This window comes from Scyliorhinus torazame, chromosome 1, assembly GCF_047496885.1.
Source record: "Scyliorhinus torazame isolate Kashiwa2021f chromosome 1, sScyTor2.1, whole genome shotgun sequence".
Classification (NCBI taxonomy): domain Eukaryota; kingdom Metazoa; phylum Chordata; class Chondrichthyes; order Carcharhiniformes; family Scyliorhinidae; genus Scyliorhinus; species Scyliorhinus torazame.
This window is the reverse complement of record NC_092707.1, coordinates 288,040,923-288,185,101: the sequence shown is the minus strand read 5'-3', so window position 1 is coordinate 288,185,101 and position 144,179 is coordinate 288,040,923. Positions and strand designations below refer to the sequence as shown.

At 48.7% G+C, this 144,179-nt stretch overlaps 1 protein-coding gene across 1 annotated transcript; it reads right to left on the bottom strand.

Annotated features, from left to right (window-relative positions):
- Positions 1-51,690: 51,690 nt before the first annotated feature.
- Positions 51,691-139,859, bottom strand: abch1 (ATP-binding cassette, sub-family H, member 1). Its single transcript, XM_072507123.1, has 20 exons — positions 139,208-139,859; positions 125,079-125,222; positions 124,297-124,456; positions 122,673-122,827; positions 120,002-120,109; positions 114,230-114,323; positions 98,235-98,309; positions 97,983-98,145; positions 93,194-93,290; positions 92,575-92,743; positions 91,524-91,624; positions 87,274-87,344; positions 70,627-70,676; positions 70,466-70,522; positions 69,104-69,174; positions 64,030-64,118; positions 61,117-61,220; positions 59,390-59,549; positions 56,363-56,467; positions 51,691-52,074 (listed from the first exon to the last, which is right to left on the bottom strand). Exons 2-20 carry the CDS (start codon positions 125,198-125,200, stop codon positions 51,968-51,970), a joined length of 2,058 nt encoding a protein of 685 aa, XP_072363224.1. The 5' UTR covers positions 125,201-125,222; positions 139,208-139,859; the 3' UTR covers positions 51,691-51,967.
- Between the last annotated feature and the right edge of the window lie 4,320 nt (positions 139,860-144,179).

The window sequence follows — 144,179 nt, the reverse complement described above, 5'->3', positions numbered from 1 at the left end:
AGGTCTTTAACCTTCTTCTGCCGGGTCTGATAACCAGCAGACATGCCACTCCTGGGGGGAACTTCTCCTCCACACCTTCATCTACACTCTCCTGCCACAATTCCCCCACTTGAGGGTAAAAAGAACTCAAACCAACACCTTTGAGCTGGAGCTGCCCTGTGTGCAACCACTCACTCCATGGCCATCACTGGAAGCCCGGTAGCACAGTGGTTAGCACTGTTGCTTCACAGCAATGGGTTCCCAGGTTTGATTCCCGGCTTGGGCCACTGTCTGGGTAAAGTCTGTACGTTCTCCCCGTGTCTGCGTGAGTTTCCTCCGGGTGCACCAGTTTCCTCCCACAAGTCCCGATAAACGTGCTGTTAGATATTCTGAATTCTCCGCAATGTACCTGAACACACGGTGGAATGTGGCGACTAGGGGATTTTCACAGTAACTTCATTGCAGTGTTAATGTAAGCCTACTTGTGACAATAATAACAAAAAAGACATTGACCACGTTAATCCCCTTTGTCAATCCCTCAAAACTAACCCTGTGTCACCCGAAACACTAACCCGGTGTCAATCCCCCAACACTAACCCCGTGTCAGCCCCAACACTAATCTTGTGTCAATCCTCAACACTAACACTGTGTCAATCCCCCCAACACTGTGTCAATCTTCCAACACTAACCCTGGGCGGGATTCTCTGACCCCCAGCCGGGTCGGAGAATCGCCGGGGGGCTGGTGTGAATCCCGCCCCCACCGGTTGCCGAATTCTGAAGTTACTGTGAAAATCCCCTAGTCTCCACATTCCAGCCGGCGTGCATTGAACCACCTTTGGGACGGCAGGACACGGCGCGCAGGCGGGCTCCGGGGTCTTGGGGGTCGATGGCCTGGCCCGCGATCGGGGCCCACCGATCCGCGGACGGGCCTGTGCAGGGGGGGGCACTCTTTTCCTTCCGCCTTCGCCATGGTCTCCACCATGGCGGAGGCGGAAGAGACCCCCTCCACTGCGTATGTGCGGGGATGCCGTGAGCGGCCGCTGACGCTCCCGCACATACGCCGCCCGGCAAAGTCAGTTTCGCCAGCTGGCGGGGCGGAAATCAGTCCGGCGTGGGCCTAGCCCCTCAAGGTGAGGGCTCGGCCATTCAAGATGCGGAGGTCTTCCGCACCTTTGGGGCAGCGCAATGCCGGAATGATTCGCGCCGTTTTTGGCGCCGGTCATCGCGCCGATATCGGAGAATCCCGCCCCCTGTGTCAATCCCCCAACATTAAACCTGTGTCAATCTCCCCAACAATAACCCTGCGTCAATCCCCCAACACTAACCCTGTGTCAATCTCCCAATACTAACCCTGTGTCAATCCCCCAACACTAACCCTGTGTCAATCCCCCCAACACTAACCCTGTGTCAATCCCTCAACACTAACCCTGTGTCAATCCAACCCAACACTAACCCTGTGTCAATCTCCCAACACTAACCCTGTGTCAATTCCCCCCGACACTAACACTGTGTCAAACACCCCAACACTAACCCTTGTCAATCCCCCCAACACTAACCCTGTGTCAATCCCCCAACACGAACCCTGTGTCAATCCCCCAACACAAACCTTGTGTCAATCCCCCAACACTAACCCTATGTCAATCTCCCAAGACTAACCCTGTGTCAATCCCCCAACACTAACCCTGTGTCAATCCCCCAACACTAACCCTGTGTCAATCTCCCCCAACACTAACCCTGTGTCAATGTCCCAACACTAACCCTGTGTCAATCCCCCAACACTAACCCTATGTCAATCTCCCAACACTAACCCTGTTTCATTCCCCCCAACACTAACCCTGTGTCAATCCCTCAACACTAACCCTGTGTCAATCTAACCCAACACTAACCCTGCGTCAATCCCCCAACACTAACCCTGTGTCAATCTCCCAACACTAACCCTGTGTCAATCCCCCAACACTAACCCTGAGTCAATCTCCCAACACTAACCCTGTGTCAATCCCCTAACACTAACCCTGTGTCAATCACCCCCAATACTAACCCTGTGTCAATCCCCCCCGACACTAACCCTGTGTCAATCTCCCAACACTAACCCTGTGTCAATCCCCCAACACTAACCCTGTGTCAATCCCCCCAACACTAACCCTGTGTCAATCCCTCAACACTAACCCTGTGTCAATCTAACCCAACACTAACCCTGTGTCAATCTCCCAACACTAACCCTGTGTCAATTCCCCCCGACACTAACACTGTGTCAAACACCCCAACACTAACCCTTGTCAATCCCCCCAACACTAACCCTGTGTCAATCCCCCAACACGAACCCTGTGTCAATCCCCCAACACAAACCTTGTGTCAATCCCCCAACACTAACCCTATGTCAATCTCCCAAGACTAACCCTGTGTCAATCCCCCAACACTAACCCTGTGTCAATCCCCCAACACTAACCCTGTGTCAATCTCCCCCAACACTAACCCTGTGTCAATGTCCCAACACTAACCCTGTGTCAATCCCCCAACACTAACCCTATGTCAATCTCCCAACACTAACCCTGTGTCAATCCCCCCAACACTAACCCTGTGTCAATCCCTCAACACTAACCCTGTGTCAATCTAATCCAACACTAACCCTGCGTCAATCCCCCAACACTAACCCTGTGTCAATCTCCCAACACTAACCCTGTGTCAATCCCCCAACACTAACCCTGAGTCAATCTCCCAACACTAACCCTGTGTCAATCCCCTAACACTAACCCTGTGTCAATCACCCCCAATACTAACCCTGTGTCAATCCCCCCCGACACTAACCCTGTGTCAATCTCCCAACACTAACCCTGTGTCAATTCCCCCCAACACTAACTCTGTGTCAAACACCCCAACACTAACCCTGTGTCAATCCCCCAACACAAACCTTGTGTCAATCCCCCAACACTAACCCTATGTCAATCTCCCAACACTAACCCTGTGTCAATCCCCCAACACTAACCCTGTGTTAATCCCCCAACACTAACCCTGTGTCAATCTCCCCCAACACTAACCCTGTGTCAATCACCCCCAACACTAACCCTGTGTCAATCCCCCAACACTAACCCTATGTCAATCTCCCAACACTAACCCTATGTCAATCCCCCCAACACTAACCCTGTGTCAATCCCTCAACACTAACCCTGTGTCAATCTAACCCAACACTAACCCTGTGTCAATCTCCCAACACTAACCCTGTGTCAATTCCCCCCGACACTAACACTGTGTCAAACACCCCAACACTAACCCTTGTCAATCCCCCCAACACTAACCCTGTGTCAATCCCCCAACACGAACCCTGTGTCAATCCCCCAACACAAACCTTGTGTCAATCCCCCAACACTAACCCTATGTCAATCTCCCAACACTAACCCTGTGTCAATCCCCCAACACTAACCCTGTGTCAATCCCCCAACACTAACCCTGTGTCAATCCCCCAACACTAACCCTGTGTCAATCTCCCCCAACACTAACCCTGTGTCAATGTCCCAACACTAACCCTGTGTCAATCCCCCAACACTAACCCTGTGTCAATCCCACAACACTAACTCTGTGTCAATCTCCCCCAACACTGACCCTGTGTCAATCTCCCAACACTAACCCTGTATCAATCCCCCTGTAGTACCGTCAATATGACGCAAGGCAAGTTGAGGTAATGTCAATTGAAGGCTTTATTAAGCAGAACCTTATCCCCAGCAGCGTGGTTACAGAATGCAGCTGCTGAGGGAATTGGAGGGAAAAGCTGGGTTCTTATACCGGCATTTCTGGGTGGAGTCCAGTAGGTGGCAGATCCTATCAGGACCTGGCACCCCTCCACCAATAGCCTGTCGGCACGTGGTGTACCGTATTACCCCTAATACATACCACCACATTCACCCCTTGTTGAAAAAAGAACCCGGCGGGATGGTGGTTCGCATGGTGGTAGGGGTTTACAGAGTCGGTACTGTGCCGTAACTTTGAACAAAACACAAAATTATGGCTTCAACTGGGCCAACGGGCCAAACAGGGTTGGCATGATGCCATAACTATAACAAGACACAATAACTGAAAACGTTGAGAATTAAAGTGATTCGATGAGCCGGTGGGTGCCCTGGTCGTCCTTTCCGATTGTTTCGTGCGTGGTGGTGATGGCGCTGGCTCGAGTCCCGTTGACTCTGGGAACGTAGCGCTGTCCCCTATGTCCTTACTCCTGGGCGGGTCTGGGAGGAGAACCGAACCGCCCGGGAAGGGGGTGGCTGTGTGATGAGCCGGCGGGAGTGAGGAGGTGGTGATTGGCGTTGGGGGTGTGTGGGTGGCTCCGGCGGGCGCCAAGTCTCGCAGGGAGACCGTGTCCTGTCGGCCATCGGGGTTCTCCACATAGGAGTATTGCGGGTTGGTGTGAAGGAGATGCACCCGTTCCACCAACGGATCTGACTTGTGCGCCCGCACATGTTTCCGGAGCAGAATGGGTCCCGGAGCTGCTAGCCTGGTGGGAAGTGGCGTTCCAGAGGAGGACTTCCTAGGAAAGAGAAGGAGGCGCTCGTGAGGCGTTTGATTCGTGGTGGTGCACAGCAGGGACCGGATAGAGTGAAGGGCATCAGGGAGGACTTCCTGCCAGCGGGAAATTGGGAGACTCCTAGACTGGAGGGCCAGCAGGGCGGCCTTCCAGACCGTTCCATTCTCCCTTTCTACCTGCCCGTTCCCCCGGGGGTTGTAACTGGTCGTCCTGCTTGAGGCTATGCCCTTGCTGAGCAGGAATTGACGCAGTTCGTCACTCAGAAAGGAGGACCCCCTGTCGCTATGGATATAGTCGGGGAAACCGAACAGTGTAAAAATGGTACCGAGGTCTTTAATGACCGTGGACGCTGTCATGTCGGGGCAGGGGATGGCGAAAGGGAAATGGGGGTATTCGTCAACAACGTTCAGGAAGTACGCATTGCGATCGGTGGAGGGGAGGGGGCCTTTGAAATCCAAACTGAGGCGTTCAAAGGGTCGAGAGGCCTTAACCAGGTGTGCTCTATCTGGCCTGAAAAAGTGCGGTTTGCACTCAGCGCAGATCTGGCAGTTTCTGGTGACTGTTCGGACGTCCTCGACGGAGTAAGGGAGGTTGCGGGCCTTAAAGAAGTGGTAGAAGCGAGTGACCCCCGGGTGGCAGAGGTCCTCGTGGAGGGCTTGTAGACGGTCCACTTGTACATTGGCACATGTGCCGCAAGATAGGGCATCGGATGGCTCGTTCAGCTTTCCGGGACGGTACAAGATCCCATAATTGAAGGTGGAGAGTTCGATCCTCCACCGCAAGATCTTGTCGTTCTTGATCTTGCCCCGCTGTGCATTATCGAACATGAAGGCAACCGACCGTTGGTCAGTGAGGAGAGTGAATCTCCTACCGGCCAGGTAATGCCTCCAGTGTCGCACAGCTTCCACTATTGCTTGTGCCTCCTTTTCCACTGAGGAGTGGCGGATTTCTGAAGCGTGGAGGGTTCGGGAGAAGAAGGCCACGGGTCTGCCTGCTTGGTTGAGGGTGGCCGCCAGAGCTACATCCGATGCATCGCTCTCGACCTGGAAGGGGAGGGACTCGTCGATGGCGCGCATCGTGGCCTTTGCGATATCCGCTTTGATGCGGCTAAAGGCCTGGCATGCCTCTGTCGACAGGGGAAAAGTAGTGGACTGGATTAGCGCACGGGCCTTGTCGGCGTGTTGTGGAACCCACTGGGCGTAATAAGAAAAGAAGGCCAGGCAAAGTTTCAGGGCTTTGGCACAGTGGGGGAGAGGGAACTCCATGAGGGGGCGCATGCGTTCGGGGTCGGGGTCTATCACTCCATTACGCACTACGTAGCCCAGGATGGCTAGACGATCGGTGCGGAACACGCATTTTTCTTTGTTGCAAGTGAGGTTCAGGGCGTGAGCGGTCTGGAGGAATTTTTGGAGGTTGGCGTTGTGGTCCTGCTGGTCGTGGCCGCAGGTGGTGACGTTGTCGAGATACGGGAATGTGGCCCGTAAACCGTGCTGGTCAACCATTAGGTCCATCTCTCGTTGGAAGACCGAGACTCCGTTCATGACGCCGAATGGAACCCTTAAAAAGTGGTATACCCGCCCGTCTGCTTCGAAGGCAGTATAGTTGTGGTCACCGGGACGGATGGGGAGCTGGTGGTAGGCGGACTTGAGGTCCCACAGTGGAAAAGACCTTGTACTGTGCAATCCGATTGACCATGTCGGATATGCGGGGGAGAGGGTACGCATCTAGCTGAGTGTACCTGTTGATGGTCTGACTATAGTCGATGACCATCCTCTGTTTCTCCCCGGTCTTAACGACTACCACCTGGGCTCTCCAGGGACTGTTGCTAGCCTGGATGATGCCTTCCTTCAGCAGCCTCTGGACTTCGGACCAGATAAATGCTCGGTCCTGGGCGCTGTCCCGTCTGCTCCTTGTGGCGACGGGTTTGCAATCCGGGGTGAGGTTCGCAAAAAAGGAAGGCGGTTCAACCTTGAGGGTCGCGAGGCCGCAGACAGTCAGTGGGGGTATAGGGCCGCCAAATTTAAATGTTAAACTCTGGAGGTTGCATTGGAAGTCCAACCCTAGGAGTGTGGGCGCACAGAGATGTGGGAGGACATACAGCCGGTAATTTCGGAACTCCCTCCCCTGCACCGTTAGGTTAGCGATGCAGAACCCCGTGATCTGAACGGAGTGGGATCCCGCCGCCAGGAAAATTTTCTGGGTGCTTGGCCGAATTACGAGGGAACAGCGCCTTACCGTGTCCGGATGGATGAAGCTCTCCGTGCTCCCAGAGTCGATGAGACACGGCGTCTCGTAGCCATTCACTAGGACTGTAGTGGTTGCAGTCTGGAGAGTCCGGGCTCGCGACTGGTCGAGGGAACGTCGAAGCCAGACGTGGTTGTTGAAGTTGAGCATCGTAATCAGGCAGTATGTGGCCGTCTGTGTCGGCGTCCTTCAGCCAAGATGGTGGCGTCCACGGATCGAGCGCGGTCGGGGGTGGACAAAATGGCGGCGCCCATCTCTCCCTCGTGGCGCCCGGGGTCCAAAATGGCGGCGTCCGTTGGTCGCACGTGGATCGCTGGGCGGGCTGGGTCTGTGGTCCCGTTTCTTCCCCGGAGATAGCGGCGACCCCGCGGGACTTGCACACCGTCGCGTAGTGGCCCTTCTTCCCGCAGCTTTTGCAGGTAGCCGCGCAGGCCGGGCAGCGCTGCCGTGGGTGTTTTGGCTGGCCGCAGAAATAGCAGCGGGGCCCCCCCGGTTGGTCTGGTGTTTTGGCCGCGCAGGTTTGCGGGGGGGGGGGGTGTCGGAGAGTCGACCGCAGCGGGGGTCCACGGAGCTCAAGGGGCTGTAGTGCGGTCGGGGGCGTAGGCGCGGGCGTAGTTACGCGAGGCCACATCGAGGGATGCCGCCAGGGCCCGAGCTTCTGTAAGTCCCAGAGATTTTTTCACCAGTAGCCTCTGGCGGATCTGGGAAGAGGCCAAACCTGCCACATACGCATCGCGGACCAGGAGCTCTGTGTGTTCATTCGCTGTTACCGCCGAGCAGTTGCAGTTTCGACCCAGGATCTGCAGGGCGTTATAAAACTCGTCCAGCGATTCCCCAGGAAATTGCCGTTGTGTAGCGAGCTGCTAGCGAGCAAAAACCTGGCTGGCGGGCCGGATGTAGGTATCCTTCAGCGCGGCGATGGCACCGGTGAAACCGTCCTCGTCCTCGATAAGGGAGTAGACGTCATGACTCACCCTGGAATAGAGGACCTGCATCTTTTGTTCGTCTGTCGGTGTGCCGGGGGCCGTTCGGAGGTAGCCCTCAAAGCATGCCAGCCAGCGCTTGAAGATAGAGGTCGAGTTAGCTGCTTGGGGTGCGATACGCAGGCACTCCGGGGTGATTCGGAGCTCCATGTTCCCACGTCGTTTTCTTCAATTTAAATTCTGCTTAATAAATTGTAGCACCGTCAATATGACGCAAGGCAGGTTGCGGTAATGTCAATTGAAGGCTTTATTAAGCAGAACTTTATCCCCAGCAGCGTGGTTACAGAATGCAGCTGCTGAGGGAAATGGAGGGAAAAGCTGGGTTCTTATACTGGCATTTCTGGGTGGAGTCCAGCAGGTGGCAGATCCTATCAGGACCTGGCATCCCTCCACCAATAGCCTGTCGGCACGTGGTGTATCGTATTACCCCATATACATACCACCACACCCCCCAACACTAACCCTGTGTCAATCCCCCAACACTAGCCCCGTGTCAATCCCCCAACACTAACCCCGTGTCAATCCCCCAACACTAGCCCCGTGTCAATCCCCCAACACTAACCCCGTGTCAATCCCCCAACACTAGCCCCGTGTCAATCCCCTCAACACTAACCCCGTGTCAATCCCCCAACACTAACCCTGTGTCAATCCCCCAACACTAACCCTGTGTCAATCCCCCAACACTAACCCTGTGCCAATTTCCCAACACTAACCCTGTGTCACCCCCCCAGCACTAACCCTGTGTCAACACCCCAACACTAACACTGTGTCAATCCCCCTAACACTAACCCTGTGTCAACCCCCCAACACTAACCCTGTGTCAATCCCCCAACACTAACCCTGTGTCAACCCCCCAACACTAACCCTGTGTCAATTTCCCAACACTAACCCTGTGTCAATCCCCCAACACTAACCCTGTGTCAATGTCCCAACACTAACCCTGTGTCAATCCCCCCAACACTAACCCTGTGTCAATCCCCCAACACTAACCCTGTGTCAATCCCCCAACACTAACCCTGTGTCAATTTCCCAACACTAACCCTGTGTCAATCCCACAAACAGAAATGGTTCAAACCAGCAGCAACGTACAGTTGGTGTCTGCAAAGTGGACATCTAGCAACTACTGTTCATGAACATTGTCCATAAGACAACATTGTGGGCACCTCTGCTTGCTCACACGTATAAGGGACTTTAAACTGAGTGTATTTTGATGCAAGGGGGACAGAAGGAAGCCTGGATATTTAATTAGCAGCTTGGGAGGGAGAAGAGGAAGTTTCGGAAAAGCACTGACTCACAGCAATAAATAAAACAGGGACAAAGGTTCAGGAAAATGAGATGGAATTCTTGTTTTAGTAAATAGAGGTATTGTCTGGGAATGTGGTATCTGAAAGAACAGTGAATGCAGATTCAAGAGGCACGCTCAAAAATGAATTAAATACAGCCTTGAAACAGGCAATTCGGCCCAACCAGTCCCTGCTGGAGTTGATGATCCACATGAGCCTTATTCCACATCTTCTTCATCTGATACGGAATTGGGAATGGGACTGTGGAGTGCTTCCTATTGTGGAGACCAGCAGGAAACTATTGCATGTGTTCCAGCCCAGCCTCATTAATGATGCAACCTGCTTTGAGCTGTATCCTGTGTGGAGCAGGCCTGATGACACCGAGTCCGTCGTCCTATCCAGGCACCCTCTTGAAACGCTGTCCAATATTACTGACTCACTACTATAGAAAGAAGGTAGCTCTCCAGGAACCCTCTGAAGGCTGGAAATTGATGACACTGAATCTGGAAAATCCACCTGTAGATGCACCCCCCCTCCCCCCACCAACTGTTGTGGTGTCCTGGTGTTCAGTGTTGCTGGTGGTCTCCATCCCAAACTCCAACCTCCAGGCGAGTCCCGACATCTGCATGCCACGTTGTTCCAGAAGTGTTTTGCACTGGCATCGCAGAGAATTGGATATTGGGGAAGATTCTGGTCTGGTTTGCATCTGCATCTCACTAGCGGTATGCAAATGAGTTTCACATCACCCACCAGCGGGTTCCCCGATCGCCATGGAAGGCACCAGCGGGAGATATCGTGGAAAATTCATGCTGGCTTGTGTTGCTCTCTTTGGTGTTGTCTCTTAATTTGGCTCTGTTTAATTACGTTTGCTCAAGAGTCGCCAGGTATCTTTCGACACCGCCACAAGGTTCAGAACCGAATACTGATCAAAGACACGACACACCAGTTAGTAAGTTCAAAAGCAATGCTCATTTATTTACACACAGTCAAATCTACTCATGCATAAACCTCTACAACCTAAACTATCACTATTACTAAAGCCTATACTTAGCTTCTGGTGCCCACCCAGTCAGAGGAACAATGGCCGTTGCTTGGTTCTGAGGCTGCTGGGTTGAGCTGTTTACAGGATAGCAACTAGGAGCGTCTATCTCGTAGCGTGCGTTGACTTGGAACTTACTTGGTCTGGCGTAGCTGCTAGGCTGGTCTCTCTTCGCTGAGAGCCAAGGCCAAAGAAGAAAGATTCTCCCTTGGGGAATACCTTTTATACCTAAAAGGGCTTTGCGTGCTTTTGGGCAGGCCTTGAACTTGGCCTCAATTAATTGGGCCTTTCCCAATCATTCTTATCGATCTTCCTCCAATTGAGGGGTGGGTTCCCTGGTTGCTGGGCGTGTCCTAGGTGGCCGTTGGTTTGCTTTGTTTGAGTCTCCTCTGGCGCCGGGGTGTCTGCCTTAACATTGTTTATCTAAATGTTTCCCTTTTGTCCCCGGAGATGGCTCATTATTATGTAGATGGCTTAGCAGTTTCTGTCCTGTCTGCGAGCCAAGGCTCTAATCAACAGACAGACCTTGCACCTGCTTGTTTCTCAGTATTGTCCAATTTTCCCTGCATTCTTTGCAAGTGTCCATTTTGTAATCAGGACGTGGCCATCCCAGATGGCTACACACCCTCCTTGTGATCCTCAACGTGAAGCGTGAAGGATCACATTACTACGTCGTCTACATCCTCTGACCAAACGGGGCACCCATACTTAGGCTCTACACTGTCCTATCCTATGCAACACAATTTTACCTAAACTATTTTAAGTACATTCATTATCATAAAACTCTACGGGGCGCTATGACATTAATACATGCATTATAGAAAAATACAAAACTGGAGCCTCTAACTATTCTCAATAAACTATCCTCATTCAAACAATCTAAAAATAAGCTATTACATCTTAAACTGTACAAAATAGCACACAAATGTCTCTGGCCTGGCAGTCAGACACAGAGGTTTACATCTCTTTATTCAACAGAATACATAAAGAAAAACGGATGCACTTTAATCCGTCCCAATGGGTTCGGGGGCCTGGTGAAATCCGAAAATGGGGGACCTAAACCTGTATACCGAGGTGCGAGAGCGATATGCTCTCTTTCGCCATTTCCTAACTCTAAATGTTTGCACAACGCTGCAATGTATCGCCAGCCTAAGAGTGCTTCGACTACATATGAGAGTGACTACCAGGTGATAAACTTATCACACCAGGTCAGGGTATTGCTAGCTGTCGCGGGGCTAGTTATCTCGGGGTTCCGTGTATTGCAGGGGTGAAAATCATTTACGGTTTGTGTGGTAGGGGTCAGGGGGTAGCGTCCGCGCGCAACTGAAGGGATCCCGCTAAGATCCATGTGAACACGAAGGCTGTCTTCATCTTTGTCGGTCTTCTTTGTCTTCCTCTGGGGTTCCTGAGGTTCCGGGGTTCTGTTAACACAAGCATAATTTCTGTTATTATCTTGCTTAAGATCTCGTACCTCTGTCTGTCTGTCCTTCATTGCCAATTTCCCTTTATAATTGGTCACCATCTGTGACTCCCTCAATTTTGCTTTTTGTGAACCAAATATTTGGGACAAGACATCCGAGAAAATTACTGACATACTGCGAGCCATCTCGCAGCCTGTGTGATTTACCATCCCAGTGTTTGAGGATGTAAATAGCATTCGGAAGCAACCTAAGGGTTGCCAAAACCAAACAAAAGAATTTTGAACGTAACAAGCCAAAATGGGGTGCGAAACGGGTAAGAAATGGGTGGAATACCTGGGTAGGACGGTGATCAATGCCGTATGTGCTCTACCCGAGCGTACTTGACCAGAGGGGGGTCCTCAGGCAGGGCGGAGACCAATGCTGTTTTTCCACTGCCTGAGCAACCGGCAAGAACGGGTAGGAATGTGGTCGTCGTGGGGGCTGCCTCTCGAATCAGGAGAGTAGCTATGAGTCGTGTTCTGTCGACAAGCTAGTTCCTCTGAACGGTTGTCTGGCGACAAACTTGTACCTTTAAACTGGTTTCTGATGACAAACTAGTTCCTCTGAACTATTGTCTGGGGACAAACTTGTTCCATTAACAGGCATTGGGCGTCAAAGGAGTGGTGACGTGGGGCCGTGAAAACTTTCGAGTTTACGAACAACACTTAACGTTAACACTAACGAACAAACATTCAACAAACATGGTGCAGGTTCCATCAGAAAGGACACCGTATCTCTCCAGCGGTTCCTTTTTTTTTCATCATTTGGACACCTCACTGCTCAATAGCGAACAGGGTCGCAAAGGGATTTGTTTGGTGGGAGTCAGACTCTAAGTCATCATCTTCTCCCGGCTGCCAAACTCTTGTCTGTAGTAACCGTGCTAAAGCTGCTTGGGGAGAATTGGGGTCCATCTCATTGTTCCGGATGAGCCTGAACGAATTGTCTCGGTGCCAGAATCGTGTGTCGAGGTTGGAGTTACTATGCTTCAATCCGTAATCGTCGGGCGGTGGGTCTGGGTCAGGGGCTTTGATATACGTAATCTCGAACGGGTCAGTGGAATCATGCTTGGATTCACTGGGAGTGGGGCCTGGTACAGGGGTATAGTCGTAACGTGGTGTGCTGTGGCTATCGTCATCATGATCGCTATCACTGTCGCTGTTGCTGCTGGTTGAGGGAAGGGGGAGGCGGAGTCGTGCCTCTGGGGGCGGAGTTGAAGTCATGTCTGAGGACGGGCTGGACTGGGTGGGGGAGGGTAGGAAAACATCATCTGTGGGCGGGGCGTGATCGTCTGCTGCTGTGAGCAGGATGTGGTGTGTGTGGTAATTCTGCGTGCCATAAGCCATGAGCTGGTTTCTCTGAAACCACGCAGACTTACCATTGGGATAGGTTATTTTGTATACTGAGGGGCTGACTTTGTCCGAAATTGAGTACGGTCCGGAAAATTTGGGGGAAGGGAATGAACTGGGGTTGTAAAGGGAAAGCATAACTTGTTGTCCTACTGTAAACTCAGTGGCGTGTACTGTTTTGTTGAAACAAGCCTTGCTCTGTTTCTTTCTGGTTCCAAGTCTCACAGCTGCTGCGAGCTGGGCTGCCTTTATGTTCTGGAGCAGTTGTTGAACCGCATTTTCATGCATGAGGGCTGTGACTGCGGGGCTGGCCAAATCCAGTCCTAATAAATACTCAGTGCGTATCATGGGGCGTCCGGTCATGAGGGTGTGGGGGGTGTATCCTGTGGACGTGGAAACCGTGTTTCTTAAAAACATTGAAGCAAATGGGAGAACTGAATCCCAGGTGCTGTTATTCTGCTGTATCATCTTCCTGAGGGTGGCTTTTAATGTCCTATTCATCTGTTCTACAATACCACTCGACTGGGGGGGGGTATGCAATGTGAAACTTTTGTCGAATGCCGAAAATCGTGAGGATGTTTTTCATTACACGTCCCGTGAAATGGGAGCCTTGATCGGATTCTATACTGCAGGGGAGGCCCCATCTTGTAAAGATGTGGTTAGCCGTTGTCTTGGCCGTATTAGTTCTCGATGGAAAAGCTTCCACCCATTTTGTGAAGGTGTCTATGACCACCAACACATACTTGTAACCATTTCTGCACGGGGGTAGGGGTCCTATATAATCTATCTGGAGATTTGTCCAGGGTCCATTAACGGGGCGGGTATGACTAAGTTGAGCCTTTTTCGCATATCTGTCCGGATTGTTCTGGGCACAGATGAAGCAATTCTCTACGTAGTGTGTTACATCGGTTTTTAAATCAGGCCACCAACAGAACGGTCTGAGGTGGGCTAGGGTGGGTTCAATACCTTGGTGTCCATGATTGTCATGGAACTGACAAATGATCTGGTTCCTGTCCTGGCTGGGAACTATATAAATGCCATCCTTTAAAATCACACCGTCATGTGTGGTGATTGCGTTTTTGTATTTATCATACACGGCTGGGAAGGTTCCCTTTAAAACGTCCCAGAGTTACTCGTCCTCTTTCTGTGCCTGCGCTAGATCCTGAATGTTGGTCTGTGAGACCTGAACTGCGTGTACTGGGGTGCTTTCGGGGGGGTTCCAAAAATAACCATGCCTGGAGCCTGCCTTCGCTAGTGTGTCTGCTTCAACGTTACCAGGCGGGAAAGAACGGTGATGACTGCGAACCTTAATTATTCCGTATTTCCTATCATTCGCTGTTTCTAAGATATGGCGGAGTAATGGGGCTGAGGGTAGGGGTTTACCGTCCGCGAAAACAAATCCTCTTGTTTCCCAGAGGGGTAGGAATTCCGTCAAACTATTACATACATACAAGCTGTCTGAATAGATGTCTGCTGGGGTCGGGAACGAGTCGGGGTGGTCTACAATGTACACTATGGCTGCCAGTTCTGCTGCCTGCGAGCCCAAGTGTCCTGGCAACTTTAATGAAATTTCATCTAGACGCGTCCTTGCGCGTCCTCTACATAAATGCCGCAACTGGTAATTCTCTTTCCATTTAACACTATGAAGGAGCCATCCACATAAATCTTCAAGGGTGCGCACGTATCTGTGGGCTGGGGTCTCTGGGGTGTACTACCTGTTTTCCTGGGAGGTGTCTTGGGAATAAATGGGCCTGTGTTCTGTTTTGTGGTGACGACCTCACACTCATGAGGGGTGCCTGCATAATGCAAATTATCAGCAAGGAAGGTGTGCGTCTTGGTTCTTTTTACTGTGATGTCCCATCCCTGTAAAAGAAGGGTCCAACAGGCTGCGCGGATTTGGCTGACTGTGCCATCTTTAAGTCGGCCGTCTAACAATAGCTGTGTCGGTGTGTGTGCTGTGAGGATGGTGATGGGGTTGAGTCCTGTAATGTAGGCGAAGTATTGTACTGCCCAAAATACTGCAAGCAGGTGCCTTTCACAGACAGAAAATCCTTGCTCTATGGGGTCGTATGCTACGGGACGTAATTGGTCATGGCATTCCTGGAGGAGCGCGGCCGAAAGGGTTCGGTCGGTGCTTGCAACTTCAATTGCGTATGGGGAAAGTGGATCTGGGACCTGTAGTGTGGGGGCTGTGCTGAGTGCTCTTTTTAAAGCATCCACGGCATCTGTATGCTGTGGAAGACATTCCCAAGGTGCCTGCTTCTTGAGAAATTCGGAAAGGGGCGCTGCTTTAGTAGCAAAACCGTCAATATGGTTTCGGCAGTAGCCAACCAGTCCTAGAAATGACCGGAGGGCTGAGACATTGTGTGGAAGGGGCAATTTGACGATCGAGTCAATTCTCCTTTGCTCGATCTTGCATTTACCATGAGTGATCATTGTTCCCAAGTAAATCACTTTCTCTTTTAAAATCTGGGCCTTCTTGGGGTTGACTTTACAACCAATTTCTTTTAGGAGTGCTAGGAGTTTGGCGAGAAGCGAAATGTGCTCTCCCTTTGTGTCTGTCTGTAGTAACAAGTCGTCTACGTACTGGACCAGACAATCGGGGCGGGAACATTTTGCTAATCCATTTGCCAGCTGTCGGTGGAAAATGGAGGAGGAGTTGTGGAAGCCTTGTGGAAGGCATGTCCACGTATACTGTTGTCCCTGGAATGTAAAGGCGAATTTGTACTGGCACGCTTTAGCCAATGGAATGGACCAAAAGCCGTTACTAATGTCCAAAACCGAAAACAATTTTGACTGGAGTCCCTGTTTGAGCATGGTCTCGGGACTCGTGGCTATGGTGGGGACTGCTGCTGGGGTTACTTTGTTCAGTTCCCGGTAATCAATGGTCAGTCGCCATGATCCATCCGGTTTCCTGATGGGCCAAATCGGTGCGTTGTTTGTGGAGGCTACTGATCGGAGTACGGCTTGATCCAACAAACTCTCTATTACTTTGGAGATTTCTCTCTCTGCTTCCTGGGGAAATCCGTACTGCTTCTGGGGTTTGGGGTCGGGACCTGTAATGTTCACAAAGCCAGTCAAACTGCCACAGTCGTGCTTGTGCTGTGCAAATGCTGCTTTATGTTCCTGCAGGACTGCCCTAACCTGTTTGTCTGCACTAATGGTTCGAGGGTCGAACCAGAAGTCTCCTACTGAGCTAATCCTGTTTATGTACTCTCCTACTGTGAGCGGGGGCTCGTGCTGCCTTTGTCATTTTCCAAACACACTTGTTAACTGGGTCAAAAGAAAGGTTATGGGAGCTCATGAATTCAATCCCAAGGATATGTTCTGCTGCCTGGTGCAGATCAACCAAAACTACAGGGTGCTTAATCGTGATGTTCCCTATCTGTATCGCTACAGGGGCTATGATGTGTCCCTGTTATAAATGGCCTGTAAAACCGCTGAGTGTGATGGTGTCTGTTGTGGGCCACGTGTCTCGCTGAAACACCGTGGAGGAATTGAGTGTGGTGCGGGATCCTCCTGTGTCCCAAAGAAATTCTACGGGTTGTCCCCGAACTTTGCCTGCCACTAGCGGTCTATAGGACTTGGCCCAAAGGGTGTCGCAGACCCAGGTTGGGGAGCCCGAACACCGTCAGTCGGTGCCGTTCATGTCTGCATTCTCTGAACGGGCGCTAACGCTATGGATCGGCTTTGCCCTATTCTTGTTTAGGGTGCCTGTCTGTTGGCTTCTCTGCTGCTTCTGGGGCGCGTTGCACTCTCGTGCAAAGTGTCCTAGCTGTCCACAGTTGTAACATTCTTGAGGTTTTGGGCTGGGTGGGCTGTTCCTGCCCTCATTTACCCATACCAGGTTCTGGTGCCCTTTAATTGGGTTCATCTCTGCCTGCTCTTCATCGGGTTTTATAAATGCTGATTTGCCTGTAATTGATTGCTCCCAAGCGCGGGACAATCTCTTCAAAACCCATTTTTCATTGTGGTCCTCGTCTGAGGGGTCATAATTTGTGCAAGCTTTTCGTCCTGCGTCTGTGGCGTGGGAGACTAGAATTCGGGTCCATTTGGCCATATTATCTGGCGCGGGCTAACTCTCCAAAAACTGCGGTGAAGTGTATCCACAAGCGTCCAGCAAACGCTGTGGGGTGCTCTGTCTTCTTTTGCCTACATTTATTTAGGCCTTCTACGTGGTCTCCTCTGTTAAAGCCGATCGCATCAAGGATCGCTGTGTGCATCTCTTGGAGTGTGCCTCCTCCTACATTCTGTGGGTCGGGAAGGGCTGCCACGCCTGAAGGGTCGAGGCTTAAAACTGTGAACTTCACTTGCTCCTTTTCGTCCAGGCCGTACATGGTTGCCTGTTGTTTGACTTTCGCGAAAAATTGGTGGGGGTTTGAAATGGGAAGGAACGGTGTAATTTTTCCACACGCGTCCCGTAATTGGGTCACGGTTAACGGGGTTGTATAAAGGAAATCTGCTTCTCCTTCTGCTGTGGCCCTGCGGTGTGTGGTTACAGGATACATGGGGGGGTGTGCTGCCTGTTCGGTTGGGGCGCTCTCCTTTTCTGGGGGTTTTCCTGCGTACATGTCCCATGTACGTATCTATGGACAGTCTCGTTCAATTCCTGCCAGTCGGGGCCGTTTTCCTGATCTAATTGTGGTCCAAATGTGCTTTGAAACCCATTTTGAACGGACAGCAGAGATTGCAATTCTGCGATTTGCTTCCGGCACATTGCGTGGTTTACGGAGCTCTGCCTTTGTTCTGTTGTGGAAGTATGGAGTGCTCGTAGGGCTGTTTTAAAATCATTGCACTGTTTCTGCAATTTCTCGACTTGCTGTTCTGTTTCTTGTCTTACCAAGACCACACGGCGCGTGTCCTGATAGGCCTTATCGTATTGCGTCTGAAAACTGTTCAAATGCGCGAGGCAAGACTGATGTGCCAACTTGGCATCATCCATCTCTCTTTCCCTTGCTGCTAACTGCTCTTTTAAATCTCTATTCTCCTTCTCTACCTCGCTCGCGTCTACCTCACTACTTCTGTCTCTCTCCTCTATCTCTCTACGGAGTGTCCTAACGACCTCCTCTGTGCCTCGCAATTGTGCCAAGCAGGACACGATTGCCATTGGCTTGCGAGCTTTCCCTAAGCTCTTCTTGTGGATCTCTAACAGGTTCTCCCACCAAGTATGTCCTATACTCCCGGGACCTGTTTCCTCATTATCGCAGCATTCACTCCAAAGGGGCCATCCTTTCCCTTTGAGATATTTCCTGATCTCTTCTTCCCAAACGGGACACTGTCCTACTCTACTGGTTGCTGCGACCTCAAATTCCTGGGGGTTCATAAGGCGTTCCATTGCCTTCCTTGCCATTTTCTCTATCTGGGTTCTCTACTGAATTTGGAACAGGGGGTGATAAAGTGGTGATGTAAACACAGGTACGGCTTACGCTAATTTCCGGCCTACAAAACTCCCGGCAGTTTTACGCAACAAAATCTCTCAGGTTTACCTTATATCCCTGTTAGTACGCATGCATTAACACACTTCCGAATCTCAGAGGCTTGATCAGTACTGTTCTTACGCTTGTGGTTTTTCTGTTTCCAATTGGATTCTCAATTCAAATTTTGGGTTCTCTCGGAGTGGTTAGGCCACTTCTAAATTGAGTCCCGTCAGATGTCCCCAGTAAATGTTACTCTCTTTGGTGTTGTCTCTTAATTTGGCTCTGTTTAATTACGTTTGCTCAAGAGTCGCCAGGTATCTTTCGACACCGCCACAAGGTTCAGAACCGAATACTGATCACAGACTCGATACACCAGTTAGTAAGTTCAAAAGCAATGCTCATTTATTTACACACAGTCAAATCTACTCGTGCATAAAACTCTACAACCTAAACTATCACTATTACTAAAGCCTATACTTAGCTTCGGGTGCCCACTCAGTCAGAGGAACAATGGCCGTTGCTCGGTTCTGAGGCTGCTGGGTTGAGCTGTTTACAGGGTAGCAACTAGGAGCGTCTATCTCGTAGCGTGCGTTGACTTGGAACTTACTTGGTCTGGCGTAGCTGCTAAGCTGGTCTCTCTTCGCTGAGAGCCAAGGCCAAAGAAGAAAGATTCTCCCTTGGGAATACCTTTTATACCTAAAAGGGCTTTGCGCGCTTTTGGGCAGGCCTTGAACTTGGCCTCAATTAATTGGGCCTTTCCCAATCATTCTTATCGATCTTCCTCCAATTGAGGGGTGGGTTCCCTGGTTGCTGGGCGTGTCTTAGGTGGCCGTTGATTTGCTTTGTTTGAGTCTCCTCTGGTGCCGGGATGTCTGCCTTAACATTGTTTATCTAAATGTTTCCCTTTTGTCCCCGGAGATGGCTCATTAGTAGGTAGATGGCTTAGCAGTTTCTGTCCTGTCTGCGAGCCAAGGCTCTAACCAACAGACAGACCTTGCACCTGCTTGTTTCTCAGTATTGTCCAATTTTCCCTGCATTCTTTGCAAGTGTCCATTTTGTAATCGGGACGTGGCCATCCCAGATGGCTACACCTGACACTGAGTTTTACACTCCTGCTGAATTCTACCCCCTGCCCACCATTGAACCTGCCTATGGGATCCTGGTAGATTTCCACCCTCAGCCAATCTATTCCTATCTCCCTCGTGTGTTTATCTAGTTTCTCCTTTGCTTCAACCAGTCCCTGTGGTAGCGAGTTCCACATTCTCACCACACTCTGGTTAAAGACAATTCTCCTGAATTCCCGGTTTGATTTATGAGTTATATTGACGGCCTCTAATTTTAGATATTCCAAAGCAGAATGTTTCCTCCACCTCTGCACCATTTCTTCACTCATTACACCGTTGTCCCCTGGAATTCTGGGCCCAAACACTTTGCCCTCTTAGTTGAAAAACTATCCAAAATTCCATCTCATTGATGGTTCCAGGTTTTCTCCTGCTCTGTCCCAAATTGCTACGGACTCTGAATTCAATTTATATTTCCAAAGAGGGAATTAGGTTGGGCAATGGCAGAGTAGAATAGACTAATTAGACTAAATAGGCTAACACTGGCCGCAAAGCCTCCTTATGATTCATAGAATCCCTACAGTACAGAAGGAGGCTATTTGGCCTATCATGTCTGCACCGACTCTCCAAAAGAGCACCCCACCCAGGCCGAATACACTGCCCTAACCCTGTAACCCCAACGAACATTTGGACATTAAGGGTCAATGTAGCATGGCCAATCCATCTAAGCTGCACATCTTTGGACCTTGGGAGGAAACCGCAGCATCTGGAGGAAACCCACACAGTCATGGAGAGAACGTACAAACTCCACACAGTTGCCCAAGTCAGGATTGAACCCAGGTCCCTGGTGCTGTAAGGCAGCAGTGTTAACCACTGTGTCACCATGCCGCCCCTAGTGAGGCAGTTTCCCTATATGACCATTGTGGTCACATGTCAACCGGTCACCGAAAGTCATGTGAATGCAGACAGGGTCTGGAGAGCTTGGATTGGCCATACGAGAGAGAGGGGTGCAGAAGAGAGACCAACCATGTACCCCAGCCGCGATGGTTCACTTCAGCTCTTCCTATAGAAACCTTGGGCGGAATTTAACCAAAGCATTCCTAAGTGTCATTTTTGGCGAGTTTGGCGGGGTGTTTCTCGCTGGCGTTTTGAGATCCACACCACTATTCAATCACACTTAATAATTTTCTTGGGCCTTGGGGACTTTCTCCCCGGTCAAGCCCACACTTAAGAAATATTTTCACCACTGGGGAGCTGAACCTCAGGTGGCCATTTTGAAAGGGTGTCCTGATCGCCACATGAGCTTGCGGGTCCCTCACATCCCCCACGCACAGACAATGCCACCCCCTCACACACATGGGCATTACCCCATACCCCTCAAGAAAGGACACCTTGCCATAATGTTGCTGAGGGCCCCCCCACCCCAGCTTTTCAGGCCTCCCCATCCCCACTTCCGGCCTCCGCCCTCCCCTTTCAGGACCTCCACCTTTCATCCATCCAACCTTATGAAGTCCCCCCCCCCCCCCTCCACCTCATCCCCCCTGTCATGGTCCCCCACAGGCCCAGACCCTTGGCAGTGCCACCCTGGCACTGCCACCTGGGTTCCCTGGCAGTGACAGACCGATTCTCTCATTGTGATTAAGAGAGAGCTTCTGTTCTCCTATGGACTGTAGATTCCCTTACTCAACTGTGCCATTATCCAAGAATCCAATGAAGTGACACGGAGCAAAATGAATGGGAGCTGGGAACTCTGCATTCATGGCACAAATCAGTTTGAAGGGGCATCATGGTGGTGCAGTGGCTAGCACTGCTACCTCACACCGCCGAGGACACAGGTTTGATCCCAGCCCCGGGTCACTGTCCGTGTGGATTTTGCACATTCTCCCCGTGTCAGCTTGGGGCTCAACCCCCAAAACATGTGCAAGGTAGGTGAATTGGCCAAGCTAAACTGCCCCTTTATTGGAAAAAAAGATTGGGGGCGGGATTCTCTGATCCTGCGTGTTGACGCCATCGTAAACGCCGTCGCATTTCATAACGGCGTCAACATGCCCCCAGGAGCAGCAATTCTGACCGCTACAGGGGGCCAGCATGGCACTGGAGCGACCCACGCAGCTCCAGCTGCCAATACCGGCCTCAAATGAGCGTCACGGGTCTGCGCATGCACAGTGTGACCGGAGCCAATGCGCGCATGCGCAGTGAGACTGGCGCGATTGCGCATATGCACGGTTGGTCTCTTCTCCACGCTGGCCCCGGTGCAACATGGCGTAGGGCTACAGGGGCCGGCACGGAGCAAAAGAGGCCCCCAGCCCAACAGGCTGACCCGCCAATCGGTAGGCCCCTATCGCAGGCCAGGCCACAGCAGAGGCCCCTCCCCCTGGGGTCATATCTCCCCTCCCCCCCCCCCCCACCAGGCCACCCCACGGATGGATGCACGGCGCGGTCCCGCCAGGTAAGACCACACGTGGACGGCGTCGTCGGGACTTGGATTTTTTTATGGCCGTTTTATCTCGAGGGGATGGCAGGGAAGGTAGCGCAATGTTCTTCCTGCAGAATGTTTGAGGTGAGGGACACCGTCAGTGTCCCTGCTGATTTCATCTGTGGGAAGTGCTCCCATCTCCAGCTCCTCAGAAACCGCGTGAGGGAACTGGAGCTGGAGCTGGATGAACTTCAGATCATTCGGGAGGTAGAGGTGGTCATAGATAGAAGCTTCAAGGATGTAGTTACTCCGAAGAATAAAGATAGATGGGTGACGGTGAGAGGGGCTGAGAGGAAGCAGTCATTACAGGGATCCCCTGTGGTCGTTCCCTTTAGTAACAAGTATACCACTTTGGATATTGTTGGGGGGTGGGGGACTTACCAGGGGTAAACCATGGGGTACAGGTCTCTGGCACAGAGTCTGTCCCTGTTGCTCAGAAGGGAAGGGGGAGAGGAGTAGAGCATTAGTCATTGGAGACTCCATAGTTAGGGGGATAGATAGGAGATTCTGTGGGAACGAGAGAGACTCGCGGTCGGTGTGTTGCCTCGCAGGTGCCAGGGTGCGTGATGTCTCGGATCGTGTTTTCGGGATCCTTAAGGGGGAGGGGGAGCAGCCCCAAGTCGTCGTCCACATAGGTACCAACGACATAGGTAGGAAAAGGGATAGGGATGTAAGGCATGAATTCAGGGAGCTAGGGTGGAAACTTAGATCTAGGACAAACAGAGTTATTATCTCTGGGTTGTTACCCGTGCCACGTGATAGTGATACGAGGAATAGGGAGAGAGAGGAGTTGAACAGGTGGCTACAGGGATGGTACAGGAGGGAGGGTTTCAGATTTCTGGATAATTGGGGCTCATTCTGGGGTCGGTGGGACCTCTACAAACGGGATGGTCTACACCTGGACCAGAGGGGTACCAATATCCTGGGGGGGAAATTTGCTAATGCTCTTCGGGAGGGTTTAAACTAGTTCAGCAGGGGCTGGGGATCCAGAATTGTAGCTCCAGTATACAGGAGGTTGAGAGTAGTGAGGTCATGAGTAAGGTTTCAAAGTTGCAGGAGTGTACCGGCAGGCAGGAAGGTGGTTTAAAGTGTGTCTTCTTCAATGCCAGGAGCATCCGGAATAAGGTGGGTGAACTTGCGGCATGGGTTGGTACCTGGGACTTCGATGTTGTGGCCATTTCGGAGACATGGATAGAGCAGGGACAGGAATGGTTGTTGCAGGTGCCGGGGTTTAGATGTTTCAGTAAGCTCAGGGAAGGTGGTAAAAGAGGGGGAAGGGTGGCATTGTTAGTCAAGGACAGTATTACGGTGGCAGAAAGGATGTTTGATGAGGACTCGTCGACTGAGGTAGTATGGGCTGAGGTTAGAAACAGGAAAGGAGAGGTCACCCTGTTAGGGGTTTTCTATAGGCCTCCGAAAAGTTCCAGAGATGTAAAGGAAAGGATTGCAAAGATGATTTTGGATAGGAGCGAAAGCAACAGGGTAGTTGTTATGGGGGACTTTAACTTTCCAAATATTGACTGGAAACGCTATAGTTCGAGTACTTTAGATGGATCCGTTTCTGTCCAATGTGTGCAGGAGGGTTTCCTGACACAGTATGTAGATAGGCCAACGAGAGGCGAGGCCATATTGGATTTGGGTAATGAACCAGGACAGGTGTTAGATTTGGAGGTAGGTGAGCACTTTGGTGATAGTGACCACAATTCGATTACGTTTACTTTAGTGATGGAAAGGGATAGGTATGTACCGCAGGGCAAGAGTTATATCTGGGGAAAAGGCAATTATGATGCGATGAGGCATGACTTAGGATGCATCGGATGGAGAGGAAAACTGCAGGGAATGGGCACAATGGAAATGTGGAGCTTGTTCAAGGAACAGCTACTGCGTGTCCTTGATAAGTATGTACTTGCCAGGCAGGGAGGAAGTGGTCGAGCAAGGGAACCGTGGTTTACTAAAGCACTTGTCAAGAGGAAGAAGGAGGCTTATGTAAAGATGAGACATGAAGGTTCAGTTAGGGCGCTCGAGAGTTACAAGTTAGCTAGGAAGGGCCTAAAGAGAGAGCTAAGAAGAGCCAGGAGGGGACATGAGAAGTCTTTGGCAGGTAGGATCAAGGATAACCCTAAAGCTTTCTATAGATATGTCAGGAATACACAAATGACCAGGGTAAGAGTAGGGCCAGTCAAGGACAGTAGTGGGAAGTTGTGCTTGGAGTCCGAGGAGATAGGAGAGGTGCTAAATGAATATATTTCATCAGTATTCACACAGGAAAAAGACAATGTTGTCGAGGAGAATACTGAGATTCAGGCTACTAGACTAGAAGGGCTTGAGGTTCATAAGGAGGAGGTGTTAGCAATTCTGGAAAGTGTGAAAATAGATAAGTCCCCTGGGCCGGATGGGATTTATCCTAGGATTCTCTGGGAAGCTAGGGAGGAGATTGCTGAGCCTTTGGCTTTGATCTTTAAGTCATCTTTGTCAACAGGAATAGTGCCAGAAGACTTGAGGATAGCAAATGTTGTCCCCTTGTTCAAGATGGGGAGTAGAGACAATCCCGATAACTATAGACCAGTGAGCCTTACTTCAGTTGTGGACAAAATCTTGGAAAGGTTTATAAGATATGGGATGTATAATCATCTGGAAAGGAGTAATTTGATTAGAGATAGTCAACACGGTTTTGTGAAGGGTAGGTCGTGCCTCACAAACCTTATTGAGTTCTTTAAGAAGGTGACCAAACAGGTGGATGAGGGTAAAGCAGTTGATGTGGTGTACATGGATTTCAGTAAAGTGTTTGATAAGGTTCCCCACGGTAGGCTACTGCAGAAAATACGGAGGCATGGGATTCAGGGTGATTTAGCAGTTTGGATCAGAAATTGGCTAGCTGGAAGAAGACAAAGGGCGGTGGTTGATGGGAAATGTTCAGGCTGGAGTCCAGTTACTAGTGGTGTACCACAAGGATCTGTTTTGGGGCCACTGCTGTTTGTCACTTTTATAAATGACCTGGAGGAGGGCATAGAAGGATGGGTGAGTAAATTTGCATGTGGAGTTGTGGACAGTGCGGAAGGATGTTACAAGTTACAGAGGGACATAGGTAAGCTGCAGCGCTGGGCTGAGAGGTGGCAAATGGTGTTTAATGCAGAAAAGTGTGAGGTGATTCATTTTGGAAGGAATAACAGGAAGACAGAGTACTGGGCTAATGGTAAGATTCTTGGCAGTATGGATGAACAGAGAGATCTCGGTGTCCATGTACATAGATCCCTGAAAGTTGCCACTCAGGTTGAGAGGGTTGTTAAGAAGGCATACGGTGTGTTAGCTTTTATTGGTAGAGGGATTGAGTTTCGGAGCCATGAGGTCATGTTGCAGCTGTACAAAACTCTGGTGCGGCCGCATTTGGAGTATTGCGTGCAATTCTGGTCGCCGCATTATAGGAAGGATGTGGAAGGATTGGAAAGGGTGCAGAGGAGATTTACCAGAATGTTGCCTGGTATGGAGGGAAGATCTTATGAGGAAAGGCTGAGGGACTTGAGGCTGTTTTCGTTAGAGAGAAGAAGGTTAAGAGGTGACTTAATTGAGGCATACAAGATGATCAGAGGATTGGATAGGGTGGACAGTGAGAGCCTTTTTCCTCGGATGGTGATGTCTAGCACGAGGGGACATAGCTTTAAATGGAGGGGTGATAGATATAAGACAGATGTCAGAGGTAGGTTCTTTACTCAGAGAGTAGTAAGGGTGTGGAATGCCCTGCCTGCAACAGTAGTGGACTCGCCAACACTAAGGGCATTCAAATGGTCATTGGATAGACATATGGGCGATAAGGGAATAGTGTAGATGGGATTTAGAGTCGTTTCACATGTCGGCGCAACATTGAGGGCCGAAGGGCCTGTACTGTGCTGTAATGTTCTATGTTCTATGATTTCTATGTTCTATCCCGGGAGGAGAATCGCCGTGGGGAGCCACGTAGAGCTCTCCGGAGAATCAGCGGACCGGGGTCAGGCGATTCACGCCCGACATGGCGATTCTCCGGCCCGGCCTGGGCTGAGAGAATCCCGCCCTGGGTACTCTAAATTTATTCTTGAAATATTTTTCAAAACAAATCATTCTGAGAATGGAATCCACACATCTGTTTAGCATACCTGTTCAATTTCACTCATTTAGAGTAAGTTTAAAATATTTTGTGTGAAAAGGTAATTCATCATAAAGCCACATCTATACTGATCTCAGTATAGGAATAAACAGTACTCCATATATTGACATGTTTGATAACAGCCTCACGTTTGTGATCATATAATTTTCATTTTGAATAGTTACTTGACATGAACAGCTATTTGATACTGCAGTTTCTAAACTGTACCAGGTGCCTCCAGATGAAGGTTGATATGTAGTTAGTCCCAGTTCAAAAGGCAGGAGATTGTGATCGGGTTTAGCTATTCTAAACCATATATTGGAGTTGGTGGAGGTAATATGCAAAACACATGTGTGCCTGGAACAATAGGTGAGGTGCAAACTTCATCCTCAGATGCTTTACACACCCTTAGTGCATTAACTAATTCATTAGGGTTTGTCAGTCAGCCAGTCTCCCTCTGTTATTCTTTCCACAGGTGCTGCCAGTCTTGCTGAGCTTTTCTCACATTTCCTGTTTCTATTTCTCTCTCGTCTTCTCGACATTTACTTCGCTGAAATGTCTTTCTCTCCTGTCCTCGATCAGGGTGATATTTCTGGGCTCAGTAGAGTTGTCAACTCTGGTTCGACATATTCCAGGGGATTTATCATGATCACCCAACCCCACGCTCCTGCCATTGGTCACCTGACATGGTCATCCTCTCAAAGTCCAATTGTCCCACACTCATTGAACAGTGAAAAAACTCTGATTGCCAATCAGAGCGATTCTCGCCTCAGTCAAACTACTCCCAAACAATCTATTTGATATCTCTGAGACTTCCTCTGGGTGTTACTCGTAGAAGTGTCCCAGAGATTGATCTTTAATTTCAGTGACCCTGGGATAACCTGGGATTGAAAGAAATCTTAGGTCCCAAAGGAATTGAGCAGATTCACATGAAATTGCCCTCGTAGTGATCATCCCTGCTTGCACAATGAAGAGGCATGAAAGATCCCTCGAGTCCAATAATACAATGCAGATTATTGAAATGATGAGGGATATGTTTGTGCGATATTCCACATCAGGGTTTTTCAGTTGTATTTTATACTAATGTTATGAGTGAACCACATTTAGAAAGAGCATTTTTGATTGTGTTTCCAGTCCAAACCCGACCATTTCCTCTCCCCCACTTCCAGCTGTTCATGCCGGTGGAATCTCCTAGTCCCGCCAACGGCGCACCTTCACCGCGTGTTTCCCAGGGCTTGGGGTGGATTCAATGGGGGGATTTTCCATGCGCACCTGTCTTGTTTCTAGCAAGCGGGAGGCGGCCCCCCATTGGCCAGAGGCGAGATCTTCTGGTCCCGCCACAGCCAATAGGATTTCCCATTGAATCCACCACCACCCCGCTGCCGGGAAATCCTAGGCAACAGTTCACCCTGACCAGGACTGGAGGATCCCGCTAGTGAGAGCAGCCGGGAAACCCATTGACAGCAGCGGCACCAGAAGATTCACGGATGGTCCAAAGTTAAAGTCTATCTGAAAAGGAGGAATGTGCAAGGAAGTGGGGAAGAGCCGGCAGACACATGGACTGAAGGGCCTTCTTCTGTGCTATAACAATTCGATGAGTCTATGATTCTATGGGATACACAGGACAGGAGCAGCTGAGGGATAGCAAATACAGAGTTGTGGTAATGACTGTTTTTCAAACCAGAGTGGGGTCGACAGCACAGTACCCAAGGTTCAGTTATTTTGATACACATTAAGTACTTGAACTTAGGGGTGCAGGGCACAACTTTAAAAGTTGCTGAAAACACAAAACATGGGAACATAGTAAACATGGAGCAAGTTAGTATCAGACTTCTAGAAGCTCTGGACAAGTTACTTGAATTGGGCAGACTCGCAGGAGGTGAAATCCAATGCAGAAAAGCCTGATACATTTTGATAGGATTAATAAGATGAGTCAATACATGCTAATGGGTATAATTTGAAAAGGGTTCAAGAACAGAGACCTGAGCAGAAATCTCTGAAGGTGGCAGGAAGATAAACAAAAGTTAAGAAAGCGTTTATGCTCATAAGGTTTATAAATAGAGGCAGAATACTAAAAACAGGAAGTTCTGTTAAACCTATATAAAACCACGAGTTCAGGCCTAGCTGGAGTAATTCTGGACAGCCATATACCAGGAAAGATGTGAAGACCTTTGAGAGAATGCAGAAGACATTTCCTAGAATGGTTGAAGGGATGAGATAATTCCAGTATGTGGATGGAGTGGAGAAGCTGGAGTTGCTCTCCTTAGAGCAGAGATGGCTTGGAGAAGATTTTATCGAGATACTTTAAATCATGAAGGGTTAAGGTAGAGTAGATTAAAAGGAACCATTTCAAATGGCTGAGAAGGTGGATAACCTGAGGGCACAGATTTATTAGTAAGAGCTCCAGAAGCAATATGAGGATAAACCTTTAATGCAGCAGTGTGCGATCTGGAAGATGCTGTCTGAAAGGTCAATGAAACAGCATCAGTCGCAGCTTTCAAAGGGGAATTAGATGTAGCTGCACAACAGACTTGAGCAAATTTAGAGCTCATAGAATAAAGGGTATTAGCAACCTGGAGAGAAAATTGTCTGAGTGGAAACAAGAGTATGGTTAATGAAAGTTTTTCGGGTTGGAGGAAGGAGTTCCTATGGGTCAGTGTTGGGACCCTTGCGCTTCCAGATATACATTAATGACATAGATCTTGGTGTACAGGGTACAATTTCAAAATTTGCAGATGAACTTGGGAGCATTGTGAACTGTGAGGAGGATAGTGTAAAACTTCAAAAGGACATAGATGGTTTGGTGGACAGGTGGAAGATGAATCTCAATGCAGAGAAATGTAAAGGGATTTTTTCGGCAGGAAGAACATGGAGAGAATATCAAATGAAAGGTACAATTCTAAAAGGGGTGCAGGAGCTGAGGCTCCTGGGTATATACGTACATAAGTCATTGAAGGTGGCAGGACAGTGTGAGAGAGTGGTTAATAAAGTATACAGTATCCCAGACTTTATTAATAAGGGCATAGAGTCCAAGAGCAAGGAGGTTATGTTGAACTTGTATAAGACACTAGTTTTGCCTCAGCCGGAGTACCGTGGGCAGTTCTGGGCACTGCATTTTGGGAAGGATGTGAAGGCATGGGAGAGGTTGCAGAAAACATTCACGAGAAAGGTTCCTGGGATGAGGAATTTCAGTTATGAAGATGAATTGGTGACGTTGGGACTGTTTTCCTTGGAGAAGAGAAGGTTGAGAGGCGATTTGATAAAGATATTCAAAATTATGAGGGGCTTGGAAAGAATAAATAGGGAGAAATTGTTCCCATTGGTGGAAGGAACAAGAACAAGAGGACACAGATTTAAAGTAATTGGCAAAAGAGGCAAAAGTGACATGAGGAAAAGCATTTTCACATAGCAAATGGTTAAGATCTGGAATGCGCTGTATGTGAGTGTGTTGGGCACAAGTTCAATCGAGGCATTCAGAAGGGAATTAGAAGGGCAGCACGGTGGCGCAGTGGGTTAGCCCTGCTGCCTCACAGCGCTGTGGTCCCAGGTTCGATCCCAGCTCTGGGTCATTGTTTGTGTGGAGTTTGCACATTCTCCCCGTGTCTGCGTGGGTTTTGCCCCCACAACCCAAAGATGTGCAGGGTAGGAGAATTGGCCACGCTAAATTGCCCCTTAATTGGAAAAAATGAATTGGGTACTCTAAATTCATTTTAAAAAATATTGACTGAGAGTCTAGGGTCACATCATAAATAAATGACATTAGGTCAACAAAGAACACAAAATCATCCCGGTACTCCCAAGAAAGGGATCACGTAAATCATTATTAAGCTTGGAGGTATATTTTGGGCTGAGACAAAGCTGCCTCCTATCACCAGCTCTGTCTGAAAGCAAAAATATGAAAAACAAGATGACGACCAGCACGTGGCAAAAAAACTGAATCAAAATGGGGGACAGAGTTCCTATTATAGCCTGAAGCTATTGAACTCGATATTTAGTCCAAAAAGCTACAAAGTGCCCAATTGGAAGATGAGATGCTGTTCCTGGGCTTTACTGGAACATCACAGCAGGCCAAGACGGACTTGTGGGTAAGATGAGAGGAACAAGGTGATGAATTGACTTGGCAAATGACAGAAAGGTTGGAGTTATGCTTGGACTGAGCGGAGGTGTTCTAGTTTAGTTTCATAGTAATTTATGTCTTGAACGTTTAAAATAGTTTTGAATTTTAATATTTTAAACCACCGTTTTCTATTGGTGAAGGTTGCTGAATAGTTAAAAAGGCAAAATATAAATCCATTTAAATATAAATCCTGGCAGTGCCACCTGGGTGCTACCCTGGCAGTACCAGTGTGTCTGGGTGGCACTGCCAAGCTGGCAGGGGCACTGCCATTGTGCCAGGCTGGCAGTGCCTAGGTGGCATCATGCCCATGCTGGGATTGGGCCCAGGGGTGCCCTGCCTGTCTGAAGTGGGGTGCAGGGGGGCTCGATGGTCCCCTTCTTGGTGAGTTGGGGCATTGGGGAGAGTCTGAAGACCACATTGGGGGCTCTAAATTGCAACCTATAATTTTATGTACACCTCACCTCACCTCAAAAAAGTTTTGCTCCTTTTGGCTTTACTGATAAGGCGGACTGATGTCTGCTAGCGGCAATATTACTGGTATTTGGTAACCTAACTCAGACCAGTGTTCTAATTACAGTCTCAAATGAGATTAGCAGTTGTTTTCCCCTGAGAATTTGTGAATCTCAGTCACATTATCTGTGGGAGGATGTGTGAGAATACAAAGTTACTGTACAGCTCGCCATTCCTCCTGCAAACAGTTAAATATTTTCACAACAGATGGTGCCAGAATTGTTTATTTTTATATAAACCCAGTTTGCTCCTATCTACAGGAAGAAAACAGTTGCGTTACCTCCAGGATATGGTTTGGCTGTTTTCAATATAATCAGCAAAAATGTCAACCTATTGAAATTAATTTTTAAAAATGTATTAAACATTGTTTAATTTCTTTGCAGCTGTAACTCCACAGGTTTTGTATATAAATTCGATTTTCCAACTAATAATCTTTATTGTCTGCTTACATTAACACTGCAATGAAGTTACCATGAAAAACCCCCAGTCGCCACATTCCGGCGCCTGTTCGGGTACACGGACGGAGAATTCAGAATGTCCAATTCACCTAACAGCACGTCTTTCAGGACTTGCGGGATGAAACCGGAGCACCCGGAGGAAACCCACTCAGACACGGGGAGAAAGTGCAGACTCTGCACACAGGGGATCAAGCCTAGGGCCCTGGAGCTGTGAAGCAACAGTGCTAACCACTGTGCTACCGTGCTGCTGCTGGTGAATTTGCCCACAGCTAACTCCATAGTACGATTAGAGTTTCATTTATCATAACAATTGTTCCTCTTTTATCTATTCTTACTTATAGGTTCACCTCCTCAAACACTGCCAGCAGGCTGATAGTTTGGTTAGTTGATTTACTTCCAGTATAGCTATAACACTGACATTTACTGACAATAGGTAATTGCCCAGGTATATCCTGTCCACAAAAATCAGGACAAATTCTTTATGGCCAATTACTGCTGCATCAGGCTACTCTCAATCTCCAGCAAACTGATGGAAGGCGTCATCATCAGTGCTATCAAGCAGCACTTACTCAGCAATAACGTGCTCTCTGACACTCAATTGGGGTTCCGACAGGGGCACTCAGCTCCTGACCTCACTACAGTCTTAGTCCAAACATGGACAAAAGAGCTGAACTCCAGAGGTGAGAGTGACTGCCCTTGACAGCAAGGCAGCATTTGACCGAGTATGACATCAAGGAGCCCTCGCTAAACAGGCGTCAATGGGAATCAGAGGAAAAACTCTCCACTGGTTGGAGTTATATCTGGCACAAAGGAAGATGGTTGTGGTGGTTGGAGGTCAATCATCCCAGTTCCACGGCATCACTGCAGGAGTTCCTCAGGATAGTGCCTAGGGGGCAGCACGGTGGCGCAATGGATACCGCTGCTGCCTCATGGCGCCGAGGTCCCAGGTTCAATCCCGGCTCTGGATCGCTGTCCGTGTGGAGTTTGCACATTCTCCCCATGTGTGCGTGGATTTCACCCCCACAACCCAAAGATGTGCCGGGTAGGTGGATTGGCCACACTAAATTGGTCCTTAATTGGAAAAAACGCATTGGGTACTCTAAATTTTAGAGTTCTAGGCCCAACCATCTTCAGTTGTTTCACCAATGACTTTTTTCTCATCATAGGATCAGAAGTGGGGATGGTGACTGATGATTGCACAATTTTGCGACTCCCCAGATACTGAAGCAGTTGTTACAATCCCAGTTGATATTATAACTGGACGGGAAGATCCCAGAATGGTACCCATGGCTCAAAATACTGTAACTTTTATTTTTAAATAAAATGTGGAGGAACAGTCACAGAACCGTTAATTAGCTTTAAACAACTAGAAAAAAAATAATTTATTAAACATGAAAAAATTTGGATTATGATCCAATATGCCTTTCCACGCCTCTTAGTTTAACACTTACACCCAGGTTTTACAATTAATATGGATTGCAAAGTACATCTTAATCTACAATGGTCTCATTAACACAAAGTCTCTTTTAAGCACACAAGATGACTGTGGGCAAATACACTCTTCACTCTGAACCCTAAGTTAATGTTTGTGGATGTCGCCTCAGAATCCCCCCAGATGATTGTCATGTGAGAATTTCCAATAGTCACTCCCAAAAACATGATTTAAAATCGTTTCTCATAAATCATAAATAATGCTTTCTCTTAGTGATTTGCATTTGAAATCCAGACCAGGTTTTCCAAATGGCACTTTTAAACAAAGCTTCTGCCCCACTTTTAACAGTGAATCCAGGCCAGAATTTCACATCAACCCCTTTAGGCTGTCTTTGTCTTGACTGCAATGCTAACTGTTCACAATTGCTTTAACCCTTTGTCAGATGTTTGTTTAACCTTTGAATTTTGCTGTCCAGCTTTAAATCTGATTTCTGCAATTGTCTCTCTAACTCAGAATACACTGTTTACTCTTCCTTGGTCTCTGTTCACTTAACTCCAGACTGGATGCTTCTCTTCATTCATCATGTTTCCTTAACTAGCTGGACTTTAGATTTCCGGCATCTGTTTTCTTTACTGTTGCTCCATAGTATGTCTTTTCTTCCAGCAAAGCTGAGGGAGATGTTCCCTCTTTAGCCTTCTAAAACCAAATGCTTCTTGCAGGGCTGTGAAAGCTGCCTTCTCTTTCACTATCTATCTTCAACTGCCCACAAATTAGGTAAACTAAAAATATAAAGATTCTCTACCTTACAAGGCCCCACTTGCTAAGCAACACCTCCATGCTTATGCCATTTATTTATACTTTACATCTTAGCCCTCTCTTAGCACAATAAAAACACAGTTGGAAACTAAACAACCCCCACTCATACAAACACCTTTATCCAGCATGAATCTAACTATAGGTTTACCCATCCAGGCACAGAAACAATAAATTAAATCCACTTAAAACTATACCTTATTTCTAATGTTTACCAATACAAATGTAACTCCCTTAAAATTACCTTTGCTTTCCTAACATAGTCCAAGTCCAAATGCAGCAAGACCTGGACAATATTCAGGCTTGACGGACAAGTGGCAAGTAATATTTGTGCCACACAAGTTTCAGGCAATGACCATCTCTAACAAGAGAGGATCTAACCATTTCCCGTTGACAGTCAATGGCATTACCATCACTAAACCCCCCACTATCAACATCCTGGAGGTTACCATTGATCAGAAACTGAACTGGACCAGCCAAATACGTACTGTGGCTACAAGAGCAGGTCAGAGGCTGGGAATTCTGTGTCGGGTAACTCACCTCCTGACCCCAAAGCCTGTCCACCACCTGCAAGTCACAAGTCAGGATTGTGATGGAATACTCTCCACGTGCCTGGATGAGTGCTGCTCCAACGACACTCAAGAAGCTCAACACCATCCAGGACAAAGTAGTCTATTTGATTAGCACCCCATTCACCACCTTAAACATTCACTCCCTCCACCACTGGCGCACAATGGAAGCGGTGTGTGACATCTACAAAATGCACTGCAGTAACTCACCAAAGCTCCTTTGACAGCACCTTTCAAACCCATGACATCTACCACCTAGAAGGACAAGGTCTTTATGGCGGCACAGTGGCACACTGGTTAGCACTGCTGCCTCACAGTGCCAGGGACCTGGGTTTGATTCCTGGCTTGGGTAACTGTGTGGAGTTTACACATTCTTCCCGTGTCTGCATGGGTTTCCTCCGGGTGCTCCAGTTTCCTCCCACAGTCAAAGATATGCAGGTTAGGTGGATTTACAATGCTAAATTGCCCCTTAGTGCCCAAAGGTTAGGTGGGGTTATGGGAATAGGGTGGGGGGTGGGCCTGGGTTGAGTTATCTTTCAGAGGGTTGGTGCAGACTAGACGGGCTGAATGCCTCCTTCTGCACTGTAGGGATTCTGTGATTCTACGATTCTAAGGGCAACAGATCTATGGGAACACAACCACCTACAAGTTCCCTTCCATGTTACACACCATCCTAACTTTCAGGTAACACCTATATTCCGTTAATGAATTTTTAAAAGGTCACTATCAATGCTATTCTTTGATTGAGGAAGTAAGAAAACATTTGCATTTCTGTAGAGCCTTTCATAATCTTTGGACTTGTAAAAAGTGCAACATCACCAATAAAATACTTTCTGAGTTGTTGCCACTGTTGTAATTAATGTAGGAGGAAGGTTATAGCGTATTTGCACACAGCAAGCTCCATCCACAAGAACCACTCGATCACAACATCAAAACCTGGATCACCTGGGCAGCACGGTGGTGCAGTGGGTTAGCCCTGCTGCCTCATGGTGCTGAGGTCCCAGGTTCGATCCCGGCTCTGGGTCACTGTCCGTGTGGAGTTTGCACATTCTCCCCGTGTTTGCGTGGGTTTCGCCCCCACAACCCAAAGAATGTGCAGCGTAGGTGGATTGACCACGCTAAATTGACCCTTAATTGGAAAAAATGAATTGGGATAATGCCTCTGATCTTCAGAAAGTGCACCAGGATGCATATGAGATGGCAGACACGGCTCTACCTGAATGCTGCACTGAAATACTAGCCCCAAGGGCTCGGGTCCCTGACCCAATGTTGAGATGATGAAACTGAGCCAAACCTGAACGTACCCCAGGTTCCACATATTTTTATTTATTTTTATTTAAAAAAAATAAATTTAGAATACCCAATTCATTTTTTCCAATTATGGGGTAATTTAGCGTTTTCAATCCACCTACCCTACACATCTTTGGGTTGTGGGGGCGAAACCCACGCAAACATGGGGAGAATGTGCAAACTCCACAAGGACAGTGATCCAGAGCCGGGATCGAACCTGAGACCTTGGCGCCGTGAGGCAGCAGGGCTAACCCACTGCGTCACCGTGCTGCCCACAGGTTCCACATATTTTAATGACTTTTCCTGAAACAGGCTGAAGACAGTCAAAGCAATTCGGCATCAATGTTGTTCCAATGTGTCAGCACTCGGCACCTTGGAATGGGGGAAACAGGACAACCCATAATTCTCCTTGCTGAGCTGCTAACCTCAGTCAGACTTTCAGTGAAAATGCTGAGAATCAATAAAATGCAGAGGTACTTGAAAAAGAATGTGGGAGGTCAATGTAGATCCCACTGTGTGCCCGGTTGTAAAATGGAATTGGGAGTGTTCCAGGAGATCACAGACTTGCCTCATATTGAGGAATGAGGATGTGTCCCACAGAGAGGCCTGCGCGCAGGGGGTGAAGATAAATTGTGAACTGGGTGGGGGGTGAGGGGGTGGGGGAGAATAGGGAGAAAGCTGGTCAGCAGCCTGAGAACCAAGGAGTCAGATCGATGGAGCTGTGTGCCTGGATAATTACTATCATTTCTGAAATTTACTGTGTGTTAACATACTTTGGAAACAACTTAAAGGTCTAAGAAGCAGCAATTTAGCACTTTAGGTAAAGTTACATGACTGAACAGCAGTTAGATAGATGCCTGTGTTTACACCACACAGTTGTTCCAACAGATGAACTGAATATAACCAGTGTTCTTTATTATGTTGTTTTGGTACAGACTCTGATCTGTTGTCGCGTCACCATGGATACAGTATCCAGGCAGACGGAATGTTTACATGCTGTTTTACATACACAAAGCTTTAAGGAAATGAAATGCCATTAGCTCTCTGATGTATTAAACTGATAAACATGAAAGGTGCTGATTTAACTCTTCCAATTGGATTGTTTGATGTTAAGATTGATAATATCTGATATTACTTCATAGTTGTGTCTTTAAATTCTGAGCACATTTTGCTGTCTAATGTATCGTCCCTTATCAAACACACAGACAGAGCTATTAGGAATGTAGAATTAATAACAATTACAAAACACAGTCTGGTTTTAAAGTTAAAATGTACCAATTTTGTAATTTTTCAATTGTTCTTTTATGATTATGGTATGTGCGTGATAAACATGAAAAATTTAGGAAGGACATTTGGTAAATTGGGTACATTTGTGATTTAGTGTTGATAGAGTGCTGCATTAAATGCACAATTCCCCCAAGCATTGAGTTCCTGGTCTTGAGTTGTCCCATTAAGGAGGAGTAGAGGCAACAGGAGATGAAGCATTTCCATAGAGGGTGAGGAGGGGAATCGGAGGCAAGCCAAGACAGGAAGGTTGGACTGGTGTTCAGTGACTGAGCAAAAAAGGCTATTCAACGTTAATTGGTCCACTTAACGAGGCCTCACGGGTTTCTCGCCCCAAATGCCGGCTCGCTGATTCGACGGAACCACGCTCGCCAGCTCCCCGCTAGCGAGGTTGAGCAGCACTTAAGTTGCCCTTGCTCGGCCAACCCCAGCCAGTCTCGCAACAATAGCGCCGAGGAGATCAGCCCCAAGATTCGGGGATGCTGACCAGGGGAGGCACCTGGATGCGGTGGAGACCAGGAGGGATTTTCCCCGGGGGTCCCGGAGAGTGAGCGTCAAGGCAGCAAGTGGCGGCAAGCAGTCAGCTCGGGGAGTGTGACCAGGAGGACTGACCTCCAGTGTCGGAAGAAGGTCAACGACCTACACCGGGCAGCATTAGTGAGTAGACACGAGTACCCCCCCGATCTAAGGGAGCGTCCACCTCCCCAACCCCCCAGGCGATCCCCAATCCTTCCTCTACACTCTCCCCCTTCAACCCCCCTCCCTGAACCCCAACTCTCCCTTCGCCCCTCTCCCCACAACTGTGAAACAAGTGTGTGGCTAATGATGCCCTCTGTGTCCCCTCAGGAAAAGTTCTCCCATAATTGGCGGGAGAGGGAACAGACTGGCGATGGGGTGCCAGACTTGAGAATCCTCACCTCCTTTGAGAAGCGTGCCCTGGAGGTGACTGGTGTGGCCAAGGACAGGGCGGACACCCACGCGGAGGCTGGCGGACGCCGCAGAGGTGAGGAACAACCAGGCTCCACCCGGAGGACCTTTCATACGTGAGTTGGTATTGGCTTGCTGACTGACCCATTCCTCCCACTGACTACATGTCCATTTTCCCGCAGGTCCTCCAGCCGACGGTGCCAGCCCATCCCGGGCAGCCCCCTCTTCTGACTTTGAAGAGAACACCTCAGAGGTAAGCTCCGAGGAAGCCACCGCGGTCGCGGCACAGCTGTCATTCCCACCCTCCACCAGCACTGATACACACAACCCGGGGTAACATGTTAGTGGTCAGGCCTCAGATTGCTGTTGCAATCTGGTGAGCAACACACTGCTGGTGATGCACATCTGGTGGAGGCAGGAACCCCCCAGCGAGACAGCAGTTGGAGGTCTGCTGGATCCCTGGACCCAGCTAGGTCCCAGCTTGATGCTGAGTTTGTGGAACAGGGTTACCCGGAGCTATGGAGACCATAGGGAGTGGCCAGGACAGTCAGAGGGAGACGTCAGCAACGCTCCAGCAGATCCATAGCCGATTGGAGGAGTCCCAGAGGCTAGGGGCGCAGGAGATGGTGCCGGCAATGAGTGGCACTGAGGCCAACACTACTAGAGTGGCGCCCGTAGTGGACAGCCTGATGCATGATGTCAGCTCCACGAGTGAAGGTGTCGAAAGCATTGCTCACTCGGTGATGGCCATGGCTGAGGGCCTCGACCGAATGTCTGCCTCACTAGGGGATGTCACTCAGTACCAGGCCGACCTTGATGAGGTTCTGCGGGACATGTCCCGCTCTCAGATGGGAATGGCCGAGATGCTGCAGAGCTTGTCTCAGTCACTGAGGAGCATCACCGAGGGCGTCAACACCGTGATGCGAATCATGGGGAACCGCCAGGGCTGGCAGAGCCAGACGATGCAGGGGCAGCCGGGGCTCGAACCAGCTCCTCCTCCAGCCCACAGTGGACCCCAGGATCCTATGGGGGTGGTGGGTGGGTACGAATGCGACGCTGGACCAGGCCACATCCTAGGTGAATCGGGCGAGTATAAGAGCATCCCTGGCCCTCTGGGCTTGCCGGACCCTCACCGCTGCAGCCTCCGGCTGGTCCTCCAGTTCCTCCCTGGGTTCGTCCTCCAGCCCCTGATGGTCCGGTGCCTCCTCACTATCCTCACATTCCTCGTCCTCATCCCCCTCCTCCTCGGAGGTGGCCACATGTTCCTTGTCAGCAACCTCCAGCACGTCACCTGCTTGCGAGGTTGTGGCGGACACAGCAGACCACCACAAAGCGGGTGACCCTCCGGGCGGTTTACTGCAGTGCACCACCAGAGCAGTCGAGGCATTGGAACCGCATCTTGAGGGGTCCGATGCACCGCTCCATCACAGCCTGGGTGGCCACATTGTACCGTGTCTCCGCTTCGGTCACCGGCCTCCGTACTGGCATCATTAGCCAGATCCTCAGCAGATACCCCTTCACCCCCAAGAGCCAGCCGCCCATCCTGGGGTGGTCCTCAAAGAGACCGGGGATGTCTGCCCCAGGAGTAGACACGCAATGGGAATTGTGCACACACGTGCATGATTTTCATTTTTTTTCTTATAAATTTAGATTACCCAATTATTTTTTCCAATTAAGGGGCAATTTAGTGTGGCCAATCCACCTACTCTGCACAACTTTGGGTTGTGGGGGCGAAACCACGAAAACACGGGGAGAATGTGCAAACTCCACACGGACAGTGACCCAGGGCCGAGATTCGAACCTGGGACCTCAGCGCCGTAGGCAGCAATGCTAACCACTGTGCCACCGTGCTGATCTTCATGTGGTGCCCTTGCATGATCTTCATGTGGTGGTCGCACACGAGCTGGATATTCAGGGAGTGGAGCCCCTTTCTGTTACATAGGGCACTCCCAGATGGCCCGATCAGCACAGGGCCACAAGTGTGGCATCTATTACCCCCTGAACCTGGGGCATCCCGGCGATGGCGGAGAAACCTGCAGCCCGGGCATCTTGCTGAGCCTGCTCCATAATCAAAGACAATGTAGTTTTCCACCTGGGCAAACAGGGCATCCGTGGCCTGTTGGATACACCTGTGGGCTGAGGCCTGTGAGATACCACACAGGCCCTGCTCAAACCCTGGAATGATCCCGAGGCGAGAAAGTTCAGGGCTGCGGTGACCTTGACGGCCACCGGGAGCGGTTTTCCTTTTCCTCCATGTGGTGCCAAGTTCGTGAGGACATGGCACAGGTGTCGCGCTGTCTCCTTGTTGAGGTGGCGTCTCCTGCGGCACACGCTGTCCGTCATCTGTTCAAAGGACCAGCGTCGCTTGTGAACCCTGGGCCATCGTGGGACTCCTCCTTTGGGTCCCTCCCTAGCCTGACGGGTGGCCGGGTCCGGCACATGGGCCGCTGCTCGAGCTTCTACAGATGCTGCTGTTGCAGTTGTCTCCGGCGTCTGGCTCATCGCATAGAACCAGCATCACTAGAGCAACCTCTGCATCCAACATCCCTGCCATAGTGTTCAATATCTGTAAGGCATTGGGAGAGGGTGTTGGACTGACAAACCGTGGTGGCTATCCCTGACACTGACCCCCCCCCCCCTGCCCGCCCCATCCACCCCCTTACCGGAACGCCCTGCCCACGCACATCTGGCCGCTGCGGGCCCCCCTTACCGAACTCCAGACCCTGTACCCCAGTCACCTGCTCACAACGTCAACCGGACCGAGCGCTGGCCCCCTCCCCATGGCACTCACCCACCCTCTGGCCATGGGCATGTCCCCTGGAGCTGAGTCCCTTCCCCTTGGTGTTCGGATGTTGGCTGCTGCGTGTGTGATGTTGCCTCCCGCAGTGTTCAGACTCATTGTCAAGGCATCACAGTCTGATTGGGATGCTAGGCAATGACTCCCACTTGCTACATGGCCCGCCCACCCATGAGAATCCACTTGGGTTGTGTGAAGTGCTCACTTAACCACAATTGCCAATTCCCCAGAGGCTATAGCCTTCAGCTGCACGGCCAGAGGCCACAGCAGTCATGGGGGTTATGGGTGGTCGTTGGGGCAGACGGGAATGGACAAGGGTTGACCCTGGAACGGGTACACATGATCCAGGGGTTGACATGGTGCCGTCATGAGTGGTTGCCTCAGCCAAGGGTCCCCCACCCCTCCGCCGAACACTCGAGCATAACTCACTGGTACCATGGTGTGTTGGGTATGCCGGGTCTGCGAGGACTGCGTTTACTGCAGCAGTGAGAGAGAGACAGGCTTCCAACACTTGAAAAAATGTAACTCGATTTTATTGAACTCTTAACTATCATACATACTTTAACTGTGGGTTGACACTATACTGACTTGACTGGAGACCTGAGGCTAACCTGACCAGACTACCTTACTACCACATGGTGTATGTTCTTGTTGCTGCTCACGGGCTCTGACTGTCTCAGAGGCTGGATCCCAAGCGAGCGGGAAAACTAGTGCCCTCTGGCTTTATAGTGGTCATGTCCTGTCTGGTGATTGGCTGCTGTGTTCTGTGTGTTCACTGGTCATCCTGTGTGTCAATCACTGCCTGTCTGTGCACCATCATATACCTGTGTGCATATTATGACACAGGGTAGGTGGATTGGCCACACTAAATTGCCCCTTAATAGGAAAAAATGAATTGGATACTCTAAACGTTAAAAAATAAATCCAAATCCAAAAGATGCCACACATAGCTTCACGAGTAATGTCATCATGAAAGTGTTTGGCATCCTTAACGGTAGGGAAGATGTAAGTAAATGGCATCAAGGATATCACAATAAGGGCAGCACAGTGGATTAGCCCTGCTGCCTCACGGCGCCGAGGTCCCAGGTTCGATCCCGGCTCTGGGTCACTGTCCGTGTGGAGTTTGCACATTCCCCCCATGTTTGCGTGGGACTCACCCCCCACAACCCAAAGATGTGCAGGCTAGGTGGATTGGCCACGGTAAATTGCCCCTTAATTGGAAAAAATGAATTGGGTACTCTAAATTTATTTTAAAAAAGGATATCACAATAATAATAATCCTTATAGTGTCATAAGTCGGCTTGCATTAACACTACAATTAAGTTACTGTGAAAATCGCCTCGTCGCCACACTCCGGCGCCAGTTCGGATACACGGAGGGAGAATTCAGAATATCCAATTCACCTAACAACACGTCTTTCGGTACTAAGGCACTTCAGTTAACTTGTAGTCATTTATATGATGCTACCAGGCATGGCAGCCAATTTCTGCACTGCAAGATGCCACAAACAACATTAAGATAAATGAACAGAAAAACATTTTTGGTTGTGTTATAACCTGCCTGCTTACCATTGGCTGGGAACTAATGACAATCCCACAATCCTGTGGGAGTATGAGCTTCCCCAATGAGGGGGCGGAGAAACCATTAGTAAACTCCAAGTATAAATAAAGCTGGCCAGTTTGGAACCAGCAGGAAGGAGTGTGCAGCAAGGGAAGTTGCTGCTGCTGTTATATAAATGTTAATGTTATTGTAAATAAATGTTATTACTTTGTATCCTTAAAACTCGTGCTGGATTCTTCGTGGCCCTCACAAAAGGTTGGTTGAGGGATAATTAGTGGCCAGGCTGGAATAAAGGAGTTTTCATTGTGTAATAAGATTTCAGACCAGGTTAAAAATGCACCTGAATCATCTGTTTCTTTATCTGAAATACCATCAATATCCAGGGGATTACTATTGATTCTGAACCAGACTAGCCATATAAATACTGTGGCTACCAGATTGTTCAAAAGCTAGGAATCCTGCAGCGAGTAACTCATCTCCTGACCCCCCAAAGCCTGTCCACCATCTATAAGGCACAAGTCAGGAGTGTAATGGAATACACTCCACTTGCCTGGATGAGTGCAGCTCCAACAACACTCACGAAGCTTGACATCATCCAGGACAAAGCAACCCTGCTTGATTGCCAACCATTCCACAAACATTCAAATCCTCCATCACCGATGAACAAAGGCAGCCATGTGTACTATTTACAAGATTCACTGCAGGAACTTACCAAGGTTCCTTAGACAGCACCTTCCAAACTCACGACCACTACCATCTAGAAGGACAAGGATAGCAGCTATATGGGAACCCCACACTTGGAGATTCCCCTCCAAGTCACTCACTATCCTGGCTTGGAAATAAATCGCCGTTCCTTTGCCATCGCGGGGTGAAAATCCTGGAATACCTCCCTAACAGCATTGAGGGTGTTCCTAGACCTCGGGTCTGCAGCACTTCAAGAAGGCAGCTCACCACCACCTTTCCAAGGTATCAAGGAATGGGTAATAAATGATTTGGGGTGGCAGGGTGGCACAGTGGTTAGCACTTATGCCTCACAGCGCCAAGATCTCGGGTTCAATTTCAGCCTTGGATCACTGTGTGGAGTTTGTACATTATCCCCGTGCCTGTGTGGGTTTCCTCCGGGTGCTCTAGTTTCCTCCCACAGTCCAAAGATGTGCAGGTTAGGTTTATTGGCCATGATAAATTGCCCCTTAGTGTCTAAAAAGGTTAGGTGGGTCTACTGGGTTACGAGGCTAGGTTGGGGGCCTGGGCCTAGGTGGGGTGCTCTTTCAGAGAGTCAGTGCAGTCTCAATGTGCTGAATGGCCTCCTCCTGCACTGTAGGGATTCTATGATTCCCAGAAACATTCCTGATTATTCAATTCCTACAGTATTACACTTTCTAAAGTGAACAGCTAAAATTATGTGTAATTTAGAACTTGTTTACAAGGATTTAAATATTTTTCTTGGCAGTGCTATGTTATCTTAACTTAAGAGTGAGGTACTTTTGATTTATTGGAAGCACTCAATTTCGAACAAATTGCCAATCTTCACAACCATCATATCTGTCTTTCAATGTGCACCATTGAATACAGGTGCAGGATTGGTGTTTTCATGGTGTGATTGCAAATTAAAGCAAGTTGTGTTTAAACCACTTTGGGCGTGATCTTCCGGCCTCATAACGTTTCGCTCAAGCGAAATGAGGCCGGTGAATAGCGAAAGAGACCAAAAACAAGATTTGCGCCAGGTGCCAAACAATTTGCGATGCAACCGGCCCACTCCCGTGCGCAAAATCGGTTGGAAGTGGGGCTTTCCCGTGTGCGAAATTGTATGGAAATGGGGCTTAAGTGGAGATAATTGGTTTCTTGCCACGCTATGTCTTTTTAAAAAAAAATGTTTATTAAGAATTTTAAACAAAATTTTCAACCATACAAAACCCCCGTAGCACAAAAGAAAGAAAGCTCGCATAGCAAGACATGAACATGGCAAGTCAACATGACACAGAACTCTGTACATTGGATTCCTCCCGTACACATCACTTTCTCGGATCATTCATGCACTTTCCTGCTCAAATGCCCCCCAGAAAGTCGCCCCCCCCCCCCCCCCCCCCCCCCCCCCGGGTTGCTGCTGTCCGACCTTCATCTAACGCTCCGCGAGATAGTCTAGGAACGGTTGCCACCGCCTGTAGAACCCCTGCACAGACCCTCTCAAGGCAAACTTTATCCTCTCCAACTTGATAAACCCTGCCATATCATTTATCCAGGCCTCCACGCTGGGGGGCTTCGCCTCTTTCCACATTAACAAGATCCTTCGCCGGGCTATTAGGGACGCAAAGGCCAGAATGCCGGCCTCTTTCGCCTCCTGCACTCCCGGTTCGTCCACTACTCCAAATAGTGCTAGCCCCCAGCTTGGCTTGACCCGGACTTTCACCACCTTAGATACTGTTCACGCAACTCCCCTCCAGAACCCCTCCAGTGCCGGGCACGACCAAAACATATGGACATGGTTCGCCGGACTTCCTGAGTACCTCCCACATATGTCCTCCACCCCAAAGAACCTACTCAGCCTCGCCCCCGTCATATGCGCTCTGTGAACTACCTTAAACTGTATCAGGCTAAGCCTGGCACACGAGGAAGAGGAATTAACCCTACTTAGGGCATCAGCCCACAGCCCCTCCTCAATCTCCTCCCCTAGCTCCTCTTCCCATTTACCCTTCAGCTCCTCTACCAAAGCCTCCCCCCTCTTCTTTCATCTCCTGGTATATCGCCGACACCTTGCCCTCCCCGACCCATACGCCCAAAATCACCCTGTCTTGAATCCCCTGTGCCGGGAGCAGCGGGAATTCCCTCACCTGCCGCCTCACAAACGCCCTTACTTTCATGTACCTGAAGGCATTTCCCGGGGGTAGTCCAAATTTCTCCTCCAGCGCCCCTAAGCTCGCAAACGTCCCATCAATGAACAGGTCCCCCATTCTTCTAATCCCTGCCCGATGCCAGCTCTGAAACCCCCCGTCCATCCTTCCTGGGACAAACCGATGGTTATCCCTGATCGGGGACCACACCATCGCTCCCCTATGTCGTCTCCACTGCCCCCAGATCTTTAGCGTTGCCGCCACCACCGGGCTCGTGGTGTACCTTGTCGGCGAGAGCGGCAGCGGTGCCGTCACCACCGCCCCCAGGCTCGTTCCTTTGCAGGACGCCATCTCCAGCCTCTTCTGCGCCGCCCCCTCTCCCTCCATCACCCACTTACGGATCATCACCACGTTGGCTGCCCAGTAGTAGCCACCCAGATTCGGCAACGCCAACCCTCCTCTATCTCTGCTACGCTCCAGGAACCCCCTCCTTACCCTCGGGGTCTTGCTCGCCCACACAAATCCCATAATGTTCCTGCTTACCCTCTTAAAGAAGGCCTTGGTAATCACAATTGGGAGGCATTGGAATACAAAAAGAAACCTCGGGAGGACCACCATTTTAATCGACTGTACCCTGCCCGCCAGCGAGAGTGGCAACATGTCCCACCTTTTAAAATCCTCCTCCATCTGTTCCACCAACCACGACAAATTAAGTTTGTGCAGGGCCCCCCAGCTCCTAGCTACCTGAATCCCCAAGTATCGAAAGCTCCTTTCCGCCCACCTCAACGGTAGGTCGTCTATCCCTCTTCCCTGGTCCCCCGGCTGCACCACAAAGAGCTCACTCTTTCCCACATTGAGCTTATAGCCCGAGAAGTCTCCAAACTCCTTTAGGATCTGCATGACCTCAACCATCCCCTCCACTGGATCCGCCACATACAGCAATAGGTCGTCTGTGTACAGCGACACTCGATGTTCCTCTCCCCCTCGGACCACCCCCTTCCATTTCCCCGACTCCCTTAACGCCATGGCCAAAGGTTCAATTGCTAATGCAAACAGCAGAGGGGACAGGGGGCACCCCTGCCTCGTCCCTCGATACAGCCGGAAATACTCCGACCTCCGCCGGTTCGTGACCACACTCGCCACCGGGGCTTTATACAGGAGCTTAACCCAACTGATAAACCCTCCCCCGAACCCAAACCTCCTCAACACTTCCCAGAGATACTCCCACTCTACTCGGTCAAAGGCCTTCTCCGCGTCCATGGCTGCCACTATCTCCGCTTCTCCCTCCACCGATGGCATCATTATCACATTTAGGAGCCTTCGCACATTAGTATTTAACTGCCTACCCTTTACGAATCCCGTCTGGTCCTCGTGAATCACCCCCGGGACACAGTCCTCAATCCTCGTAGCCAACATTTTTGCCAGCAACTTCGCATCTACGTTGAGGAGCGAGATCGGTCTATACGACCCGCAATGCAGTGGGTCTTTATCCCGTTTCAAGATCAAAGAGATCGTCGCCTCCGACATTGTCGGGGGCAGTGTCCCCCCCTCCCTTGCTTCATTGAAGGTCCTTACCGGCAACGGGGCTAACGGGTCTACATATTTCCTATAAAACTCCACCGGGAACCCATCCGGCCCCGGGGCCTTCCCCGCCTGCATGCTCCCCAGTCCTTTAACCAGCTCCTCCACTCCAATGGGCTCCCCCAAACCAGCCACCTCCTGCTCCTCCACCCTCGGGAACCCCAGTTGGTCCAAGAATCGTCACATCCCCTCTTTTCCCCCTGGGGGCTGGGACCTATACAGCTCCTCGTAAAAGGCCTTAAATGTCTCATTCACTTTCACCGCACTCCGCACCGTAGTTCCCCTGCCATCCTTGATTCCACCTATTTCCCTCGCTGCCATCCTCTTACGGAGCTGATGTGCCAGCATCCGACTCGCCTTCTCCCCATATTCATATATCGCCCCCTGTGCCTTCCTCCACTGTGCCTCTGCCTTCCCTGTGGTCAACAGGTCGAACTCCGTCTGGAGACTTCGTCTCTCCCTGAGTAGTCCCTCATCAGGAGCCTCTGCATATCTCCTGTCCACCCTTAAAATCTCCCCCACTAACCCCACCCTTTCCCTGCCCTCTCTCTTCACCCTATGAGCCCTGATGGAGATTAACTCTCCCCTGACCACCGCCTTCAGCGCCTCCCATACTACTCCCACCTGTACCTCCCCGTTGTCGTTGGCCTCCAGGTACCTTTCGATGCACCCCCGCACCCTCCCGCACACTTCCTCGTCTGCCAGTAGTCCCACATCCAATCGCCACAACGGGCGTTGGTCCCTCTCCTCCCCCAGCTCTAGTTCCACCCAATGCCGGGCATGGTCTGAAATGGCTATGGCCGAATACTCCGTTCCCTCCACTTTCAGGATCAATGCCCTGCCCAGAACAAAAAAATCTATCCGGGAGTAGGCCTTATGTACATGGGAGAAAAAATAAAATTCTCTGGCCAAAGGCCTGGCAAATCTCCACGGATCTACTCCCCCCAGCTGATCCATAAATCCCCTGAGCACCTTGGCCGCCGCTGGCCTCTTCCCCGTCCTAGATCTGGAATGATCTAATGCTGGGTCCAGCACCGTGTTAAAATCCCCACCCATTATCAAGCTCTCTACCTCCAAGTCTGGAATACGCCCCAACATCCGTTTCATGAATCCAGCATCGTCCCAGTTCGGGGCATATACATTTACCAATACCACCTCCGTCCCCTGCAACCTACCGCTCACCATCACGTATCAGCCTCCATTGTCCGCTACTATGTTCTTGGCCTCAAACGACACCCGCTTCCCCACCAGTATTGCCACCCCTCTATTCTTCGCATCCAGCCCCGAATGGAACACCTGTCCTACCCATGCCTTCCTTAACCTGACCTGATCTGCCACCTTCAGATGTGTCTCCTGAAGCATGACCACGTCTGCCTTCAGTCCCTTTAGGTGCGCGAACACTCGGGCCCTCTTAACCGGCCCATTTAGGCCTCTCACATTCGACGTGATCAGCCGGATTGGGGGACTACCCCCCCTCCCTCCCCCCGGCCGACTAGCCATCTCCTATCTTAGGCCAGTCCCGTGCCCGCGCCTCCCGCACCCTCCAGACGGGGATCCCCCGCCCGACCACCTCTTCCATTTTCAGTTCCCCCTCGGCCAGTGCAGCAGCAACCCTATTGTCCCACCCTCTTCCCCCCTTCCCTCCTCCCCTCCCCGCTAGATCCGCATCTAGCTCTTTTGCTCCCCCCATACTACTTCCGTGAGTCAGCTGACTTCTGCTGACCCCGGCTTCCCCCGCCTTCCCGTTGATCTCCCCCTTGTGGGAATCTCTCCTCCTTACCTATGTTGAGATAGCGTGGCAAGAAACCAATGATCTCCACTTAAGCTCCATTTCCATACAATTAATGAGAGCCACCCCATTTCCAATAGCCTCCCGTCATTCAGCGGCCTCCCAGCAGGTGGTCACGCTGGTGCCGATTAGTACTCCTTTTGAAATACGTGAACCTGGTGGAAGGGCTTCTGTGGGGAGCTGAGGAGGTGAGTAGTCATCTTTGCTCACAGGCAACGAGCCCGGGGGTGCTGGGCATGTCACCCCAGTTGTTGGGGCGAAACCCACTCAAACATGGGGATAATGTGCAAACTTCACACGGACAGTGACCCAAAGCTGGGATTGAACCTGGGACCTCAGCGCCGTGAGGCAACTGTGCTAACCACTTGCCCCACCGTGCTGCCTTGGATTTGGATTTATTGTCACGTGTACCGAGGTACAGTGAAAAGTATTGTTCTGTGTACAGTCCAAACAGATCGTTCCATAAATGAAAATACATAGGCACAGGCAATGGATGAGCATACGGTGTGTAGGACTACTCAGTAGAGAAGATGTGTGGAGAGTTTACTGAAACAAAACTGAAATATTGATGGAGAGACTGAATCCAGAAGCAAGATGAAAATCAGTTTGACAGTAAATCATTCAATAAAACCATTTTGTATAAACAAATTTCCCTTGTGAAATCTGCAGATTTGTTGAAAGTGGGACACGTATAAAGATCATTTCAACACAAACGGATTTGCTGATAAAAGTTTTTATTGAATTAAGTTGCATAGCGGATTTGCATCATTTGAATTTAACATTTGTTTTTTAAAAAAAGGCAATATTCAGATTGTCAGGCACAAAATTATTTGGGTGGAGGGTTTTGGCAATTTGTCTTTTTTGAGCAAATTACATGCAGCATTGAAATTTGGGGTGTCACAGTAATCTAAATGATGATTTTAAAAACGGACTTTGGGGCAGCACGGTGGCGCAGTGGTAGCACTGCAGTCTCACGGCGCCGAGGTCCCAGGTTCGATCCCGGCTCTGGGTCACTGTCCGTGTGGAGTTTGCACATTCTCCCCGTGTTTGCGTAGGTTTCGCCCCCACAACCCAAAGATGTGCAGGGTCGGTGGATTGAACATGCTAAAATTGCCCCTTAATTGGAAAAAAATGAATTTGGGTACTCTAAATTTATTTTTTAAAAACAGACTTTGAATTACCAGCAATTCAGCTTTAAGAAAAGCAGAAACTAATAAAGTTTCCTTTCCCCCCTTTCCCACTTTTCAAGCTACTGTCTCATTCAATTAACAATGTGAGGACAGCCTGGAGCTGTCATTAACTCTGTCAATAACTGCACCCAGTCACCATGCAGTGCAATTTAAATTGCTGCTTTTGATGTCATTGTCTGCTGTTTAGTGAAGGAATTCTCACTGCCTCAAGGTATTCCGCTGAACAGCAGAAGTCAGACCAAATGGTCAAAACCAAAAGTATAATTTATGCTGGGCACTAGTCTGGAAATGGCTGAATTAACACATTCCATTCTCAGCTGTTTGAATAGAGACACCAGGCTCTCTGTACACATTTTCCTAAAATTTCACTGAGTCAAAAGCTATCCAAAAGGCATGCTGTTACAACATTATTAACTATTTACTTTGCAACATTGTATGTCTTACTAAGCAGTTGTCGTAGCAACAGGAAGATGTGATAGCATCATTATTTATGCAGACATAGCTAAAGCTAGCAGAGGAATCATATATTTCAAAATTCACGACAGTCTACTAACAAACTTTATGGAAAATGTTCCGATTATGTCAAAGGAAATGGGAGCTTCTGTTTACCGGATAGTAAAGTGAGACCTTCAGATGAGATGAGTTTGATAGTAGGGTGTTGTCCCAGTAAAGCAGTGAACATGCAACCTTCATCATAACATGTGTTTATATTGCTCTATTTCTTTGATAGTGTGAGACTAACGTGTGTCAGGTTGCTGTGTCAATAAGTAGAATTAACAAACTGTGCCACTTTGCTTCAGAACTCAGTGTCATGGAGTTTGGATCAGCATGCGGGCATGATACCACCTTGACCCACATCCCTCAATTCTTTCAGTATTCAAAAAACTATCAACCGTTACACTGAATACACTCAGCTACTGAGCTTCCATAGGCTTGAGATATGCAGGTTGCGAATTCCAAAGATCCAAAACCCTTTAAATGAAGACATTTCTTCTCATCTCAGTTCAAAATGGCCAACCCATTGATCTGAGACTGTTGCTCTTATGTGCTAAATTCCCCCCCCACTCTTGTGCTGCCCCCATCTTCCTCCATCCTGTGTTGCTCCCCGTACTAAACCCCCCCCCCCCCCCCCCCACACACACACACACACATTTTGTCAGGAAATAGCTGGCCAAGTCTGTGGTGATGTGCATCAATGTAAATACATGTAGGCTAGCTAGACACTAGAGGGAGCACTAGAAACATCACACACACACACACACACTCAACCAATAGATCAAGTAGATAGGACATGACCAATAGACATTCACGATACACAAGGAGGTGACATGACCACAGGGGGGCATAACACCAACCCATATATAAAGGACATCACACACATGATTTGCCTCTTTCCAGTGAGACAGTCAGTGAGTAGAGACACAGGATTGATTCAATATTACACCCACCACGTGGATTGCAGCAACTGGTTAGTCAGTCTGGGTAGCTATAGTAGGATTGGCAGTAATGTTGAACCCGAGTAATAGAAGTGTAAATAGTTTCATAAACGTGTTGAAGTTATCTCCACGACTGAACCTTCCTTTGTCAAGTGCACCACATGGAAGCCGCTTATATTACACCGACAACATAACAAATCAAAGTACTTTAAGAATTAGGTGCGTTTCAATGAGATCACACCATTCTTCCAAATTCTAGGGAAAATAAACCCAGTCTCACTTCATTAGGACAATCCCCTCAGAGTGAATCTTCACTGCACACCCTCTAGGGAAAATATATCCTTCCCTAGGCAAGGAGATCAACAGTGTACACAATACTCTAGGTGTGGTCTCACTAAGGTTCTATAAAATTGCAATAAGTCATCTGATCACTTTATAGAAAGACTAGCCTAGAGATTGCCTTCCTAATTGCTTGCTGTACCTGCATGTTAACGCTCTCTGATTCAGCTTCAAAGACATCTAGGTCTCTCCAAATTCAAACTTTCCCCAGTCTCTTGCCATTAAAAATGTTTTATTTTTCTATTTTCCTGCAGAAGTAGATAAAACTTCACATTTCTCCACATTAAATTCCATCTGCCATTTTCTTGCCCTCTAATTTAACCTGTCTAAATATTTGCAGCCTCTTTGTGTCCTTCTCACAGCTACTGTTCCACCTCACTCTGTATCGCTAGCAAACTTGGATGCATTACACTTGGCCCCTTTATTGAAGTGATTATCTCCATTCCAGAAGAATTCTAACTTTTAGAGTAACCTAGTGAAACATAAATATGATCTAGTGTGTGGAAGTGGAGTGTTGTTTCATTATTTAAAAGGCCACAGTTTCTTCATAGTTCTTGCAAGAAAGGCAACGGAGTTTAAACTGGAGTATTAAATAGCTAGATCACAATGTCCAGGCATAAACCTATCTGGATTTCTTCAGGACAACAGCGGATGAATATCCTTGCCTGAAGAATGAGAAATCTTGCGTCCTTGCCTGAAGGATTAGAAATCTTGCTGAGTAGAGTCATAGATGTTTACAGCATCTTCGGCCCAGCTTGTCCATGCCGCTCAGTTTCTATCACTAAGCTAGTAGTAGCTTAGTGAGTAGCTAGAGTAGTACGTGCGGTCAGCAAAAATCAGTTTCATCAGTTGAAGATGAGGCAATCAGATATATTCCACAGATACACATTGCTAGAACAGCAAACCTCCTATTTGCATTAAAAATAGTTCCCATTGGAGCATTTCATAAAAACAAAATCATGTGAAAATAGTAAAAGCAGAAGAATAATCGTTAATTTTCACATTTGCAGTCTGGTCAAAATTCAACTCAATTCCTATTCTATTCGATGTCCAGCCCCAGAAGGTTTTGGCAGGTGATCATTCCAATATGCAGTTGTGGTGGATCATTCCTCTTTTTGTTCGATGGCTATTTTCTTATTTTTGCGATTATTGTTGCGGATAAAAGAAAGATGATGTTCCAAGCCAGGGTAATTAGAAATCCACTCCACACTGGCCAGTGCGTGAAACCCCATCCTGCAATATTAAAGAACATATTGGAAAGACTGAAAATCTTTACAACGCTTGATCAACTTGATCCTTCTAACAAACCTTTATGGAGTTAAGTTGAAGGAGTTGACCACTTTTAAACCATGAGTGCGCGTCCAAATTTCCCAAGATTTGTGGTTTAACTTTCTTGTAAAAATAAATGCGAATGGTGTCGTGTTGGGTGTTCCGATACACAAACGAACCAACACGGTTGTGGATGGTACAACTCTGTTTTATTAATCTGTACAATAATAACTATTAACTTCTGGCTGTGGTTCGTACTTCACCAGCTAACCTGTGGGCCCAGCCCTAGCACTATCTTTGTGAGGCACTCAGCACGTGGTGTATGTCTGAGTGGCACGCTGTGAGCTCTGTGCTCTGAGCTATCTCCTGGTAGAATGAGCGGGAACTGTGCTGTTCCCTGTTTTATAGTGCGTGTGCTCTCACTGGTGATTGGCTGTGATGTGTGTGTGTGTTGGTTGGTCCAACTACCTGTCCATCAGTGTGTGTGTGATTGCACCATGATATGTTAATTTGGATATCATGACAAATGGGATGTGTATGCTGTGGTAAAAAGATGTACAAGCGCTCAAAGCATGGTTGGATTATTTCAAACTATTTCGCATTTGAAGGTTTTTTTTTTAGGTGTTGGAAGTTTGGTCCGGATGTATTTACTGGTTCAATTGACAACCAGTGCAGAGTAGTCAGAAACAACTGTTGCAGCTGTTGAGTTGTCATGTTACAATCTGACACCAGGCACCCTCTTGAATTAGAAGTCCACATTTTTAATTATAGAATCGGTAGTGGCCACAATCCAATCTGCCACTGCTTCATCCAGTTACAAACTGTATCCTAGTTTCACAGCGAAAATAATACAAAAATTGTAATTCAGGCAACGCTTCGTTTGAAAAAGTCTGATGAACATACAGTGTGAATATCCAACGCAGGTGTTTGAACAGGAAACCACAGCTTAAAAAGGAAACATACAACTTAATTCCTGCCATTTGATTCATAATTAATTCATTTCACAAATGACAGAAATATATTGAGTAATCTCACAGGAAAGAACATAGTGGGGCAGAGATACCGATCGTCTTCGGTCTGAAATGTTTAATTAATGGCTTTCCCACTTCCTCAGTTTCCCCTGAAATACAGATTCCAAACGGAAGCAAAGTTCTGCATTAAGCAAATTTATTTTTATTCATTCATGTGATGTGGGCGTCGCTGGCAAGGCCAGCATTTGTTGTCCATCCCTAACAGACTGGCTTGTTCAACCATTTCAGAGTCAGCCACATTACTATGGGCTTGGAGTCACACATCAGCCAGACTGGGTAAGGCCCACAGACTTCCTTCCCTAAAGGAGCATTAATGAACCAGATGGGTTTTTACCACAATGATGGCTTTATGGTCAGCATTACTGAGACAACAGGGCAACACGATGGCGCAGTGGAATAGCCCTGCTGCCTCACGGCGCCGAGGTCCCAGGTTCAATCCCGGCTCTGGGTCACTATCCGTGTGGAGTTTGCACATTCTCCCCGTGTCTGCGTGGGTTTCGCCCCCACAACCCAAAGATGTGAAGGCTAGGTGGATTGGCCAAGCTAAATTGCCCCTTAATTGGATAAAATGAATTGGATACTCTGAATTTATTTTTTAAAAGCATTCCTGAAACAAGATTTATATTCCACATTTATTAATTGAATTTAAATTCCATTAGTTGCTGTAGTGAGATTTGAACCCATGTCCCCAAAACATCAGCCTGGGCCTCTGGATCACTAGTTCAGTGACATTACCACAATACTACCATCTCCCCCATTTTCAGGTTGGTTCTAGTTACATGTTTTATTTTTGACGTTTATAAGTTCAAAATTGCATCATGACATAGGGAAGACAGTACACCGAAGATCAGGTCTGTTCAAGGAGGGTGAATTGAGTTCAGGTTTCGCTTCATCGCAAGGGGTCTCAGTTAGGCCACTTTGAACGACAGGGGCTCAGTGGTTAGCGTTGCTGCCTCACAGCACCAGGCCTTGGGTGACCATCGGTGTGGAGTTTGCACATTCTTTACCATGGCCAGGGGGACCAGGCACAGACTGCCATTGCCATGGCCTGCATGGCGGCCATCATGCCGTGCACCCCACTGACCGGCCACCATGGCCCATGGTTGCGCAGAGTGACATCGGCCACATGGGTTCCCACCACCCCACCATTCCACCCACCAACCATGCCCCTCCCCCAACAACCGGTCACATCCCACCAACCTTGCCCCTCCCCCAACAACCAGTCGCCACCCACCGGAAGGACATCACATGGCCCACCCAAATGGGCCGGCTACAGTAGCCCTAACATGAGGGAGCGGACAGGGTCCACGAGCCTATTGCTGGCATGGGAGCACCAGCCACTGGTAGCCCTGCTAGTAAGGATGGGTGAGGGGGCCAGAAGCCCCCATGGTGCTGGGCACCGACAGGGCCTTGGTGCTGTGCGGAGGGCAGAGTGCCAGGGGGAACAGCCAGGGAATGTGCAGGGGCAGGGACCACTGTGTAGTCTGGTGGACTTGGTTGGGCATGGGGTAGGCATCATGCTAACATGTTTGACTTTCAGCCCCTGCATACAATGGACTTAGAAAACAACCAGGAATGGTGCCCTTCATCCTAGCCGCCACAGCCCTGGCGGATGCACTAAGGCTCTACGAGCAGGAGCTGCTCGGAGAGGACACTGCAGCAGCAGAGCCTGCCCCCGAGGAACAGGAGCCAGCCGGTTAGGATGGAGAGCTAGCCGTCTAACAGGCTGAGTAGGAGGTGGGAAGGAGGCACCACATCAGACCTAGTGTGTACAGGACCTGCCGAACTGAGCATGCCATCAAAGACTCCGGCTGAGCAGGGGTACAGTGCGACATATCTGCCAGATCATGGCGCATCTGGAACCACGGGGGTATGGAGAAGGACAGCCACCGCCGTTGGTCGCCAAGGTGTTGGTCACCCTGAACCTTTACGCCATGGGGTCCTTCCAGGCGCCGAGTGGGGACCTGTCTGGGATCTCACAGACCTCGGTGCACAGGTGCATCCACGCCACATCCGTGGCCCTCTATGCCCGGTAGGCACAATATATGCCCGGGCAGCAATGTTCGCCACCATCACCCCAGGTCCAGGGTGTGGTTGACGGGATGCATGTGCCCCTACGAGAACCAGCCTATGATGGGTCCGTCTTCACAAACCGAAAGGGGTTCCACTCGATGAATGTGCTGCTGGTGTGTGACCATGGGCTGCACATCATAAATGTCTGTGCCTAATACCCGGGCAGTGTGCACGACGCCTTCATCCTGGCACACTCCATAATTCCTGACAGCTTTGAGGCACATGCCGTCTGGGGGGATGGTTTTTGGGTGACAGTGGTTATTCGTGGCTGATGACGCCTATCCGGAGGCCACAGACCGCCGTCCATGCAGCGACCAGAGGCGTGATCTAGTGGTGTTTTGGCATCAGGTGCCTGGACCGTGGGGGGGGGCCTCCAGTATTGTCCTCGGAGGTCTTCCACATCGTGGTGGTCTGCTGCATACTCCACAACATCGCATAGCAGAGGGGCGATGTCCTGGAAGAATACCTCATTGGACTCTGATTCTGGACTCACATGAAATAATATTTATTTTCTCTCTGGTCTTTTTCTATAGGAATGCAAAGGAGACAACATTATTACCCACCTCCCATGTTTGAGAGTGAGCAAATAAACTAACCCTTTGAGTTCATCCTATTTTGGTTTTTCTGTTGGGTTATTAAATAAATTGGATCACATTAAACCCAAGGGATTTTGAACTACACTACTGTTTAGAAAGGGGGAAACAAATCAAAACACCTTCTCATTTATGGATGGATGGTGAGAAATTAGTGCTGTTTAAATTAACCCCCTTCCTGTCCATAACATGGATTTGTAAATGTTCTCTCACTATTTTATGTTTCAGGGAAATATTGATGTCCACAGTGTTTTCTGAATCATCCTCTTGTGGTTACACATTCTAACATCATTCTATAATCCAGAAAATTCCAAAATCCAGAAATGACTTGGTCCCCAGCAATTTGCACTGGAGAGGTTACGGTGAAAATACAAAAAAACATGCATTAAACAAATTGTTTCAGAAAAGTCTACATTATCATGGCACAAAATTACCATTTTCACCTTTAACGTTGAAAATTAGTCTCCAGGTTTATAGATCAGCTTTCAGGAGGCTAGCTTATTCAAATTAACAGAAATTGTGTGTGTAGTGAATTGATTAAATATGCTTCCTTACCTCGATAAAGTACACCTCGCAGTGCTTCAGCTGCATATGTTTGTGGCAAGATTAAACTAAAACATCTCAGGACATAAGGGATGCTTTCAATCGGCCAGAGGATTCCTGAAACAAAGAGATGAACTTGGAATATGATTCATCTGCTTCTCAGATGCATCTCTGATAAGGATAAGATCAACATGCAGAAAATATTTTATTATGCATTGAGTTGGGCGGCTTGGTGGCGCAGTGGTTAGCACTGCTGCCTCACGGCACCGAGGACCCCAGTTCGATCCCGGCCCCGGGTCACTGTCCGTGTGGAATTTGCACATTCGCCCAGTGTCTGCGTGGGTCTCATCCCCACCACCCAAAGATGTGCAGGAGTTGGCCATGCTAAATTGCCCCTTAATTGGAAACAAAACATAAATTGGGTATTTTAAACTAAAAAAAATAACAATAATGTATCGAGTTGTTGTGATCTGAAACGGGCTGCCTGAATGGATGATGGACACGGATTCAATAAGAACTTTCAAAATGAATGGAAGAAATCATTCAAGTGGGAGGAACTTCTCCATCTGCTTTTATTAAACGGAGTGTTTTGTCACTCTCACTGTGAACAGTTTACTGGATTTCCATAGGAAAAAAACAAATCAGGGAAATGATAAGACTTTGTCCTGCTGAGGATGTTATTTATATTGTCAAGAGTTACGCAATAGGAACATGAAATGGCAAGATATAAGAATGCCAGATGCAAAACAGGAAATGGTGGAAATGATCAGGAATTGCCTGATTTTGGGCAGGAGGTGATGACAAACTGATGAAGATATGTGAAGATTATTTTAATGTGCTGAGTTTTAAAAAATATATTTAGTGTACCCAATTCATTTTTTCCAATTAACGGGCAATTTAGCGTGGCCAATCCACCTACCCTGCATATTTTTGGGTTGTGGGGGCGAAACCCACGCAAACACGGGGAGAATGTGCAAACTCCACACGGACAGTGACCCAAAGCCGGGATCAAACCTGGGACCTCAGTGCCATGAGGCAGCAATGCTAACCACTGTGCTGCCCCCTTAATGTGCTGAGTTAAAGGTAGATCCAAACTTTTATTGGAGGTGGGATTGTGAAAGAAAAGCGACTGAAATAGTTAACCTAACGCCATCCCCAATGCATTTCTTATTTATTTCATGGAATTTTATTTTCCATATAAATTAGAATAAATTTGATACTAAAGTAGATGGGAAAGCAGGCAGTGAAGAGGAGATAAACATTTTACAGATGGATATAGATAGGCTAGGCGATTGGGCCAAAATTTGGCAAATGGAATTTAATGTGGATAAGTGTGAGGTTAGCCAAAAAAAATAGAAATGCAAGTTAATATCTAAATGGAAAGCAGATTGAAAATGCGTCTGGGCAGAGGGATCTGGGCGTCTTTGTTCATGAATCGCAGAAAGTCTGAAAGCAGGTACATCATGTAATTAAAAAGGCAAATGGAATGTTAACGTTTATTGCAAAAGGACTGGAGTATAAAAATAGAGAAGTATTGATGCAATTGTATAGGGTGTTGGTGAGACCACAGGTGGGATTCTCCGGTCCGCCAGCTGCGATTTCCGGCATGTCACGCCTTTGCCGACAGCGGGATTCTCTGTTCCCACAGCAGGCTGATGGGGTTTCCTATTGTGGCCACTTCATGCCGTAGGGAGACCCACAGGCATGGGTGCACTGTAGGCAGACTGGAGGGTCCCGCCGAGAATTCTGCTGCACATCTGGGATATTATATCCAGTTTTGGCCTCCTTATTTGAGGAAGGATATGGTGGCATTGGAAGCAGTTCAGAGGAGGTTAACCAGATTGATTCCGGGGATGAAGGGGTTGACGTATGAGGAGAGATTAAACAATTTGGGTTTATACTTGCTGGAGTTTAGAAGAATGAGGAGGGATCCGATCGAGGTACATAAAATACGAAAAGGGATTGATAAAGTAAACATAGACAAAATGTTCCCTCTTTGTGGGGCAATCTAGAAAGAGAGGTTGTAGATATAGGTTGAGAGGCAGTAGATTTAGAACTGAGGTGAGGAGGAACTAGTTCTCGCAGAGGGTGGTGAATTTGTGGAACTCGCTGCCCCATAGTGCAGTGGAATTGGAGTCATTAAATGGTTTCAAGAAGGAGATAGATATATTTCTGATTTTAAAAATAGATTAAACAAGGAACAGGTTGGGAAGTTGAGACCAGGAAGAGATCAGCCATGACCTGGTTGAATAGCAGAGCAGGCTCGATCGACTGAATTGCCTACTTCTAATTCTATGTAATGTTCCTATACAAGTTCCAGAACGGATTTTTATTTTTTAGTTCAATTGTCAGACATTAGCCCATGCCCTAAATGGCACCAAGTACCACTCCTCTAAAGCCCTGTAGATTCTGATCTGCTCTTCAGCTATAAAATTCTTATCCTTGTCATCAAATCCCTCCATGATCTCACTACCTCCCTAACTCTGTAATCTCCTACAATCCCATATTTTCTGATATCTCTGCATTCCTCTATTTCTGGCCGAGTGGCCCTACTGCAGCTCCCAACTCCTATGTTCTAGACTATTAAGCAAATCCATCATCATCATCGCTCCACCATTGGTGGCCATGCCTTCAGCTGGCAGTGCCCCAAGCTCTGGAAATCCATCCCTAAACCTCTCCATCTCTCTTTACATCAAGATGATCTTTGAAACCAATCACTTTGAACAAACTTAATCTGCTCTAACATCACCTTCTGTTGCTCAATGTCAAACTTTGTTTTATAATCACTCCTGTGAAGTACTTTAAGATGTTTTATTATATTAGAGGTGCTATTTATAAATACAAGGGGTGGGATTCTCCACCCCGCCGCACCCCCGATGTCAGGATTCTCCGTCCCACCAGTCGGCCAATAGGTTTTCCCATTGTGGGCATCCCCATGCCGTCGGGAAATCCCCAAGTGTGGGCGCACTGCCGGTGCGACGGAGAATCCTGACAGCGGAGAATCCAGCCCAAGATGTTTTTCCGTTAAATCTCACTTACCACTCAGAACAATGTTTGGATAGAAGATACCCAGTGCAACCTGGGCTGCTGACTGCTCATCATCGAATACAGCCGCGATGACAAGGCCCAGGGACATTCCAGTGATGCCTTGCATTAAGATAAGAATTACTATCAGGAACAAGTTCCCTTCATTGGGAATCTATGGCAGAAAACACAGATAAAAGTGATTAGTTCAAGGCAATCTATTGATCAATGCAGTTTCAACCTCCACATCTCTTTTTAAACAAAGGGAACCAGTAGGTTTATATACACTGTAAACATTCACTCCCTCCACCATTGACACACAGTAGCAACCGTGTGTACCATCTACAAGGTGCACTGTAGCGACTCACCAAGGCTCCCTCATTAGCACCTTCCAAACCCATGACCTCTACCATCTAGAAGGACAAGGGCAGCAGACACATGGGGAACACCACCACCTAGAAGTTCCCCTCCAAGCCACTCACTATCTGGACTTGGAAATATATCGTCGTTCCTTCACTGTTGTTTGGTCAAAATGCTGGAACTCCCTTCCTAACAGCACTGTGGGTGAACCTACACCACATTGACTGCAGCGTTCAAGAAGGCAGCTCATCACCACCTTCTGAAGGGCAACTAGAGATGGGCAATAAATGCTGGTGTCCACTACCCATGAACACATTTTTCCATTCCCTTTCATTTGGGACTGCATTTTACCGGAGAATAGGTGCTGATGTAAAGCAATATTTGGTATAAATTGTGGAGTTACTGTGCTAAAAGCTACTCTGATCTTCAACTGTAAGTTGGAAATTTGTTCCTATCCTTTGTCCATTAAACAAGTCTACATCAATCAGGGCTAATTGAACAAAGCAACAGTGCTTAAAAGAGCGACTGGTTCTGAAATCTGCTACGTTCAGATATTGTTTGGTAATAATTTGGAAATAAAAACTAGTGCTTTTGAATTTGTGCAGCATTAGTGTCGTCAGTGGAATATCTCTGTTCGAAGTTGGTAACATTAAATAAATGTATTCTCGAGGGGTTTCACCTGATGCGAAAGTGGGAGCGGATCCGTTTTTCCGGCTCTACTCATCATCTTTTCATAATTTCTACTCCTCATCCCACTGCTGAGGTTCAAGCCTGTCAGATAGCTCAGTGGCAGTCTAGGGTGGTAGGGGGCCAGCAAGGCCTCCTTTAATACCCCCAGCACCCCAATAGGTCTGCCCAAGCGCCACAGCTTTGACCACAGGCTGTCCTAAAGTGGAGTTCCCCCTCCATTAGGATTACGTGGCAGCTGTGACCACACTTATTGTACTTTTTGTTGAAGTCCTCAGAATGTGCTTCCACCTTGTTCACTCTCTCCTTCCTACACCAGCAGGGTCTACCTATCCCAGATACCAGTGGATCTGCCAGCCTCACAGAGGCGTATTGGACAGCAGTCCTAGAGGTGGCCTGTCATTTGGCAGCCTCTGGTCAAGCTTCCCAAGAGGTTGGCCCTCAGGAACCACCTAAGCTGGGTCCTTAAAAATGATCCCATCCTTACTTCAAAACTCATGTGGTAAAGATTCTGAACATTGTTCAGATGTCTGGACCCTTCAATAAACATGAGCTAGTGGCAGGCTTATCTTTAACTGCCTGACCATGGAATTTATGCCAATAATACACAACCAAACTAAAGTTTTTTTCAGATTGTGGGCAGACTCTTCAATACCTTCCCATTTGAAACTTTTGCAGGAAAGTACAGAACTGACCTTGAAAACGAGAAATGTAAAGATGAGTAACAATGCTGTCTGTATAGTCATGGTCAGCAGGTGGAAGACGGCATGAGCCAATATTATCTCCAGGGAACTAACACCTGAATAAAAGCAATGAATAAAGAGGTAGACAAAAATATTTATGCAGAGTTAATACAAAACAAACAATAAACCTGGAATAGGACAAACTTTTACTTCATAAAATATGTTTTTTTTCTTCATAAACTTTGAGTACCCAATTCATTTTTTCCAATTAAGGGACAATTTAGAGTGGCCAATCCACCTATCCTACGCAACTTTGGATTGTGGGGGTGAAACCCACACAAACACAGGGAGAATGTGCAAACTCCACACGGATAGTGACGTAAAGCCAGAATTGAACCTGGGACCTCGGCACCGTGAGGCAGCAGTGCTAACCACTGCGCCACCCTAAACCCATAAAATACACACAGAATGATGAGTATCCAGTAAACATTTCAAACCTGTTTTTTACCTGTACTCACTCGTCATGCTCTCAAATTCTATGATACAAACATTATCGACACCACTTCCTTCAAAAGTGATAAATGTTCTTTGAAAATTATGCGTGGGATTCTCCGTCCTGCTGTACCTATTTTTTGGTGCGGCGCGACCCCACCGACAGCGGGATTCTCCATTCCGGCAGTCGGCCAATGGGGTTTCCCATTGTGGACATCCACACGCCATTGGGAAATCAGTGGGCATGCCTCTGCTGCCGGTGAAACGGAGGATCCAGCCCTGTAACTATTGTAGGACCGTCAATACGATGCAAGGTAGGTTGAGGTAACAGCAATTAAAGGCTTTATTGAGCAAACTTGTTCCCCAGCAGCTCGGTTACAGAATGCAGCTGCTGGGGGAAATCCGGGTTCTTATACCGGCATTTCTGGGTGGAGCCCAGTAGGCGGCAGATCCTATCAGGACCCGGTATCCATCTACCAATAGCCTGTCGGCATCGTGGTGTACCGTATTACCCCTAATACATACCACCACAACTATATTGTCAAGAATACTTACAGGCCGGGATTCTCCAATCCCACAGCCAAGTTCTGACTCCGGCATGAAAGGTGGTGCCAACCACTCCGGCGTCAATGGTCCCCAATAATCAGGAATGCTCCCCTTCCTAGGGGGCTAGTCGGCGCTGGAGTGGCCATTGCAGCTCCAGCTAGCGTGGAACAGCCGGCGGGGGTTCACGCATGCGCGGAACAGCCAGTGTGATTCCGTGCATGCGCGTGGGTTCTCGTCATCGCGCCGGCACTGGGCAATATGGCAACAGGGGCCCGGCACGGAGGAACATAGGCCCCTGCAGAACCAGCCCGCCCGCCGATCGGTAGGCCCCGATCGTGGACCAGGCCACCGTGGAGGCCCCCCGGGGTCGGATCCCCCCGCTCCCCCTCCAGGACGGCCCCCGCAGACTCACCTACCAGGTAACGCCGTGCGGGACCTGAGTAACCCACGCCGGCGGGACTCGGCCAAACCTGCTGGCCACTCGGCCCGTCGGGGCCCGGCATATTGCCGGGGGGGGCTGCTTTCAACGGCCCCCGACAGGCGCGGCGACGATCCCGCGGGCACTCGAGAATCGATGCCGGAGAATCGGGGCGGGATTCTCGCGTCCCCCGGAGATTCTCCGACCCGACGCGGGGCCGGAGAATCCCGGCCACAAGCTCCCACTGAAGTTCAAGTTGTTAGTTTTAAAAAAAATTTAGAGTACCCAATTCACTTTTTTCCAATTAAGGGGCAATTTAGCGTGGCCAATCCACCTACCCTGCACATCTTTGGGTTGTGGGGGCGAAACCCACCCAAACACGGGGTGAATGTGCAAACTCCACACGGACAGTGACCCAGAGCCAGGATCGAACCTGGGGCCTCGGCGCCGTGAGGCAGCAGGGCTAACCCGCTGCGCCACCGTGCTGCCCTTGTTCAAGGTGTTAGTTGGTGTCCATGAAAATACTTGGAAAAGATTGATGACAAGAAAATACCTTCAGGGACATCGTTGAACTGTAAACGTGGATTGTTTAAAGCAGAATGGATTGTGTGGACACAAGCTGTAGCTATGGGCCAATTTGTTCTGACTGAATTTAGAAGATATGGTATTGCAACTTACACCTCATCACCCTGGAGCCTTTTCATTGCCCAGTTTGAGAGAGTGGACATATTTCTATATATTTTCTAATGAGAGTGTTTGTTGTGATGTCTGCAACACCCACCTACTTTACTGCAGAGGGCCTAGTCAACATGCAGACCCCTGTACTGCGTCACCCTCAAACTACTAATCAAGCAGCACTGGGCAGCACAGTAGCAGAGTGGTTAGCACAGTGGCTTCACAGCTCCAGGGTCGCAGGATCAATTCCCGGCTTGGGTCATTGTCTGGAGTCTGCATGGGTTTCCTCTGGGTGCTCCAGTTTCCTCCCGCAGTCTAAAGTTGTACAGGTAAGGTGGACTTGCCATGCTAAATTGCCCTTGGTGTCCAAAAAGGTTAGGTGGGGTTACTGGGATGGGGTGGAGGCCTTGGCTTAAGTGGGGTGCTCTTTCCAAGGGTTTCCAAGGGCCAGTACAGACTCAATGGGCTGAATAGCCTCCTTCTGCACTGTAAATTCTATGATAAGCAGCACGATGATTATTCAAATATGCATATGTTAGTGAAATGACAACACAACCAATTTGATGTCTGTTTTATAAGAATCATATATAAAGTGTACAATAGTCAGAGCCATGTCACTCGAAAGGTGCTCAATATGATTTCTCTGTGAACGATGACATTGTCATAGATTATTACGATCAGATTTTTTCAGCCAGTGGTTTTGATGAACGATGTAATTTGAGGATTCACAATGAATGGTTTTTGTTTTCTTAAGAGGTTAATTTAATTTGTCACGTTAATCATGTCACACAAACCTGCTATCCAGCATCTGTCCAGTAAACCTTCCCTTCGCTCTATTACAAATGAGAGTGCAGTCAAACCGACAGCCAAGAAGAAAGCAATGCTGTGAAGATGTAAATTAGTCCTTTGTTATAATCACATTATGGATGTTTATTTGAATATGTTCGATACATCAGTTAATGAGAGCAGTGATAATGTCACACTGACACACTGGCCAGTAAGGAGCTGGCCATCAGGCAGGACGCTTGCGATCTGATCTTGTATCTTGATGTGGCAGTGAGAGGAGCATCAAACAAGTGGGGGTATCAGTGAAAGGAGCATCAGTGAGAGGAGTGTGGGGGTTTCAGTGAGAGGAGCAAGGGGTGGGGTGGGCTGGGCATATCAGAGTGAGGATCGTCGGGGGGGGGGGTTACAGTGAGAGGAGCACGGGGGTGTGTGTGTGTGGGGTGGGGATATCAGTGTGAGGAGCGTCGGGGGGGTTTCAGTGAGAGGAGCACGGGGGTGGGGTGGGGATATCAGAGTGAGGAGCGTCGGGAGGGTTTCAGTGAGAGGAGCACGGGGGTGGGGTGGGGATATCAGAGAGAGGAGCGTCGGGGGGAGGGTTTCAGTGAGAGGAGCACGGGGGTGGGGTGGGGATATCAGTGTGAGGAGCGTCGGGGGGGGTTTCAGTGAGAGGAGCACGGGGGTGGGGATATCAGTGTGTGAGGAGCGTCGGGGGGGTTTCAGTGAGAGGAGCACGGGGGTGGGGTGGGGATATCAGAATGAGGAGCGTCGGGGGGGGTTTCAGTGAGAGGAGCACGGGGGTGGGGTGGGGATATCAGTGTGAGGAGCGTCGGGGGATTTCAGTGAGAGGAGCACGGGGGGGGGGGGGGGATATCAGAGTGAGGAGCGTCGGGTGGGGGTGTCAGTGAGAGGAGGAGCACGGGGGCGGGGTGGGGATATCAGAGTGAGGAGCGTCGGGGGGGGGGGGGGTTTCAGTGAGAGGAGCACGGGGGTGGGGATATCAGTGTGAGGAGCGTCGGGGGGGTTTCAGTGAGAGGAGCACGGGGGTGGGGTAGTGATATCAGTGTGAGGAACGTCGGGGGGTTCCAGTGAGAGGAGCACGGGGATGGGGATATCAGTGTGAGGAGCGTCGGGGGGGGGGGTTCAGTGAGAGGAGCACGGGGGTGGGGTGGGGATATCAGTGTGAGGAGCGTCGGGGGGTTTCAGTGAGAGGAGCACGGGGGTGGGGTGGGGATATCAGAGTGAGGAGCGTCGGGGGGGTTTCAGTGAGAGGAGCACGGGGGTGGGGTGGGGATATCAGAGTGAGGAGCGTCGGGGGGTTTCAGTGAGAGGAGCACGGGGGTGGGGTGGGGATATCAGTGTGAGGAGCGTCGGGGGGGTTTCAGTGAGAGGAGCACGGGGGTGGGGATATCAGTGTGAGGAGCGTCGGGGGGTTTCAGTGAGAGGAGCACGGGGGTGGGGATATCAGTGTGAGGAGCGTCGGGGGGGTTTCAGTCAGAGGAGCACGGGGGTGGGGTGGGGATATCAGTGTGAGGAGCGTCGGTGGGGTTTCAGTGAGAGGAGCACGGGGGTGGGGGTGGGTATATCAGTGTGAGGAGCGTCGGGGGGTTTCAGTGAGAGGAGCGTCGGGGGTGGAATCAGAGAAAGAGCGTTGCAGGGGTGGGGGTATCAGAGAGAGAGAGCATCGCGGGGGTATCAGTGAGAGAGAGAGAGAGAGAGAGTGCCTGGGGGTGGGGGTAACAGTGAGAGGAGCATCGGGGGTGGGGTGGGGTGGGGTGGGGATATGAGAATGAGGAGCGTCGGGGGGGGGGGGGGGTTTCAGTGAGAGGAGCGTCAGGGGTGGGGATATCAGTGTGAGGAGCGTCGGGGGGGTTTCAGTGAGAGGAGCACGGGGGTGGGGGTGGGGATATCAGAGTGAGGAGCGTCGGGGGGGTTTCAGTGAGAGGAGCACGGGGGTGGGGATATCAGTGTGAGGAGCATCGGGGGGGTTTCAGTGAGAGGAGCACGGGGGTGGGGGTGGGGATATCAGAGTGAGGAGCGTCGGGGGGGTTTCAGTGAGAGGAGCACGGGGGTGGGGATATCAGTGTGAGGAGCATCGGGGGGGTTTCAGTGAGAGGAGCACGGGGGTGGGGGTGGGGATATCAGAGTGAGGAGCATCGGGGGGGTTTCAGTGAGAGGAGCACGGGGGGGGGTGGGGATATCAGTGTGAGGAGCGTCGGGGGGGTTTCAGTGAGAGGAGCACGGGGGGGGGGTGGGGATATCAGTGTGAGGAGCGTCGGGGGGATTTCAGTGAGAGGAGCACGGGGGGGGGGTGGGGATATCAGAGTGAGGAGCGTCGGGGGGGTTTCAGTGAGAGGAGCACGGGGGTGGGGTGGGGATATCAGAGTGAGGAGCGTCGGGGGGGTTTCAGTGAGAGGAGCACGGGGGTGGGGGTGGGGATATCAGTGTGAGGAGCGTCGGGGGGGTTTCAGTGAGAGGAGCATGGGGGTGGGGTGGGGATATCAGAGTGAGGAGCGTCGGGGGGGTTTCAGTGAGAGGAGCACGGGGGTGGGGATATCAGAGTGAGGAGCGTCGGGGGGATTTCAGTGAGAGGAGCACGGGGGGGGGGATATCAGAGTGAGGAGCGTCGGGGGGGTTTCAGTGAGAGGAGCACGGGGGTGGGGTGGGGATATCAGAGTGAGGAGCGTCGGGGGGGGGGGTTTCAGTGAGAGGAGCACGGGAGTGGGGTGGGGATATCAGAGTGAGGAGCATCGGGGGGGTTTCAGTGAGAGGAGCACGGGGGTGGGGTGGGGATATCAGTGTGAGGAGCGTCGGGGGGGGGGTTTCAGTGAGAGGAGCACGGGGGTGGGGATATCAGAATGAGGAGCGTTGGGGGGGGGGTTTCAGTGAGTGGAGCACGGGGGTGGGGTGGGGATATCAGTGTGAGGAGCGTCGGGGGGGGTTTCAGTGAGAGGAGCACGGGGGTGGGGATATCAGTGTGAGGAGCGTCGGGGGGGTTTCAGTGAGAGGAGCACGGGGGTGGGGATATCAGTGTGAGGAGCGTCGGGGGGGTTTCAGTGAGAGGAGCACGGGGGTGGGGATATCAGTGTGAGGAGCGTCGGGGGTGGAAACAAAGAAAGAGCGTTGCAGGGGTGGGGATATCAGTGTGAGGAGCGTCGGGGGGGTTTCAGTGAGAGGAGCACGGGGGTGGGGATATCAGTGTGAGGAGCGTCGGGGGGGTTTCAGTGAGAGGAGCACGGGGGTGGGGATATCAGTGTGAGGAGCGTCGGGGGTGGAAACAAAGAAAGAGCATTGCAGGGGTGGGGATATCAGAGAGAGAGCATCGCGGGGGTATCAGTGAGAGAGAGAGAGAGAGAGAGTGCCTGGGGGTGGGGGTAACAGTGAGAGGAGCATCGGGGGGTTGGGTTATTAGTAATAAGTGTATCTGGACAGAAAGAATGTAATGCCGACACAAAACGTAAGTGAAGCATTTCTATTGCACACAGTAGCCAAAAAATAAAAAACGCATAACAAATCTGAACTTTAATGTGCATAATAGATAAAGATTTTCCTTTTGTTTCCTAATACAAAATGCCTGCACCTGTGAAAGCATTTGCAACCTTAACAGATGCAATCAGGTATTAGATTAATTAAATTGTTATTTTATTGATGGATTTGCAACAAGTTTATTATTGCTGATTCTCATTCAGAATGCTAAATGTTATGGAATCATGGGAAATACAATCTAATTTGGCAGCATTGTAACAGTAAGCTGCGCTGTATCAATAGTACTGTAACTATTACGATCCTGGACCAGACTTCAACAGTTGCTAGGATACCGGACAGAATCACAATATTTAATTTAATTTGTAAGACTGAGGAAAGGATACTTTGCACCAGGAGTGACTCCACGCACAAATAGGGATATGGTCTATTTAAACAAACTTTAATGACTAACACAGTATTACTAACTTTAACACCATAAAAAGACAACTAGCTTTCAATTACCTGTCAAACAATGAAGCAATCCTAACTGCTATCTTTATCTCCATTCAAACAAAACCCATCTCAGGTCAAAATCCATATTTAAATACACTTCGCAGAGTCAGGAATACTTGCTGTAAAGAGGTGTCTTGGTTAAACCACTTGAAGAAAGAAAGCTCCTTCAGGAACCAGCTGGAGGTTCTTGCCTGAGTCAAACTATTGGTTAATCTGCCAGTCTCTCCAGAAACTGCTGTTCTATTCACAGTCAGATCTTTAACTGAGCTCTACTGAGAGCACAGCTTCCTGTTTGGTCACATCTCAATCTAAAACTCAAACTCCAGAAACTGCTTCAGCCCAAATCAACTGCAAGCTGTACTGTATTGATAACATTGTAACCATAAACTGTATTGTATCAATAACATTGCAACTGTATCAATAACATTGTTTTAAACAAAAAGAGTACCTTATTATTTTTTTCCAATTAAGGAGCAATTTAGCATGGCTAATCCACCTAACCTGCACATCTTTGGGTTGTGGGGGTGAAACCCACGCAGACATGGGGAGAATGTGCAAATCGATAACATTGCAATTGTAAGCTGTACTGTATCAATAACATTGTAACTGTAAGCTCTACTGTATTGATAACACCAACTGTAAGCTGTACTGTATCGATAACATTGTAACTGTACCAACATTATAACTGTAATTTGTAGTGTATCATTAACACTAACTGTAAGCTGTACTGTATCAATATCATTTTAACTGTAAGCTGTACTGTATCGAGAATGGAGGGTCTGTGGAATTCATTGCCACAGAGGGCGGTGGAGGCCGGGACGTTGAGTGTCTTTAAGACAGAAGTTGATAAATTCTTGATTTCTCGAGGAATTAAGGGCTATGGAGAGAGAGCGGGTAAATGGAGTTGAAATCAGCCATGATTGAATGGTGGAGTGGACTCGATGGGCTGAATGGCCTTACTTCCGCTCCTATGTCTTATGGTCTTATGGATAACATTGTATCGGTCAGCTGTACTGTCAATGCCATTGTAACAGTAAGCTGTACTGTGTCGCTAACACTAACTGTAAGCTGTACACATTGATAACATTGATATTTTTTACACATCACCTTAGGATTATTCCCGGAGTAATGAACATTGTAAAATCCAAATGTTTATTCCCATAAATTGGCTCTTCAATCTATTAGAAAAAAATATTGTTATTGAAAGCAGAATTATTTGAAATCTTATATCACCTCACAACCTCATATTAAACTCTTAGCATCAAATCTATTGTATTTTAAAACTCCCCAAGTAATGGATGTACTCTACTGGCTTCAGAAAAACTTCCCATCTCCAACGGGGATATTATCATATCACAAAACTTTTAAATGTTGGTAAGGAGTACAAATTGTATAAAGGATTACTATCATAATGAGATCTCTCTCTCAATAGGATATCTGAACATGGTTGATATTTGAAGCTGGAGCTGTCCTAATGGTGCAGTGGGTAGGTTAAGATATAGAATGATGTGGAGCTGCCGGCGTTGGACTGGGGTGAGCACAATACGAAGTCTTACAACACCAGGTTAAAGTCCAACAGGTTTGTTTCGATGTCACTAGCTTTCGGAGCGCTGCTCCTTCCCCAGGTGAATGAAGAGGTATGTTGCAGAAACAAATATGTAGACAAATTCAAAGCTGCCAGACAATGCTTGGAATGCGAGCATTAGCAGGTGATTAAATCTTTGCAGATCCAGAGATGGGGTAACCCCAGGTTAAAGAGGTGTGAATTGTGTCAAGCCAGGACAGTTGGTAGGATTTTGCAGGCCAGATGGTGGGGGATGAATGTAATGCGACATGAATCCCAGGTCCCGGTGTGCGGAACTTGGCTGTAAGTTTCTGCTCGGCGATTCTGCGTTGTCGCGGGTCCTGAAGGCCGCCTTGGAGAACGCTTACCCGGAGATCAGAGGCTGAATGCCCTTGATTGCTGAAGTGTTCCCCGACTGGAAGGGAACATTCCTGCCTCCAGTCCGTTCATTCGGACATCGCGCGACAATCACCAGGCAGGAATACAGACTCTTAACTGCCCTTTGAAATATCCGAGCAAACCACTCAGTTGTACGGCAATTAGGGATGGGCAACAAATTCTGTTCCTGCCAGCGCCGTCCACATCACATGAAGGAATTTTTTAAAAAAGTTTGCATGTGAGCAAATTACAGGCAATATTGATTCAATCACCGACACCTCTCTCCCCACTTCCAATTCAGGTCAATGGATACGAAATTCTGTTTAAAGGATAACACAAAATCTTTAGATATTGATAAAAATATGAAATTCACATCACAGGAAGTGGAGTAGAATCAAATAATTGGAAAAATTCTGAATACTGAGCATACATTATTCATCTTGATTTGTAACCTGTTTCTGTGACATGCTCACTTTGGGCTTAGTTAAGTGAAGGAAGCATTCCGATTGGGAAATTGTTTTATTTACCTTTATTGGAAGTGAAGATAAGTATGCAAATTTTCCCAGGACGTCCTGAACGAAACCCTATGATGAAAGATTCAGGCAGACAAATTTAGAGTGTGCTAAATGAGTCAGGCTAGATGGTGAAAGATCAGAAAACCTTCAGTGATAGTTCTTTGAAAAAATACCTTCAATGCTTCTTGTAGCTTGAGTTGGATGGTGATTACAATTTCTGGATCTAAGAGTAATTTAGAACGTCAACATATCACTTCCATCTCATCACAAGAAACCATAACTGCTTTCACAAACTATTAGTAGAAAATTATTAAAATAATATTACACATTTCATCTTTTAATCAACTGACAGTTTTCAAAACTTGCATTTACATAGTGCTTTTAACACGCTAAAACATCTCAATAGTTCCTCACAAGAGCAATACATTCAACACCGAGTTACAGAAGAGGATCAAAGGCTTGGTCAATGAGCTACTATGTTTTAAGGAGGAAAGAGAAGTGGAGTGAGCTGGAGGTAAATCCAGAGTTTAGGGCCCAGGTAGATGAAGGCACGGCAGAGCGATTAAAATCGAGGATGCTCAGGAGATCGGCATTGGAGGAGCACAAAGATCTCGGAGGTTTGTAGTGGGGGAGGAGATCACAAGGATAGCAACTCCTGATACTCTTCACTACGCCATTGGACCCTAAACTCTGGGGTTCTCTCGCTAAACTTTTCCACCTCTCTATCTCCTTCTCATTGCAAACGCTTCTTAAAAAACTTACCTCACCTGTCCTTGGGCAGGATTTCCTGGCCCCTCTGCAGCATGTTTCCTTGCAGCACGGCAATGGGATCTTCCAGTCCCGCTGAATTCTGTGGTGTTTTGTATGGCTTGCCCACCCCGCCACCGGCGGACCCGCTGTGAGGGGGACTGGAAGATCCCACTGGCCATAAGGGCCAGAAATTCTGCTCAATATTTCCTCATGTGACTCAGTGGCACGTTTTGTCATGGGTGGCATAGTGGCACAGTGGTTAGCACTGCTGCCTACGGTGCTGAGGACTCGACCCCGGGTCACTGACCATGTGGAGTTTGCACATTCACCCAGTGTCTGTGTGGCTTTCACCCTCACAACTCAAAAAGACGTGCAGGGTGAATGGATTGGCCACGCTAAATTGTCCCTTAAATTGTAAAAAAAAAAAAATTGGTTGCACAAAATAATTGTCAAAACATCTTGGGATGTGTTGCACCATTAAAGCTGCTGTAAACCAGGGAACTGCTTTTATTGCAATGCTCAGACGCACTAACGCATCCCCAACAATTCAAAATTACTCCTTTACCATTACATTGATGACCATTTTGGTGCCACTTCATGCTCTCGTCTGGACCTGGGAAAATTCATCAACTTCGCTTCCAGTTTCCACCCCTCCATCACTTTCACCTGGTCCATCTCAGACCCTTCCCTTCCCTTTCTGTCTCCATATCCGGCAAAAGACTATCTACTAATATCCACTACAAGCCCACTAACTCCCACAGCTATCTGGACTGCAGCTCTTCGCACCCTACACCCTGTAAGGACTCCATCCCTTTCTCTCAGTTCCTTCGCCTCCGTTGCATTTGTTCTGATGATGCCACTTTCCAAAATAGTGCTTCGAAAATGTGTTCGCACTTTCTCAACCGTGATTTCCCACCCACAGATGTTGACAGGGTCCTCAACAATGTGTGGTCATCTCCCACGCCACTACCCTCGCCCCCTCCACTCCCTCCCAGAACAAGGATAGAGTTCCCCTCGTTCTCACATTTCACCCCAGCAGCCTCCGTATGCAAAGCATAATCCTCCGCCATTTACGCCAACTCCAGCGTGATGCCACCACCAAACACGTCTTCCCTTCACTCCCTCTGTCAGCATTCCGCAGAGACCGTTCCCTCCGAGACAATCTAGTTCACTCCTCCACCATACCCAACTCCTCTCCCATCACCCATGGCACCTGCCCACGCAGAAGGTGTAACACTTTCCCCTTTACCTCTTCCATGCTTAACATCCCAGGTCCAAAACATACATTCCAGGTTAAGCAGTGTTTCACTTGCACCTCATCCAATTTGGTCTATTGCATTTGCTGCTCCCAATGTCGTCTCCTCTATATCGGAGTGACCAAACGCAGACTGGGTGATCGCTTTGCTGAGCACCTTCGGTCTGTGCGCATTCAGGATCCTGACCTTCCCATTTTAACACACTACCCTGCTCCCATCCCCACATGTCTGTTCTTGGCCTGCTGCAGTGTTCGAGTGAAACTCAATGCAAACTGGAGGAACAACATCTCGGGCGAAATTCTCCCCCAACGGCGGGATGCCCGCCGACTGGCGCCAAAGCCGGCGCCAATCAGACGGGCATCGCGCCGGCAAAAAGGTGCGGAAGTCTCCGCATCTTTGGCGGCCTAGCCCCAACATTGAGGGGCTAGGCCGACGCCGGAGGGATTTCCGCCCCGCCAGCTGGCGGAAATGGCGTTTGTTGCCCCGCCAGCTGGCGCGGAAATGCGGCGCATGCGCGGGAGCTTCAGCGGCCGCTGTCAGTTTCCCAGCGCATGCGCGTCAGTGGCCGCTGTCAGTTTCCCGCGCATGCGCAGTGGGGAGAGTCTCTTCCGCCTCCGCCATGGTGGAGGCCGTAGCGGAGGCGGAAGGGAAAGAGTGCCCCCACGGCACAGGCCCGCCCGCGGATCGGTGGGCCCCGATCGCGGGCCAGGCCACCGTGGGGGCACCCCCCAGGGTCAGATCGCCCCGCGCCCCCCCCCCCCCAGGACCCCGGAGCCCGCCCACGCCGCCTGGTCCCGCCGGTAAATACCAGGTTTGATTTACGTTGGCGGGACAGGCAATTCCTGGGCGGGACTTCGGCCCATACGGGCCGGAGAATCCAGCGGGGGGTCCCGCCAACCGGCGCGGCCGGATTCCCGCCCCCGCCCAATCTCCGGGAGCGGAGACTTCGGCGGGGGCGGTGGCGGGATTCACGGCGGCCAACGGCCATTCTCCGACCCGGCGGGGGGTCGGAGAATGACGCCCCTCATCTCCCAGTCAGGCACGCTACAGCCTTCCTGTCTCAACATCGAATTCAACAACTTCAGATGATTAGCTCTACCCTACCCCGACCTATTTGTTTTCATCCCATTTCATTTTAACTGCTTTTAAATAATTTCTTTCCCCCGTGTGCTGCCCCTGGTCGAGTGTGATGTTGCCTCCCACTGTGTTTAAGCACAGTGTCCATGCATCAAGGTGTGATTGGAGAAGGCTGCTCCACGTCAGATGTGCATTTGGGGACACACCTAGAGGTAGTGGTGTTGCTAGAAGGGCAAAGCACATCGAGGATCAGTGACGGCACCGGGGGAGGGGAGGAGACAGCACCATCGGGAGGGTGGGGAATTGTAAAACACAATAAACACCTGTGTACACAACTAGTATGTTGCCTCTGTCACTTTCTTCCTCAATGCGGGCTGACCTCCGAACCCTTGGCACATCTCACTAGGCATCCCCCCTCCCTGTGGCACTCACCCACCCTCAGGCCATGAACATGTCTGCGGAGCTGGGTGTTCGGATGTTGACTATTGCCTGTGTGATGTTGCCTCCTGCAGTGTTTAAGCACAGTGTCCATGCACCAAGGTGTGATTGGGATGCTAGGCAATGACTCCCACATGCTAAGTGGCCCACCCACCCACAGGAATCCACATGTTGTGTGAAGAGCTCCCTTAACCACGATAGCCAATTCCCCATCAGCAATAGGCTCAACCGCACGGCCAGAAGCCTCGGCAGTCGGTGGGTGATCAGTGGGGCAGACGGGCAGGGACAAGGGTTGCCCCAGTAACGGGGACACATGATCCAGGGGTTACCATGGTGGTGCTGCACGCAATTGCCCCCCCCAGCGCCCCCACCCCCCCCCCACCCCGCGGAGGGTTCCTCCATCCCCAGCTAAGGTCCCCACACCCCATTGAGCACTGGGGTCCCAAGTTCAACACCCCTGGGCTCTTTGTGAACAAAGATGGCTACTCGCCTCTTGTGCTCCCCACAGAAGCCCTACCGCCAGGCTCACGTTTTGAAAAGGAGTACTAATTGGCGCCAGCGTGACAACTTGCTGGGGAGGTCACTGAATGACGGGAGGCCGTTGGATATGGGGTCACTCTTGCTAATTGTATGGAAATGGGGCTTGTGGTGACAATTGGTTCCTCGCCACGCTGCAGCGAGATCCCGATTTCGCCTACGGGAGCGGGCTGGTTGCATTGCAAACGGTATGGCGCTTGTCATGGTTCTCGTTTTCCACTTCTCCCGCTATTCGCCAGCCTCGTTACGCTTGAGCGAATGCATAACGAGGCCGGAGAATCGTGCCCTAAATCTCGGCTTGGGATTGGAGACAGCGGGAACGGCGGAACCCTGGTTGGTTCCATGAATGCCAGTATGAATCATCTCAAAGTGTCTCCAGAAGATGAATGTCTGAGTAAACACAGCAGATATTCTGCCCTAACAGCTTGTTCTACTGTGAAGAAACACTGAATGATCCATCATTAGCACTAACTTATAACAGTATTGCTAACTCTCTCTGACTATTGCAGAGTCTGAGGCAGCTACAGATTGTGCCAGTCTGACTGCATCCATTGGGAGAGTGCTGCAACCATAGAGCCAAAGCTTCTTTGAGGAAACACTCAGATCTGGGGAGGAGGTTCAGTGGAAGGAAAATATAAGATGAGCTCCACATCTGTTTGTGTGTTGACTGGAGCCAGAGCTCAGTGGAATACTGAAGGTCATTAAAAAATGCAAAGCAGGACTTCCAGTGGCATCCAGGAGCTGAGCGGTCACATGAAGGGTGGCTTTCGTCAAACTTTGGCTACGGCATTTTAACCCCAACATAAGGGCACCAAATGTACCGATAATCCCCAAGTTTATACCCCCATTGACCGCACAGCCTAGAAGGATGGGAAAGAACCAACCACCCAGCCGAAAAGCCAGTAGAGACGAGGGGAGGGAAACCTCAGCCTCAGAGCAGGGAACCACACATGGAGGCACAGAGCCAGCGAGGGCCGACCCCGCAGAGCTCCTAGCGCAGACCCAGGCACTAATGGACAAGTGAAGTGCTTTGCCACCTCCGAGCTCCAAAGACATAGGGAGGAAATGAGAAGAGACCTCCTGGCAGCCATCGAGATAGCAGTGGAAGCCACGATGCCTGCCATGAGGGAGGCAATAGGTAAACATGGAGGGGAGGCTCGAGGCCCAGGAGATGATGACAAGGACCTCGAAAATGCCGCCACGGACCAAGGGGACCGGATTGCGGCACTCGAGGCAGCGAGTCTGGTCAAAACTCAGAAGGGACTGGAGGGTAAAGTCGACGACCAGGAGAATCAATCGTGGCGACAGAATCTGAGAATCGTGGGGCTGCCAGAGGGAACGGAAGGGAAAAGCCCCACAGAATACATAGCAGCTGGGCAACATGGTGGGCGCAGTGGTCTGCTTTATCACGCCGTCGAGGACCTGGGTTCAAACCCGGCCCTGGATCACTGTCTGTGGGGAGTTTGCACATTCTCCCCATCTTGAATGGCCCATGAGTAAGGGCAGGCCAGACGAATAGGGCCAGGCGCACAGGGTGAATATGGTTGATCCCACAAGGGAGCAAGGCAGCACGGAACGTAAGGGGCCTCAACGAGCCAGTGAAGAGAGCCAGAGTCCTCACCCATCTCAAGACTCTGAGGGTGGGCATAGCCTTCCTACAGGAGACACATTTAAGAGAGAGGGACTGACTGCGGGTATGGAAGGGCTGGATCACGTTTCGACAGCAGGACAAGGGGGGTAGCTGTACTAATTTTAAAAAAAAATTTAGAGTACCCAATTCATTTTTTACAATAAAGGGGCAATTTAGCGTGGCTAACCCACCTACCCTGCACACCTTTTGGGTTGTGGGGGGGTGAAACCCACGCAAACATGGGGAGAAAGTGCAAACTGCACACGGTCAGTGACCCAGAGCCAGGATCGAACCTGGGACCTCAGCGCCGTGAGCCTGCAGTGCTACCACTGAGCCCCCGTGCTGCCCGTAGCTGTACTAATTAACAGGTCAGATTCAGCCCCGATGACGAACACAGTGACAGACCCAGGAGGGTGATTCGTGATGGTCAGAGTGACCCTGGAAGGGGCCCTAGTAGTCTTGGTAAATACATACGACCTGAACTTGGATGATGCAGAATTTGTCAAGAAAACAATGGCTGACATCCCAGACCTAGACACCCACCGACTTATCACGGGCAGTGTGGGGTGGGGGCTTGGGGGGGGGGACGACTTTAATGGTGTACAGGACTCGACATTGCACAGATCCAATCCCAGGACAGGAATCATGTCAGGTATGGCATGAGAATAGAACGCCTGTCTGGAGCAGATGAGGGCAGTAGAGCCAGTGGGTTCATTCACCTGAGAGAAAGATAACTCTCCTTTCTCTCCCACGTGCACAAGGCCTACTCACACACAGGGCGCAATCCACCGGCTGTGTTGTGCTCTCCCTTGAGGGCGTTACGGCTGCTGAATGCCGGGAGAGCCCTCTCGCGGGCTTCCCGACAGTCTTCATGCCTCACGGGATTCACCCGAGTTCCTCAAGGCATCGGACTGCGAACCCACTAAACGGCGCGTGCCGAACCTCTTTTAAACCGGCTTCGGTGAATTTACCCAGCATCCACCGGCCTCCCTTGGTTTTCCGGCCTCCCGCCTCCCCAGTGAGGCTGCAGTGGACCACACACGTGGACCAGGCAGAATGGCACCTGGGGAGGGGTCTCCCGGGCCATCAGAGACCCCTGCATGGTCAGAGGCAGTGGAGGATGGCCCTCTGGCCCGCCTGCATAACAAGAGCATCTTGGGACTGCCCAGTTGGCACCGCCATTCTGGCACTACCAAGGTGTCTAGATGGCACTGCCGAGCTGGCAGGAGCACAGTCCGGGTGCCAGGGTAGGAGAGCAAGGGTGCCAAGGGTCAGTGGCCGAGGGAGGCCATGCTCATGAAAAGAGGGGGTGCTGTGAGGGGGCTTGGGGGGCCTGAAGATGGGAGCCTCTAGTGTCTCCATAGTGGGGTGTCCTCACTTGGGGAGTATGGGATAGTTCCCATGTTTGTGTGGGGGGGATGATATTGCCCATTGGTGGGGGGCTTGGGGGACCCACAAGCTCACTTAGAGATTGGGGCACCCTTCAAAAATAGCGGCCCGATCTCGGAGTTCAGCTCCCTAGTGCTAAAAACAACTCCAAGGCCCAATTCTCCCCAAAATTAGTTTGTGGCAGGAGTTTCCCCACCAGCTCTGCCGCTATTCAATGACACTGAGTCACTTTTTTGGGCCCTGGGGAGTTTCACGCCGGTTTAGCTCACACTTAGAATTTTCCTTCTAGGGTCCCCACCCATCACTCACCCAACCTTGCAAAGGCCCTTACTTACCTGCCCTGCACTCCCCCACCCTTCAAACCCACCCTTCACCCTCATTTTATGGGAATGCTCCCTTCGCTCTCGGCCCTTGGCGGTGCCAGTGCCAAGGTACCAGGTGGGCAGTGCCAAGGTGCCCACATTCCAGGGGGAAGGGCAGGGAGCCACCCTGCACTTACCCTGACTGCCCAGGGGTCTCCAATGCCCAGGAGACCCCCCGGGTGCTGTTCCGCCTGGTCCACATTTGTGTGGACCATCACTGATCGGCGCCTGGCTGCAACGTCCCTGGGGAGGCCGAAGAATCAAGGGAGGCCGGCGGATCCTGGGCAGGTAGGTCGTAAGTAGGTTTACGACTTCCCCGATATTCCTCGGTCCCACCCATTTGGGGCGGGTTCCCGACTCCGACGTCTTGCAGGGCGTCAAAGAATCCCAGGAGGCGTGGAGCCGGTCGTGAGGCTCGCTGGAGGCCTTTCCCGGTATTATCCGGGTGTGTTGCGCTCAAGCGAGAGAAAAGGCAGGCAAGCAGCGGCTGATCGGGGGTACTCTGCTGGCAGAGAGGGAAAACTGCAGATGGAATTTGGCCTGCTCTCCACTAGGAAGGTAGTCCACCAGCTCTGCTAGGCACGGAGGGCCTTCTACAAACATGGAGACGAGGCCAGCTGTATGCTGGCACATCAGTTGAGAAAAAAGGCAGCCGCACAATAGAGAGCGCAAGTTAGGGACAGAAATGGTAGGATGGTGGAAACCCGAACAAGGTTAATGAGGTCTTTGCAAAATTTGATTTGATTTGTCACATGTACCGAAGTACAGTGAAAAGTATTTTTCTGCGGCCAACGCAACGTATACAGTATGTACATAGTAGACAAAAAGAATAATCGAGTACATTGACAAACAGTGATTGGTTACAGTGCGGAACAAGGGGCCAAACAAAGCAAATACATGAGCAAGAGCAGCATCGGGCGTCGTGAATAGTGTTCTTACAGGGAACAGACCAGTCCGAGGGAGAGTCGTTGAGGAGTCTTGTAGCTGTGGGGAAGGAGCTGTCCCTATGTCTGGATGTGTGGGTCTTCAGACTTCTGTACCTTCTGCCTGATGGGAGGGTCTGGAAGAAGGCAAAACCTGGGTGGGAGGGGTCTCGGATAATGCTGTCTGCCTTCCTGAGGCAGCGAGAGGTGTATACAGAATCAATGTGGGGGAGGCAAGTTTGTGTGATGCGTTGAGCTGAGTTCACCACACTCTGCAGTTTCTTGCGATCTTGGACTGAGCAGTTGCCATACCAGGCTGTGATGCAGCCGGATAGGATGCTCTCTATCGCACATCTGTAGAAGTTTGAGAGAGTCGATGCAGACATGCAAAATTTCTTTAGCTTCCGAGGGCTAATGTTATAACCTGCCTGAATCCTAATGGCTGGGCACTGTTGGTTATCCCCTAACTTTCTTTTTTCTTTCCCCAATGAGAGGGGCAGGGAAATCATTAGCAGTTAAACTTGTATAAATAGAGCTGTCCATGTGGTACCAGTTAGAGTAGGAAGCAGTGATGAATTACTGCTACTGTGCATATATTGTTGAAATTAAAGTTACTTTCTGTTGACTCTACAAACTCAGGCTGAATTCTTCTTGATCCTCACAAAAGCTATACACCGCCGAACCCCGAAGGAGGACTCGGTGATGGAACAGTTCCTCAAAAGACAGGATCTACCGGTGGTGGGGGAGGATGGGAAACAAGGGCTGGAAGCACTGCTTCCAAAATCTTCCCGGTGAACCCCCCAAGAGGGAGAAGCAGAGCTGGAGGAACTGCCATTTAAAAGCAACCCAGGTCACTGTCCATGTGCAGTTTGCACATTCTCCCCGTGTTTGCGTGGGTTTCACCCCCACAGCCCAAAGATGTGCAGGTTAGGTGGATTGGCCATGCTAAATTGCCCCTTAATTGAAAAAGCAAAATAATTGGGTAATTGGAAAAGAAAAATAATTGGGTACTCCAAATTTAAAATAAATAAAAGCAACCCAAATCAAGTTCAGGTACCTGGCGATCCAAGTGGCCCAGACCTGGGCAAGTCTCCAAAGATGGAACCTCTCCAGCCTGATGTAGGAGGTGAAGAGGAACCTGCAAAGATGGGACTCGCTCCCTCTTTCACTGGCTGGAAGGGTACAGATGGTCAAAATTAATGTGCTGCCTAGGTTCCTCCTCGTATTCAGATCACTCCCAATTTTCATCCCCACCAGGGTCGACAAGTTAATCATTGCCTTCATCGGGGTGGGGGTGGGGGGGGGGGTACCTTCTTACAACAAGGGCAACACGTGGGAGGCCTGGCCCGACTGAATCTTCAATTTTACCACTGGGCAGCAAACATGGACAAGGTAAAGGGCTGGCTATGGAACCGGAGTCAGACTGGGTCCGAATGGAGGAGGCCTCCTGTACGGGACTTCTGTCCGAGTGTTTGCCACCACTCCACTCCCGCACCGCTCCACCCCCCCACACACACACCCACACACTCCAGGAGTCCATGGTGGTGGCCATACTAAGGACATGGAACCAGTTCAGGTGCTAGTTCAAGCTTGACGAGATGTCCATGGAAGCCCCGCATTTGCAACAACCATCAGTTCCTACCGGCGAGGATAGACGCCACATTTGGGACGTTGAGGGAGGATAGAGAGACACTGAGAGTAGGGGACATGTACATAGACGACAGACTGGCGACCGTGGGGGAACTCTGAGAGAGGCTCCAACTCCCAAAAGGGAACAAGTTCAGGTACCTGCAGCCACGTGACTTCCTCTGCAAGGAGACAAAAACATTCCCCCAGAGACCCGAAGACATTTGAAATGAAATGAAAATCTCTTATTGTCACAAGTAGGCTTCAAATGAAGTTACTGTGAAAAGCCCCAAGTCGCCACATTCCGGTGCCTGTTTGGGGAGGCTGGTACGGGAATTGAACAGTGCTGCTGGCCAGCCTTGGTCTGCTTTCAAAGCCAGCGATTTAGCCCTGTGCTAAACAGCATTTCTGGCACAATGGTAGGGCTGGACTGGTTAGGGGACAACAAATATGGCTAACTCGATGGACGACTCATAGAAAAGGTCAGGACTCCACTGGACGAGGCCAGATGAAAATGGGAGGAGGAGCTGGGTGTGGAGATAGGGGGAGGACTCTGAATCGAGGCGCTGCACAGGATCAACTCCACCTTCTCCTGCGCTGGGCTAACCCTGATGCAACTCAAGGTGGTGCACAGAACGCACCTCACTAAGACACACACGAGTGAGGTCTTCCCGGAGGTGGAGGATAAGTGCGAGCAGTGTCAGGGGAGCCCGGCCAACCACACCCACATGTTCTGGTCCTGCCCCAGACTCGGAGTTCTGGACAGCCTTTTTTGAAGCTATGAACAGGGTGTGGGGGTCCAAATGGAGCCATGCCCAACTGTGGCGGTGTTCCCAGAGCACCTAGAGGTCTGGACAGGGAAGGGGGCAGATGCCCTAACCTTTACCTCACTGATCTCTAGGCGAAGACTTCAGCTGGACTGAAAGTTGACAGCGCCACCCAGGACCTCCGAGTGGCTCTCAGACTGGGGTTCCTGAAACTAGAAAAAAAAACTCTCGATAAGGGGATCAGAGGAGAGATTCCACGACACGTGGAAGATGTTCACAAACCTCTTCACAGATCTGTTCACAGCCAACAACTAACTGGGGAGAGGGGGCAGGGAACACCTCCTGGATGAAAGCAGATGTAGCAGAGAAGGAATGGGGAGGGAGGCCATTCGCAGGCGGGGACTCAGATCCCTCCCACATGGGCCAAACCGGGAGGGTGAACCAGTCTAACCTCCCCCGAGAACTCGAGGGGGGGGGGAAAACAGGACTTCCCTCCCCAGCAAAACACATATAACTGTAATTATAAATTATAAACTATGTAAAAAGTCCTGGCAATAATTGTAAATACATATGTGAAGTTGGTTGTGTAGCCACCTAAATTGGCCAACTCCCGATTTAAAATGGCGAACGGCAAAGGCTGATGGGAAAGTCAGCCAACACAGACAGAAACCAGCAGGTGCAGGTTTGCTGTGTATTTAACTCTGCAAAAGGCCAGACAGCATCAATACCAGCGACCATCAGCATAACAATGTAGTAGCCATCTACATACTGATGAGCAATCCCCAGGAACAATAAGTAACATTTGGGACACACACAGCAAAGCCAGACTCCCCGGCGCCAGCAGGAGCCAACACAAAGGAGGTGAACAAACACCTCAAGACCGCCCATCGATCAGGGAACCCCTCCAGTCTTGGAGAAATCGAACCAAGCGATTGGGACAAAGTCCAATCACTTGGGACCAGGTACAGGGTCCGCCCCAAAAGGCAGGAAGCCCCTGGAGACAAAAAGAGTTAAGCCCCAAGTTCAAATCGCTCTCTCTTCGTCTTGCCCGGGTCACCCAGCAACACAAAACAACATTGACCGTGACCGGTGCAGTGACCACCGAAAGAAGTAAGTCTTAATTCAAAGCTCGCTACGAGATAGGCGCTCCTAGCTACCAATCCGTACCAACTTTGAATCCCGCAGACTCAGGTCCCGAACGAAAGGCCATTTGTTCCCCTGACCTGGTGGGCCAGTCCAAAGTTTAAGTATAGGCCTGTTAGTTGTAGAAGTAGCTTAGATGTAGAATTTGTGCATGAGTAGTGATTACGGTGTATAATAAATGTGCTTTGATTTGAATCTTACTAATCGGTGTATTGAGTTATTGATCATTACTTGGACTTGAACCTCGTGGCGGTATCATAAAGATACCTGGCGACTCAAGAGCAAAGGTAATTAAACAGAGCAATTGAACCAACCGGAAAGTTAGCAACAGGTGTAACACATATCACTGAATACTAAGTGTCCCAGTGAGAACACTTCTAAAAATCTATAAGATACACACCAATGTAAATAAGATGGAACTGGGACCCCTGTCACATACGCGGGGACAGCCTGTGTTGGTGTTGTTACTGTGTTGGTTATTATTGGGGTTTCTGTATTGTTCTGCAAAGTTTGGATATTAAGTGCAAAATGCCAATAAAAATCTTTTTAAAAAAAGAAGTGCAAAGCAAACACAGATTACATTTCTAGAGAGATAGGTTGTAAAACAGAGGAGCTACGTTAAACTTGTCTGGTACCTTTACTAGACCATACTTAGCCAACAGTGCACAGCATTGTTGAAGATCCAAAATGCTTCACAAGAATGATGCTAAAACTGGGAGGAATAATTAACAGGAAAGATTGGGGTTGTTTTCTCTTGAAAAGAGAAGACTGATAAAGATCTTTGAAATTCTGAAGGGGTTTGATAGGATAGGACTTGGAGAAGATGTTTCCTTTGTTTTGAGGTCCAAAATTATTTTGAGGTCCAGAAATACAAGATTGTCATCAATAAGTCCAATTGGGATTTCAGAAGAAACATCTTTACCCAGAGAACAGTGAGAATGAGGAACTGAACTGGATGTGAGAATGGGGCGTGCAGGATCTTTCTGGATGGATGGATTATGATGGATCAAACAGCCTCAGTCATCTGTATTTAGGTAGTGACCTATAACATGGGGAGCTGGTGAAGCGGTGATGTCTCTGAACTAATAATCCAGAGGGTTAGGCCAATGCTCTGGGTACATGGGTTAAATCTAGAATATGAAGCTAGTTTCAGTAATGATGACCATGAAACCAACATTGATGGTCATAAAATTCACTAATGTCCTTTAGGGAGGAAATATGCCGCCCTGACCTGGTCTGGCCTACGTGTGACTCCAGATCCACAGCATTTTGGTAACTCTTAAATGCCCTCTGAAATGCCCTAGCAAGCCACTCAGTTCAAGGCAATTAGGGATGGGCAATAAATGCTGACCCATCCAGCAATGTCCATACTCCATGAAAGAACTTTTAAAAACAACTGTGGCGTTGGCACAGTCTTGGGGGTCCATCAAGACTTTCCAAGGGTTCTGGGAAATAAAATGGAATTAATAATGAGGTGGGTTGGTGTGAGCTGGGAGGTAGAAGCAGTGTAAAGCAAACATCACATTGAGGAGGGACAGGCTTCACAGTGAGAACCCATCTTACTGATACCTGTGAGTACATGTTTTCTTAAAAGCATTCTTATGCAACACTATGCAATATTATACAAACATAAAAAATAGGGGCAGGAGGAGACCATTCAGCCCCTCAAGCCTACTGTGGCATTCAGTGCCAGTCAGTAAGATCATGGCTAATCTTCCACATCAGCTTCACTCTCCTGCCCAATTCCAATATCCCACAGCGTCCAAAATCTATCAATCTTAGTCTTGAACATATTCAACAACTGGGCATCCACAATCCTTTGGGGTAGAGAATTAAAAATATTCACAATCCTCTGAGCAAAGAAACTCTTCAACTCTAAATAATCACCCTCTTATTCAGATCCTGTTACCCCATGTTCTCGATTCCTCAGCCAATGAGTATATTAGAAATATTATCATTAACTAATCCATTTTAAAATGGGTCTTTCCAGAGTCAGGCCTCCCACTCCTCCCAACAACTACCCTGAAAGAAAATTGCTCAAAATGTCAATGAGGAGGGCAGCACGATGGCGCAGTGGTTAACACTGCTGATCGAATCCACTAACCGGGCCAGGTCCTCCAGACTCTTCCTCCCATTGCTGGGTGAACTTCTCGTTCAGGAAGCTCACCAGCTGGTCCATCGACCACCGAGCCGACAGGGTTGCACTCTGCTCCTCCCCCATCTCCATGTGCATTGCAGGCGCCGCACCAACTCCAACCGACTGCTTCCCTCTTTTCCGGCTGATTGTGGCCCTCCGCTCCATACACCTGAGGGTCAATCTCTTCCTCTCACTCTCCAGCACCTTTTTTCCGCCTTCCACCTGTTAACCGGTGAAAAGGTCCGAATAAACCGCCACGAGTGGGAGCCACCAAATGTGCGACCACTCACTCCATGGTCGCCACCGGAAATCCCTATTCCTATTTCTTATGGTCTTAATCCTGAGATCACTAGCTCAGAGGTCCTACTTCCTAACTCCGTACATTCTGCTTTTAGGACCTCATCTTTTTTTTAAACCTGTGTCATTTGTACCAATGTGTGCCACGGCCACAGGCTGTTCACTCTCCGCCTCCAGAATGTCCTGTAGTGGCTCCAAGAAATCCTTGACCCCAGCACCAGGGAGGCAACATACCATCCTGGAGTCTTGTTTGTGACCACAGAAACACCCATCTATTGCCCTTATAATTGAATCCCCTATAACGATTGCCTTTCCACACTTCTTACTCTTAGTTTGTGTGGCAGAGCTAACTGTGGTGCAATGAATTTGGCTGCTGGTGCTTTCCCCGGACAGGCCACTACCCCCCAACAATATCCAAAGTGGTATAATCTGTTTAGCAGGGGAATGGCAAGATTTCTGCACTGCCTGCAGAATCCTCTTGCTCTGCCTGGTGGTCACCTACTCCTTTCCTGCCTGTGGAGTCTGAGCCTGCAGTGGACCACCTCTCTAAACGTGTTGTCCACAATACTCTCTGCCTCATGGATGTCCTCAGCCATCGCTCCATCTCAGAAGCCAAAACTTCCAGGAGCTGCAGCTGGAAACACTTCTTGCACGCATGCTGGTCGTGGGCTTGGAAATGTGTCTGGCTTACCACTTACAGCAGGAGCACACCACAGCCTAGAGCTCTCTGGTCATTACTTACCCCTTTAAATTAGACGTTTAGAAAGATACTTAAAATCAAATAATATTATTTAGGGTCCTTCTTCCCTGGTCCTCATTAGTACAGAACATAGCCAAGCGACAAAATGACGAAATACTTACCCTGAATGTCCTCGCCCAATCAGCTGTTTCCACTTCCCTACGTCACCTTTGAATCCTGACATCACCTCAGCAAGCTCAGAACTCCAAGCCAACTCTCCGCTCTCAGTCTCGCTCTTTCGCACACTTTTTTCTCCCAGGCTCTACTCTCTAACCTGATCTTAAGTTGTCTACTAAATTACCTTATTTCACTTTGATTTGATCCAACTTTACTTCCCTATTGCTAGTGTACCTTCCTGAAATTCAAGGAGCTACTTCTTTATAAATAATCCGTTTTTCTAACTAAAGCTATTTAAATGCAATTCCTAAAAGCAGCTTCTCACAAACCAATGAATTTACTGTTTTCCTGAGATTGTTTTTCAAACTCAGCTCTCTGCTTCAGTAGAGCTTTCCCTCACAGGTCTGGCTGTCCTCGCTCCCAGAAGGGGAGTATCTTCACTCCCCCAAGCCGAGTCAAAGGGCTTTAGATTTGACATTGAAATGTAGGGTCATGTCTGCCTACAGTAGGGGCAGCATGGTGATGCAGTGGTTGGCACTGCTGCCTACAGCGCTGAGGACCCGGGTTCGATCTCAGTCCCGGGTTACTGTCCATGTGGGGTTTGTACATATTCCCCGTGTCTGCGTGGGTCTCACCCCCACAACCCAAAAAAGATGTGCAGGTAGGTGGATTGGCTTCACTAAATTGCCCCTTAATTGAAAGAAAAAGAATTGGGTAGTCTAATTTTTTTATTTTTAAATGCCAATGAGGAACTCGACTGATCAATTCATCTAAATATCAAAACTTGCGATTGTGGAATATGGTTAAAAAATATTTTTTTTTTACACTTACCAACAAGTTTTCACCAAGACTAATAGCTCCCTCCAAATAAACCTTCACAATTGTTATTAAGCTACGTTGATCTATGTTTTTGTGTCATGTAGCAAGAAAGATGAATTCATGTCAGGTAAATAGCCACAGTCCACAAGGGGTTACGGGCAGCTGTCTCCATTGGAGACAGACAGGTATGTACACTCTCTCAAAATCAACACATTTGGAACCAAGGTCATGCCCGGTTTCGGGTCAGGCGCTTTGGGCAGTTCGGGCCAATCAAGTTGGATGAGAGTCAAGGGTCACTTGGAGCACGGGAACAGATCAGTGCACAAGTGGCGAAGAAGGTAACAAGCCTGGTGCCATGCAGTACCGAGCCAAATTGACCAGGTAAGTTAATTTTTATGAAATAAATAAAAAATGATGCATGGCGCATTCTAAAAATGTCCAATTTTCAGACAGTGTATCTGTGCTGCAAATAGCTCGAAGGACAGCACTCTGCAAGACAAGGAGGAAGATCTCCAGGAACTACCACAGCCAGTATGGGGGTTGAACTCGTGTTGTTAGCACCATTTGGCATCACACTCTAGCCAGCTGAGCTAACTGACCCATGCAGAGCAACAACAGAACTGCAAAATGTTATCTCGTCTCATCCCAGACTGGGAAACAGCAGCAAGCTTCTTGATGATTTCCCTCCAGTTGGATCCTTGCTGTTCCACTTGTATGTGGAGGATAAGCAAAAGAGGATAAAAATAAGCTTTAGGTTTCTAGCCAAGTCAAACATTCTCTTTTGCAACAGTGGGAAGGTTTTAACAAACTTACTCGTCATATCGAGCCAGACGTGGACTGAACCCCCATCAACTATGCTTTCATTCACTATCTTCTCATATATCCTAAAAGGAAACCAGAGACACCCATTACTACAGAAAGGCCAAGACAGAAGCAGTGTTTAATGTACTTGCAGTGGTCCCTTTGATCATTCTAGGCCACTTATCAGTTGTGGTACTGGACTAGTAATCCTGGGACCAGCACTTAATGAACTGGAGATATATATTCAATTCCCACTACAATGACTGGTTAATTTAAATTTGGCTAATTAAATACAGATGGAATGGTTACAATCACTGTAAAGACCAATAACCTTAACACATATATTTGAACTCCAGTGATTGAATAAAAAGTCACACAAGAATTAAAGTTTTAAGACTTTTTACTGTAATAAACCAACGAAAAGCAATATGGTCTAATCACCATTCCAAAGGTAAATTACAATCTAAAACTGTAGGAAAGAACCCCCAAAACTATAGGAAAGATCCCCCATCTAACTTTGAAAAATGACTAAAACTTCCACTCACGGAATAACAGAGAGAGGAACTTGAGCCCACACTCGCTGAATCAGCGGCAAGGGAGGACCATTTCATGAGAACCGTGGAATGCAATTCCCTGGGGGGTAGAGGGATTCTTGGGCACTACCTTGGCACTGCCCCCTGGCACAGGTTGGCACTGCCATGTGCAAGGGCAGTGCCAAGGGCAAACCCTAGTGGGAGCCCCATGGGGGCAAATGCGACAGCAGGGGTGGGTATGCTGCCAAGAATTGCCATGGGGGGTGGGGGGTGTTGCCGGCGATGAATATCTTTCAAAAAATAAATTTAGAGTACCCAATTATTATTTTTTTCCAATTAAGGGGCAATTTAGCATGGCCAATCCACCTAACCGGCACATCTTTGGGTTGTGGGGGTGAAACCCACGCAGACATGGGGAGAATGTGCAAACTCCACACGGGCAGTAACCCAGGGCAGGGTCCTCAGCGCCGCAGTCCCAGTGCTAACCACTGCACCACATGCCGCCCTACCGGCGATGAATATCAGGGGAGGGGGTTTGCTGGTGATGAATGTCGGTGGGGGGGGGGGGGGGGGGTGCCCACAGTATCTCCATGATGTAGGTTGGAGGCAGTTCGGCTGCAGCGCTGTGAGTGGAGCCATTTAAAGATGGCGCCCCGATCTCTTTGGAGCATGTCACCGGCTCTTTGAGGCCCCACCCCACCAGAATGATGGCATAAACCACGGCCACTCAATTTTTTTGTTAAAGAGGCTCAAGGTTCCGTGAGAAATCTGATCTGTGCAACTGGTGATTCCGTGCCAGTGTTCTGTCTCAGCCTGACACTTTGCCATATTCTGGTAGGTTATGTCCAGAATCACAGAATGGTTACAGCACAGAAGGAGGCCATTCAGCTCTACTTTATACCTTACTCTGACTCTTAAGTGGACTCTTCAATCTCCAGAACTCAGTACAAAGCTATCCTCACATCTCAATGTTTTGCTTCCTTTTCCAGCCAGGTAACATGTTATTCCAGAACAGACTTCCACAATGAGGGTTATCCTGAAGATTCCTCCCTCTAGCCAAAGCTAGACTTATCCTCCAGCCTCATTTAAAACCTCAAGAACTTGATCTTTTCAATCCAAGCACAAACTCCTACCCACATTCTACTGGGTGAACAATAAAGACTGACTACTTTTTTCCTTTTACTCTCTCACTGTACCTACCTCTCTTCCTCTCAGATCTTGCAGGTCAACCTGTCTTTGAGGCTCAGGGATATCTTAAGAAAACCCTGTAAACCAACAACAATGGATTTCAATGGCCTGCTCTCTTCTCAAGGCCCAGTTCCATGACAATAAATCACATGGATCTTGAATCCAGGGAAAAATACTGATTAACTATTTGTTAAACGCCCAACTTCATTCTATCGAGGAATTAAATAGACAGTTTTAATTATAAATGTTCTAAAAATCTGTTATTCCTTATACTTCCGTACGGCTTGGAGACTAACAGTCTGTCCACCATCAGTACAGCTGCCCTTGTCATTGTTTTCAGGTGTGGAATTCTCTCATCTCATCTCTCAACTTAGACCCTCTTTTATTTGATCTTTAACAACCAAGCCATTAAAGCCTGTTGTCAGAGTTCAGAACATGTCACATGACCCCTTCATTTCTCCATTTTACCTTAAGTTAAAGAGACAGTCCCAAAGCATAACTATCTTACAAACTTCATATTTGTAACAAAATAAATATCTAGTTTCAGAATCGGTGACCATGAAACTATCAGATTGTTATAAAGATCCACCTGGTTCACTAATGCCCTTTAGGGGAGGAAATCCGCCATCCTTGCCCGATTCTAGACCCACTGCCACTTGGTTAACTCTTAACTGCCCCTCAAATAGTTTCAGGAGCTACTCAGTTGTATTTAACAAGACACCTCACCACAACCTTTCAAAGGGCAATTAGAGAGGGGTAATAAATACTGGCCTTGCCAGCAATGCCATCATCCCATAAATGAATTTATAATAATAACCTTTATTGTCATAAGTAGGCTTACATTAACATTGCAATGAAGTTACTGTGAAAAGCCCCTAGTCACCACACTCCGGCGCCTGTTCGGGTACACCGAGGGAGAATTCAGAATGTCCAAATTACCTTTTTTTTTTTATAAATGTTTTATTGAAAATTTTTTCCCAAACAACAATTTTTCCCCTCTTACAAAGCAAACGCAACAATAACAATACAGAAATTTTAAACAATACACAAGTAACAAAACCCCTTTATCTTTGACCTAAACTAAACCCCCCCCCGGGTTGCTGCTGCTGGTCATCTGTCTTCCCTCGAACGTTCCCCTAGGTAGTCGAGAAATGGCTGCCACCGCCTGGTGAACCCTTGAGCCGATCCTCTCAGGGCAAACTTTATCTGCTCCAGTTTAATGAACCCCGCCATATCATTTACCCAGGCCTCCAGTCCGGGGGGTTTCGCCTCCTTCCACATGAGTAGGATCCTGCGCCGGGCTACTAGGGACGCAAAGGCCACAACGTCGGCCTCTTTCGCCTCCTGCACTCCCGGCTCTTCCGCAACTCCAAATAGAGCTAACCCCCAGCCTGGTTTGACCCGGGCCTTCACCACCTGCGAAATCACTCCCGTCACTCCCTTCCAATACCCTTCCAGTGCCGGGCATGCCCAAAACATATGTGCGTGGTTTGCCGGGCTCCCGCCACACCTCCCACATTTGTCCTCCACTCCAAAGAACCTGCTCAATCTTGCTCCCGTTATGTGTGCTCTATGTAGCACCTTAAATTGAATCAGGCTAAGCCTGGCGCATGAGGAAGAGGAATTTACCCTGCTTAGGGCATCAGCCCACATACCCTCCTCTATCTCCTCCCCTAGTTCTTCTTCCCACTTTCCTTTTAGTTCACCCACCGACTCCTCCCCCTCTTCCCTCATCTCTCGGTAAATCTCTGACACCTTGCCCTCTCCGACCCACACCCCTGAAAGCACCCTGTCCTGTATCCCCTGTGTCGGGAGCAACGGAAATTCCCTCACCTGTTGTCTAGTAAATGCCCTCACCTGCATATATCTCAAGAAATTTCCCCGGGGCAACTTATACTTTTCCTCCAATGCTCCCAAGCTCGCAAAAGTCCCATCTATAAATAAATCTCCCACCCTCCTAATTCCCAACTGGAACCAGCTCTGAAATCCTCCATCCATTCTTCCTGGGGCGAACCTATGGTTGTTCCTGATTGGGGACCCCACCAGGGCTCCCCGCACCCCTCTCTGTCACCTCCACTGTCCCCAGATATTCAATGTTGCCGCCACCACCGGGTTCGTGGTAAACTTTTTAGGTGAGATCGGTAGCGGCGCCGTCACCAGCGCCTCTAAACTCGTCCCTTTACAGGACTTTCTCTCCAGTCTTTCCCACGCCGCTCCCTCACCCTCCATCATCCATTTACGTATCATTGCCACATTGGCGGCCCAATAGTAATCGCCCAAGTTCGGTAGTGCCAATCCTCCTCTGAATGTCCAAATTATCTAACAGCACAAGGGACTTGTGGGAGGAAACCGGAGCTCCCGGAGGAAACCCACGCAGACATGGGGAGAACGTGCAGATTCCGCACAGACAGTGACCCAAGCCGGGAATCGATCCTGGGTCCCTGGTGCTGTGAAGCAACAGTGCTAACTACTGTGCTGCCATAAAAAGGCCTTACAGTGAAGTTTCTCAAAATAAACCAACCTTTCTGGATTGCAGTTTACCTTAAAAGAAAATCTTGTGTGAAGTTTGCTCCAAAGCCTATTACACCCCAATATTTACCATCTATTACTCCCTTAATGGCATCAGACTGGTTCAAGTGAATCTGTAAGATACAACAGCCAAACAATAATGCACAAGAAAGCATGAACTTTATGGTGATCAATAAAAGACCTGGGCTGTTGACATAAATGGAGCAGTAAAACTCCATTTTGAAATAAAATCAAATTGTTGAATGTGTAACATGTTTTCTCCAGGGAATTAAGTTGTTTTTTTCAGACAAACATCAAAGTTAAAGGGCTGGGTTCTCCGCTGACACGATTCTCCGTTGCGCCAGAAGTGCACCCACGCCCATGGATTTCCCGATGGCGTGGGGCTGCCCGCGATGGGAAACCCCATTGGCCAGCTGGCAGGACGGAGAATCCCGCTGCCGGTGAGGGCGCACCACACCAGAAAACCGGTGCGGTGGGATGGAGAATCCCGCTGCCGGTGAGGGCGCACCACACCAGAAAACTGGTGCGGTGGGATGGAGAATCCTGCCCAAAGTAGTTCAGAAACTGATTTTCACAGGGGCCTGCTCCCCACATGGGGCAACAATTAATGGGGATATAGATCAGAAAATCAGACATTGAATTCACAACACTCCTGCTTCTTCTAGTAGGAGTGGATCCAGGCAAACTTCATCAAGCAAAATTCTCCACACGATATTTACCATGCAATTTCACCACGCAAAATTCATATGCATGCACCTGCACACATACATAGACATGTGTAAATGCACACACAGGCACATACACATGCACACACACAAAACATGTTTACCCAGAGAGTGGTGAGAATGTGGAACTCACTACCACAGCAAGTGGTTGAGGTGAACAGTATTCATGCTGGTTAAACTGGATAGACATATTAGAGAAAGAGGAATAGAAGGAGATGCTGATAGGGTGAGATGAAGAGGGATGGGTAGGGTTTGAATGGAACATGACCACCAGCAGAGCCTAGTTAGACTGAATGGTCTGTTTGTGTTGTGTAGTCTCAACGTTACATGGAAATGACCTGGGTAATTGTGTTGCTGTCAAAATGCGACAAGAAAGTCTGGCTCATAGCAGGTTGCCCTGTATCATTGTTCACCACGGCAACAGGCAGATTCTCTGGAGGTCCTCCAATGCAAAGACAGAGGAGAGAGATCTGAATCACTGGCAGCAAGAACTGGAAACCAAGAAACCTGTGGGACACAGAAGATGATACTCAGCAAAAATCAATGACTGAATTGAACTGTAGCCTTCCAAATACTTGACAATTCTGAATGCAGGATATTTGGATACGATGATTGGTTGGTATACTGAACACTATCTAAAGATTTTAAAAATGTTATACAGAATATGTAACAAGCCCAGATGTTGAAGTTATAATACTCTACACCAAATTACACCTTAAATATAATCAGGTTGATTTATTGCTCCCTTCCCCTCATTACATGAATTTCATTAAATGAACCTTTTATACAGTATATACATCGCAAATAACCTCTCCCTGTTGAAATTTCAAATGTAGACAAACATAACATAAGCTTGAAATGGCTGCTACATCATTCATTAATGATGTCATTAATTATGGTATAGAGGCATTAGCTTGTCCCCCTAAGGGCTGATTGAAAAATAAATGCAGAACCTACCCAGGCATCCTCCTGATTCTAGTGAACGTTTTAATCATTAAAGCTACAATATTTCTCCATTTAGGGAGCATGCTTTTCATCCACAGTTTGCAGTCCACTAGAAATGAACAGATTGAAAAAAAGAGTCAGACACCAAACTTCACACAAATCTTTTGAGAGCGATTTAGAAATGAGATATTAAATTTGGGGCAAATCCTACAACGATAATGACCTTTCTGCTAAAGAGTTAGGGACTTTTGAGGGGGCGGCATGTGGTGCAGTGGTTAGCACTGGGACTGCGGCGCTGAGGACCCGGATTTGAATCCCGACCCTAGGTCACTGTCCGTGTGGAGTTTGCACATTCTCCCTGTGTCGACATGGGTTTCACCCCCACAACCCAAAGATGTGCAGGTTAGGTGGATTGGCCACGTTAAATTGCTACTTAATTGGGGAAAAAAAATTAATTGTGTACTCTTAAATTTATATTTAAAAAAAGAGTTTGGGACTGTTGCAACAGTGGGTAATATATCACTGTTAGAGAGAAGAGATCTTTCTGACTTTAATTTGAAAAATAGCCTTTTGCAGTAGAGACTGACAGCCACAATACAGAACCCAAAGACGCTAACTAAAAGGTTTTAGCTTCATTCTGGGTCTGTGCTGATCTCAGTCTCAAAGACGCTAACTGTGAATTCTACTTGAAAAGGACATTGGACTCAGATAACTTGGTGAGATGAAACTCAGCAAATAGATCAAAGGCTGCAAGAATGTACAGGGCAAAGAATAGTATTTTTGCTCGTACTAGGTTCTCAAAAATCAGATTGTTTAAACTTTTCAGAGTTGTTTTCGGAGTTTCTACATTCAGGAGTTTGTTTTTTTCTTATCTTCACTTCAACCAGAAAATCCTATTTAATTTAAACATGACTCTGGAACTATTTACGCAATGTTTCAAAACAGTTAAGGGTTGAAATAAAAGAAAGACATTCATTCCCTATTCCCAATGACCAAATCGCAGCTGACATTTACAAATGAAGTTTGACCGCGCGGTGTTTAATGTATCCTTGTGTTAACTTACTATTTTACACTCAGCAGGCAATGAGACAGAGAAGGAATCAGCTCCACTGTAAATGTTTGTGTAAACTATTTATTAACTGTTTGTAGACTCTAGCTTTGATCAGTAAATCCTCCAGAGAGCTTTGATTTTCTTTTTTTTTTAAATAAAACATTTTATTGAGGTATTTGTGATTTTGTAACAATAATAGAATAAAACAGTGTACATACAAATATAAACAAAGTGCAAAGGCCATCTTCCTCCCTCACAGGTCCCACCTTTCTTACACACTAATCTAAGCTAACCCCCCGCCCCCTTCTCTGCTGACAGTTAATTTTCTCTAAAGAAGTCGATGAATGGTTGCCACCTCTGGACGAACATTGACATTGACCCTCTCAAGGCGAACTTAATTTTCTCCAGACAGAGAAAGCTAGCCATGTCAACGAGCCAGGTCTCTGACTTTGGGGGCTTTGAGTCCCTCCAAGCTAATAGTATCCGTCTCCAGGCTACCAGGGAGGCAAAGGCCAGAATGTCTGCCTCTTTCTCCTCCTGGATTCCCGGATCCTCCGACATTCCAAAAATCACCACCTCTGGACTCGGTGCCACCCTTGTTTTTTACACCATGGACATGACATCCACAAACCCCTCAGAATCCCCTGAGCTTCGGGCATGCCCAGAACATATGGACATGGTTCGCTGGTCCTCCCGCACACCGTGCAGACCGGTCTTCTATCCAAAAGAACGTGCTCATCCGGGGCCAGTCATGTGTGCCCGATGAACGACCGTAAATTGTATCAGGCTGAGCCTGACGCATGATGTGGATGCGTTGACTCTACTCAACGCATCCATCCAGAGACCATCCTCTATCTGTCCTCCTAACTCCTCTTCCCATTTGTGTTTCAACTCCTCGGTCTCCGTTTCCTCTGACCCTATGAGTTCTTTATAGATGTCCAAAACCCTCCCCCACTCCCACCCATACTCTGGAAACTACCCTGTCCTGTATCCCCTTTGGTGGTAGGAGCGGGAAGGTTGAGACCTGCCTGTGTAGGAAGTCCCGCGCCTGCAGGTACCTAAACTCATTCCCTCCCATCAATTCAAATTTCTCCTCCAACTCCATCAGGCTGGGAAAGCTCCCCCTCTATGAACAGATCTCCCATCCCATCCGCCACCACCACGGGGCTGGTGGAGTAGCATGCCAGCGGGACAGACAAGGCGCCATTACCAATGCCCCGAAACTCATGCCTTACATGATGCCGCCTCTACTCGCTCCCACACCGACCACCCTCCCACCACCCACTTCCTAATCATGGCTATATTTGCCGGTCAATAGTAATTGTTGAAGTTCAGCAGCGCCAACCCGCCCCCCCCCCCCCCCCCCCCCCCCCCCGCCGCCCGGCTACACTCCAGCATCCCCTTTGTTACTCGCGAGGTCTTGCCTGCCCATACAAAGCCAGAGATCACCTTGTTTACCCCGTTTTTAAAAAGCCCGTGGAATAAAGATGGGGAGACACTGAAAAACAAACAGGAATCTCGGGAGGACTGTCATTTTCACTGTCTGTACCCTCCCAGCCAGTGATAGCAGGAGCATGTCCCACCTTCGGACGTCTTCCTTCATTTGGTCCAACAGTCGGGTCAAATTTAGCTTATGTAGCCATTCCCATTCCCGTGCCACCTAGATACCTAAAGCTTCCCCCTACCACTCTAAGTGGCAATTCTTCCAGTCGCCTCTCCTGCCCCCTTGCCTGGATCGCGAACATCTCACTTTTCCCCATGTTCAATTTTTAACCCGAGAACCGGCCAAATTCCCTCAGAATCCTCATAATTTCTCCCACCCCCTCCAGTGGGTCAGAAACATATAGGAACAGGTCATCTGCGTATAGCGAGACTCCGCGTTCCACCCCGCCCCGAACCAGCCCCTTGAGGCTCTCAATGCAATTGCCAGCGGCTCTTATGGCTAGCGCAAACAGCAGTGGGGAGAGGGAACATCCCTGCCTCGTCCCCTGGTGCAGCCTAAAATAGCCTGATGTCAACCTGTTCGTCCGTACTCTTGTTTCTTGGCGACTAGAACTAGATGCAATATTCCAGGTGTGTTGTGATCATTGCTCTAAGGTTCAATGATAATCTGGTCTGTCTGGTATTCCTGGTTTTGGGTGTGTTGTTCAACACTCCCGACAACTTTGCTGATTTATTCGACTGAAAGTTCCAAGTTTCTTTCAACATAATTCTGATTGATTTCAACCTCATTCTTGGAGCAAGTGGCATCCATTTTTCCATCTCTCTGCTTGCCCGATTTAAATTTCACTTGTCAACCTTCTTTACCTTTTTGTTTTCCATTCTCTGTGATCAGAGACATTAGATTCATCTGCAAATTTGAGAAATTTGCATTTTTTCTGAACTTAAGTCATTGTTGTCAATTAGAATCAGAAATTCTCCCAATATTGACCCCAAGAGACCACCGGTTCCTCCTGTCATTGTTTTTTTTTTATATTTAATTTTAGAGTACCCAATTCATTTTTTCTAATTAAGAGGCAATTTAACGTGGCCAATCCACCTACCCTGCACATCTTTGGGTTGTAGGGGCGAAACCCACGCAAACACGGGGAGAATGTGCAAACTCCACACGGACAGTGACCCAGAGCCGGGATCGAACCTGGGACCTCGGCGTCGTGAGGCTGCAGTGCTACCCATTGCATCACCGTGCTGCCCGCCCTCCTGCCATTGTGGCAGCATTCTTCAAAACAGTACATACCTGTTGTTTAACAAACGCCTTTGGGCTCTCTAAAGTTTAAAAAAATTAATTTAGAATACCCAATTCATTTTTTTTCCCAATTAAAGGGCAATTTAGCGTGGCTAATCCAACTAACCTGCACATCTTTGAGTTGTGGGGACAAAACCCACACAGACACGAGAAGAATGTGCAAACTCCACACGGACAGTGATCCGGAGCCGGGATTCGAACCCGGGCCCTCAGCGCCATAGGTGGCAATGCTAACCACTGCATCACGTGCCGCCCTTGGGGCTAAGGTTCATCAGGCAGGACTGTCGAAAGTCAGGTTCACTGCTGTTCAGTCATTTACGGATGTACAAACAATCCTCAAATTTACTCCGGAAAGTCACTCCATTAAAAAATGAAATGGAAGTTAGATTAATGGGCTCGTAATGGTCTATTTGGCCATTCAATTTTGAATACCTACATCCTATTGCTTTCAATCTATTGCCTCCCCTAATGACTGTCTCACAATGATTTACAAACCATCTTTTTCACCTTTCAGTAGTCTGAGGTAAACACAATCCAGCACCCGGGATAGGTCTGAAACACTCAGCTTGTGTGAAACCCTATCATTTATATCGAAGTTTTGAATTTTGCCTTTGAACATTTCTTTAAAGTAAGGCACATTGCTTATATCGTGTCCCATTTGGAATACAGTGGAACAGCATATAAATTGGGAGAGAAGGATGAAAAGAATGAGAAATCCACTGAAGAAAAAGAGACAGGCACATAGAGGTTAAATCACCACCAGTTAGCTCTCCCCCTCAAAGGGGAAATTCAGCCGATGGTTATCTGGGACTGTGGCAACTTTACCTTTATGAGAGATTATGACAGATTGTGAGGAAGAGAATGAAAGAGCGTGAGAATTGATGAAGGAGTGTGAGAGTGATAGAGAGATAGAGATAGGAGGAAGATAAGGAAAGAAAGAAAGGATGAGAAATGGAGTATGAGAAAAGGCCACAGTGAGCAGCAAACAGAGTTTCATATCTCACTTCTGAATTCAGGCTTATTTTGCACACCCTCCTGAAGAATTATTGGAATTTCCTCATCTTTTTCCGGGAGGTTCCTGTTCCTCCTCTCACAGACAACAGAGGTGACTTTTACAGATAATTGATCTGAAGCATGACACAGTTTTAGGAACACCTTCTCCAAGGTCTGGAATAAATAATAGCAAACATAAAAAATAAATCAAAGTGTTAATGTGCAATTCGCATAATGCAATGAAATGAACCATAATGACTTACTGATACATTGTGGGATCTTATCAACTCATCAGGTGCAGCCTCTGCAAGTAGATTACCATCCCTCATTAACCCAACCTGAGGGATAGAAGGAATATTTCAGTAAATGATACAAATGCAGAATTTATTTGAGGTATTTCAGGATTAGAAAGCTGGAGTGTACCTGAGGCAATCCACAGGGAGGTAGGGTCAAAAGAAACCCTGAACCCTGTATTCTCTGTACATGGATTCCCTGTCATCAGAATATCATTGTTTGAAGATATGCCAAAGAGAGGAGAAACCCCTTATCCAGGGGGATCAAAGGCAGGGAAGAACAGGATATGAAGGAAAACCAGAAACACTCCAACATCTTTTAGTAACAGCTTTGTAACAAAGCTCACAGAACTCTGGAAATAATTTACACTGCTTGGTTAGAGAACATGAGTGGCACATGGATTCAACATTTCAAAACCACCAGCAAAAGTGGAGTAAATGAAATGAACAAGGAAGATGTTTGTAGTCATCTCAGCCAATCATCTCAGTCCCAGGACATCACTGCAGGAGTTCCTCAGAGGAATGACCTCAACCCAACCATCTTCAGCTGCTTCATCAATGACCTTCTCTCCATTAGAAGGTAAGAAGTGGCGGTATTCACGGAGATATAATACACAGCACCACTTTGAACACTTCAGACACTGAGGCAGCCCATGTCTATATGCAGCAAGACCTGGACAACATTCAGGCTTGGGATGAATGTTGCAAATTACGTCCACACCATTCAAGTGGCAGGCAATGACCATTTCCAAAAAGAGAGAATGTAACTATTCCTTGACACTCAGTCATGTCACCATTAGCAAATACATCACCCCCTGACTCCCCAAAGCCTGTCCACCATCTACAAGGCACAAGTCAGGTATGTAATGGAATACTCTCCACTTGCCTGGATGAGTGCAGCTCCAATAACACACAAGACTCAGAACACCATCCAGGACAAAGCAGCCCATTTGATTGCCACCCCATCCACCACCATAAACATTCACTCCCTCCATCACTGATGCACAATGGCAGCCATATGTACCATCTACAAGATACACTGCAGGGACTCACCAAGACTCCTTAGGCAGCATTTTCCAAACCCACTACCACTACCATCTAGAAGGACAAAGACAGCAGATACACGGGGAACACCACCACCAGGAGGTTCCCCTCCAAGTCACTCACCACCCTGACTTGGAAATATATCGGCCGTTCCTTGACTGTCACTGGGTCAAAATCCTGGAGCTCCCTCCCTAACAGCACATTGGGTGTACCTACACCACGTGGACTGCAGCGGTTCAAGAAGACAGCTCACCACCACCAAGGGGCAATTAGGGATGGGAAATAAATGCTGGACTAGCCAATGATGCTCACAACCTGAATAAATATGTTAAAAAATCACTCAGAATGAAATTGGTCTGCATGGTTTTCTCATATTTTTTATGAATTGTTTGTATGAGAAATTCAAGTTGAAGTGGAAAGTGGCCCACCTCAGAGTCAGGATAATCAATAAATCGGCAATCAGCAAAAGGGATAAAACCTGACTGGAACAACCTGCTCAATTACATCGAGGAATTTACACCCCAAACATGGAACCTATCCCGGGAACAGATGTTCTTGCAGAAAAAGAGAGGTCTTCCCGGGAGCAGATTCCCACCCCTCACTCGGGACGAAGTCCCACCTTAGAGAGCTGCTGACCAATGGAATGGACAGAAGAGGGAGTTAAAGAAGACATCAGAGACTAAGTCAGGGGACTGGAGGCCCGGGTTAGTTAAAGGGGTCCCAGGGCAAGGATTGTAGGGAAGGCCTGGGGTGAGGGAAAGGGGGGAGTGCAAGGGGCCGATCGGGGTTTCGGGGGAGAACCTGATTTTATAAGGGGGCTTTAGAAGGAGACAACCCCCACACCTTGACTTCCTGCCTGAGATGTAACTTTGTTGTTTTTCAACCATCCCAGAAGATAAATCTTCCTGCCTGAAAATTGAGGCCTGTCTGAAAATTGAGGCAGGCCAGGGAATTACCTTCATGTGACCATTAATTGGCCATCTAAGGGCTCAATTGGGGCAAGGCTGAGATTTCTATCTGAGGCACTGCCTACCCCAGCGTAAAATCGGAGCGGGTGGGAACCTCGAGGGAAACCACTCCCCGCCCCCAGCTAAAAAAACGCTGGTGGGGGTGCGTGAAATTTTGACCCATGGACACTATCCCAGGATCACCTCAACTTGCAAAAAGCAGAGGGCAGCACGGGGGCGCAGTGTTAGCACTGCAGCCTCATGCCGCTGAGGTCCCAGGTTCGATCCCGGCTCTGGGTCACTGTCCGTGTGGAGTTTGCACATTCTCCCCGTGTTTGCGTGGGTTTCGCCCCCACAACCCAAAGATGTGCAGGGTAGCTGGGTTGAACATGCTAAATTGCCCCTTAATTGGAATTAATGAATTGGGTACACTTGGCGGGATTCTCCAAAGCCGCGCCGGCTGGGAGAATCGGTGGTCGCGCCATTTTTTCACACGACACCGGTCCGCGATTCTCCGAGGTGAGGAGAATCGGCGCTGTTCACGCCGACGCATTTGGCACAGCGCCGGTCGCAGCCCGCTATCTGCGGCCGGGTCACCGATTCTCCCGTCTGGATGGGCCAAGCGGCCGTGCGTAAACGGCCTAGTCCTGCCGGCGCCATCCACACCTGGTCGCTGCCGGCGGGTACATGTCGCGAAGGCTTGGGGGCTGGCCTGTGGGGGGGGGGGGGGGGCTGGCCTGTGGGGGGTGGGGGGGGGGGTGGGGGCTGGCCTGTGGGGGGGGGGGGGGGGGCTTCCGATGGGGTCTGGCCCGCGATCGGGGCTCACCGACCGGCGGGCCAGCCTCTCCCCCATCGAGCCGACTTCTTTGAGCGACCGGCCCCAGAACCCCGGCGCCATGTTGGTGAGGGGCCGGAGCGCTCCGCGAGGCTACCGCGCATGAGTCGGTTGGCACCGGCGCCACTGCGCATGTCATCATTGGTGCCGGTGCAACCGCACATGCGCGGTTCTCGCGGCACCCAGTATGCGCCGGAATCTGCAGCTGGAGTGTCGCGAACCACTCCATCGCCGTGCTGGCCCTCTGTAGGGGCCATAATCCAATGTGGGAGCGGCCTGTTCACACCGTCGTAAAATGCGACGGCGTGGACACTGACTCCATTTCGGAGAATCCCGCCCACTAAATTTATAAAACAAAACTTGCAAAAAGCTTTAAACAAAATTTCATATAAAAGGCAAATTTTCAAATTAGTTCTTTTTTTTAAAAAAAACGCATTTTATTCAAACTTGTATCAAAGTAGGTTACAGCAAATAAACACCCCGGGAAACATTCTTCCCAACAATCAACTATACCGTTTGTACAGATTTTCCTCCTTTTTCACCCATCCCCCTCCCCATCAGCACCTTGAACTGTATCAGGCTCATCCTTGCACACGAGGAGGTCCCGTTTACCCTTCGCAGTGCCTCACTCCATACTCCCCAATTGATCTCCATTCCCAACTCCACTTCCCATTTCTCCTTGATCTTCACCACCCGCTCGCCTCCCTGCTCCCCCAGCCACTTATATATATCCCCAATTCTTCCCTCCCCTTCCACATCCAGAAGCAGCAGTCGCTCCAGCAGGGTGTATCCCGGCAATCTAGGGAACCCGTTCCAGACCTTTCGTGCAAAGTCCCTAACCTGTAGATACCTGAACTCACTACCCCTCGGCAGCTCTACCCTCTCCCTTAGCTCCTCCAAATTAGCGAACCCTTCCTCCAAATACAAACCCCTCACCTTGACCAGCCCCACTTCCCTCCACCTCCTGTATACACTATCCATCCCCCGCGGCTCAAACCCATGATTCTCGCACAGCGGCGTTAGCACCGACATCCCTTCCACCCTAAAATGCCTCCTCAGCTGATTCCATATCTTCACCATGGACTGCACCACTGGGCTCCCTTAATACCTACTCGGAGCCATTAGCAATGCTGCCGTCACCATAGCGCTCAAACTGGACCCCTTCCAAGATTCCTCTTCCATCCTAACCCCTTTACCCCTTCTCCTTCCCACCGCCGCCGCACCTTGTCCACATTCGCCGCCCAATAATGATGAAGCAAGTTTGGCAATGCCATCCCCCCGCTGCTGCCACTGCATCTGTAGTAGGGTCCTCCCCACCCTTGGCACCTTCTCCACCCATACAAAGTCAGAGATGATTGTGTCCACGTTCCGAAAAAAAGGCCTTTGGTGTAAAGATCGGGAGAGCCTGAAGGATAAACAAGAACCTCGGCAGAATATTCATTTTCACCACTTGGACCCTCCCCACCAACGTTAAGGCAGTGTATCCCAGCTCTTAAGATCCTCCCTGGCCTCCTCCACCAGCTTCGTTAAGTTCCACTTATGGGACCTCCGGGTGCGGCGATGACCAGCTGAGTCGCACGTTTCGGCAGCTCCCTGTGAAACGGACTTTTAGGCTCTTGATAGGAGCCCCAACGGCAATTTTGACGGCTAAAAACACTGTGCGGTAAACCAGAAGTGAATCCCCCCTGGATACGGATGGAAAAAGGAGGAGAAAGTGGCCGGATTGCAGTGGATCCTTTAGAACAGCGGCAAGGAAGGCAAGCAAAAACCAAGATGGCGTCGGAAGGTGGCAGTTTAACATGGGGCCCTGAACAACAAGAGTTCTTGAAATGCTGTGTGGAAGAGCTCAAAAAGGAAATGAAGAAAGAGCTGTTGGCCCCGATACTACAGGCGATCGAAGGGCTAAAGGAGGAACAAAAGACCCAGGAGCGGGAGCTTCGGGTTGTGAAGGCAAAGGCAGCCGAGAATGAGGACGACATACAGGGCCTGGTGGTGAAGACGGAGACGCATGAGGCACATCAGAAACGATGTGTGGAAAGGTTGGAGGCACTGGAGAACAACACAAGGAGGAACAACCTGAGGATTCTTGGTCTTCCTGAAGGTGCGGAGGGAACGCACGTCGGGGCATATGTGAGCACGATGCTGCACTCGTTAATGGGAGCGGAGGCCCCGGCAGGTCCGTTGGAGGTGGAGGGAGCATACCGAGTGATGGAGCGAGGACCGAGAGCAGGAGAAATTCCCAGAGCCATAATGGTGAGATTCCTCCGTTTTAAGGATAGAGAAATGGTCCTTAGATGGGCAAAGAAAACTCGGAGCAGTAAATGGGAGAACGCGGTGATCCGCGTTTATCAAGACTGGAGTGCGGAGGTGGCGAGAAGGAGGGCGAGCTTTAATCGGGTCAAGGCGGTGCTTCATAAAAAGAAGATAACATTTGGAATGCTTAACCACTTCCTTACCTTGCAGGTCAGCTGTTCGGGAGAGAGAGGGAGCTGGGACCTTGGAAACAGCGCGGGAGTTTCAAAAAGCGCGGGAGCTGCGAGGCAGAGGGGACAGTTTAAAAGGTTGCGCCGTGGGTGAGGTAAGTACTGCTTAACCACTTCCTTACCTTGCAGGTCAGCTGTTCGGGAGAGAGAGGGAGCTGGGACCTTGGAAACAGCGCGGGAGTTTCAAAAAGCGCGGGAGCTGCGAGGCAGAGGGGACAGTTTAAAAGGTCGCGCCGTGGGTGAGGTAAGTACTGCTTAACCACTTCCTTACCTTGCAGGTCAGCTGTTCGGGAGAGAGAGGGAGCCGGGACCTTGGAAACAGCGCGGGAGTTTCAAAAAGCGCGGGAGCTGCGAGGCAGAGGGGACAGTTTAAAAGGTCGCGCCGTGGGTGAGGCAAGTACTGCTTAACCACTTCCTTACCTTGCAGGTCAGCTGTTCGGGAGAGAGAGGGAGCCGGGACCTTGGAAACAGCGCGGGAGTTTCAAAAAGCGCGGGAGCTGCGAGGCAGAGGGGACAGTTTAAAAGGTCGCGCCGTGGGTGAGGTAAGTACTGCTTAACCACTTCCTTACCTTGCAGGTCAGCTGTTCGGGAGAGAGAGGGAGCCGGGACCTTGGAAACAGCGCGGGAGTTTCAAAAAGCGCGGGAGCTGCGAGGCAGAGGGGACAGTTTAAAAGGTCGCGCCGTGGGTGAGGTAAGTACTGCTTAACCACTTCCTTACCTTGCAGGTCAGCTGTTCGGGAGAGAGAGGGAGCCGGGACCTTGGAAACAGCGTGGGAGCTGCGAGGCAGAGGGGACAGTTTAAAAGGTCACGCCGTGGGTGAGGTAAGTACTGCTTAACCACTTCCTTACCTTGCAGGTCAGCTGTTCGGGAGAGAGATCAGTTTTGGGAGCAGGCCTATTGGCTGACTGTAAATCAGGAAGGATACAAAGGGTGTGGCTGAAGTGCCTTTAGAAACAGAGTGCTGGAGGCAAACAGAGTGTATCTGAGTTTGGGTAAGGCTGAGTTCGGGTAAGAGGGGAGTGACAAAAAAAAAATAAATAAATAAAAAAATTAAAACTTTTTTTAAAAAAAATCAAATTAATTAAGTAAATTAATTAACTAGTTAAGGGAATTTGGTGCTCACCTGAAGGAGGTGCAGAGAAGCAGACCTGTGAGGGAGTCTCTGGAGCAATTACATCACAGCCAGCAGGTAAGTGATTGGCTTGTAACTGGTAAGTGATTTCTCTCTCTTAGCTGTGTAGTGTAGTTCAAATTTAACTTCAGGTTTAAGTCATGGCAGGAGAGCTCAGACCCGTGTCATGCTCCTCTTGTGAGATGTGGCAAGTCAGGGACCCTTCTGGTGTCCCTGACTCCTTCATCTGCAAGAAGTGTGTCCAACTGCAGCTCCTGTTAGACCGCTTGACGGCTCTGGAGCTGCGGATGGACTCACTTTGGAGCATCCGCGATGCTGAGGAAGTTGTGGATAGCACATTCAGTGAGTTGGTCACACCGCAGATTAAAATTACTGAGGCAGATAGGGAAAGGGTGACCAACAGACAGAGGAAGAGTAGGAAGGCAGTGCAGGGATCCCCTGCGGTCATCTCCCTCCAAAACAGATTTACCGTTTTTGAAACTGTTGGGGGAGATGGTTCACCAGGGGAAGGTGGCAGCAGCCAGGTTCATGGCACCGTGGCTGGCTCTGCTGCACAGAAGGGCGGGAAAAAGAGTGGCAGAGCTATAGTGATAGGGGATTCAATTGTAAGGGGAATAGACAGGCGTTTCTGCGGACGCAAACGAGAATCCAGGTTGGTATGTTGCCTCCCTGGTGCAAGGGTCAAGGATGTCTCGGAGCGGCTGCAGGGCATTCTGGAGGGGGAGGGTGAACAGCCAGCTGTCGTGGTGCATATAGGCACCAACGATATAGGTAAAAAACAGGATGAGGTCCTACAAGCTGAATTTAGGGAGTTAGGAGTTAAACTAAAAAGTAGGACCTCAAAAGGTAGTAATCTCAGGATTGCTACCAGTGCCACGTGATAGTCAGAGTAGGAATGACAGGATAGCTAGGATGAATACGTGGCTTGAGAGATGGTGCAAGAGGGAGGGTTTCAAATTCCTGGGACATTGGGACCGATTCTGGGGGAGGTGGGACCTGTACAAATCGGACGGTCTGCATCTGGGTGGGACCGGAACCAATGTTCTCGGGGGGGGTGTTTGCTAGTGCAGTTGGGGAGGGTTTAAACTAATGTGCCAGGGGGATGGGAACCGATGTAGGAAGTCAGTGGGGACAGAAACAAAAGGCAGGAAGGGAGAGTGTGTAAAGCATGACCAGAGAAAGCAGGGCAGAGAGCAAGGAAGGTCTACATTAAACTGCATTTATTTCAATGCAAGGGGCCTGACGGGCAAAGCGGATGAACTCAGGGCATGGACGGGCACATGGGACTGGGATATTATAGCTATGACTGAAACATGGCTAAGGGAGGGGCAGGACTGGCAGCTCAATGTTCCGGGGTACAGATGCTATAGAAAGGATAGAACAGGAGGTAAGAGAGGAGGGGGAGTGGCGTTTTTGATTAGGGAGAACATCACGGCAGTACTTAGAGGGGATATATCCGAGGGTTCGCCCACTGAGTCTATATGGGTGGAACTGAAAAATAAGAAGGGAGAGATCACCTTGGTAGGACTGTACTACAGGCCCCCAAATAGTCAGCGGGAAATTGAGGAGCAAATATGCAAGGAGATTACAGATAGCTGCAAGAATAATAGGGTGGTAGTAGTAGGGGACTTTAACTTTACCAACATTGACTGGGACAGCCATAGCATTAGGGGCTTGGATGGAGGGAAATTTGTTGAGTGTATTCAGGAGGAATTTCTCATTCAGTACGTGGATGGACCGACTAGAGAGGGGGCAAAACTTGACCTCGTCTTGGGAAATAAGGAAGGGCAAGTGACAGAAGTGCTAGTGAGGGATCACTTTGGGACAAGTGACCATAATTCCATTAGTTTTAAGATAGCTATGGAGAATGATAGTTCTGGCCCAAGAGTTAAAATTCTTAATTGGGGCAAGGCCAATTTTGATGGTATCAGACAGGAACTTGCAGAGGTAGATTGGGGGAGACTATTGGCAGGCAAAGGGACGGCTGGTAAATGGGAGGCTTTTAAAAATGTGTTAACCAGGGTGCAGGGTAAGCACATTCCCTTTAGAGTGAAGGGCAAGGCTGGTAGAAGTAGGGAACCCTGGATGACTCGAGATATTGAGACTCTGGTCAAAAAGAAGAAGGAGGCATATGACGTACATAAGCAACTGGGATCAAGTAGATCCCTTGAAGAGTATAGAGATTGTCGAAATAGAGTTAAGAGGGAAATCAGGAGGGCAAAAAGGGGACATGAAATTGCTTTGGCAAATAATGCAAGGGAGAATCCAAAGAGATTCTACAGATACATAAAGGGGAAAAGAGTAACTCGGGACAGAGTCGGGCCTCTTAAGGATCAACAAGGACATCTATGTGCAGAGCCACAAGAGTTGGGTGAGATCCTGAATGAATATTTCTCATCGGTATTCACGGTGGAGAAAGGCATGGATGTTAGGAAACTAAGGGAAATAAATAGTGATGTCTTGAGAAGTGTGCATATTACAGAGGAGGAGGTGCTGGAAGTCTTAAAGCGCATCAAGGTAGATAAATCCCCGGGACCTGATGAAATGTATCCCAGGATGTTGTGGGAGGCTAGGGAGGAAATTGCGGGTCCCCTAACCGAGATATTTGAATCATCGGCAGCCACAGGTGAGGTGCCTGAAGATTGGAGAGTGGCGAATGTTGTGCCCTTGTTTAAGAAGGGCAGCAGGGAAAAGCCTGGGAACTACAGACCGGTGAGCCTAACGTCTGTAGTAGGTAAGTTGCTCGAAGGTATTCTGAGAGACAGGATCTACAAGCATTTAGAGAAGCAAGGACTGATTCGGGGCAGTCAGCATGGCTTTGTGCGTGGAAAATCATGTCTCACAAATTTGATTGAGTTTTTTGAGGGAGTGACCAAGAAGGTAGATGAGGGCAGTGCAGTAGACGTTGTCTACATGGACTTTAGCAAAGCCTATGACAAGGTACCGCATGGTAGGTTGTTGCAGAAGGTTAAAGCTCACGGGATCCAGGGTGAGGTTGCCAATTGGATTCAAAATTGGCTGGACGACAGAAGGCAGAGGGTGGTTGTAGAGAGTTGTTTTTCAAACTGGAGGCCTGTGACCAGTGGTGTGCCTCAGGGATCGGTGCTGGGTCCACTGTTATTTGTGATTTATATTAATGATTTGGATGAGAATTTAGGAGGCATGGTTAGTAAGTTTGCAGATGACACCAAGATTGGTGGCACAGTGGATAGTGAAGAAGGTTATCTAGGATTGCAACGGGATCTTGATCAATTAGGCCAGTGGGCCGACGAATGGCAGATGGAGTTTAATTTAGATAAATGTGAGGTGATGCATTTTGGCAGATCGAATCAGGCCAGGACCTACTCAGTTAATGGTATGGCGTTGGGGAGAGTTATAGAACAAAGAGATCTAGGAGTACAGGTTCATAGCTCCTTGAAGGTGGAGTCGCAGGTGGACAGGGTGGTGAAGAAGGCATTCGGCATGCTTGGTTTCATTGGTCAGAACATTGAATACAGGAGTTGGGATGTCTTGTTGAAGTTGTACAAGACATTGGTACGGCCACACTTGGAATACTGTGTGCAGTTCTGGTCACCCTATTATAGAAAGGATATTATTAAACTAGAAAGAGTGCAGAAAAGATTTACGAGGATGTTGCCGGGACTTGATGGTTTGAGTTATAAGGAGAGGCTGGATAGACTGGGACTTTTTTCCCTGGAGCGTAGGAGGCTTAGGGGTGATCTTATAGAGGTCTATAAAATAATGAGGGGCATAGATAAGGTAGATAGTCAACATCTTTTCCCAAAGGTAGGGGAGTCTAAAACTAGAGGGCATAGGTTTAAGGTGAGAGGGGAGAGATTCAGAAGGGCCCAGAGGGGCAATTTCTTCACTCAGAGGGTAGTGAGTGTCTGGAATGGGCTGCCAGAGGTAGTAGTAGAGGCGGGTACAATTGTGTCTTTCAAAAAGCATTTAGATAGTTACATGGGTAAGATGGGTATAGAGGGTTATGGGCCAAGTGCGGGCAACTGGGACTAGCTTAATGGTAAAAACTGGGCGGCATGGACTGGTTGGGCCGAAGGGCCTGTTTCCATGCTGTAAACTTCTATGATTCTATGAACCGGCAAGACTGTGGGTCACATATCGAGGGAGGCACCACTACTTTGAGACGGCGGATGAAGCGTGGACTTTTATTGTTGAAGAAAAACTGGAATGAGCGGGTTATTAAAAAGAACATTTGAACAAAGTGGTGGGGCGAATGTGGGGGGCGAAGTGGGGGGTTAAAAAGGGGGGAAAAGAGGAGTTTTATGTACTAATCCTGCGATGTGGTAACTTTTCTCTCTTCCACAGGTGGTGATGGGGGGAGGAGGGGAGGTGGAGGAGATGGGGCGTTGGCCATTGGGGGTGGGGCCAAGGGAGAAGCGCGGGCTTGGTTCCCGCGCTATGATAATCATGGCGGGAATAGAGAAGCAGGAAGGAGGGGGCGTCGCACGGTGCGAGCCGAGGTCACGGGGGGGAAGCCGAGGTCGGCCAGAGTTTGCTGACTTCTGGGAGCAACATGGGGGGAGTAATTACGCTAGCGGGGGATCTAGCGGGGGGGGGGGGGTGGGAGGGGGGAATTACTGGGTTGCTGCTGCTGGGGAGAGGGGGGAGCTGGTATGGGAGGGGATGGGCGGGGGGGCACCGCCTGGGGGAGATATAGCTGCGTGGGAACCGGGTGAGGAGCTGGAAAAAGGGGATGGCTAATCGACAAGGGGGGCAGGAAGCCCCCCAACCCGGCTGATCACGTGGAACGTGAGAGGGCTGAACGGGCCGATAAAGGAGGGCACGGGTACTCGCACACCTTAAGAAACTTAAGGCAGATGTGGTTATGTTACAGGAAACGCACCTGAAACTGATAGATCAGGTTAGGCTACGCAAAGGATGGGTGGGGCAGGTGTTCCATTCGGGGCTAGATGCGAAAAACAGGGGGGTGGCTATATTAGTGGGGAAGCGGGTAATGTTCGAGGCAAAGACTATAGTGGTGGATAACGGGGGCTGATACGTGATGGTGAGTGGCAAACTACAGGGGGAGACGGTGGTTTTGGTAAACGTATATGCCCCGAACTGGGATGATGCCAATTTTATGAGGCGGATGCTAGGACGCATTCCGGACCTAGAGATGGGAAAGCTGATAATGGGGGGAGATTTTAATACGGTGTTGGAACCAGGGCTGGATAGGTCGAAGTCCAGGACTGGAAGGAGGCCGGCAGCAGCCAAGGTACTTAAAGATTTTATGGAGCAGATGGGAGGTGTAGACCCGTGGAGATTTAGCAGACCTAGGAGTAAGGAGTTCTCGTTTTTCTCCTATGTCCATAAAGTCTACTCGCGAATAGACTTTTGTGCTGGGAAGGGCGTTGATCCCGAAGGTGAGGGGAACGGAGTATACGGCTATAGCCATTTCGGATCACGCTCCACACTGGGTAGACTTGGAGATAGGGGAGGAAACAGGAGGGCGCCCACCCTGGAGAATGGACATGGGACTAATGGCAGATGAGGGTGTGTGTCTAAGGGTGAGGGGGTGCATTGAAAAGTACTTGGAACTCAATGATAATGGGGAGGTCCAGGTGGGAGTGGTCTGGGAGGCGCTGAAGGCGGTGGTTAGAGGGGAGCTGATATCAATAAGGGCACATAAAGGGAAGCAGGAGTGTAAGGAACGGGAGCGGTTGCTGCAAGAACTTTTGAGGGTGGACAGACAATATGCGGAAGCACCGGAGGAGGGACTGTACAGGGAAAGGCAAAGGCTACATGTAGAATTTGACTTGCTGACTACGGGCACTGCAGAGGCACAATGAAGGAAGACACAGGGTGTACAGTACGAATATGGGGAGAAGGCGAGCAGGTTGCTGGCACACCAATTGAGGAAAAGGGGAGCAGCGAGGGAAATAGGGGGAGTGAGGGATGAGGAAGGAGAGATGGAGCGGGGAGCGGAGAGAGTGAATGGAGTGTTCAAGACATTTTATAAAAATTTATATGAAGCTCAACCCCCGGATGGGAGGGAGAGAATGATGGGCTTCTTGGATCGGCTGGAATTCCCCAAGGTGGAAGAGCAGGAAAGGGTGGGACTGGGAGCACAGATCGAGGTAGAAGAAGTGGTGAAAGGAATTAGGAGCATGCAGGCGGGAAAGGCCCCGGGACCGGATGGATTCCCAGTCGAATTCTATAGAAAATATGTGGACTTGCTCGCCCCGGTATTGACGAGGACCTTTAATGAGGCAAAGGAAAGGGGACAACTGCCCCCGACTATGTCTGAAGCAACGATATCGCTTCTCTTAAAGAAGGAAAAGGACCCGCTACAATGCGGGTCCTATAGACCTATTTCCCTCCTAAATGTAGATGCCAAGATCCTGGCCAAGGTAATGGCAATGAGAATAGAGGAATGTGTCCCGGGGGTGGTCCACGAGGACCAAACTGGGTTTGTGAAGGGGAGACAGCTGAACACGAATATACTGAGGCTGTTAAGGGTAATGATGATGGCCCCACCAGAGGGGGAAACGGAGATAGTAGTGGCGATGGATGCCGAGAAAGCATTTGATAGAGTGGAGTGGGATTATTTGTGGGAGGTGTTGAGGAGATTTGGTTTTGGAGAGGGGTATGTTAGATGGGTGCAGCTGTTGTATAGGGCCCCGATGGCGAGCGTGGTCACGAATGGACGGGGATCTGCATATTTTCGGCTCCATAGAGGGACAAGGCAGGGATGCCCTCTGTCCCCATTATTGTTTGCACTGGCGATTGAGCCCCTGGCGATAGCGTTGAGGGGTTCCAAGAAGTGGAGGGGAGTACTTAGAGGAGCAGAAGAACACCGGGTATCTTTGTATGCGGACGATTTGCTACTATACGTGGCAGACCCGGCGGAGGGGATGCCAGAAATAATGCGGATACTTGGGGAGTTTGGGGATTTTTCAGGGTATAAATTGAACATGGGGAAAAGTGAGTTGTTTGTGGTGCATCCAGGGGAGCAGAGTAGAGAAATAGAGGACCTACCGTTGAGGAAGGTAACAAGGGACTTTCGTTACCTGGGGATCCAAATAGCCAAGAACTGGGGCACATTGCATAGGTTAAATTTAACGTGGTTGGTGGAACAAATGGAGGAGGATTTCAAGAGATGGGATATGGTATCCCTGTCACTGGCAGGGAGGGTGCAGGCGGTTAAGATGGTGGTCCTCCCGAGATTCCTCTTTGTGTTTCAGTGCCTCCAGGTGGTGATCACGAAGGCTTTTTTAAAAAGGATTGAAAAGAGCATCATGGGTTTTGTGTGGGCCGGGAAGACCCCGAGAGTGAGGAAGGGATTCTTACAGCGTAGCAGGGATAGGGGGGGGCTGGCACTACCGAGCCTAAGTGAGTATTATTGGGCCGCTAATATTTCAATGGTGAGTAAGTGGATGGGAGAGGAGGAGGGAGCGGCGTGGAAGAGATTAGAGAGGGCGTCCTGTAGGGGGACTAGCCTACAGGCTATGGTGACAGCCCCATTGCCGTTCTCACCGAGGAACTACACCACAAGCCCGGTGGTGGTGGCTACACTGAAGATTTTGGGACAGTGGAGACGGCATAGGGGAAAGACTGGAGCCTTGGGGGGGTCCCCGATAAGAAACAACCATAGGTTTGCCCCGGGGGGAATGGATGGGGGATATGGAATGTGGCAAAGAGCAGGAATAACGCAACTGAAAGATCTGTTTGTGGATGGGAAGTTCGCGAGTCTGGGAGCGCTGACCGAGAAATATGGGTTGCCCCAAGGGAATGCATTCAGGTATATGCAACTGAGGGCTTTTGCGAGGCAACAGGTGAGGGAATTCCCGCAGCTCCCGACACAAGAGGTGCAGGACAGAGTGATCTCAACGACATGGGTGGGGGATGGTAAGGTGTCAGATATATATAGGGAAATGAGGGACGAAGGGGAGACTATGGTAGATGAACTAAAAGGGAAATGGGAAGAAGAGCTGGGGGAGGAAATCGAGGAGGGGCTGTGGGCAGATGCCCTAAGCAGGGTAAACTCGTCGTCCTCGTGTGCCAGGCTAAGCCTGATTCAGTTTAAGGTATTACACAGGGCGCATATGACTGGAGCACGGCTCAGTAAATTTTTTGGGGTGGAGGATAGGTGTGCGAGGTGCTCGAGAAGCCCAGCGAATCATACCCATATGTTTTGGTCATGCCCGGCACTACAGGGGTTTTGGATGGGGGTGACAAAGGTGCTTTCAAAAGTAGTGGGGGTCCGGGTCGAACCAAGCTGGGGGTTGGCTATATTTGGGGTTGCAGAAGAGCCGGGAGTGCAGGAGGCGACAGAGGCCGATGTTTTGGCCTTTGCGTCCCTAGTAGCCCGGCGCAGGATATTGCTAATGTGGAAAGAAGCCAAGCCCCCGGGGGTGGAGACCTGGATAAATGACATGGCAGGGTTTATAAAGCTAGAGCGGATTAAGTTCGTTCTAAGGGGGTCGGCTCAAGGGTTCACCAGGCGGTGGCAACCGTTCGTCGAATACCTCGCAGAAAGATAGATGGAATGGAAAAAAGAAGGCAGCAACAGCAGCCCAGGATCTGGAGGGGGGGGGGGGGGGGGACCAGAAGGACTCTCAGGGTTGTTAATATATACTGTATAATATGTATAGGTCGTTGCGACAGATAATTATATATTGGACTGTTAAATTATATTTTTGGAGAGTGTTACTTGTGATAAGGCAGTTGCCAATTAGGGTTAGTTTTCATTTTTGTTATTTATTATTTATTCATTTTTTGTTTATAAAATAGGTCATTGTTATTTGTGTTGTTATAATATTGTGTAAAGGATGCACAATGTACTGTGTTGGTTGACCAAATATTTTCAATAAAATATTTATTTTAAAATAAGTTCCACTTATGGAGCCCCGTCCATTCCCTCGCCACCTGAATCCCCAAGTACCTAAACCTATCCCTCGCTACCGTAAATGGCATCCCCCCTAAATTAGCCTGCTGTGCCAGCTCATTCACCGGGAGTACCTCGCTTTTCCCTACATTCAGCTTGTATCCTGAGAACCCTCCAAACCTCCTCAACAGGCCCATAATCCTTCCCATGCTCTCCAACGGATCTGATACATACAGCAAGAGGTCATCGGCATCGAGCAACACCCGATGCTCCCCCTGTCCAAATTAGTTAGAAATTCTGGGGATTCAATGCGATTGGAGAAGAGATTGGGAAAAGGAATATAAAAGAATGAAGAATTATTCGAGTGGTTTGAGTCGGAGTGGGGGGGGGGGGGGGGGGGGGGGGGGGGGGGGGAGGGGAGGAGGTGAAGATTTTGGGGGGGCTTTTGGGACATGGCCGGTAAAGCCCCCATTGTCTGCTTAGAAATGAACAATTTCTAAGAAATTTCTGCACAGCTGTCCCAGATCTCCCTCACACACATACACACTTTTCAGTATATATATATATATATATATATATGGAATAAGTTTATTCAGTTATATGTTTGGGCAATTCTAATTAAATCTTCACATAAACAAAAGCACATTGTCAAAAAGTGAGAAAGACAAATCCTACCATGTTTGCTTGGCTTGCTTCCTCAATATAATGAGTTGTTATGATCACTGATGCCTTTCGATCTTTTACCACATTTATCAGATGTTGCCAGATCCTCCAAACATAAAAGGGAAAAGTTAATAATTCTGCCAAGTACATCCATTTATAATTTGTAACATTTCTTCATACTTGATAATGAACAACTGAACTATTAGAGACAGCATTTTCAATTCGAAATTCCAGGATCCAATTTCTACAGTAAGTCTCGTCCATTCCTAACTGGGGAAATAATGATGTTTTAAAGGAGTTCTCTCCTTTCCTAAATTCTGGCACCTATTATTCCTCAATACACTGCCAGTTTTCTGCAAAACCTGTGTGCCAACAGTGACTGTCCGAGCACATTGTGTGATGGGATCTGGATTGCTCATCAATTAAATCACCTCAGCCGGTGAAAGCAGTGAGATTTCTTCAACTATGTCAAAATCCCAGAAATAGGGATGGGAATTTGAACCACCTACTCAATAAAGATTATATTGAAGGTTTCACAGTGTAGTTAATATCAACCTATTGTGGGGAATAGTTACGCCCCCTGTGGGCTGGCGTTCATCACCACAATGACCAGTGCTACAGCAGTTTGGCAAAAGATACCAACACCAAAAATGACAACTCACAACATCAACTGGTAGGCTTGAGATGGTTTTCTTGGAGAGTTGTCTACCTTCTCTGCAGACTCAGCACCATTCCATGTTCACAGCAAAGGATGTGCCAGGCACTCACTGCTTATAGATAAGGGGCGGGGTTCTCCGTTCTTGATGGCCAATAGGGTTTCCCAATGTGGACTGCCCCACGCTGTCGGGAAACGCATGTGCGTGGGTGCACTGCCAGCACGGCGGAGGATCCCGCCGACGGAGAATCCCGCAGCAGGTCTTTCATTTCAGCAAACAGGAGAGAGAGAGAGAGAGAGAGACCGAGCCGAAAGAGAAAATGCTGGAAAATCTCAGCAGGTCTGGCAGCATCTGTCAGGAGCGAAAAGAGCTAACGTTTCGAGTCCGATGACTGTCAAAGTTGACAAAAAGAGTAATTGGACACGAAACGTTAGCGCTTTTCTCTCCCTACAGACGCTGCCAGACCTGCTGAGATTTTCCAGCATTTTCTCTTTCGTTTCAGATTCCAGCATCCGCAGTAATTTGCTTTTATTTTATAGAGAGACAGAACGTTCCTTTCACTTCAAAGGTCTAAACGCCTCTGCCCAGTTCTCACAGAAAGCATCATGCAGGAACCAATCACTGACCGTTGTCAGGTAGAACAAGGTCCTTGGTCAACCCACTGGTTGCTGATGTGTTGCGTGCTTTGGATCCATGGAACACATACAGGCCACCAACACTTAAAATAGAACAACACTATTTTATTAAGATAGAAACTGTTGAACATACTTTCACTGTGGATCAACACAATGTTAGATTAAACTAAAGACCTATGCCTATCCTAACCAGTCTATGCACTCAGCACATGGTGAAGATCTGTGCTGTAAGCTGTAAGCTCTGTCCTTCTGAGAGGCTGCATCCCGAATGAGCGGGAAAACTGATGCCCCCTGTCTTTATAGTGAGTGTGCTCTAACTGGTGATTAGCTGCGGTGTTGCGTGTGTTGATTGGTCTTGCTGTGTGTCCATCAGTGTGTGTGTCTGCACCATGATATACTGGTGTATATTATGACAGTTGCCAGTTAACTACTCAAACTGACTTCCTCCAAACCTGGTTCTTAAGCTCCACTCATTATCGAGGAATCTGGGGCTGAATTCTCCGATTTTGAGGCTTTGTCCAGAGGAAGTGTCTAGTTTTATGACAAAAAAATCCACGAGGCACCGGCACGATCCTCCGATCAGTGAGGGGGCCAGCAGCCGCACCACGTAAAACACCCAGCCTTCACAAAATAAACGACCGAAGAATTGTCGGGTCCGCGGCCGCGCATGCACACGGTGACAACCTGCAGCAGTCACGCCGTACAACATGGCGCCGGCCACACGCACCACTCGACCTGCCAGATAGTGCCTCCCTGGACATCCCCTCACCGGCCCCGGGTGAAATACAAATCCTGGGAATACAGTGGGCTGAATTCGCCACTCCCCGATGCCGAAATCGCGTTTGGCGAGGGGGCGGAGAATCCCCGATGATGCCAAAATCGGGGGCGGGGGGGGGGGCTCTGCTTTAGCGATGCTCCGCCCCCTGAAAAGCGGTGTTCTCTAGGAGTGTGCCGCGCCACATACCCACAGCCTCAGGCCATTGCCTGAGGCTCGCCCCGCGATGCACCGTCCCCGACCGGTCGAGTGCCCGACGGCATGGAACAGGTGTTGTCTCACCCGTCGTGAACTTAGCATGGCGGCTGTGGACTCAGTCCAGCGCCGCCACAATCGAGGGAGAGACGATCCGCGGGCAGGGGGGCTTCATTCGGGACTGGGGCACTGTGGGCAGGTGGTCCGGGAGCGGCTGAAGGGCGGTACTATTTTTGTGATCCGGGTCCGCGGGCTGAGTCCGCCATGAAGCACGGCGCAGCCGCTGCAGGCCACTACCATGCGCATGCGCGGCCACGGACCCGGAAATGCTCAGGGCCGTATCGGCAACTAGAGCTGGGAGCTCTATGCTGCCTCCCTGCTAGCCCCCAGCAAAACGGCAAATCGGTGGCCGTTTTGCGCCAGTTGTCCTGGCGTAAAACACCACCGTTTTCACGCCGGAGTGGGGACTTAGTCTCCCAAACGGACAATCCAGCCCAATGTCTTGACAAGCAGGCTGCTTCAACTTTTGAGTCTTCTGCTGAAAGGCACATCCCGATTATGGGTCCACAGACCAAAATATCATGAAATGGGAACCACAGAAATAAAGAGGGGGAATTCTTACAATCCCACTCCTGCTGCTCTGTCCCACAACCCCTGCAAATTACCCTCTTCATGTATTTATCCGGTTCCCCATTGAAAATTAATATTGAATCTGTTTCCACTGCCTTTGAAGCAACCCATCCCTGATCACAACTCACTGCTTAAAATAAATTCTCCTCATCGTCCCTCTAGTTTTAGCATAAAATATTCTATTTTATTCTACACAATATGGTTCTGCTTTATTCCTGTTTTAAGTGTAAGTGCTGTGTGGCAGTTCGCCAGATGCTGACTCATCCAATTCTATTCCTGACTGGGTTTCAGATTCAGCTCATCTATTTTAACAGCTACCCCCTTCTAAGTGACAACGTGTTTTATTTATTAGCTCTTTGCACTGAGTGTTGATCACAATTCAACACCTACTCACAGTGGAATATTAATGCTGAGGAGGAGACTTTAAAATAGAGAATGAAATCAGACAGAACTGAGATGTTAAACCCAGAAATCAAGAAGTCAGAATGTCCAATGAAGAATTTGCACACTACTGTGAAGGCACGAGGAAAGCTGAATTCCAATTTAGATATTTCAATATATGTTACAATCTAATCCAAATTTAAAAAATACAAGAGTAAATAGGGCGGCACGGTAGCACAGTGGTTAGCACAGTTGCTTCACAGCGCCAGGGTCCCAGGTTCGATTCCCAGCTTGGGTCACTGTCTGTGCGGAGTCTGCATGTTCTCCCAGTGTGTGCGTGGGTTTCCTCCGGGTGCTCCGGTTTCCTCCCACAGTCCAAAGATGTGCAGGTTAGGTGGATTGGCCATGCTAAATTGCCCTTAGTAAATAAACAAAAAAAAGAGCAAAATGTTGCAGAAACTGCAAACCTGAAATAAAAACAGAAAGTCTCAGAAACACTCAGCAGGTGAAGCAGCATCGATGGAGAAAGAAACAGTTATGGGTGGGATTCTCCCTAACCCGAAGCAGAAATCGGAATCTGCAATCAGGCGGAGAGTGGATTCCAACGCCGGATCCGGGTCACGAGCCGGTTTGCAATGCTCTGCCCCCTCCAAACCGGCGTCATCCGGCCTTGCGCAGTTGCAAGGCCATTGGCGCGTCATCAGCCAGCCCACCTGCGACGCTCCACCCCGATGGGCTGGGTTCTCGACGGCGTGGGTCACGTGCGGTCTCAGCAGTCGGGAACTCGGCATGTCGGCTGCAGACTGTGTCCAGCGACGCCACACTCTTCTGTTAGGACTGGGGAGAGTGGTGGGGGATGGACAGTGCGGTTGGGGTGCGCGGGTTAGGGTTAGAGCATGGCCGGCACCATCATTTCCGGCGCAACCGGATCAGGCTGTCAGCTCTGCGCATGCGCAGCCTGGGGCCCGGCCGTTCTCCGCGGGTGGTTCACACAACGCCGGTGCTAGCCCCTCACCGGAACCAGAACTGGTGAGGTGTCACGCCAATTTTCCTGTCGTGAACCACCCGCGATTCTCCATTGACATCGGCACTTAGCCACCGGAAAGAAGAATTCCGCCCAATGTTTCTGGTCAATGATCTTTCATGAGAATGGGAAAGGATTAGAGATGTAACAGGTTCTCAGTAAGTACAGGAGCAGAGAAAGGGAAGCAAACTTTCTTCTTGTAAGATGGATTATACCATCATCATTAACTCTGTTAAGCATTGCCTGGCGTGACGTGGCAGAGCCACTCTGCCATGACAATCTCTGCCGCAGTCACTGCAGAGCAAGACAGTGGCTGAGAAGGTGCACGAGTCACTGGCCTGTTTTTTCTGGGCCTCTCCTCAGCCAGCTGAGATTTCCATTTCTGCTCGCCTCTTCCAATGCCATTCCAAACAGCCTCCAGAGGTCATGGCCATTGGTGATTGTCTCCCTATTGTCAGCGTCATTTTCATATCTCACTTGCAGGCATCCTTGCAGTGGAAATATGGATGCCCAGGAGGTCGTGACTGAATACAGGTTGTTTTGGGTATACAGCTGTCATCCATTCAATGAATGTGACTGAGCCAGCACAGAAACCATTGGTTTAACAATGAGCGTATGCTGATGGCATTCACATGCTCCAGGACTCTGAGCTAGTGACCATATCCTGCCAACAGATGCTGAGGAGACACCTGAGACAACAAAGGTGGAAACTGGTCAGCTGTTTCTCCTGCTTGGCACATGTTGTCTTGGTTTTCCTGATGTTGAGGAGGACAATGAGGATACAGACTTAATTTGGTGTTCTCAGTCAGATTGCTGTTGTTCCACACTCTCTCACTCAGTTTATAACAGCTGCAGCTTTTGCAATGTGTGTGTTGATTTCAGCATCAAGTGACAGATTGCTGGTGATTGTGGAACTTAGATATGTGAAGCTATTAACAAGTCCAGCATCATAATGTCAATGCTGATAGATAGCGGGCAACATCCTGGACCATATGTTTGCTTGGTGTCAAATGTTGTTTGAAAATTGTTCCTGTAAAGCTTCTTGAGCATTTAGCTTTGTTAAAGTAACTATATAAATGGGCGTTGTTTTTGTTGTTGGTGTAAACATTTCAAATTCCTATTAAACTGAATATTTTTAGGGGCTATTTGGAATCTGTTACCAAGCAACTATCTGTCATAGGGATGACACCTTCCTCCTTTCTGCAGCACAGGTTACTTCCCAGGTACACAGACAGCTCCAGTCGTACTGACCCAATGGGAGGGAGTTTTAATGGGTGTCCCAGAGAGGGCGGAGTACAACAGCTGACAAACACATTAACTAGACTCCAAACAAAGCCATTTGCAACAGGCAGCGTTAAGATGTAATTTGCTACAAATGGTTTCAATTTCTCCCAAAAACTTATACAAGACAAATTGGAGAAAACTGCCTTTTGGCTTCTCAGTAAAAGTTCTGGGTATAGGCTGGACAATCTGGCCCAGAATTAATACCTGGCTCGTAATATGGGATCCACTCCCACAGTTGGTTCGTCCAATAAGAGGAGCGGCGGCTCCTGGAGCAGAGCAGCTGCCAGAGATATTCGCCGTTTCTGACCACCACTAAAAAGAAATCAGAGCCCACTGGTCAATAAAACAATTTATTATTGTTAATTATAGTGAAGTTCCAACAGAACTCTTGCGAGATAAATGCCACGGTAACTGGATTCTTACAGCATTGCAGGCAAGTAGCTACATGTTAAAACATAAAACATATTATTGAAGGAAAAATTCCCAACCCTACCACCAAACTCGTTTCCATGGAATTGTCAATGGATTTCCCATTGTTGGTGGGAATTCATAATAATAATAATCTTTATTGTCACAAGTAGGCTTACATTAACACTGCAATGAAGTTACTGTGAAAATCCCCTAGTCACCACACTCCGGCGCCTGTTCGGGTACACATAGGGAGAATTCAGAATGTCCAAATTACCTAACAGCACGTGTTTCGGGACTTGTGGGAGGAAACAAGAGCACCCAGAGGAAACCCACGCAGACACAGGGAGAACGTTCAGACTCCGCACAGACAGTGACCCAAGCCGGGAATCGAATCCGGGTCCCTGGTGCTGTGAAGCAACAGTGCTAACCACTGTGCTACTGTGCTGCCCCAACTTCAGTTGGAGATGTTCTGAATTAATTTTGATATGTAATATTCCATATGGCGGTGGCACGATGGTACAGTGGTTAGCACTGCTGCATCACAGCGCCAGAGACCCGGATTAATTCCGACCTTGGGTGGCTGTGTGGAGTTTGCACGTTCTCCCCATGTCTGTGTGGGTTTCCTCCAGGTGCTCCGGTTTCCTCCCACAGTCCAAAGGTGTGCAGGTTAGGTGGATTGGCCATGATCAATGTGCAAGGTTACGGGGATAGGGCAGAGGAATGGGCCTAGGTGGGGGTGATCTTTCAGAGGATCGGTGCTGATTCAAATGGGACAAATCTCCTTCTGTACTGATGAGATTATATAGATTTCACACAACATTTTGGAAATCTGACAGCAACTCTGCTATCCTCACTTTTTAAATATGTGGAACTTTAATTTCTGTATTTATGGGATCAGAAAATGCATAGATTGACAATAGTTGGGGTGTAAAGTTTTGCATGTTTTGAAATTTGAATTAATGTTTTGGAGATTCTGACCAGAAACATCTCTTTGGTGTCAGACCAATCACATTATTATTGACATGTTCTCTCTCCTATCCACTCAGGGTACTGGTGCTGAACACATTTCCTGCTTCTAGTCACTATTACACTAGAACCAGCTGCTCTGACAGATTTGTTTGGAGTTTCTTCCTTGCAAATTCTCCCCCTTTCAATGTCCCATCTACCCGATGTAACACTTAAAAGAAGGTCGGAGTAGGAGAGCAGGTGCACACCCTCCCCTCCCTATCCACTCTCCCATTCCTTCACTCCCATCCCCTAACCCCCTCTCCCCTCATCCACATCCCCATCACCCACCATCCCTTCCCCCTCTCCCTCTCCACAGCTTCCCATTCCTTCACCATCTACTCCTCCTAGCCCTCTCCCCTCACCCAACAGCCCGTCCTATACCTCTCCCCTCACCCAACAGCCCATCCTATACCTCTCCCCTCACCCAATTCCCCCTATCATAGAATCAGAGAACCATAGAATTCCTATAGTGCAGAAGAAGCCTATTCAGTCCATCGAGTCTGAACTGACCCTGCAAAAGAGCATCTTACATTGGCCCAATTCCCGCCCTAACCCTGTAACCCTACCTAACCGCTGGATACTAAGGGGGAATTTATCATGGCCAATCCACCTAACCTGCACATCTTTGGACTGTGGGAGGAAATCCACACAGAGACGGGGAGAAAATGCAAACGCCACACAGTCATCCGAGTCTGGAATTGAATCCAGGTCCCTTACGCTGTGAGGCAGCAGTGCTAACCACGAGGCTTCCCATGTGCTACCCTTCTTTTTTTAAATATATATTTAAAGTACTCAATTCATTTTTTTCAATTAAGGGGCAATTTAGCGTGGCCAATCCATCTAAGCTGCACATCTTTGGGTTGTGGGGGCGAAACCCACGCAAACACGGGGAGAATGTGCAAACTCCACATGGACAGTGACCAGGGCCGGGATCGAACCTGGGACCTTGGTGCCGTGAGGCAGCAGTGCTAACCACTGCACCACCGTGCTGCGTCCGTGCTATCCTTCTCACCTCAGCCAACTCCCCCGCCTATCCCTCTCCCCTCACTCAGCTCCCCCTCCTATCCCTCTCCCCTTTCCCAGTTCCTTCTTCTACTCTTCTCCCCCCACTCACCCCTCTCTCCACTTTGGCCCGCTCTCCTTCCCCCAACCAGGTGTAATTGAGATTTTCTGGGAGTTGTCTTTTCTTGTTTTTCATTCTGAGAGTGAAGGCAGAAAAGGTTTGGGTGGGTGGAGCGTTTATCATTTCAATCCCTTGCTCCCTGCGGTCCTCTTTAAAAGTCATTGGATATGGTTGAAACTTCATAGAAACCATAATTTTCACAAAATTAGGTTGAGCCTCTTAATTGGACGTGACAGAATGGGAACAGGTTGGAGATGGGGGTGTGACGGGAACAATCCTCTCAGAATCTGCTTCCTCGTTGATTCATTTAGTTTAGCATAAAAACACACATACCTCAGGTGCTTGACAAGTTGATTCTTGTCAGGAAGATTCAGAAAATTGATGAGGAACGAGAGACGAGTTTCTATGTCTTTTCTGATCAGACCATGTATTCTTCCAAAGAACCAGAATGTGTCCTTAATACTAAATTCGTTGTATAATGCTAATTCCTGTTTGATTTAAACCAAAATGCGTATTTATTGATGTTACACAGGAGCAATATACAGCAAATAAACCTTAACTCAGTTTCATAGACTTATACACTGATAAGTACAGCCCGCACCAAAAGGGGGCCATTCAACCCATTCCACTTGCACCAGCTCTGTTAGAGTAATCCAGTTAATTCCAAACACCCACTGTCTCTATATATCTGTAATGTTTTCCATCTTCGAGTATTCATCCAATTTTCTTTTGAAGGTTCTACCACTGAATATTCACCATCTGAATAGGCAGTCATTCTACAACTTAAGCACTCCGGGCGAGATTTTCTAGCCATTCCCGTCAGCAGGATCTCTGGTCCCGCCAATAGTGACCCCCCCCCCCCACTCTCCCTGCCACGGGTTCCCCAGCAGCAGAGGGTGAGAAAAATGGGCAACTCCGTTGACGTGACCGGAAGACCACGCCGACAGCAAATGGTGGGCACCTCCTCCGTCGGGAAACATGCTGCGGGAAGGGGCAAAAATCCCACCCTCCTTGTGCAAATGACATTTCCCATGTGCCGTCACTGGTTCTTCTGCCTAACATCTCAAATTTGTGCCCTTTGATTGTGGGGGTGATACCCACGCAGGCACGGGGAGAATGTGCAAACTCCACATGGACAGAGACCCGGGGCCGGGATCGAACCCGGGTCCTCAGTGTCATGAGGCAGCAGTGCTAACCACTGAGCCACCGTGCCGCTCTCTCAAACTATTCTGCCACCTTCAATGATTTATGCACATGTACATCCAGATCCCTCTACTCATGTGTCCCTTTGGAGTTGTAGCTTTTATTTCAAATTGTTTCTCCATGTTCTTCCTACTAAAATGAATCACTTTCCATTTCTCCACATTGAACTTCATCTGCCACCTGTCCGCCCATTTCACTAACTTGTCTATGTCCTTTTGAATTTCTACACTGTCGTCTTCACAGTTCACAATGTTTCTGAATTGTCTTCAAAGTTTTCAATTGTTCCCTGTACACCAAGGTCCAGGTCAGTAATATATATCAGGAAGGGCAAAGGTCCCAACACCGACTCCTGCGGATCTCGACTACACACCTTCCTCCAAACTAAAAAACATCCATTAACCAACATTCTGTTTCCTGTCACTCAGCCATTTCATATCCATGTTGCTAATATCCCTTTTATTTCATGACCTATAACTTTGTTCACAAGTCTGTTGTGCGGCACTGTATCAATGCATTTTGAAGGTCCATAGACACTATATACCCCACATCAACAACATTACCCTCATCAGCCCTCTCGGTTGTTACCTCTTCAAATAACTCATGCAAGTTAATTAAATATGGTTTTCCCTGAAGAAATTCCTGCCAACAGCCTATGTTAAGAAAACTTTCCACATCAGAATATAAAACCGTAGGTTGTCTGAGCCACTGAAAACAATAATCTTTACAAAGTCTAAAGATACATGAAGATTTGTACCTGAGGCATATATCCCACCATCCTGCCTGGTACCTCATGTCCCGGGAATGCTGGAGGTTTTCCCAGGACTGTCATTGTTCCCTTTGAGATGCGTAATCTCCCCAAAGCACAACGCAAAAATGTTGTTTTCCCACAACCACTTGGACCCAGCAGCCCGTATCTGAAACAGATATATCAATGCACACACTTCTTACACATTCTGCATTTCACTGCTAACTCACTAGAGTACAGGACACTTCACCATAACCTGTGATGCAACACCTTATGGCCTTTGTCTCTTTCTGTATTAAGAAGTTTAAATAAGGCATCATCGAACTTTCTCTCTGCTCCTTAACATTGGAAATATTGCAAGTCTGAACAAAATAAAATAAACACAGCTCGAAGGAGGGACAGCTTCCACCTCATTTTGACAAATCTTCAGCTGTAAAAAGGGAAAAAACCTATCAGTATTGGGCCTGGATTTCCTGTGCTTCCGTTTTCCCAAGGTTCAGTGACCTCCATATGGGGTTTGGTACGTCACAGTGGCTCAAAGCCCATCCCAAACAAGTTTTATACATGGGACTGATGTTTCAGGCACAGACCCAGGGCACATTGTTCAATCTTTGTGGTGTGGGTTGCCTCCATATTGGAGGCCTATGTGCCCGGGTTCCACCTGTAGAAAAAGGCAGCATAGGAATTTTGAGGCCAGAATGTGTTGGTAAATTAACTGAAATACGTTTCTGAACACATTTTCGATAATACAAGAGCAATCCTTTCAGATATAATCCAGCAGCAATACTTACATCTGCCCCTGCAGCAAAGTGAGGTGTAAATTATTGAGAACATTCAGCTTTCCATAGGACATGCAGACTCCCCGACACTCGATAACAGACTGGCTGATGTCATTGGCTTCATCTGGATACATAATGCCTTGATCAGCAAAACTGCTGAAATTAAAAAATTTAGATTTCATAGAACTGAAAACAAATTAAAACATATGGAAAGATGGCCTAGATTGCCCAGCAAGCATAAAAATATATTTTCAATGCAGAGAGTGAACCAAACTTGCACATAGAAGGTCAGGTTGTTAATGATAAATCATTACTTTCACTTTCGTAATGGAGAGGGATAGGTACGTGCAACAGGGCAAGGTTTACAATTGGGGGAAGGGTAAATACGATGTTGTCAGACAAGAATTGAAGTGCATAAGTTGGGAACATAGGCTGGCAGGGAAGGACACAAGTGAAATGTGGAACTTGTTCAAGGAACAGGTGCTACGTGTCCTTGATATGTATGTCCCTGTCAGGCAGGGAAGAGATGGTCGAGTGAGGGAACCATGGTTGACAAGAGAGGTTGACTGTCTTGTTAAGAGGAAAAAGGTGACTTATGTAAGGCTGAGGAAACAAGGTTCAGACAGGGCATTGGAGGGATACAAGATAGCCAGGAGGGAACTGAAGAAAGGGACTAGGAGAGCTAAGAGAGGGCATGAACAATCTTTGGCGGGTAGGATTAAGGAAAACCCCAAGGCCTTTTACACATATGTGAGAAATATGAGAATGACTAGAGCGAGGGTAGGTCCGATCAAGGACAGTAGCAGGAGATTGTGTATTGAGTCTGAAGAGATAGGAGAGGTCTTGAACGAGTACTTTTCTTCTGTATTTACAAATGAGAGGAGCGATATTGTTGGAGAGGACAGTGTGAAACAGATTGGTAAGCTCGAGGAAATACTTGTTAGGAAGGAAGATGTGTTGGGCATTTTGAAAAACTTGAGGATAGACAAGTCCCCCGGGCCTGACGGGATATATCCAAGGATTCTATGGGAAGCAAGAGATGAAATTGCAGAGCCGTTGGCAATGATCTTTTCGTCCTCACTGTCAACAGGGGTGGTACCAGGGGATTGGAGAGTGGCGAATGTCGTGCCCCTGTTCAAAAAAGGGAATAGGGATAACCCTGGGAATTACAGGCCAGTTAGTCTTACTTCGGTGGTAGGCAAAGTAATGGAAAGGGTACTGAAGGATAGGATTTCGGAGCATCTGGAAAGACACTGCTTGATTAGGGATAGTCAGCACGGATTTGTGAGGGGTAGGTCTTGCCTTACAAATCTTATTGAATTCTTTGAGGAGGTGACCAAGCATGTGAATGAAGGTAAAGCAGTGGATGTAGTGTACATGGATTTTAGTAAGGCATTTGATAAAGTTCCCCATGGTAGGCTTATTCAGAAAGTAAGGAGGCATGGGATAGTGGGAAATTTGGCCAGTTGGATAATGAACTGGCTAACCGATAGAAGTTAGAGAGTGGTGGTGGATGGCAAATATTCAGCCTGGATCCCAGTTACCAGTGGCGTACCGCAGGGATCAGTTCTGGGTCCTCTGCTGTTTGTGATTTTCATTAATGACTTGGATGAGGGAGTTGAAGGGTGGGTCAGTAAGTTTGCAGACGATACGAAGATTGGTGGAGTTGTGGATAGTATGGAGGGCTGTTGTCGGCTGCAAAGAGACATAGATAGGATGCAGAGCTGGGCTGAGAAGTGGCAGATGGAGTTTAACCCTGAAAAGTGTGAGGTTGTCCATTTTGGAAGGACAAATATGAATGCGGAATACAGGGTTAACGGTAGAGTTCTTGGCAATGTGGAGGAGCAGAGAGATCTTGGGGTCTATGTTCATACATCTTTGAAAGTTGCCACTCAAGTAGATAGAGCTGTGAAGAAGGCCTATGGTGTGCTCGCGTTCGTTAACAGAGGGATTGAAATTAAGAGCCGTGAGGTGATGATGCAGCTGTACAAAACTTTGGTAAGGCCACATTTGGAGTACTGTGTACAGTTCTGGTCGCCTCATTTTAGGAAGGATGTGGAAGCTTTGGAAAAGGTGCAAAGAAGATTTACCAGGATGTTGCCTGGAATGGAGAGTAGGTCTTACGAGGAAAGGTTGAGGGTGCTAGGCCTTTTCTCATTAGAACGGAGAAGGATGAGGGGCGACTTGATAGAGGTTTATAAGATGATCAGGGGAATAGATAGAGTAGACAGTCAGAGACTTTTTCCCCGGGTGGAACAAACCATTACAAGGGGACATAAATTTAAGGTGAAAGATATAGGAGGGATATCAGAGGTAGGTTCTTTACCCAGAGAGTAGTGGGGGCATGGAATGCACTGCCTGTGGAAGTAGTTGAGTCGGAAACATTAGGGACCTTCAAGCAGCTATTGGATAGGTACATGGATTACAGTAAAATGATAGTGTAGATTTATTTGTTCTCAAGGGCAGCACGGTAGCATTGTGGATAGCACAATTGCTTCACAGTTCCAGGGTCCCAGGTTCGATTCCGGCTTGGGTCATTGTCTGTGCGGAGTCTGCACGCCCTCCCAGTGTCTGCGTGGGTTTCCTCCGGGTGCTCCGGTTTCCTCCCACAGTCCAAAGATGTGCGGGTTAGGTGAATTGGCCAATGATAAATTGCCCTTAATGTCCAAATTGCTCTTGGTGTTGGGTGGAAGTGTTGAGTTTGGGTAGGGTGCTCTTTCCAAGAGCCGGTGCAGACTCAAAGGGCCGAATGGCCTCCTTCTGCACTGTAAATTCAATGATAATCTATGATTAATCTAGGACAAAGGTTCGGCACAACATCGTGGGCCGAAGGGCCTGTTCTGTGCTGTATTTTCTATGTTCTATGTTCTATCTCATCACCCAGATCCATAAAGTAAAGTTAACGATCCGGCACAATGACCTTGATTGTTTCAATTGTTAGGGCAACTTAATTCCTTCATTTTCCACACATTCATTGACTCAATGACCAAATGTAGCTATTGTACCGATTACAGGACAACACATCCATCCTCCTACAGTTCCAGAATAACCTGGGTTTGGTGGGACAGGCTGGAAGATCGGCCATGGTCTTGGTGAATGGTGCAGCAGGCTCGAGGGGCAGAATGAACCTCCTCCAGCTCCTGTTTCTTATGTTCTTAATTGAAAACCAGTGCATTTACTGTCAAAGAGCCATTGCCACTGTTTGACAAAACCGAAATCCAGCCTACGGCATCAATAGCTAACTCGAATCAGAAGGAAATGGGTCAGTGCTACTGCAGTCTTTCTCCTGCACAGCTCCACCCAGTGGTCTTATTGCCGGTTACATATTCTGAAATTTATGCACATTTTCATTTTATGTTTTGTATGTGGCGATATCTTCTATTCTCTCACTTGTGCTGTTCCTGCTCCCAGATTTGCAGAACCTATCAAAAACTGCAAACAACCTGCATAACAGGGAGGCAATTCTTCAGAAATGTGGAGTAAATTTGAAGTGTTATGTAATGTACTCTTACAAATAAATATATTTTTTGAAGAAACAATTATCTTGTGGCTTGAACCTACTCCATCCAGAAATATTTGAAACGGATTTAAATATCTGCCTTTGAGAAAGATTTTGGATATGATTTTGTTGGGTGATAATCCTGCATAGTGTTCCCTGAAGAACTTAGCTTCTGGTGTGTCACTGAGACAAAACAACTGGACAAACCAGACAAATACTTGCCCAGGAATTGTTTCTTCACACCAAAGATTGAAAATTCAGGCTGCGTTTGCAAACAAATCTGTCCAGAAATTACTGGTGCTGACCTTAGTTGTTTTTACAAATGCATTTCACCCAACTCCCCATTATCATTCCCAAATCTTTCCTCTTTTCAGTCTCAGGATGGGTAAATGGGCGGTGAAAAGGACAAGGGAAGCAGACTCAGCGGGAGAACAAAGGGACAAGGGGGGGGGGGGGGGGTCTAGGCTGGCTATGACAGATGGCACATGGCAGCAAGGAACAAAACGGCATGGCAAACAGCCACGCTGGATGTCCCCAAACAAAGGGAAACCCTGGAGTGCAGGGGCACATCCACAAGGTCAGTATGGTTGATCCTGCAGGAAGGGAAGGAAAGAAACCCCGATCAAAATAGTCACCTGGAACGTCAGGGGACTGATCGGAGCAGTGAAAAGATCCAGAGTCTTCACCCACCTGAAAAGTATGAAAGCCAACATAGTCTTTCTCCAAGAGACGCACCTGAGGGAGAAGGACCGACTGTGAGTAAAGAAGGACTGAGTGGGACAGACTGAACATTCATGTTACGGGACAAGTGCTGGGGGGTAGCCATACTGCTCAATAAGAAGATGGTGTTTACAGCGACGAGGACAGTTACGGACCTGGGCGGACGGTACATCATGGTTAGTGGGGTCCTGGAAGGGGCACCCGTGGTCCTTGTTACGTGTATGTTCTGGGAGGTACTGAAGATGGGTGATCAGAGGAGAGATTTTCGCATACAGATCACGCAGACAGGAAGGCGAGGGTGGCTAGGCAACAACTGATCAACTCCATACTGGAGGTGGACCGGCAGTACTCTGCGGCCCAAACCGTTGAGCTTCTGGTGGAGAGGAAATAGCTACAAATGGACTTTGACCTGCTCTCCTCGAGGAAAGCAGTGCACCAACTTCACCAGACACGGCTGACCTTCTACAAGCACGGAGATAAAGCCAGCCACCTGCTGACTCACCAGCTGAAAAAGCAGGCAGCCACAAGGGAAATAGCGCAAGTTAGAGACAACAGTGGCAGGTTGGTAGCTGAACCGGAAAAGGTCAACGAGGCATTTGAGACCTTCGACCGGCGGCTGTACATCTCCAAGCCCCCAAAGGGGGACTCAAAGATGAAGGAGTTTCTCCTCGATGGACTGGACATACTAGTCGTGGGACTGGACATACCAGTCTTGGGGGAAGACAGAAGATGGGGCCTGGAGGCACCATTAGTCACGGAGAGTAAAAACTCCATGCAGACGGGGAAGGCGCCGGGCCAGGTGGATTTCTACAAAAGATTTGTGGCAGCATTGGCCCTGCACTTGCGGGAGATGTCCACAGAATCACTGGTAAGGGGCTCCCTGCCATCAACACTGACGCAAGCCTCAGTATCGCTGATATACAAGAAAGACAAAGACCCAATTGAGTGCGGGTCCGACAGGCCCATCTCGCCACTCAAAGTAGGTGTGAAAATCCTGGAAAATTCCTGGCTAGGTGGCTGGAGAGCTGTGTGCCAGAGGTGGTCGCGGAGGATCACACAGGCTTTTTGAAAATAAACTTAGGAGTACCCAATTCTTTTCTCCAATTAAGGGGCAATTTAGCGGCGCCAATTCCCCTACCCTGCACATAATTTTGGGTTGTGGGGGTGAGACCCACACAGACACGGGGAGAATGTGCAAATTCCACACAGACAGTGAACTGTGGCCAGGATTGAACCCGGGTCCTTGGCGCCGTGAGGCAGCACAGACGGTTCTCCGCCTGGGTAAAACTACTATACAGTGCTCCCATGGCGAGCGTGTGGACTAACACCACCAGCTCTAGATACTTCTGGCTGCCCCGAGGCATGAGGCAGGGCTGCCTATTGTCCCCGCTGCCATTTGCTCTGGCAATCGGGCCTCAGAATGGCGACAGTCCAGGCGGCACGGTGGCACAGTGGTTTGCACTGCTGCCTCACGGCGCTGAGGTCCCAGGTTCGAATATCGGCTCATGGACACTGTCCGTGTGGAGTTTGCACATTCTCCGCGTGTTTGCGGGGGTTTCGCCCCCACAACCCAAAGATGTGTCGGGTAGATGGATTGGCCATGCTAAATTGGAAAAAATAATTGGGTACTCTAAATTTATTAAAAAAAAGAATGGCAACAGTCTGGAGAGGTATCCAGAGGGAGGACAGAGAGCATAGTGTCTCACTCTATGCCAATGACCTGGTCCTCTACATCTCTGACTCCTAAGCCAGTATGGAAAGGATCATGAAGCTCTTAAAGGAATTTGGAGCCTTTTCTGGCTACTGTCATGTGAGGGACCCTTTAAGAAAAGTGTGTTTTATCAAATGGTTGCAGTGATGTCACTGTGTGGGTGGAGCTGGAATTTGATTCTGCTTTTTACTTTCGTTTTGAGCTGGAAGCTACTTTGTGGGTCTGAGGTTTTTGGTTTCGTTTTGAGTTGGGAGCTGCATTCAAACAAAGAAGGTGTATTTTTGGTCTCTCTCTCTCTGCATGCTGAAGAATATCTCCAGGTCCGTGTGGAGTTTGCACATTCTCCGCATGTTTGCGTTGGTTTCGCCCCCACAACCAGGTGTGCTGGCTAGGTGGATTGGCCACTCTAAATTGTCCCTTAATTGGAAAAAAATGAATTGGGTACTCAAAATTTTTTTTTTTTTAAATTTTAAAAGAATGTCTCCAGACCACTTGATAACTTCAAAGTAATACCTGTTTTCTGTAGGGAATTCAAACCTACTGTTTTGGTCGAAAAAGGATGTTTGGCTTATCGATGTTGTTAGAAAAGTTATTAAGGGTTACCTATAGAGTACTATATCTTTGGGGGGGTATTTGTGTTGGTAGATGATAAGATGTTTACTGTGTGTTTATTAAATGTTAACTGGATTCATAGAATAAACATTGTTTTGTTTAAAAATACTTAAGATCTCTGTTGCATAACACCTGGAAAGTAGGCCCATGTGCTCCTCATAACCAAAATCTATTAAAGGTTGTAGGTCAGGTGAACTCCATGATATACTTTGGTGTTGTCTAAACCCTGGCCCATAACACTACAAACCTAACCTGAGCAAAAGAAGTGAAATTTTCCCAGTGAACCCGCAAGGGAGAGGGACAGAGCTGGAGGGATTACCGTTCAAACAAGGCAAAACAAATTCCGCTACCTGGAGATCCAAATCGCCCACAACTGGACAGGGATCCACAAATGAAAGCTGACGAGTCTGGTGGAGGAAGTCAAAAAGGACCTGCAGAGGTGGGACACACTCCCACGTGTGCTGCACAGGTTCCTCTTCCTGTTCAGATCTCTACCGATCTAAATCCCCAAGGCCTTCTTCAACATGGTAGACAAACTATTCATGGTGTTTGTGTATGTGTGGGGTTGGGGGGGGGGGAATGAATCCAAGGATGTAAAAAAAAAAAAGGGTCCTACAAAGGAAAAGAAATATGGGAAGCCTGGCCTTTCCAAACCTACAGTTCTACCATTAGGCGGCCACAGCAGAAAGAATGAGGGGGTGGGTGAGGATGGAGGAGAGTTCTTGCATAGGGACGTCCCTTTGAGCCCTAGTCACAACAGCACTCCCATCCCCTCCAACCAAACACTCAAGAAGCCCAGTGGTGGTAGCCACACTCCGGATGTGGTATCAAATGAGACAGCACTCCGGCCTGACAGAAATATCCACCATGGCCCCCTCTGCAACAATCACAGGTTCACGTCAGTAACAATGGACTCCACCTTCAAAAGGTGGAGACAGGGCAAGGGGGCACTGGCGTTTGTGGCATGTACACGGACAACAGACTAGCAACTCTGGAGGAACTGATGGAGAGGTTCCAACAACACAAAGGGAATTAATACATACAGATCAAAAACCTGCTCCATAGGGAAACAACAACATACCCCTAGACGCCAAGACACTCGCTAGACGAGGAACTGTTGGACGCAGGCGACTTGGGGAAAGGGAAATGCTGGGACCTGTACGGATGACTGTTGGAGGATGAATGCTTTCCCCCCCCAGATAAGACAAAAGAAAAATGGGAGCAAGAACTAGGCATAGAAGTAGGAGGGACGGGATTCTGGACCGAAGCATTACACAGGGCCAACTCCACCTCCACATGAGCAGGGCTGAGCCTAATGCAGCTAAAGGTGGTACACAGAGCGCAGCTAACCAGAACCCAGAAGAACAAGTTCTACCCGGAGGCGGAGGACAAATGCGAACAGTGCCAGGGAGGCCTGGCCAACCACGCCCACAAGTTCTGGGCCTGCCCCAGACTTGTCAGGTTCTGGACAACATTCTTTGAGGCGATGTCCAAGGTTGTGGGGGTGAGGGTGGAGGCATGTCCAGAAATGGTGGTCTTCGGGGTTTCAGATCAGTTGAAACCCTTCATGGGGAGGGGAGCCGATACCCTAGTCTTTGCCTCCTTAATTGCCCGCCGAAGAATCCTTCTCGGCTGGCGATCGGCAGTACTACCCAAAGCTGCAGACTGCATGTCCGACTTGTCGAGGTTCCTCCAACTTGAGAAGATAAAATTTGCCATCCATTGGGCAAAACTCGCTAGGGCCAACATTAGGAGCCCAATGAAGGCAGAATGTCCAAATAGGGTCCACAGCCATAGAGGTCGGGGGGTGGGGGGGGGGGACATGTAAATATTTATAATGCTACTTTTTGACTTTTTTTTCTTCCTTTCTGTTATATGTGTTTCTTCTCGTTTTTTCACTGGCCTATTGCACACTTGTAAATATTAATTTCTCTTTGGTTGCGTGGCTCAACAATATGTGCGGTGGTGAACTCTGTCAACATAGAAGTACAAATTGGGAACAATATAAAAATGAGAAAACCAATAAAACATTTTTTTTTTTTTTTAAAAATCATTCGACTTTTAATTCCAGATATTTTATAGAGTTTAAATTGCTGTAGTGGAATTTGAACCCAGGTCCCCAGGTCTTTCCCCTGGGTCTCTGGATTACTAGCCCAGTTACAATGCCACCACCTCCCCCTCAACTCCACCTCTCTGCCATCCATGATCACAGCACACACACATCACCAACATTCCCTGGACAGTCAAGACATTGGCATTCATTTTTTATGATAATATAGTGTTAACCTGAAATCTCACTAGCACCAAAATGCTTGAAGAATCACATCACTTCACACAGCTATTAATTTCAGGGTAAACATTCCTGTTTGGAAACACTTGGTTGTCTAAACATTTGTAATTGGCATTCTGAAATTGACGCAGTGGACAGGAGCTGAGATTCCTGCTTTGGTCAAATGTAGAACAGCACAAAGATAAAAAAGGAAGACAGAACTGACACTAGGTGGCAGGGCAGACACTGCGTGAAAGGACAGAAAACTGTGTGACAAAACTGACACCGGGTGACAGGGCAGACACGGGTACCGGACAGGGCAGACACCGGGTGACAGGGCAGACACGGGTACCGGACAGGGCAGACACCGGGTGACAGGGCAGACACGGGTACCGGACAGGGCAGACACCGGGTGACAGGGCAGACACGGGTACCGGACAGGGCAGACACCGGGTGTCAGGGCAGACTGAGGGCGAGTTCCTGCAGAGGAACGTTCCTCTGGGGTCCTGCCACAGCAACACTCCCATCCCCGCCAGGCAAACACACTACAAGCCCAGTGGTAATAGCCACGTTCCAGTCATGGAACCAGCTAAGCCAGCACTTCGGCCTGACCGAAATTTCCACCCATGGTCCCCATCTGCAACAATCGCGCCAGCCACAATGGACACCACCTTTAAAAGGTGGAGACATGACGGGGACATTGACAATTAGTGATTTTTACACAGATGACTGACTGGCGATGTTAGAGGAACTGACGGAAAGTGTGACGTTCTTGTCGGATGGCCTGATTTAATATTACAAGAACACTTGTAGCTAAAGCTGTAAACGATTTATTAACATTAATCGTGGGTCAAATATATCCAACACAACAGATGAATAACAGTATGAACATGCACAAATACCCGCTCTCTCAGCTCCCTAGTCAGTTGGCGAATTACAACACAACCATGGTATCACGACAGAAAGGTTGTAACTGCCCAACGTGAACGAACTATGACGTTTACAAATCAAAAGCTTCCTCCACAAGGAGGCGACAACATATCCACGGATGCCGAGACGCTCAATAAAAGATAATTTATTGAAGGTTTATGCAGAAAATAGAAAAACAGGAAGTCAGTAAAATGAAACAATATCGAACACTCCACATGTTAACAGTACATATGACACTATAGCAATAGCATCAGAAAACCCCCTTATATACAAAATACATCAGCCACACCGCCAAGAAATTTTAAAACAAAAATAAAGTACCCCTCCACCCATAATAACCAATCGTTACTGTACCCAGTTACCCTCCCCGACTTCCCCCCATCCCCCCGCTGACGTTGTAATATTTCTTGAATACATTAGATGAACGACTTCCACCTCACGAAGAACCCCCCATCCATACCTCTAATGGCGAACTTAATTCTCTCCAAATGAAGAAACTCAGCAAGGTCCCGCACCCATGACCCGATACTTGATGGATCCAAGGACTGCCAGAATAGCAACATTCTCCTTCAGGCTAACAGGGAGGTGAAAGCCACAACATCGGCCTCCTTCCCCACCAAATCACCCGGATCCTCAGATATTCCTAAAATAGCCACCCATGGAGAAGACACGGCCACCATTCCCACCACCTGAGACAATACCTTTGTGACCCCCTCCCAGAACCCCACCACCCAAGGGCAGCACGGTAGCACAGTGGTTAGCACTATGGCTTCACAGCACCAGGGTCCCGGGTTCGATTCCTGCTTGGGTCACTGTCTGTGCGGAGTCTGCACGTTCTCCCAGTGTCTGCTTGGGTTTTCTCCGGATGCTCCGGTTTCCTCCCACAGTCCAAAGATGTGTAGGTTAGGTGGATTGGCCATGCTAAATTGTCCTTGGGTTAGATGGGGTTGCTGGGTTACGGGGATAGGGTAGAGGTGTGGGCTTAAGTAGCGTGCCCTTTCCAGAGCCGGTGCAAACTCGATGGGCTAAATGGCCTCTTTCTGCATTGTAAATTCTATGATTCTATAATTTTGGACAGGAGCAGAACATGTGGGCATGATTTGCAGGGGACCTGGCACTGATCGATCACTTCTGGGAAGAATCGGCTCAGCCTTGCTGCCGTCATATCTGCTCCATGTACAACTTTGAGATAAATAAGATTAAGTCTGGCACACGACGAGAATGCATTAATTCTACACAGTGCTTCTACCCAAATCCAACGTTGCACCAGGCCTCCCAATTCTTCCTCCCATTTTTGCTGCATTGCCATCATCGGAACTTCCTCTTTCCTGGCCAACTCGACATACACATTGGAGATCTTACCATCCCCAATATCATCGTCCGAGATTGGAGCCTTTCTGTGCATGCCCTCCAGGCCAAAATGTAGCCGGAACTGATTCCACACCCGCAAAATGGAAACTACCACTGGATTTGATGAGTACCTACTTGGTGAGAATGTAGAGGAGATGAAGCCAGTGCGAGGCACTCAATGATAGAGGAACTGCTGGACATGGGCGACTTAGGTGAAGGAATTGCAGGGACACGTATGGGCGGCACGGTGGTGCAGTGGTTAGCACTGATGTCTCACGGCACCGAGGTCCCAGGTTCCATCCTGGCTCTGGGTCACTGTCCATATGGAGTTTGCACATTCGCCCAGTGTTTGCATGGGTTTCGTCTCCACAACCCAAAGATGTGCATGGATTGGCCATGCTAAATTGCCCCTTAATTGGGAAAAATGAATTGGGCACTCTAAATTTAATTTTTTTTTTTCAATGTATGGACGACTGTTAGAAGAAGCATGTTCCCCGCTGGACAAGACAGGGGAAAAATGAGGGGAAGAACTAGGGTGGAGACTCTGGAGCGAAGCACTGAACAGGGCAAACTCCACCTCCATATGCGCAAGGCTAAGCCTAAGAATCCTGCTCGCCTGGTGATCAGCAAGGCCATTCAAAGCTGCAGACTGGCTGCCCGACCTGTCAGAATTTATCCAACTGGTTAAAAATCAAATTCGCCATCCAGGGGTCGGAAGAGGACTTCCACAAGGCCATTCATCAACCTGTCCCAAAACCTGTTCCAGGACCGGATTGTAGTCAACAGCCAATAGAAGGGAGCGTGCGTGTGTGTGTGTGTGTTTGTGGCGGGGGAGAAACTGACGAACCATGATTAGCAAAGGGAAGAGAAGGATGGGGGAAGAGAGCAGAGAGGGGGGCAAAAACACACAAGAGCACCAGGAGATGCAAGGGGTACAGAGGCGAGGGAATAAAGCCCAAGGGCAAAAAGAAAACTAGAGGGCATAACAACAAACGATAAAGCACAAGCCAAGGCCAACAATAGGCAATGCAGCTGAGGCTGACTGGCAAAATAAAGTACACAGCCACCAAAGAGGGATGAAACAAGCAACTGTAAATATGTACAGTTCACACTCAGGTGAACTTGTTTAATTTTCCTCTTTATTATTGTTCAACTTCTTTGTTTTCCTGTAACATGCATCTCTTTTGGGGTATTTTCTCTGGTATAAAACTAGAACCCCACCGATTACTTTCTGTAAAATACTACTCACGGGTACAACACCTGTATCTTAACGTTCAAACCAGAAATATGTAATATAATACTAATTGTCAAATATATAATGTGAAAATCCAATAAAAACATTTAAAAAAAAAAACTGACACTAGGTACATAGATTACATAGAACATACAGTGCAGAAGGAGGCCATTCGGCCCATCGAGTCTGCACCGACCCACATTAGTCCCTCACTTCCACCTTATCCCCGCAACCCAATAACCCCTCCCAACCTTTATGGACACTACGGGTAATTTAGCATGGCCAATCCACCTAACCTGCACGTCTTTGGACTGTGGGAGGAAACCGGAGCACCCGGAGGAAACCCACGCGGACACGGGGAGAACGTGCAAACTCCGCACAGACAGTGACCCAGCGGGGAATCGAACCAGGGACCCTGGCGCTGTGAAGCCACAGTGCTAATCACTTGTGCTACCGTGCTGCCCTTGTGCTACCGTGCTGCCCTGATGGGGCAGATACTGGAATCTATTGATTTGATTGTAGAACCAGGTCAGTTAATAATAATCTTTATTCGTGTCACAAGTGGGTTACATTAACACTGCAATGAAGTTACTGTTAAAATCCCCTAGTCACCACACTCCAGCACCTGTTCAGGTACACAGAGGGAGAATTCAGTATGTCTAATTCACCTAACAAGCACGTCTTTCAGGACACATCCACAAAATCAAACGACACCACCAGTCAATGTAGGTCAATCACCATCAGAGAACAGATCATTTGCAGCTTGGGAGTTTGAACTGCTAACTGGTCTACACAACTGCTCCACCACACATCTGCTGACCCGCAGACCAGTGTATAAAACAATGCTTCCTTTTTTCCTTGCCTTAGTCAGAATACACCAACCACAACCTCTAACAGAAACTTATCTGAACCTGGTACATATCTCAGTTCTGCTCAGTCACATCGCCAACTCTTTTAAAAGTCCAGATTCTATCTATTGACTTTATGGTAATAATTAATGCATAGTTCATAATCCCTGTGACGTCTATCGAGAAAATTAATGTGAGGCTTTGGTCAAAAGATTTTGAGCAATCCAAATATGCAAAGTCTAACATCAACCTGGTTACTCCCTTAAAGAAACCAACCAGTTTGCAAACCACAGCCTGATTTTAATTCACGAAATGTGTCCTAATAATAACTCATTATTAATAATATTATAATAACTTATTCTGTGCCAACCAGGGAGCATTGAACAATATAATACATGGCGAATGGCTAATTTCCTAGTTCGTGTGTTGACCTTTTTGAACGTCAGAACAACGATCAGTTACTGAGAACAATCCCAGTTTAAAGGAAATGCAGCCCGGAGTGAATTCTAACACAACTCCCCGACCTCAGTCACCTCACACCATCCAGTTTTGAGACTCCTCGCCCTGTGCCAGCTCAGATTTGCACCGTTGGTGTCCATTACACATTGTAGTAATGGTGATAGGACTGGAGAACAGACTGGTGTAAACTAGTGCCATTTAAATCCCCACCTGGAACTGTCGTGAGGAACCTTTCTCAATGAAAAAGATTTGACTAATCGATCAGATTGGTTCATCTTTTGAACGCTGTGAAGGTAACTGCACCATTCGAAAGTATTTGCATTCCCTTGAGAAATTGCATTTTCTTCATCTGCAAGTGCATTTCTGCTTGAAGCTGAGTGGCTGTCTTTAACAAAACTACTGGCTGAGTGCTTGTCAGATCAAACCGGAATTCTTTAACCCGCTTTCTTTCCGACTGAATCGTTTAGCAACGCGTAATGGTTTGGTAAACACAATTACTTCATAAATACCATCAATTTGTGCACAGCGTCGGCAGTTGTAGGGATTCACTTGACACAGGCTGATTGTCTTGTTTACACCTTCAATAAGAATTGCGGACTTCGGACTTGAAACAGGCTCCAGCAGCATTCCTCTGTGGGGCTCCTCGACCGCGGTAAACCCAGGCCGGAACAGGAACTCTCCATCAATCGGGGCAAAACTGGTCAGTTCCACTGAGGTAAACACCGCTGCGATATTGTGTGTGATTTATATCGGATGGATCCCATTTCACATGTGATTTAACTCGAGTACCAACGTTTCAGCCCTACCCATCTGCAGGAGACAATTCTAAACCCCAAACATTGTTCTTTTTAACCCTTTCTGTGCCTTTCAAATCTGGTCTTCACTTCCCGAGTTACTTTGTGTCTGAGAAATGTTTACATCTCCGAATTCCCAATGTGGAATTTCACTGAAATCATTTTTGGGATGGTTACACCTTTTCTGTAATTTCCACACCGACCTCAAACATTTCACATCAGCAATTATCAAACAAAACTTGACATCGAGACACACGAGGTGATAATGGAAGATGTGACCAAAGTTAAAGTAGGTTTTTTAAAGTGAGATTGATAGATTTCGAGCGACCGAGGGCGAGGGCCGAGTTGCAAGACCAGACATGATGTTGAATGGTGAAGCAGTCTGGAGGAGCTGAATGGGTTCCTCCTATTTTTGTATGTTCTGAAGGAGTGTCTTAAAGGGCCAGGTGGAGAGGTTGAGGGAAGGAATTCCAGAGCTTGGGGCTCAGGTACCTAAAGTCACAGCCATCAAAGGTATAGAATTTACAGTGCAGAAGGAGGCCACTTGGCCCATCGAGTCTGCACTGGTCCTTGGAAAGAGCACCCTACCTAAACCCACACCTCCACCCTATCCCAGGGACCCCACCCAACCTTTTTGGGCACTAAGGGCAATTTAGCATAGCCAATGCACCTGACCTGCACATCTTTGGACTGTGGGAAGAAATCGGAGGAAACCCACGCACACAGGGAGAATGCAAACTCTGCACAGACAGTGGCCCAAGCCAGGAATCGAACCTGGAACTGTGATGCAACTGTGCTAACTATCCTGCCCCCCTGGATGGTGGGAGGTTACTGAGGTGGAGGAATTATTTGGATATCTTGGGGGGGTGGGGTGTTTGTAGGGCTGGAGGAGATTACAGAGGCAGGGAGGGGGGGCAAGGATGGGAATTTTAAAATCAAGGCATTGGCGGACTAGGGGCCAGTGTAGGCCACTGAGCACAGGAATGATCAGGGAACAGGATTCAATGTGAGTTGGGACACCAGAGCAGCAGTTTCAGGCGAGCTCTAGTCTAGAGAGTGGAATGTGGGAGGCCAGACAATGGAGAATTAGCACAGTGGAGCCCAGAGGTAACACAAGCCAGAATGAAGGTTTCAGCAGTGGAGTAGCAGAGACCGTGTTACAGAAATGGAAATTGATGGTGGAGAGACTCTGCAATCACCCAGAAAGCAATCTCACTTGGTTTTATTGGATTACTTGGAGATTGACCCAGAAATAACCCGCCATAAAGTCTTTCTTTGAGAACATAAATGATCAAAATACAACACCCATGCTGAGGTTCGAGATCGATTGAAACTAGTTCATTACAATCTTGAATTTGAGTTTGTAACAAGAAGAATCTCTCAACGTTCAACATGAGGAACTCAAACCCTGTAGACTCGATAGTTTATCTCACTTCCCCAATTTGACAAATATCTGCCAATATTTAAATAGATGAAAATAATCTGGGGTTGGATAAAGAAACATGTGACAAACCGGAAGTGTAAACCATTGCACACCTGGAGAGAAGCTCAGAGTGAAACTGATTGTTCGCAGCATTCTATTAAAAGAAAAAATAAAGTTTTTCATTTCTATCGTACTGTTCACAACCATCAGATCTCCCAAAGTGCTTTTCAATGAATGAAGTCCTTCAAGAAATACTTTTTGAAGTGTAGTCACTGTTGTAATGGAAACACAGAAGCAAATGCCCGCACACAACAAGGTGCTAATTTAAAAAAAAAAGGTTTGCTGTGTATTAAAACTCTGCAAAAGGCCAGACAACATCGATACCAGCGACCATCAGCATAACGATGTAGCAGCCATCCTATACTGATGAGCAATCCCCGGGAACAATAAGTAACATTTGGGACACACAAATCAAAGCCAGACTCCCTGGCGCCAGCAGGAGCCAACACAAAGGAGGTGAACGAGCACCTCAAGACCGCCCATCGATCAGGGAACCGCTCTAGTATTGGAGAAATTGAACCAAGCGATTGGGACAAAGTCCAATCACTTGGGACCAGGTACAGGGTCCGCCCCGAAAGGCGGGAGGGCCCTGGGGACTATAAGAGTTAAGCCCCAAGTTCAAATCACTCTCTTCACCTCTTTGTCCTGCGCGGGTCACCCAGCAACGCAAACCAACCGTGACCGGTGCAGTGACCACTGAAAGACGCAAGTCTTAATTCAATGCTCGCTACGAGATAGGCGCTCCTAGCTACCAATCCGTACCAACTTTGAATCCCGCAGACTCAGAACCCGAACGAAAGGCCATTTGTTCCCCTGACCTGGTGGGCCAGTCCGAAGCTAAGTATAGGCCTGTTAGTTGTAGAAGTAGCTTAGACGTAGAATTTGTGCATGAGTAGCGATTACTGTGTATAATAAACGTGCTTTGATTTAAATCTTATTAATCGGTGTATTTGGTTATTGATCATTACTTGGACTTGAACCTCGTGGCGGTATCATAAAGATACCTGGCGACTCGAGAGCAAAGGTAATAAAACAGAGCAATTGAACCAACGGGAAAGTTAGCAACAGCGGTCCATGTGCTAAGCCCCGCCCAACACCCTGCAGACCCGGTCGCCTAAAAGACCAGGGAGAGACATAGAGGGGACAAGGTGTAGAAGCGTTTCTGGTCCTTTGAGCAGACAACATGTGCCATAGGAGGCTTTGCCTCAACAAGGAGATGGTGCTGCATCTGTGGGCTTGGCACCATGTGGAGGATGAGGATACCCGCTCCCAGTGGCCGTAAAGGTCACCGCAGACCTGAACTTTTACGCCTCAGGATCGTTCCAGGGCTCGAGCGGGGACTTGTGTGGCATCTCACAAGCTGCGACCCCCCCACAATTGCGTTGTGAGGTCACGGATACCCTGTTTTCCCGGGCAGCAAACTATATAAACTTTGACATGGACCAGGCCCAACAAGATTACCAGGCAACAGGATACTCCACCATCGACGGGTCCAGGGGGTAATAGATGGCAAGTATGTCACCTCACTCGGTGGCTGTCAGGGAGAGCCCTACATCAACAGGGAGGGATTCCATTCACTGAATATCCAGCTCCTGTGCGATCACAAGATCATGCACATGTGTACACACTTCCCAGGAAGCGTCCACGACAGCGACATCCTGGGGCAGTCCGACATCCCCGGCCTCTTCGAGGATCACCCCAGGATGGGTGGCTGGCCCTTGGGGGATAAGGATACCTGCTGAGCACATGGCTAATGATGCAAGTACGGAGGCCGGTGACCGAAGAGGACACCCGGTACAATGAGGCTCGTGCAGCCAACCGGGCTGTCATTGAGCGGTGCATTGGACTGCTGAAAATATGGTTCCGATGCCTCGACTACTCTGATGATGCTCTGCAGCACACCACCTGGAGGATTTCCTGCTTTGTGGTGGTCTGCTGTGGCCTCCACAACCTGGCACAGCAGCAGGGCGACATGCTGGAGGTGGAGGGGGAGGAATCAGTGGCGGACCTACATTTTTGGGGCCCTGAAGCTTGAACTGTGATGGGGGCCCCTTCGCAAACAGCAACGAGGTCTGGGTAACCACTGTTATCTTCTTCAATGGGGTTGTTCCACGACAGATCACCACAAAGTTTTAAAAAATTTAACCACTACATCTCAGATTTTGATTAAAATTGCTGTCCTGGATTATCTCACATGTCAAAGTCACTGGTGTGAATAAAACTTTCCTATGCCTTATAGTTTTCGAGTTATGGGGGGATGAAAATTAGGGGAATGTTATATACATTCATGATGCATCATAGAATGATGAAATAAAACATAGAAAACACCACAGTCAATATAATCTTTTATTTTAGACACCTATGAGAATACATACTCCATGAAGCACATTTTACAAAATACTATTTTTTTCTGTTTTTTCTAGCAACATATTCACGTATGAGAGCTTCCTTGCAATGTCATTTTCTAGAGACAATATGCATAAAGAATTTAAGCACTCTTCAGTCATGGTAGACCGAAATTTGTTCTTTATAAAGGATAGTTTTGGACTTCCGGGTGCGGCTATGCAGAGCTAGGTCGCATATTCGGCAGCTCCTGCTTGGAACGGACTTTTGGGCTCTTTTACAGGGCCGCCACGGCATTTGTTTGACATTTCCCGGTGTGGGAAGAAGGCTGCAATATTCCCCCGACAGTGTCCCCCAGGAAGGGTATGTCTCTGGGTTGCCAGACACGGCAGAAACAGTAAAAGATTTGGCTGCAACTGCAGGATAAACAGGGCCGCTTCCAGCATGCAGGCGGGGGAAGGGCAAGCTTAAAGCTGCAAGCTGACCTGAGGGCCTGTATCAAAGGTGAATTCTAGCAGCAGAGGGAACAACTGTGAAAAGACCTCATCAAGGCCACTGAAGGGACTTCCGGTTGCGGTGATGCCTAGCTAGCCGCACGCTTCGGCGGCTCCAGCTCCGACGGACCTTCGGGCTCTTTTAATAGCCCCAACGGGGAATTTTTCGACGACGCAACCCGGTGTGGGGTGTGTGAGAAGGGAGTCCCCCCCCCAAACGAAGGAGGAAAAAACCGGCGACGGCGGCTGCAGCGCGAGGAATCGTCGACCAAAGGGTCAGAAAGAGAGAAGTACAAGATGGCGGCGGAGAAAGCGCAGGCGACATGGGGGCCTGAGCAGGATGAAATTGTGAGACGGTGCGTGGAGC

Excerpts from the sequence above, each read along its gene's own strand:
- abch1 (XM_072507123.1), bottom strand. The coding sequence starts at position 125,200 with ATGTATCCAGATGAAGCCAATGACATCAGCCAGTCTGTTATCGAGTGT. Across the intron at positions 91,625-92,574 it reads ACAGCAACACAATTACCCAG|ATTCACTTGAACCAGTCTGA; the intron begins GTCATTTCCATG and ends TGTATCTTACAG. Across the intron at positions 87,345-91,523 it reads ACACAAGATTTTCTTTTAAG|GATATATGAGAAGATAGTGA; the intron begins GTAAACTGCAAT and ends GTTTCCTTTTAG.